General features: G+C 43.1%; 3 protein-coding genes across 3 annotated transcripts; 1 reads left to right on the forward strand and 2 right to left on the reverse strand.

Moving 5' to 3' along the window:
* Positions 1-296: 296 nt before the first annotated feature.
* VPS4B (vacuolar protein sorting 4 homolog B) lies at positions 297-26,671 on the reverse strand. Its single transcript, XM_068161019.1, has 11 exons — positions 26,447-26,671; positions 23,807-23,918; positions 21,173-21,323; positions 19,841-19,908; positions 16,124-16,243; positions 15,729-15,885; positions 13,576-13,724; positions 13,326-13,407; positions 7,600-7,819; positions 6,156-6,293; positions 297-2,499 (listed from the first exon to the last, which is right to left on the reverse strand). The coding sequence occupies exons 1-11, from the start codon at positions 26,471-26,473 to the stop codon at positions 2,398-2,400; spliced, it is 1,326 nt and encodes a 441-aa protein (XP_068017120.1). The 5' UTR covers positions 26,474-26,671; the 3' UTR covers positions 297-2,397.
* A 12,164-nt stretch (positions 26,672-38,835) lies between these two features.
* SERPINB5 (serpin family B member 5) lies at positions 38,836-61,309 on the forward strand. Its single transcript, XM_068161020.1, has 7 exons — positions 38,836-39,014; positions 47,886-48,060; positions 52,822-52,959; positions 54,260-54,377; positions 56,212-56,354; positions 58,385-58,552; positions 59,825-61,309. The coding sequence occupies exons 2-7, from the start codon at positions 47,887-47,889 to the stop codon at positions 60,215-60,217; spliced, it is 1,134 nt and encodes a 377-aa protein (XP_068017121.1). The 5' UTR covers positions 38,836-39,014; position 47,886; the 3' UTR covers positions 60,218-61,309.
* An 8,255-nt stretch (positions 61,310-69,564) lies between these two features.
* Positions 69,565-89,496, reverse strand: EEF1E1 (eukaryotic translation elongation factor 1 epsilon 1). Its single transcript, XM_068161021.1, has 4 exons — positions 89,354-89,496; positions 87,304-87,504; positions 77,888-77,983; positions 69,565-70,225 (listed from the first exon to the last, which is right to left on the reverse strand). The coding sequence occupies exons 1-4, from the start codon at positions 89,453-89,455 to the stop codon at positions 70,085-70,087; spliced, it is 540 nt and encodes a 179-aa protein (XP_068017122.1). The 5' UTR covers positions 89,456-89,496; the 3' UTR covers positions 69,565-70,084.
* Positions 89,497-144,179: the final 54,683 nt, after the last annotated feature.

Raw genomic sequence — 144,179 nt, forward strand, 5'->3', positions numbered from 1 at the left:
GATCACCTCCCTCGACCTGCTGGCCACACTTCAGAACTTATCACACATCATAACTTATGAAAAACTGGACAACTAATTCATCCACTATTTATTGAGGTTTTGATTATGTAAAGCAAATACAACCTTCCACAAAGTCTTTATTTTCAATTAACACTGAAAAGAAAAGAGTGATTTTGCACCCCATCCTCTCCCCCCCACCCTCCATTTGGCTATCATATATTCTGGGATAACCTAGCTAAGAAGCTCTGGAATATGTATTAATTTATTCTCCTTTACAAAGACAGCAAGCCAAAAGGTTGTCCTTGTAGCAGCCATGTTTATTTGGAATGTATTTCTAAAAGCAACTTGAAACATCAGACATTAATGCTTCTGTTCCAAATGCCATCCCACAACTGAGCAATCAGCACAATGTTAATTTAAAACAGAGCACACTTTTGTCCACCGTTAATGATAAGAGATTCTAGACTTAAGCTTATGGAAACCCATAGGGGAAAATAAACCCAAAGCATTCCTGAGAATTTTAAGATTGCAGTAAAAAAGGGTCAAGAGGCAAGGACTTCACAAAGCAGCTTCAAACCTCTGAGTGAGAGCCCTGCCAATATGTGGCTCACTTCTAAAGCATTCACAGGAGGCAGGTATGAAAATCCTGTTGCAGCAAGGATTAAGTTTACTAGCCACAGCTGTCTGCACCTACACTGGAATTCTTATCATCTCCCTGCCACACCCCAAAGGTCCACAAAAAGATTTACAGTTCACTGATTGACATTTACATCTTCCAAAGTGAGACAAAGGTAAAGCTCTAACTCAACCATTTTGGAAAGAGTCACAACAGGAAACCAAAAGCTCAGCACCTTGCAGATTAAAGAAATTTTAACTAAAGTAGTTGGCTTAGCTGCTCAAAACATAGAAACCAAAGTCTAAAGACAAAACCCAAGATCAAGCAGCAAATATGTGAATATAACATGGAAGAAATAAAGAACATACCTGATGTTGTACTGTAACATTTTACTTCACTTAAACACAGCAAATTTCACCCATCCTATGATTCATAAAGCACACAAAATATGTACACAAAGGAAACCAAAGCCCACCAGAAGATGATCAGCTATTTGCAGATGTACATGTAACACAAACATACACCCAAATGTGCACATTTTCTTTTAATGCAAGATAAACAAAGCATATGCAGGCCAGAGTTGAACAATGACAATGGAACGTGGCAGTACTGTAGGTATCCTGATGATTTTTCATATGTACAGCCAGTGCAAGCTTACAAGGCACAAACCTCCGTGCTTAGTGTTGTAAGTTAACATTCAGGCACGTGTCAATTCTTAGCTCTCCCGAAAAAGATCACTGAAAGTGCTACTTCTATGCTAAAGTGCCAGCCTTCTCTCAAAGCTTAAGCACTAAATCAATGTAATCTATATGCAATAGTTATCAGTGGGGTTCTGAGTTCATTGACCACTGGAAAGCCTGGATCTGAGACATCTGTGAAAGTCTCCTACATTATTTCCCAAAATACCTCCCCATACATTCTCTAAGGATTATCTGTACTTTGCCAGCCTTGACATGTGGAATCTTAAGGGTTATTACTAATGCTTTTCTGCCAAACTCCTGCAGGAGGACAATCCAGATTAAAAAAAATCAACCAGGAAAAAAAAAAGCAACCTCAACAAACCTCCCCCCCCCCCCGCCAAGAAAAAACCCAATCTCAACAGGCACCAAAACATTCTGGGATACCTGCATTTAGCAAACTTCTGCTAAACTGCATAGTTGCAGAGTGTACTATCCAGGAAAGAGTTAAAAAGCTTGCTGTTTAAAGCAAAATTTCAACACAGCATAGCAGAGGAAGCCAAATAACAGTACCACCAGTATTTAAAGTACCACAAAGTACTGGCCCAAGTAGTCTTATGCTCACAGTGTTTTCTTTCTTACTTTAAGAGCAAACCCACACTTGCAGTGTGCTCATTAGCAAATTTTGTTGTCTTTTTCTACATGAAATGAGAGCAATTAATATGTAGGCTGATTGGCTGATACTGAAAACACCCAACAAAAAAGGGGGTTTTGAGCCTCCTTGGCTTTGAAAACTCACTTATACCCAGGTCTAGGAAAATAGCTAATAGTGGACTATAATAAACATTATGACATCACTTTGCCTCACCTTAAAATTGTGTTTTCATCTTATTTTTTCAATAAAAGACATTTAACAGACATCTGAGCAAAACAGTACAGTACAAAAGGCTTGAAAGTCTTTGCAAAGGGATCTTCTATTCCTTCGGCAAAGGAAGAGAGGAGTGATTTTATTGGTACTTATTTGAAGTGCCATCCATACAGACACAAGAATACTTCAGAACAGAAAAAAAAAAAGAGTTCTTATGCTCCACATGTACCTTTGGTTTAACCTTCCTGCCCAAAGTCTTCTGTAAACTTCTTTAACTTCTCCAGGTCCTGTTCGTTAACTGTTGGTTTTGTGCTAGCTAGCGACCTGAGCATATCGCCCTGGCAGGACAAAAAAAAGAGTGAGTGTTTTCAGAATCAAGTATAGTCTCACCACTAACAACACTGCTGCCACACTTATAAAGCCCATTAAAATAAGGTGACCATAGGGGAGCCCTTACGTGCACAAAACTAAGCCTTAAAGACCTCTGCCCAGAGGACAAGCTGGAGAAGTGGTCCCAGGTAAAACTCATGAGGTTCAACAAGGCCAAGTGCAAGCTCCTGTACCTGGGTCAGAACAATCCTCACTATCAATACAGGCTGGGGGATGGTGTGGAAGGCAGGAGCCCTGTGGAAAAAGGACTTTTGGATTTACCTTGAGTACTGTGTCCAGTTCTGGGCCCCTCAGTTTAAGAAGGACATCGAAACACTTGAATGTGTCCAGAGAAGGGCAACAAGGCTGGGGAGAGGCCTTGAACACAAGCCCTATGAGGAGAGGCTGAGGGAGCTGGGATTGTTTAGCCTGGAGAAGTGGAGGCTCAGGGGTGACCTCATTGCCCTCTACTACTACCTGAGGGGTGGTTGTGGCCGGGAAGGGGTTGGTCTCTTCTCCCAGGCAACCAGCACCAGAACAAGAGGACACAGTCTCAAGCTGCACCAGGGGAGGTTTAGACTCGAGGTGAGGAGGAAGTTCTTCACCAAGCGAGTCGTTTGTCATTGGAACGGGTTGCCCAGGGAGGTGGTGGAGTCACCATCCCTGGAGGTGTTCAAGCGGGGATTGGACGTGGCACTTGGTGCCATGGTCTAGTCATGGAGTCTGTGTTGATAGGTTGGACTCGATGATCCCCGAGGTCCTTTCCAACCTAAGTTATACTGTGATACTGTGACTTGGGGCTACTGGTGGATGAGAAGCTGGACATGAGCCAACAACATGCACTTGCAGCCCAGAAGGCAAATTGCATCCTGGGCTGCATCAAAGTAAGTGTGGCCAGCATACGGAGAGAGGCGATTCTGCTTCTCTGCACTGGTGAAACTTCACTTGGAGTACTGAGTCCACCTCTGGGGCCCCCAACAGAAGACAGACATGGACCTGATGGATTGGGTCCAGAGGAGGGCCACAAAAATGATCAGAGGGCTGGAGAACCTCTCCTACAAAGACAGGCTGAGAGAATTGGGGTTGTTCAGCCTGGAGAAATGGCTCTGGGGGGACCTCATAGGAAGCCTCCAGTACCTGAAGGGGGCCTACAAGAAAGCTGGGGAGGGACTATTTACAAAAGCATGTAGCACTGGGACAAGGGGCAATGGTAGTTTATGATGAATCTCTAGCAAGTTTTACTGCTCATGAGCAGTATTTTCTCTCCCTCCAGTCCATTTCTTAGATAGCCATTTAGATAGCAGAAAATACAGTTCAGAAAAATCACTGATCTGTGAAGTTGGAAGCAGCAGTTACAACAACCTATGAACAAAATAGGGCAAGAAAACCAATCAAATCCTTGCCAAAGGGACTGGAAAAAGTAGATGCCTACCTCCTCATGTTAGTAAAAATGGGTAATACCAAAAGTTAGTATTATGATTTTGTAGACTTTTAGATTTGTCTCATGAGACTAGAGAGACCCTGCTTAGAAAGAATTAAAGCCTGATCTATTTAAGAAGAACAACTGGTTTTGGACACTGAAACACCTGGCTATGCAACTTTAGTGCATGAGACCCCAAGCATCATTAGGAGCACACAAGGAGTTGTTATGTTCAATTCCAGGGAACACGCTGGACTATTCAGGCAGACGTTTTTGGGCAGGCCCTGCAGCTGCATACATCCTCTTGTGCTTCTTCAGCATGCAAACATGCACAGAAAATTCTCATCTGCAGTATAGTGGTGGTTATACTCACAAGGCAGTGCCTACTCTTTTAAAGGTTTGTGATCCCCATGAAATGCATTGATTTCTTTCATTCATGACAGGACTGTTTTCACACACGAAATGACAGCAGCAGAGACCTGTTACCAAGTCCTTCCCTCAAACATTGTACTTAAAATTCAGAATCTTCTTTTGTCACTCTTGAGGAAAAGCACAAAATGAGTATCTAGATTTTTTATTTATTTTTGAGCAGTGAACTACAATTTCAATTAGTCTTCAAATGGCCTCTTTTATTCCCTAGACCAGAGGAAATATTGTAACATGCACAAACAACACAGCTGAAAGAGCTGTACTGCCTGTGATGAAATTCATCCAAAATTACCATTACACCCTTGATCTTTTTATATTTTGCATGTAAGTCAATCACAGAATGGCTTAGGTTGGAAGGGACCTTAGAGATCATGGGCATTTCATGGGCAATATTTATCTTCAGCACATCACTAGTGGTGTGCCCCAGGGATCGGTGCTGGGCCCCGTGCTCTTTAACATCTTTATTGATGATGTGGATGAGGGCATTGAGTCCATCATCAGTAAATTTGCTGATGACACCAAGTTGGGGGCAGGAGTTGATCTGCTGGAGGGTAGAGAGGCTCTGCAGAGGGACCTCGAGAGGCTGGACAGATGGGCAGAATCCAACGGCATGAGATTGAACACATCCAAGTGCCGGGTTCTGCACATTGGCCACAACAACCCCATGCAGTGCTACAGGCTGGGGTCAGAGTGGCTGGAGAGCAGCCAGGCAGAGAGGGACCTGGGGGTGCTGGTTGATGGTAGGATGAACATGAGCCTGCAGTGTGCCCAGGCAGCCAAGAGGGCCAATGGCATCCTGGCCTGCATCAGGAACAGTGTGGCCAGCAGGAGCAGGGAGGTCATTCTGCCCCTGTACACTGCACTGGTTAGGCCACACCTCGAGTACTGTGTCCAGTTCTGGGCCCCTCAGTTTAGGAAGGAGGTTGACTTGCTGGAACGAGTCCAGGGAAGAGCAAAGTTAGTGAGGGGTTTGGAACACAAGCCCTATGAGGAAAGACTGAGGGAGCTGGGATTGCTTAGCCTGGAGGAGACTCAGGGGTGACCTTATCACTCTCTACAACTACCTGAAGGGAGGTTGTAGACAGGTGGATGTTCGTCTCTTCTCCCAGGCAGCCAGCACCAGAACAAGAGGACACAGTCTCAGGCTGTGCCAGCAAAGATTCAGACTGGATGTTAGGAAGAAGTTCTATACAGAGAGAGTGATTGCCCACTGGAATGGGCTGCCTGGGGAGGTGGTGGAGTCACCATCACTGGAGGTGTTCAGGAGGAGACTTGATGGGGTGCTTGGTGCCATGGGTTAGTTGTTTAGGTGGGTTGGATACGATGATCTTGAAGGTCTCTTCCAAGCTGGTTTGGTTTATTATTATTCTAAATAAATCACTACCAAATTTATACTGAATATAATTTTCCATTTCCCAGTATCAGTATTACAGAGAGATAGGAAATACATCATGGGATAGAGATCTTGAAGGTTTTAAAAGGCTGAAAAACAAATATAAGAGCCAGATGCTGTCCATGAACGAAAGGACAGCAGCTACCTGCTGCCTGAAAAGAACAATAAGCAAGCAATGCTTATCAGGAATGGAGAATTGGCTTTTTCACAGGCAAGCCATATTGTAGTGCCCTATAGTGGGAATTCCAATGTTATCTGGTAAGACTTGTATTTCTGAAAACAAACAACTTATCCAACTGCCTTGTAAAACCATCTGAAAAAAAACACTAAGACTTTTCAGAGTTCTGCAAAGCAAGAGGGAAATGCTACAAAAGAACACATACCATGGAAACTTGAGGCTCCAGTAGCTGATCACCTGGGACCTCCATCCATGTCATTTCTATGGCTTCAGGATCACCTGGAGAGCAAGGGGTGAACAAATCGACTGTTCTGTTTGGATCAGATACTGATGAGCCTTTTACCTAAAAATAAGAGAACACTCAGCTTATAGGAGTCCCTTTAAAGGCAAAAACAGAAGCTGAAGAGCATCTTTAGAACAAAAAGATTCCTTTATGTGGCTATCCCAGCCACTGGGAAGACATGTCCTGTGAAAGAGAAGTCACATACATGTGCTGGCATCACTCGTGCTGGCATCACTCGTTTTGAAAACATGCAGCTGCAGCCAGATACTTAAATTCCTATCAAGTCAAATCCAAGGAGCTGCTTCATCCTAAGGTTGAGGATTTCTGTGGAAAACTAACATGCCAGGAAATCTAGTCTCTGGTCACTTTGGGAGTTCGGTCATTGCTGGTTATCAGCTTCCTAAAAACTCCTCAGTAACTATTCTCGAGTTAGGAAGCCAGAGATGCTTCTTTCAACTTTGCCATATTGCGCTAGAGCCCTGAGCACCTTTTCTGACGTCACCTCAGCAGCACTCGATTGAAAACAGGGCCATCTAGTGGGAGAACAGCAACCATCAGTTTAGATGATCTTGAAGGTCTCTTCCATCCCGATGTGTTCTGTGGTCTAGGGGATTTGCACCGGTTCTAAAGAACTCCAGTTGGTTCTTTGCCAGTTTCTGAGTCACAAACACTCAGAAGAAACATTTTTTTAGGTCAGTACATAGTATGTAGAAGTAACTGCACGATGAGCCAAAACCCCCTATATTGTTAGTCTCTTCAAAAGTGCAACTAAGAAAATGCAGGCTGTAGGATGCTAATGCTGCCCAACCAATGAAACACACTTTGTTCAGTTGTATTCCATCTTTTCTACTGTCCCAAGTACCACTGGTTCAGTTTTTACCAGAATTTTACAATCACCTTTATTTTTCTGTTGAAAAATAGTGCCAAAATAAACAGAATGGGCATGATTATAATCCAGCTGTTCCCATGTGGGTATGGGGTAAGTGTATTTAAACAGGCTAGAAAATCATGAAGAACCACATAGCCTGATTGAGAAAAAGAGCACCTCTGTAACATTCCCATTTAAGTCTAACTTCAAACTGACTGCTTTTTACACTAAGAAGCATGAAGAGTCACCAGAATTTGGTTTAAACACCTTGAATACCCAGAAACTAGTTCCATCAGACTTCTGGCAGGACTAGGGGGAAGGAAAAAAGGGTATTTCTTTCATTTTTTTTCCCTCCAAGTTCTCCCCAGCTGATAAAATGGACTTTCATAAGCAGTTATTACTCAAAACCAAATTCACTTTACTTGCAAGGACTTTTCAAACTAAGACAGTTCCCAGAGATGAAAAAACCTCACAAAAGATTTTCTGATTCCTACTTACTTTTTTAAAGTGAGTAGCTGATTGCACTTTTCTAACAGGCTGCATCAGTGCATCCCGTACAATGATGCTTATATCTGCACCAGAATAGCCATCCGTTCTCTTTCCGAGCTCTCGATAATCTGCTTCCTGTAGGAGATTTGGAGTTGACCCAAGGTGAAGTTTGAACATTGCAGCCCTGGCATGTTCATCAGGTAAAGGAATGTAAATACGCTTCTCAAACCTGATTTAAAAAGAAAAACAAACACCTGAGTGCTCCACAGGTGCTAGCTCATGCAAGGTGCACAGCAGAAAGAAGCTTAGGCAAGCAAGTATGATGTTTGTTCCTAACAACACTAGAAAGAAGCAGTTTCAGGATTATAAACCTATTAGAAAAAACCCAAACAAACAAAAACCCCAAACAATCCAAACCAAACCCAAGCAAAACCAGCAACAAAAAATCCACACCCAAACAACAAAAAAACCACAAACAAACAAAATCACTACCAGAACCCAACCAACCCGCCCAAACCAAACCAACAACAAAACCCCACCAACAAATAAAACAAGAAACCCTGAGGTAAATACTCAACAACCTATTCTCCTAAGTAATACAGTAACCCAACACCCAGAATAGAACAGCTTTCAGGGTAGTTTTCAGCAGTCTATTGTAGCAATGTTCCCAGAGGTTGGTGCATGATAAGGGGATGTTATACAGCCACTCTATGCAATGCTCTTTGGCCCAGGTGTCTACAAGGCTGTTTCAAGAGTGAGTCTACGAGGCTGTTCCAAGAGCGAATCCCTTTGTCCTTCTGGGGTGCCATGGGACCATAAGGTCTGCTTTTCAAGGCCCAGGATAGTGTGAGACCCTGAATGTTTTCATTGGCTCAAAGAGGGGTGCATATGGTACTTTGCTTAGACCTGAGGATGGTGCCCTCGGCCTGCCCCTGCTGAAGGGGGTGTGAAGAAAACAACTGGGGGGCCTCTGGGGAAGCAGGGGTGGCAGGGGGCCAGAGGAAGCCTGGCAGTCCCATCCACTCTGCTTGGCCCCGTGCCTCAGCAAGTGGTCTGGAGACGAGCCATGCAGCATGTCCCTGCCTTCCTGCTGCTGCCCCTGTGCCCCTCTAGGGCTCTGTGGTCCTCCCCCCGCAGCCAGTGTCCTAGAGAAAAGCCGAGTGGCATGGCTCTGGCAGGCCACTCTGCTCACTGCCTGCATCCTGGAGAAAAGCCGAGTGGCATGGCTCTGGCAGGCCACTCTGCTCACTGCCTGCATCCTGGAGAAAAGCCGAGTGGCACGGCTCTGGCAGGCCACTCTGCTCACTGCCCGCATCCCGGAGAAAAGCCGAGTGGCATGGCTCTGGCAGGCCACTCTGCTCACTGCCCGCATCCCAGAGAAAAGCCGAGTGGCACGGCTCTGGCAGGCCACTCTGCTCACTGCCCGCATCCCGGAGAAAAGCCGAGTGGCATGGCTCTGGCAGGCCACTCTGCTCACTGCCCGCATCCCAGAGAAAAGCCGAGTGGCATGGCTCTGGCAGGCCACTCTGCTCACTGCCTGTGGCCTGGAGACAAGCCATGTGGCATGGCACTGCTCTCCCAACATATCTAAGAAACTTGGAACTACACCTCCCACAATGCCACAGTTTTCAAGCCAGAGAACTGGTGATACCCATTCTCTTTGATGTGTATTTTTCCTACTGCTTTTCCCCCTACTCTGCTTCAACCTAATAAACCCAGCTCATTAGCTGTTTAGTGTCATTCTGCTTTCATTAACTCCAAGGGAATTATTTGAACCTTGGCACGGCTACTCCCCACCCCCTGCTGACCAAGATTGGTAAGGGGAGGACCAGACCTGAACTCAGAGTATTCCAGGTGGTTACATGGGGCGCAGGGTAAGTTTCCAGCCACCCAGTGGATGGTTCCACCATTCTAAGCACATGGCACTTGCCTTAGTGGTTTTGTGGGAGTGTGATGTAGTCAATAGGTCAGGCCTCTCTATATTTTAATCATTGCCATCAAGATTACACAGACTTTAACTTCTTGGCTTGCTTGCTTGAAGCACTTTACACATTCATGGATGGCCTGTGACATAGGGTCCATAGGTTTGAGATGGAGGGGTGGACCTGACTATCTAGATGTTGCATCCCTTCTTTGATGACCTGAGGTGTCATGGGTCCACTAACTCACCTTTTCATTCCCAGTCCAAATCCACCTGAGCTACTTCAATCTTGGGAGCTTGATCATCCACTGGCTATTTTGATGTTTTTCTGTGACTCAACTCTTGAGTACATGGGCAGCCACATGACACACTTTCACCACCAGGTTCTTTACCTGAGCAGCAATATTTTGCCACAATTCAGCAGCCCAGATGGGTTTACCTCTACACTGAGAGTTCCTTTGTTTCCCTTACTGTAACCACCCCCACAAGTGATTTGCCACCATCTGTTGAATCAGTATAAAGATCTTGTTCAACAATATCTAAAGCCAACTGAATGGCTTGACTTGATTCACCTTTCCTACAGCAGCTTGTGTAGGACTCCACATAGCAGCCTTCCACCTTTGATGTTTTCCTACAATGTGACAGGACCCATCAGTGAGCAGGGCACATCACTTCCCGTTATCTGGCAGTTTGTTACATGGTAGGGCTTCTTCAGCACGTGTTACCTCTTCCTCCTCTGCCAACATCCCAAAATATTTGCCTTCTGGCTAGTTTGTGATCATTTCCAAGGTTCCTGGGTGTCCAGCACTCTCTGTAATCACTGAAACCCATGTAACTCCACAGGCCACTAGCTGCATGGTGTGTAGAAGAAATCCTCTCTTTGAACATCCAGCCCAGCACAAGCAATAAGGGTGCCATGGGAAGCTCTGCTTCAGTACCAACTGCTTCCAAGATAGCTTGAGCTCCTTCATACACTGCCAGTATTTCTTCTTCAGTTGAAGTGTAGTTGGCCTCAGATCCTTTGTATCTCCAACTCCAAAACCCTAGGGATTGGCCTTGGGTCTCCCCAGCTGCTTTCTGCCAGGTATGACCATTCTTCCTGGCTGCAGTGTAGAGTACATTTTTAACATCCTGTCCTGCCTGGAGGCTACTCTGCATGCACAATCTCCTTTAACATCATATGATCATCATAATTTCTTCAACAGCTTGTCACTGCTCAAGGCCTCATTGTCCTTAGTCATCCTTCCAGGACTCTATTGCCAATGAGTTGGCATATGACAGTGATGCACTTCACAAAACTTCTGCCACATGGGTGGTGCACACTGAACTTCCTCTGGATCTGTAGGTGACTGCATCTGCATTCTGATCATTATAAATCACCTCCAGTACAGCTAATTCCCCCAGGTACTGGACACCTCTCTGCATGGTGGTCCCACCTGTTTAGGTGACATGCAACACATTCCTTGAAGGGGTGACTTTCCTTCATGCCTGACAAAAGCTACCTTCAAGGGCTTAAGGCTTGTCTGTTTTCCAGTCACCTTGTTAGTGTCCCCTTCCCTAGACAGAGAACCCAGTTGCTTGGCTTCCCTGCCCTCTGATTCCAAGCTGTTATCCCAGCACTGAAGCAGCCAGATGATAATGTGCTCACCCGGATGGCAGCTGACCTTTTCACATATCTCACAGCTCACTCAGGGATAGGGATCAAGTGATTACCTCTGGATCTTCCTCCTGTTCTTGTGATGGCCCTGGTTCACTGTCATTCCTCATGAAACAAAGTGATTTTCTTGTGTATTTCTTCTCCTGTATAGGGATGACTAATGCTGGCACAGGCTGCTTCTAAGGTGCAGCTGCAGCACCCGCTGCTCTGTTTTTAAGTCCAGTGACCACATCTTCCCCTTGAGGGCACAGAGTAGTGTTGAGAAGGGCTCAGTAGGTATGGGCAAGGCCCCAGCACTCAGTAATTTGTGTCTCTTGGGAATTGCCAAGCTGACAACATACTTTTTCCAAGTATTTTACTATTTGATCAGGATTCTTCACTTGTTCAGCAGTGAAATTCCAAAACATTAGAGGCAACCACTGTCCCGCATTCCACACCCCCCCGGCCACTCAGAACTATCCAGCCTTGGGGCAGACCTCTGGGTATCATTCTTGTGAAAAATTTATGGAACCCTAATGATGACTTGGGACACAATCAGAAGATGTAGCAACAAGAACAAGTCTGGCTTGGATATCCTGAGGCTGCTCAAAATTTTTTCAAAGCAGAGAAAGTGTCCTCCCCTGTTTCACTCACAGATGGAGTAACATTACTAATGGACAACAATGCCACATATAAATGCCCCCTTACCCTCATGACCATGCTACAATCATATAACTTGACAATACTCAATGCAGCAATATGATAGACTTGATCCACTTCCCTGAGATGATGAACACACCACAAGGAACACACAGAATACAGAGATTTACGTAACACAGCCATGAAAATAAATGGACAAACACTGCAAACAAGAGTTACTTAACTAACATAAAATGTGCCTATTCAAATTTTGGTTCAATGCATTTTCATCACATTTTTCATTAGCTCAATCATCTTCCCCCCACAACGGGCACCAAAAGAACTGTCCTGGTTTAGATCTAGCTAGCAACTGAGTGCCACACAGTGGCTCTCACACTGTCCCACTCACCCCCCGTGGTGAGATAGGAAGGAAAGTTGGGAGCAAAATGCAGAACTCTGTGCCCTCTGCATTCAGATTAGAAGAGTTTAACAGATAACACAAAGAGTGAAGAAAGAGTAACAACAATAATACCAGTGAAGTAAAATATAAAGGGAGTGATACAAAACATCCCTTACATAGCAGGTATGAGTCAGTATGGTATTAAATATCTCACAGGCTGGTTCAGCTGGCTATCCTGGCTGTTGCCCCTCCCAACTTCTTGTGAGAAAATTAACCCTACCCTAGCTAAACCCAGTACAGCAACCTACCTGGCCTGCATTAGGAGTAGTGTGGCCAGCAGGAGCAGGGAAGTCATTGTGCCCCTGTACTCTGCATTGGTTAGGCTGCACCTTGAGTACTGTGTCCAGTTCTGGGCCCCTCAGTTTACGAAGGACATCGAAACACTTGAACGTGTCCAGAGAAGGGCAACAAGGCTGGGGAGAGGCCTTGAGCACAAGCCCTATGAGGAGAGGCTGAGGGAGCTGGGATTGTTTAGCCTGGAGAAGAGAAGGCTCAGGGGAGACCTCATTGCCCTCTACAACTACCTGAAAGGTGGTTGTAGCCGGGAAGGGGTTGGTCTCTTCTCCCAGGCAACCAGCACCAGAACAAGGGGACACAGTCTCAAGCTGCACCAGGGGAGGTTTAGACTCGAGGTGAGGAGAAAATTCTTCACCGAGCGAGTTGTTCGTCGTTAGAATGTGCTGCCCAGGGAGGTGGTGCAGTCACCATCCCTGGAGGTGTTCAAGAGGAGATTGGACGTGGCACTTGGTGCCATGGTCTAGTCATGAAGTCTGTGTTGATAGGTTGGACTCGATGATCCTCGAGGTCCTTTCCAACCTTAGTTATACTGTGATACTATGATACCTCTTAAAGAGGAAAGGAGCTATTAATTTCAGTATTCAGTATTCCTAATGTTGGAAGGGACCTCAAAGATCATCGAGTCCAACCTGGCTCAGTCCACCTCATGGAACTGAGTTGTGCATTAGCCATGTCTGCAAACATGAACTGGATTGCTACTTCAAGCAGGACCATCAGACCCAACCCTCACAATTGCAAATACCATACCATGAAAAAAAAAACAAGAAAAAAAGCCATCATACCTTCTCCTGATAGCAGAATCCAAAACCCAGGGGATATTTGTTGCTCCTAAGACCAAGATTCCTTCATTGTTAGTACCAACTCCTATATCAAGGCAGAAATAATTTCACTGTTCAGACAATAAACAGAAACGGTTTTAAAATGCCACCAAACTTTAACAGGGTGGAACTGCAGATCTTTTTAATATTCTCATGCAAGCCAGGCTTGAAGTTTGTGTCTTAATTCCTCTCACTAAAGCCCAAGTAAACTTACCCTGCATCTGGACTAGAAATTCTGTTTTGATTCGTCTAGCAGCCTCACTTTCATTTTCACCTCTTGATGCACAGAGGGAATCAATCTCATCAATGAAGATAATGGAAGGTTTGTTTTCTCTAGCAAGCTGGAACAAGTTTTTCACTAATCTTAAAAAAAGGAAACAGTTTCAGTTCTTTTATGATGACACCAGGAAAACACACATAACTTATGATACAGTTACTTCCTTTAGAGAAAGCTTTAAGAAAAAAAAAAAGGAAAAGCAAAGTATAAACATAAAACTACTCAAAGATACAACATTTTTCCAAGCTCTGAGACTCAGATTTATACTGAGACAGCATAGCACAGGAGGTGAAATACTTTCCAGTAGTCTAGGGATGGCTTTGCAAGAAAATGCCCTTTTTCACTTTGCATCTCTACAGGACAGCCTGGACTATACAAGCCACCACACTAGAGAGATTCAAAGGAACACAGGTCAAGGGAGGTGATTCTCCATCGCCACTCTGCTCTGGTGAGACCCCACCTGGAGTACTGTGCCCAGTTCTGGAGCCCCTATTACAAGAAGGATCTGAATGTGCTGGAACGTGTCCAGAGAAGGGCCACAAGGGTGATCAGAGGGTTGGAACTCCTCTCTTATGAGGGCAGGCTGAGAGAGTTGGGACTGTTCAGTCTGGAGAAGAGAAGGCACCAAAGAGACCTTCCTGGGGCCTTCCAGTATCTTAAGAGGGCCTACAAGAAGGCTGCGGAGGGACTTTTTAGGATGTCAGGTAATGACAGGCCTAAGGGGAATGGAATTAAAATAGAAATGGGTAGATTCAGACTGGATGTTAGGAAGAAGTTCTTCCCCATGAGGGTGGTGAGACGCTGGAACAGGTTGCCCAGGGAAGGTTAAGGCCACACTGGATGTGGCCCTGAGCAACCTGATCTAGTGTGAGGTGTCCCTGCCCATGGCAGGGGGTTGGAACTAGATGATCCTTGGGGTCCTTTCCAACCCTAACAATTCTATGATTCTATAACACAGCTTTCCCTTATTTAGCCTTTGAAACGTGATCAGATTAGAGTTTTTTTTGAAGAAGTAACACATATATTTATTTTATACAATTTCACTGAGTATTTTTGATATGACAAGAAAAACTGTCATGCCAAAAAGCACACCCCAAAAAACCTAGACATGTCTCATTAACACATTTTACTAAATTACAATAAATAGGAACATACTGGGAAATTCTTCACATTGCCAGCACTACATCTCAAGCAATAATCTCAAATGAAGTCAAATGGAAAATGCTAAGCTGGATGTCAGTTCTGTTTTCCTTTTGTAACAGAAGAAAAGCAGCTTAAGATTTCCAGTGTTGAGGGGGGAAAAAACCCATTTCAAACACTTTATCCAATGGCCTTTCCTCCTCATCCTATCAACTTTAAATAGTATTTCTGAGTTGTTCCATCCTTCAAGCTACTAAAGTGTGGTTTTGGCAAGTATTCTCATCACCATATGAAAACCCAGAGGTTTTTAGTACAGGTAGTCTCCATTGGAAGCCCAGACAGAGATATCCCTGCACTTCTAAATTGAAGCTTGCATGTCACTGCAGGCTTCCTGGTCTTCTTCACATACTGCACAGTAATAAATGAAGAGTCAGCATGGGGAACCATGAAACTTTCTTTCATGGATGCTCCTCTCCTTTAACCTATTTTTGAAAGTCTCTTAACATCTCACAGACTTTGTTTGAAACAGGATAGAGAAAAAGCACCTCCAAAGGAACAAAGAAACGCCACATGTTAACAGCACAATTGCTGGCACAGTTCACTGGGGAGATGCTAAGAGGCAGAGTACCCCAACACTTCAAACTGATGTTGGTGTGCAATCACAGCTGTGTTCAGAAGGGGAATGAGATTCATGGTGCTCCCAAAACCTTTCTGAAGTGTTTTAAAAAGTAACTTCAGCACTGAAGAGAAGTCCAGCTCTTCAGTGGCAGAACAAAACACAGTGCATGGTGATATCTTTACATCAGCATGAAGCATAGAAACACCTGAGACCTGATTTTTAAGATACCAGACCCTTCCCTCAAATGCAATTTCTTTACAGAAACGTATCTAGCTTCATATTAATTTCTCCTTGCCAATGTTTTCCTGGACCTCTGGTAATTCCAACTTACTTTTCACTTTCACCTAGCCACTTTGAGACAAGGTCAGAGGAAGATATGGCGAAGAAGGTAGAGTTGTTTGCTTCTGTCGCCACAGCTTTTGCTAAATAAGACTTCCCTGTTCCTGGTGGTCCAAACAGAAGAATTCCTCTCCAGGGTGTCCTCTTTCCTGAAAGAGAGAAATCAGCAGACTTCAAAACACTGTAGAAAGACTGAACCTGGTTTACTCATGAAGCCCCTCTAATTTGCTCAGAGGTTTTCCATGTCTACCTATGAAACCTCTGCCAGATGGATCACAATCTCTGCTAAGAGCTAGCTTGAGTCTCCAATGCATTAGCCTAACTCTCTTCTCAGACCCCAGTGCTGGTCCTGGCTGGCCAACAGCAAATAAATGCTTTCATTCTGACCTGTAAACAGGTGTGGAAATTTAATGGGCAAGATCACTGCTTCTTTAAGTGCTTCTTTGGCACCTTCAAGGCCAGCAACATCACTCCATTTGACATTTGGTCGCTCCATAACAATTGCTCCTGTAAGAAAAGTTTGTATAAATCAGTGATGCACATAACTCAAATTCCATTTCACAACTCAAATTCCATTTCAGAAAAAAAAAATTAAGAAATCTATGCCTACATCCATACTGAATAAAATCAAGACACTTCTAAACAGATATAAAACCACTGAATACTATTACTCAGATGGATGTTATTTCTACAGAAATCTGTCTCATTGTTTTACCACAATAAGTCTTAAGAATTAATACTTAAGAATTAGGAGAGGTCCTGCAATGGTCCAAGTTAGTCCATAATCAACCAGCAAATGTGTGTTTAGCAGGCACACAGGAGTACCTTTTCTAAGAGGTACCCAGGTACCATCTCCTCACTAAACCACCACTGTAGTTCCCCAAAATATGAAAGTTCATTTTGAACAGGAGTAGTAATGTAGCTGCACTAGTACAGGACTTAGAAGACTCTCTAGAAGATTAAGCAACTTGTTGGGTATCTCCAGACATGCAGCAGTCACATCAAGATGGGGAGGTTTAGACTGGATGTTAGGAAGAAATTCTTCACAGAGGGAGTGATTGCCCATTGGAATGGGCTGCCCGGGGAGGTGGTGGAGTCACCATCATTGGAGGTGTTTAGGAAGAGACTTGATGGGGTGCTTGGTGCCATGGGTTAGTTGATTAGGTGGTGTTGGATGATGGGTTGGATGCGATGATCTTGAAGGTCTCTGCCAACCTGGTTTATTCTATTCTATTCTATCTAATGAATCTCTAAAGAGCTTTGAGAGCTAAGGCTGAAAGCATCAGAAAGGTTCTATGGAGCCTGTTTAGCTGCAGAAGTACATTCTTAAGGTAGCCATCTTCTCTCAAAGTTTATTATCAGTTCTCATCTTGCTCAGTCAAGAAGTTCAGCTGGATCTTAGTGAGCTGAGTTGGAATAATTTAACCTTCTCTTCATACTTCAGATTGGTTAATCTGACATGTTAAAAATGATTTTTCTCTTGATTGCTTTCATACAGGACAACTTGGATCTGAGGTAGTAACTGAGTATTAGATCTTTTAATCCTAGTCATGGCAAACCCAAAAGGTAAGAGAAATTTCCACAGGTGAACAAATGCCAACCAACCCAATGCATAGTATCTAAGTACTCAAACACATTGGAAGTTTCAGTTGCTCTGTTTTTTCACAAAAGCTTTATATAATGTCACAGTTGACTTTCACCAGCTATCTTCTTGACACGTTCACGTTCTGCCTTCAGAACTCTGAAGTAATTTGTCTTCTACAGGATTGAAACTTTACTCTTACTGATTAATGAATAAAGCAAATAACACTTGCTTACTATCATATCAAAATGAACAGTTTCTGTTAACAATTGCAATTGTTAACCATTTTGAATTGAGAGCCTAAAAGCAACACCATATTGTTAAAGACACTGAAAATGTTACAGAGAAAGCTGATTGCAAACTGTCTTATTTTGCAATGCATATACTGGAATTAATTCAACCACCCACTTTCAATGCATTAAATTCTTTTGCTGGGTTGATTACATCTCAGTTTTTCTTATAGTAAACAGAACTCTGAGCTCTGTCACTAAAATGATTAGTAGAATGGGTAACAGTTCAGATAGGAACAGGACATTATTTCAAAAATGGAAATATCATAGAATGGTCTGGGTTGGAAGGGACCTCCAAAGGTCATCCAGTCCAACCCCCTCTGCAGTAAGCAGGGGCATCCTCAAACAGATCAGGCTGCCCAGAGCCCAGTCAAGCCCCACTTTGAATATCTCCAGGGACAGGGCCCCAACCACCTCCCTGGGCAACCTGTGCCAGTGTTCCACCACCCTCACAGTAAAGAGCCTGTTCCTAACATCCAATCTAAATCTGCTCTTTTCTAGTTTGAAGCCATTGCCCCTCATCCCATCACTACAGGCCTCTGCAAACAGTCTCTCTCAATTCCCACATCAGTTTCTGCACCAGATATGCCATGGTAACTGAAATCATTGCACTGCAAGAGGTTACATGTACCAGAACACAAATGGAACTGGAATCACAGGCCTCCCAATTTTGTAGGTCTAAATACATAGCTGGAAGATTAAGCAATAGAGTGCAAAAGTTCTTCAAAATAGACCCACAACTACAATCCAGTTTGAATGTTACTGGTCACTTCCCTCACAACAAGCCAAGTTGCTATTGGAATTAAACTCTTGAAAATATTTGGAAGGATCCGTAAGACAAATTCAGCCAGGAGTAACAAGGCAGCAAAATTACATACAGGAAGTGTCTTTATAGTGAGATTCAGGATAAGAGTCCAACACTCTTATTTCCCCTTAATTTTAAAATACAGCAAAGTATCCCATATTTCAGACCAATATCTTAATTGGGGATAAGTTTTTCCAGAGAATTTGAGAGAATCCAGGGGGATGGATAGCCCCCAGGGGGCTGAACAGACTGTAAGAGGTACGTTTATCCCATTTCATTGGTCTGCAAAATTCCTGTATAATCTGAAACACAGCTTGTTTTGCTCTCTTTCTTGCTTCTTTTTCACTCTGCCTCTACTTCTGACCTTGCCTGCCTGTTTCTTTTTGGGTTATGGTAGGAAACAATGACAGGGTTGGGAGACAGACAATAACTTCCTAGCTGGTAACAGCCCTCTGGGCTATGGAGTACAGGGGGGGGTCTGTACAGTGGGGTAGCTGGGCTATTGTCTAGTTGTATATGTTTATATGCATTTGTATATGTTTATTACCTTTTGTAAATAATCATTTTGTTTAACTTCCCAATTCTGTGCAGTGTGGTAATTTACTCCTTGGGGTAAATGCCAGATTGTTGTGTGGTGCAAAACCAAACCACAACAATGACACAACTACTCCTGGAATTATACAGGCAGAGGGATCTGGTAACTGCACTTGATCTTTGTTACACTAAAAAGCATGGAAAGAACAGCAAAGTTTCTTCAGATCCATAAACACCACCTGGCAGGGAAGCTCTGAACAGTTCCATCACCATTAAAGGGCAATAAGTATAAAACAAAGCCCCCTTCTTACTATGTACAAAACTACTGGCAGCTGCCACACATTACATTACTGACTGTATTCAGCCTGAGTTCAAAACCTCAAACTATTATGTTACTCAACTGGGTAAGCATCATCAGTGCATATGAGAAAATGCTGCCTGTTACTGTAGAGGGACAAGAATCCATGTTCTCAGCTCCTGAAGCTCTTTTGTGAGAATGGTTGTGCTTACTCTAAGCATCTGTATGGTGCCTGTTAGCTTAGGCTCTAGGCAATACCCTAATGCACTTAAAAATGAAAAAATACTGATCCAGTCTAGCCAATTGCTACCCAGCATCTTGCAGCTTCCTCCCTTTGGAAAATGCTATCCTGATAAATGATACCATTTTAACATGAAGCACAGGGTACAGAAGATACATTTCAACACAGACATTGTATAATTTCATAGTAGACAAACCTATACTTCCATTAAGGGTATGCTTTTATATGTGAAGACTACAACCTAGTTGAGCCACTTACAGATAGTAAATTGACCATAACATTAGGTAGCAAAAATACAGGCATTTGCTTGACTGAGGTTACCCCTATTTAAAGAAAAGGATGCTTCAAAAGTACCTTGAAGTTGATTCTGTAGCTTCTTTTTTTCGGGATTCTCTGATTCCCCTTCCCCATCACTCTCATTCCTGATTTGTAAACAAGAAAAAAAAACACTGAAATATGAGAGGACATTGCTCTCTTAGGGTAAAAATCAGAATACAAAAAGCAGAACCACCACTAGTCTGAAGAGAACCTTGAGATATCTTCAGATCTCTGCAAGTTTATGTCATTGTACTCCTGTTTTTCTACACCATGTTCTAATTCACCCTCCTCACCATTTCAACTTCCTCATGTGTGTCTGAGGCCCCTTAACACACTTCTACAGGTTCTGAGCCAGTCTTTAAACAAAAGCAAGGGCTTGCAAAAGCAACTTGGAAGCACTAAAATGGTTTATTTGCAGACACTGGCCCTTGCTCCCTGTCTGGAATTGCAACAAGACTTGGTCAAGTCCATTTAGCACTACAAAACACTATGTCCTCATTTTGTCAGAGCAAAGAAAACTGGAAGTTAAAGAAGGAATAAGAGACTACACAGCGAACAATAGAGTGGAGGCCATGAAAATACATGTAACCTCTGTGATATTACCAATTCCTTCTATTATAAACCAACAGAACACAGGACAGCTCAAAAACCAAAACTGATGAAACAAGTAGACAATGAAAGAGAGTGAAAATCAGGTAAAGTTTCAAGAGACAACTGAGCAACTCTAGCAGTTCAGGACTGCTAAAAGGGCCAATCCCACCAGAAGGCATCATCCTGAACAATTCCTCTTTCCTGTCTCCACTGAGGCAGTAGCAAATAGAAAAGAGGCTCTGCTTGCTCAGGTAGCTCTGCTTGTTCAACTCTGACATGCAAAATGAACACAAAATCTCATCAGAGCAAAGCAGCAGACATATTAGACATCAGTATGGCATTAGAGAGACTCAGTCCATCTTACAGAGTTTCACCCTACACAGAGCTTTGCACCTCTTACCAAGTGTGAGGCAGATCATTCTTGGGCCCCAGTAATCAGTAGTCTGAATTTATTTTCTAGCTAGTATTTAAATGCAGAAAAATGTTAAGGGTCACTGGGCTCATTGTCATTGAATCCAATAACCACAAGTTAGCCTGAGACAGCTTTCATTCTTCAGTAAGTTTCTTATGCAAACATTGGCATGTTTTAGTAAACAAGCACAGAAATGCCTGTGGTACTAATTCATGTTGGTTTTCTTTTATCAGCCCACTACATTTCAGCATCAGTAGTCACCTGAAGTATTTCACAAGCACTAGTTGAAATGATCCTTGAAAAGCTGACTTTTAGAATAAGCTGAGTTTAGGAAGTATTTTGCTTTACCTTCTCCAAGCACATACCCTTTTTCATCAGTGGGACCAGACTCTTTAACTGGTTTTGGTGCAGTTTTTCCTTTGGTTTTCAGATACTCTTTCAGCTTCTCTGCTCTGTCCAAGTATTCTGCACATTTCGTTCTAATGCTTTGTTTCATTTTATCACCCTGTGCTTCATCTAAGAGTTTGGAGAGAAACAATGCTTTTTTTAGGAGCAAAACACATGTGCATCCATCAGAAGGCAAAATGAAATCTTTATCTTGTTTATATCTTATCAATAAATCTCTCTCAGGACCCATCACTTAACCAAACTATGTAAGTTTCCACTATTCCATAGAAAGAAGTGACAGGAAGGATGTCATCACATACCAGAAATTAAATATACATCTGAACATTGCTTTGGCTTGAAATTTGGCTGTAAAGGATTAAAGACAATGGCACTGGAAGTTTTTCTATCAGCTCTTCAGGCTGCTAACAGATTGTATTAACTCATTTTCTAAATTAGCTCATCAAGAAGCTGCTTGTGCCAAGCAAACTTCTTTTTCCACAGCCTGTTAATTTTAAGAGGTATTCATGTCATAGAAAACAAAAATATGTAAAACATATGAGGGCATTGAGTCCATCATCAGTAAATTTGATGATGACACCAAGCTGGGGGCAAGAGTTGATCTGCTGGAGGGTAGAGAGGCTCTGCAGAGGGACCTCGACAGGCTGGACAGATGGGCAGAGTCCAATGGCATGAGATTGAACACATCCAAGTGCCGGGTTCTGCACATTGGCCACAACAACCCCATGCAGAGCTACAGGCTGGGGTCAGAGTGGCTGGAGAGCGGCCAGGTAGAGAGGGACCTGGGGGTGCTGGTTGATGGTAGGCTGAACATGAGCCTGCAGTGTGCCCAGGCGGCCAGGAGGGCCAATGGCATCCTGGCCTGCATCAAGAACAGTGTGGCCAGCAGGAGCAGGGAGGTCATTCTGCCCCTGTACACTGCACTGGTTAGGCCACACCTCGAGTCCTGTGTCCAGTTCTGGGCCCCCCAGTTTAGGAAGGATGTTGACTTGCTGGAACCAGTCCAGAGAAGGGCAACAAAGTTAGTGAGGGGCTTGGAACACAAGCCCTATGAGGAAAGACTGAGGGAGCTGGGGGTGCTTAGCCTGGAAAAGAGGAGACTCAGGGGTGACCTTATTGCTCTCTACAACTACCTGAAGGGGGGTTGTAGACAGGCGGATGATGGTCTCTTCTCCCAGGCACCCAGTACCAGAACAAGAGGACACAGTCTCAGGCTGCACCAGGGGAGGTTCAGGCTGGAGGTCAGGAGGAAGTTTTACACAGAGAGAGTGATTGCCCATTGGAATGGGCTGCCCGGGGTGGTGGTGGAGTCACCATCGCTGGAGGTTTTCAGGAGGAGACTTGACAGGGTGCTTGGTTGCATGGGTTAGTTGATTAGGTAGTGTTGGATGATAGGTTGGACGCAATAACCTTGAAGGTCTCTTCCAACCTGGTTTATTCTATTCTATCTATTCTATATGTAAGTGTGAGGTGTGGTGTAACAGCCACACTGTTTTAGCACATCAGTGTTGCTCAAAGCACAGAAAGTGGTATTCTGAGAAAAGTCCATGTGGATGTTTAGATATAAATGGATAGAAAGTGATAAACACAAATTATCCTAAGTGACTATAAAGAAAATACTTCCCCCCTCCCCCAATCATGGAGATCTGTTAAGTGCATTTACATCAGGTGAGCAACCCTAGTCCACTTAGGTTAGGGCTGACCCACATTAAGAAAGCCCACTCCTTGCCTATAAACACTGGACATGACACAAAAGGTACACAAAAATGTGAAAATGCATGAAATAGTGAAAAGATGGAAACCAAAGAAAAATTGTGGTATACGAATTCATTTCATGCATTTGGTTGGCCAAGAGAAACAGCAAAACTATGACATTAAGAAGCAAAAAATGCCAGCAGAGAGGTTGTAGTAAGGCAAGCAGGATGAGTTAAGGAACAAAAATACCGCTCCATAGATGCAGCAAAAGCTTCTTGTGTAACACATGGGCTTCAGCACAAGAGAAACAGAGGGATCCCTGCACTTACTATCACATTTATTTGTGGAGTATCCAGCCTAAAATGTTGCTATCAAACATCCAGAGGAAAGACAGCAAACCCCTGCCTTCCCATCTTAAAGGCTGGATGTTAGGAAGTTCTTCATAGAAAGAGTGATTGGCCATTGGAATGTGCTGCCCAAGGAGGTGATGGAGTCACCATCCCTGGAGGTGTTTAGGAGGAAACTGGATGGGGCGCTTGGTGCCGTGGTTTAGTTGATTAGATAGCATTGGATGATACGTTGGACTCGATGATCTCAAAAGTCTTTTCCAACCTGGTTAATTCTGTTCTATTCTATTAAAAAACTCTAAACCAAACCACAAATTAAAATAAATAAATAAAAGTAATTTTTAAAAAATCTGATTTCTTATGAAACCAGAGGAAGCACACAACAGAGTAAAGGCGTAAGGCTACACAATACACAACCTTAACTGAACTGCAGTTAGCAAGCATTAACTGATGATGAAAGTAAAAGTTATAATACTGATGTCAAAATAGGAGACTGCTCTGTGTTTTGACTACTAAACTTCTATACTTAATCATACAACACATTACACTTACATTTAACAACGTGGAGAAAATACTGCACAGCTTGTTGGTACAAACGGAAGGCTTCCTCGTAGTTTCCTGCTTTGTCTTCTTGCGCTGCCTTACTAGCAAGGCCTATTGCTTTCTGGAACACAAGCAAATAATTAAGTGCTGCATGAGAGTATTTTACACAGTCAAAGGGAAATTTTAAGATGCTGCTGTCTGGTTTTAGCTGGTCAGTTTTTCTGTTCTTCAACATTTACCCCCAAAAAGCTGAAGGCAACTGACTGCGAGTCTTAGGTGGTGCTTTGTAAATGACGTATTTCTATCCTTTTATGAGTGGTGATTAACACACTGCTGGAGTTTACAAGCATACAGACAAGTCTGAGTGAGGAGAACAAGATTCTTTGTACTAAGCTGGAACTACTACTGGTTGGTTTGTGCAGTTTTCCTTACCAATCCTTAGCATTTATTAGAAATCCATTGGAAATCCATTCTAAATCTTGGGGGGGGTGGGGTGGGTTTAATCACAGACCCAGCACTTTGAACTATGACTGATGACGTAACCCTGTCAACAGCACAGACAATACAGGAAGTATGCACTGAAACTAACACTATCAGTCTGCCAGCCCTATGCTGGGAGATGTCTTCAAAGGGCATTTATTTGCCTTCTCTAGAAGGTTTTTTGATATCCAAGTGAGAAATTCTGATTACCACTCCTGTGAGAGGGGAGAATAAAACTCACCAGACAGAATGTAACTAAATCACAAGAAAAGTTCTAGAAGTTCTTGGAGGATGATCAGAGGGCTGGAACACCTCTCCTACAAGGACAGACTGAGAGTTGGGGCTATTCAGTCTGGAGAAGAGAAGGCTCCAAGGAGACCTTATTGTGGCCTTCCAGTATTTGAAGGGGGCCTACAAGAAAGCTGGTGAAGGACTTTTTAGGGTGTCAGGTAGTGATAGGACATGGGGGAATGGATCCAAGCTAGAGGAGGGGACATTTAGATTAAATCTTAGAAAGAACTTCTTCACCGTAAGTGTGGTGAGACACTGGCACAGGTTGGCCAGAGAAGTGGTGGAGGCCCCATCCCTGGAGGTTTTTAAGGCCAGGCTGGATGTGGCTCTGGGCAACCTGATCTAGTGGAAGGTGTCCCTACCCATGGCAGGGTGGGTTGGAGCTGGCTGAGCCTTTAGCTCCCTTTCAACCCTGACAATTCTATGATTGTGTGAGTTAGGGATTAATTTTTAATTTATTTGCTGAGCCACTTTCCAATGAAACTGACTGCAATCTAAACCACTGTACTGCATACACTGGCCTGTGGATTTGTTGGTATTGCAGTTACTCCTTTGCTCTTAAATGCTTATTACATTACATTTTGCTCCTTGGAATGCCTATACCACTTCAGGACAATTAAAACTGTCAGTTTGAATGACTAGTTCGTTTAAGTTTAAAAAAAAAGGCAGTACGTTAGGCAGTTAACTAACTAAAACTTTTGTGACCCCCACCTGTATTTTCCCACATTCAGTGAATTTATTTTCCTAAACACTGTCAGTATTTTCAAGATGGTTGTGGTAATGTTAGGGAGCAAGGTGGAGTGCTTCAACTGCATCAAGAAGCTCTCCTTGAGACATTCCTATATAGATATTCTTGCCGCTATCCAGACACTCCAAAGTGTTTCAGACAAAACTAAGCTAGTAAACAGTAGCCACGAAAGAGAAACAGCAAAATCTCTCTTTCTATTTGGGTATTAGATTCTCTAGTACTTCACTTCATCAGCCTGTTACTGCGATGAAGAATACTGCTATCAAACAGGAAACAGCAGGAAGTAGTGCACAGACAACAAGCTCTGACTATCCATGAGGCACAAACTGTATTTATCAGGCTTTGGTTTGATAGCTTGATGAAAATCATCCTCAGAAAGTATGTCAGCATGCAGAGTTTTCATTCTCCTTCTGCTTATTTTAGGCCCTGTGCTATCTCCCCCAGCTTTGCCTGTATAAGCATTATATGGCTCTAATGAGCTTACAGAAACGATCACGGTTCAAAAAAAGCTGTAGAAAAAAAAAAGACTATTTTTAACACGGACCATTTCTGTGTTTGTTTTGCCAACCAGCTGCAGAACAGATTACACACCCCCGACGGAGGCTTAACGCAAATTAAAGAACATACAAATGCCGAGCAGGCAAAGACTTCCTACTGTCAGTAGCCTAAGAGGAAAAAAAAGCCACTAAGAGAAACTACGCAACTAGACCACAAGAGGCAACAGTGGTCACCAGGCCCCGCTGCTCAAACGCCTCCCAAGGCTGCGGCGACCGCCTGCTCGGCGGGTCCCGGTCCCGGTCCCTTCCCCAGGGCCTCAGCTCCCACCGCCAGCAGAGGCCAGCGCCCATGAGGGGATTGACCTGTGGACAGCTTCTTCTGAGCCCCAAGCTGTGTCCTCTCCACAGCCCTTACGGAAGCGCCTGCCTACAGAGGCAGCCTGTGTCCCTGCCGCTGGTCCCGAGAGCAGAAGGTGTTTGCGCTCCCTGCCGCCCTACCCCGCCCGCAGGCCCGGCCCGGGACGCCCTGCGGACGGCAGAAGCACCCCCGCTCCATTCTGCCCTGCCCCTGCCACCCGGCCGACGCCGCCTGCCGAGCCCGCCCCGCCCCGGGAAGGACCAGCTCCGCTCTACCTGCAGGTTGTCCGTGTTGCCCGCCATTGCAGAGCCGTGGAGAACGGGAAACAGGAGGAAGGAGAGGGCCTAAGCCCACAGCTGCCGGCGATACAGTTCCCCTTTTCCCCCTCAGCCTACCGCCCACAGAACCGAAGCCCGGGCCTCCAGCAGTCACTTCCGCACCCCTGACACCAACCAACCCGCTTCCGGGCACCACCCCACGCGTCCCGCCTCAGGTCAGCACCATGCGCCCTGCCCGGTGCCCGGCCCGCCCCCTGGCATCCCGCCCCCTGCCTGGTGCCCAACCCGCCCCCTGACATCCCGCCCCCTGCCTGGTGCCTAACCCGTCCCTTGGCATCCCGCCCCCTGCCCAATGCCCCTCCCGCCCTCTGCGTCCCGCCCCCTGCCCAATGCCCATCCCGCCCCCTGCATCCCACCCCCTGCATCCCGCCCCCTGCCCGGTGTCCAACCCGCCCCCTGGCATCCCGCCCCCTGCCCAATGCCCATCCCGCCCTCTGCATCCCGCCCCCTGCCCGGTGCACAACCCGCCCCCTGGCATCCCACCTTCTGCCCGGTGCCCGTCCCGCCCTCTACATCCCGCCCCCTGACCGGCGTCCATCCCGCCCTCTACATCCCGCCCCTTGACTGGTGTCCATCCCGCCCTCTGCATCCCGCCCCCTGACCGGTGTCCATCCCGCCCCTTGCCCCGCGCCCCTCCTCACCCTCTGCCGCCCATCGCGGCTCTACGCTGTTTTGCGCCCCGCCGCGGCGGGAGGTGTGTGCGTGAGTGTCCGTTCCAGAGCTCCATGGAGCGGCGGAACGCTGAACTGTTGCTTGCGTCGCTTAAGTGTTGAGATCGTTGCTAAAATTTGGGGTGAAATTATTTTTTGCACTTTTCACGCTAAGTTTAAGGATCTTTTTACATGTCTGCTCTGCCATCTGCCAAGCTTTAGTTGCCCTCAGTGGCACTGTCTTCTACATAACCTGATACAAGTGTTGAAAACTTTTATTCACAGAACCAGTTCACAATAAATTCAGAAACAGCCATGAGTTGTGAAGTGTTACCCACTTGTGAGTAATAAAACTTAGGTAATAAGAATCTGATGAAGTGACTCGGAACATGGTGCAGATTGCAAAGTAGTTTTGTAAAGTTACCTTGCTGTACAGATTTATCAACATTCATAGATTAGTGCCATAGAATCATAGAATTGTTAGGGTTGGAAGGGACCTCAAGGGTCATCTAGTTCCAACACCCCTGCCATGGGGAGGGACACCTCACTCTAGATCAGGTTGCTCAGAGCTACATCCAGCCTGGCCTTAAAAATCTCCCTGGACAACCTGTTCCAGTGTCTCACCACCCTCATGGTGTAGAATTTCTTCCTAACATCCAATCTGAATCTACCCATTTCTATTTTTGTTCCATTCCCCCTAGCTTATCATTATCTGACACCCCAGCTTTCTCGTAGGCCTCTTTTAGATACTGGAAGACCACAAAAAGGTATCCTCGGTGCCTTCACTTCTCCAGGTGGAATGGTCCCAACACTCTCAGTCTGTCTTCATAGGAGAGGTGTTCCAGCCCTCTGATCATCCTTGTGGCATTTCTCTGGACATGTTCCAGCATGTCCAGATCGTTCTTGTAATAGGGGCTCCAGAACTGGATGCAGTACTCCAGGTGGGGTCTCACCAGAGCAGAGCAGAGGGGGAGAATCACCTCCCTCAACCTGCTGGCTATGCTTCTCTTGATGCAGCTCAGGATGTGATTGGTTTTCTGGGCTGTAAGTGTGCACTAGTGGCTCATGTTGAGCTTCTCATCCACCAGCACACCCAAGTCCTTTTCTTCAGGGCTGCTCTCAAGCCAGTCACTGCCCAGCCTATATTGGTGCTTGGGATTGCCCCGACCCAGATGCAGGACCTTGCATTTGGCCATATCCTTCCCCCTGGTCCTGTAATTCCTTTAGGGCAGAAAAAGGAATATCTGGGAAACTTCACTAGATTAATAAACCCTATTCTTCCTACTACCTCCATGTAAGTCTGATTTAATGATTTCATTGTCACCTTTTCATTTAATTTGTAATAAAATAGTTCACTGGACCTATTTGATACTGTCAGTAGGCTGCCTCTTCTGGACAGGGAGGTAAAAGGGGCATTCACAGTCACTCCTACACCTGACAAGGTTATGGTAATCACTTGGTCAAGTCTCTTTGCCTCAGTCTGTAGTTTTTTTTTGGGTACCTGCTCTCCTGAGCTGGAAGATAGGGACAGGTAGTAGAATGAGGGCCCCCTAATCCAAGAGGAGATGGTCAGCAGCCTGCTGCACCACTTAGACACACACAAGTCTATGGGGTGGATAGCATACACTTCAGGATACCAAGGGGGCTGGTGGAAGTGCTCACCAAGCTGCTTTCCATCATCTACCAGCAGTCCTGGTTAAGCAGGGAGGTCCCAGCTGAGCAAAGACTGGCAAATGTGATGAATATCTACAAGAAAGGCCAGAAGGAGGATCCAGGGAATGACAGACCTATCAGTCTGACTTCAGGGCCAGGGAAAGTCATGGAGTAGATCATCTCAAATGCCATTATGCCATTATACAGCATGTGCAAGGCAACCAGGCAATCAAGCACAGTCAGCATAGGTTTGTGAAAGGCAGGTTCTGCTTGACAAACCTGATCTACAACAAGGTGACCTGCTTAGTGGATGAAGAAAAAGCTGTGTATGTTGTTTACCTGGAATTCAGTAAGGCCTTTGATATTGTTCCCCACAGTATCCTCATGAAAAAAAATGTCTGCCCTAGGCCTGGACAGGTGTACATTCTGGTGAATTGAACACTGGCTGGGTGGCTGGGCACAGAGTGGTAGTCAATGGAGTTAAATCCAGTGGTGTTTCCCAGAGCTCAGTGCTGGGGCCACTCCTGTTTGATATCTTTATGAATGATCTTGACGAGGAGATTGAGAGCACCCTCAGTAAATTTGCAAATGACACCAAGTGAGGTGGGAGTGGAAGGTAGGAAGGCTCTTCAGAGGGACCTGGACAGTCTTGATCAGTGGGCTGAGGCCAATCATATGGGCTTCAACAGGGCCAAGAGCCAGGTTCTGAACATAGGCCACAACAACCCCATGCAATGCTACAGGTTTGGGGCTGTGTGGCTGAAAAGCTGCCTGCCTGGGGGTGCTGATTGACATCTGTGCCCAGGTGGCTAAGAAGGCCAACAGCATTCTAGCCTGCATCAGGAATAGTGTGGCCAACAGGACTAGAGAGGTGATTTGTCCCGCTGTACTCATCACTGGTGAGGCTGCACCTTGAGCGCTGTGTTCGGTTTTGGTCACCATAGTATAAGAGAGACATCGAGCTGCTGGGGTGGGTCCAGAGAAGGGCCATGAAGCTGGTGAAGGGTCTTGAGAGTAAGACTTTATGAAGAGTGGCTAAGGGAGCTGTGGTTGTTTAGTCTGAAAAAAAGGAGACTGACAGGAGACCTTACCGCTCCTTACATCAACCTGAGAGGAGGTTGTAGAGAGGTGGGTGTTGGTCTCTTCTCACAACTGATAGGACAAGAGAAAATGGCATCAAGTTTCACCAGGGGAGGTTTAGGCTAGACATTAGGGAAAACTTCTATACCAGAAGAGTTATTAAAGTCTGGAACAGGCTGCCCAGGGAATCAGTTGAATCCTTATCCCTGGGTGTATTTAAAGCCCTCTGATGATCTTAGAGGTCTTTTCCAACCATGGTGATTCTAGGGTTCTGTGATGATAGAGCCTTTGGTCTAGTTTTAACCACACTCCTCTGTTGGGAATATAATTTCCTGTCAGTTTTAGAGTGGACAGAAACTCTTCTACCCCTCCCCAAAGGAGGAAGAGAAAAAGGCTCCACACAAAATTGGAAAGAATTGGAAATTTAAATGGAAGTACTGTTCACAACTATATACAACAGTACTAAAACATACAACATATACAAATCCATACTCAGCCTCAGCCTAGTTCTCCATCCTGGGCTTACCAAAACCTCCCTAGACTAGACTAGACTAGATTAGACTAGACTAGAATAGAATAGAATAGACCAGGTTGGAGGAGACCTTTGAGATCATCGAGTCCAACCTATCATCCAACACTATCTAATCAACTAAACCATGGCACCAAGCACCCCATCCAGTCTCTTCCTAAACACCTCCAGTGATGGTGACTCCACCACCTGCCTGAAAATAAAACATTAAAGATGTTAATACAGGAAGCTATTGTCCTCAGCTGAGCCCATCTCCTAATGTCCTGGGACAGTTACTCACATGGCTATGAGTGGTGCAGGCGTGCATGGTCTCCTGTGTTTCTTAAGGCTGAGTAAGCTGTCATGGAGAACTCTTCCTGCTACCATCTCTTGGTATGGAAGAAAGAGGTCCACAATGAATGTTGCATGAACACCTTGAGCTAAGAATAGATGGAAGCATCAATAAAGAAGTCAAGATTACAGCACAGCCAGGCCTTATATTTGCAATTCTCCTCCACTGTGGCAGCTAGAGATTACTCAGGAACAAGTTTTTTTTTCTTAGGTTTCTTAGCTGAAGCAGTATTTTCTTAGCTTTACCTTTGGTGTCTTCAAGGGTAATTGACCTATTCAGCATACGTCTGGGGGTTTCTTCATCATGAACTTACCAGACAGGGACACAGGGACACTCCTCGGCATTCTGTGTTCAAGCCAAAGATGAACATTTCAACTGTTACACTTCAAATGTTTGGTCTTGCTAACTCATGCAGATTGAAAGGAATAAAATCCCTCTGATGATGATGTCATGCATGATTGAGCAGATGTAGATTCAGGGATGTATTTGTACAGTGTGACCACTATATCTTTTTCAGGCTGGCTATACCTTTGTATACTTTATGTTGGCATTGATCAGTTTTTCTGTTTCCTTAAATCTGTTTTAATTACAACTCACCGGTCTTCTCTTCCTGATTTCCCTTCTCTGCTGGAGAGGGTTAACTGAGTGATAGAGCAACTGCTATAGTTCAGCCACAGATAGAAGCTTAAAGCAGACAAGAAGTAAGTTTTTAAAATGATGTGCTACCTTTGATATTCCCAGCAGAGTTTATTCTCATGCTAAATTCAAAGTGGTATTTTGCTTCTGTGACTGCAGAGAGCAGTGTTTACAACACTATGAATGACTTGCAGTCTGGATGTGTAAGGAGGTAAAGGGGAAGAGAATTGGTCTGAGATTAGACATAACTGCAGCTCCTTCAAATAATTTTCCTTCTGAATGGTGGTTTGTCTCATCATTTTCTGCAGCATGGTATTTTAAGAAGTATCTAACCAAACCCTCTGCTTCAGAGCTGCAGAAGATCTTAAGGACAGAAGAACTCATAGTTTGTTAGTTCATGGGTGTCATTCAAGGTGTCTTCCAACTGCTACAGTATTGCTTTCCACAGTATGGAAGATGCAGTGGTGGTGTACAGAAGGATGAGCACTGGTGGGATGCTGCTGCACTTCTCATTTATGCAGACTCAAGGGAGCACAAGGAAGTCCCACAACTACTAAAGGCAATCAAACATACTAGGAGTAGCAGGCTGTGCAGCTACTGCAGTCTAGTCTGGACGAGGTTTCTGGGCTAGCATTTCCCTCTCAGATCCCTCTTTATTAATTCTTATGCCTTTTAATTAGGTCTTGTATGGAAGGGAGCAGAAACTGGATAGATAAGTCATTTAACTTTCTCTTCAGCTAAGCTACTCTTAGCAGAATAATTTTCATCTTAAGCAGGAAGATCTTTGAACCAGGCTATTATTCTGCCATAAACCATCTATATTCCTTCCACATGTACAACACTTTCTCCACACCTTTCAATACAATTCTCACTAACAAGTCTGTTGCTTTGTTTTACCTAAACCACACTGAAGTTAGTAGCCACCTTCACAGTGGGCTTTGAATCTTGACCTCAGCCAGCCAGATGGCTGGGTATTTGTATTACCACAAGTTCCTATAGACCTAATTACATCTTTCTGTCCTATTCCTTTTATATAAATGTTAATGCTATTGTGATAATAAGTTTTAATTTCCTGGAATATGCATGTACTATCCTTTGGAATTGCCCCATAGGGTTTAATGAGACCATTAGATCTCAGAAGGACTGAAGAAAACAATTTCTCAGTAGGATACCCATCACCTGGGTAAATGTAACTGAAAAAGTAAAATGCAAGCATTCTGTTATCAAGTCCTAGCACTTCATATAAAACAATTCTTTACAATTTGAAACTCTTTTATACTTTTACTATTGTGACCTAACATCATATTCTTTGTAATGTGTTTTGTCATGCAAGTCTAGTGTTCCTGGGTTAGTGATGATATGAGCTGCATCAGCTGCGGTGTATGGGAACAGTTCCTTTGCTTTCATGGGCGCCAATCAGTTTACATTAGCTGAGGTTTTGGACTATTAGTTTTACATCTGGAAGTCAAGATAAGTTTACAGGTATAACTTCTCTAATTTACTGACCATATAGACAATGTGCAGGCTTCGTTCCTTCAAGTAGTGGCTAAGAATGCACACTGATTTGATTGCCTTTTACAGATCTGCCAAAGACCAACTAGGGAGGCAAGATTTAACATGTTCACACCTCATTTTAGCTATGTTCAGGGATAAATAAAGGATTTATTTCTGTCCCCCACTGAAAACACAGAATGGGAGGAAATTCAGCCTATGAGCACCCATTTCCAGTGAAATCTTCAGTATATATTGGTTGTAAGCTTTTGTTTTCCTTTAATATGCATATATCCAGGTTATGAAACTGCAATAAGCAACTCTGGGAAAGTGTGGGCCTTCATCTGCATTCATCACACAGACAAATAACTACTTGGGTTACAGAATAAAGTGACTCACTGATGACAATGGATAAAAAGAAGAGGGGAAAAAAAAAGCAACCCCAATTCTCATACTCCTTTCCTTTGTATGTTGTGAGACACTTTAAGGACTATTAGATACAATGAGCTGGAAGGGAAGCTGTGTGTCAGAGTCTAGGTCTGCTGTGGTGGGCAGTGAAAGTCCAGAAACTGGTGAAGTTCTGAGTTAAAACTAGTTTTGTGTTTGAGGGAGAGAACTGCTTGCTCCCTTGACTCCTCTTGGGAAAGGTACTTCTGCTAAATTACCTCATGGCAATGTGTTCTCCTCCCTTCAGAGTTTCCACATTTACCTAGGAGCAATCCTATCCCCACATGGATAGCATTTTGCTAGACAAAGGAAAGATAATTCTAACATTGTTCCTATGCTCAGTTAGAAGCTTACTGATGGATTGTTAGGATGCCAATAATTCACTAGTTGAGGTCCTCCACAGTCCTGTAATTCAAGCACAATATATTGTGGATGTGTAGAGAAAGCACTGCCAGTGCTATCTTGGTAAGATGGTTTCAATAAGGTGGATCCATTCACCTAAGCAATACCAAGGAGTGGCCATTCAAAGACTTGAAAGTATCACTAAATGGAAAAAGAATTACTGAGGAAACATGACCAATATGAATGTGCCTGCATTTTTTTCTGGGACAAATGTAAGACAGGTGATTTTGAGTCATAGTTCCAGCCTGGCAAAGGAAGGTGGTGCAGTAACTGCAGGCATATGTGGTGAAGGGAAGAGAATATTACATGTGTCCCCATGAAATGGCACACTGAACCAGCACTGCACACAGGGATGGGTTAAAAACTTTTTCTTCCTGGAAGGAGGGGATCACAGATGCTTTAGTGAGAAGTAAGTAATTCAAAGTAATCCAAAGCATTGTCTCTATGCTTTTGTTTCACTGAATCTCAGTCTATGTACAGTGGGGAAAAGAGAAAGTTTCAAAATAACACGTAAGAAGATTTTGTCTCTTTTGCATCTATGGATTTCCCCTCGTGTTTTGACTTCCTAGTCATACTATGATGTGCTTTTTTCACAGGCTCTTCCAACTAGTCAGTCAAATCTATCTCTTAAGGTGATTTATTTGTATTACACCAAGCATTATGCCTGGTGCTAAATGTTGGGAGCAATGCCTTTAAGGAAAATCCTAAAGAACCTGATTCCAACACATGGGATTATTCATTTTGCATTTGCAAAATTAAAGGCTTTGTTCTCACTGAAAGCTGCCAGTTGTTTGGTTGCCTACTTAATTTCTTTTCCCCAATGAAATGTATACCCCAGTCAAGAGTGGTGTCATTAAAAAAACCCCAAAAGTGAGCACATGTTAAGCATGAGAATTAATTTCCTGTCTGTTATTAGAAGTAATCACTGGTGAGTAATACTTCTATGTCAGCAGACATGTCTGAAGAAAACCGTATTGCTACTACACACATTGACTCAGTGTGTTGCTATGTGACACCATCCTTTATGCCTATCAGTGCAAACACTTTGGGAAGAAAGAGAAAAGGGAGAGAGGCAGCTTCTTACTGTTCATGTCTCTCTCAGTGGACCCATAGAACAGCACTTTATTTTTGTGCTGTTTTTCTTTCAAATTAAGTTGTGGCTTATGTCTGTCTCATTTTTGCTAGCATTTCTTATGAAACTGAAAAATATTTTGCCTGTGACTTAATCTAACTGCTAATTCTTATGCTAAATAGTAATCTAGACCCATGTGAGGACTATGAAAAGTTCTTGTTTGTACCTGTTAAGAAGCACCATGATCTTACCCTTTGAATACTTATAATTGTGTTAAAATTGGAGGTCAATGAATCAAAACAAAAGTGTATGAATGACCTCCTGTCATTGGCTTCCTTGCAAGATCCAAAGCTTATCATGAAGACTGTAACTCAATTAGAAGACCTTTCATGACTTGAAGTGTAGAAAGAATGCGCCAGTTTGTTCCATTCATTATTCAGGCCCACTTGTAGATCATTTCCCATGTGGTCTCCAAAGTGTGACAGCATTAATTGCAATCAGGCATACACTGAACATTAGTGAGTTTGGGAGAAGGGGAAAAAAAATACTACAGTGGGTTCCCTGAGTCTCTGAAATAGTTGAATCTCATCAATGTGTATAAATAGCTGAGGGGTGGGTGTCAAGTGGAGGGGGTCAAGCTCTTTTCCGTGGTGCACAGTAATAAGACAAGAAACAACAGGTTCAAACTTGAACATAGATTTCACCTCAACATGAGGAGAAACTTCTTTACAGTGAGGGTGACAGAGCATTGGAACAGGCTGCCCAGGGAGGTTGTGGAGTCTCCTTCTCTGGAGACTTTCAAAACCCACCTGGATGCATTCCTGTGTGGACTACCCTAGGTGATCCTCCTTTGGCAAGGGGGTTGGACCTGATGACCTCTGTAGGTCCTTTCCAACCTCTAATATACTGTGATACTGTGAATTAGTTCTCCATGCTGTTTGGAGCAGCATGATTATTCCCTTCCCCCAGATGAGCTTTTTCAAAGAGCAGAGGCTGTTTTCCTTTCAATTCAGCAGCATGTAGGGACAAGCACTCAGAGGTGTTCAGAGGGAGTGGCAGGGAGAGCCGATGTGAGCAAAGGCCAAAAGCAGGCTGAGTAACAGGAGAGTCACCTGGCTGCTTGCATGCCTGTCGCAATGAAGCATGTCTGGCTTGCTGGTTCATAGGTGAAGACACTGCTGGATCCTAGTGTGCAGCAGCATCTGTGTTTGTGTTTTAGTTTGGGCTGTTGAAGACCTGGAAGAGTGAGGACAAGATCTCACTTGTGGCTTTATCAGTAGACTGTAACTTCTCAGTGTTACAAGCCTTCAGACTTTAATATTCAAAGAGTTCCATTGTTTTGGCTATATTTTCTGAGATAATACCACAGTAGGAAGTGTCCAACTCACAGAGGACTTAAAAACAGTTTTGATTTTTTTTTGTTCCAGGAAAACTCCTGTTACTAATTCTATTATACCTGACAGAAATAATAGCTGTGTGTTGCAAATACCTTGAGCTCAAATTGAACAATAGTAATTTAGTGAAAGATAAATGCAAGACCTTGGGAAGCTGATGCAAGTAGTTGTCATTTAGTCAGACTGAGAAAGTCAGAATTACTTCATTTCAGTCTTGCAGACCTCAACCTCCTGAGGTTAAGCATCGAGGGGCAATGGATGTAAATTACAGCACAGGAAGTTTCACCTTGACATGAGGAAGAACTTCTTTACTGTAAGGGTCACAGAGCACTGGAACAGGCTTCCCAGAGAGGTTGTGGAGTCTCCTTCTCTGGAGACTCTCAAGGCCTGTCTGGATGTGTTCCTGTGTGACCTGCACTAGATTTTATGGTCCTGCTCTGGCAACGGGGTTGGACTCAAAGAGCTTCTGAGGTCCCTTCCAACCCCTAACATCCTGTGATCTTCTGTTTATCCACATCTTCCTGGTTGATAAGTAAGACTCAGTCATATGTCAGGAATTCTCATAAATAAGAATAAAGAAGCTATTGGGAACTCAGCATTATTTTAACATTACCTCCAATAGCAAATAAGCCCAAAGTACCCATTCTTGGGAGAAAGAGGGCTGCCCTGCTGGCCACTCAGTTACCAGTGCCAGTGTGGACCCCTTCATTTCACTCATCACAATTACAGCAATCATTATTAGTTTCATGGCACCATGACCAGAAATAATTAATTTCTCAGCAGTAACTAGGCCAGGTTGAAGGATTCTGTACAGCTGTGTAGTGCTAGACCTCAACTATCACAGAGCAGTAATCTAGTGGAGGGTGAGCGATGTTTAAACATCACTAACTTGGCAATGTAGAGTCCTTTCTTCTTTTCTATTATCTAGCCTTTAAAAGAAACTGATGTACCTACTTATATCTCTATTTTTCATGTATCACTAGCAAGGAAATGGAGCTGGTGCTGTCTCTGTTAGGTCAGTCTCTCTGCTGACCATGTCCCTGCAACTTGTCCAAAGCTCCTGAGTCACTTTCCAGTGAACCTACTTGGCAGACCTGGGTCTGAAGGAACTCCTGCAAAGATGACAACATTTGGTTTGAGATTACCTGCAGATATGTGAGGAGAGTCTGGTAGCCAATATTACTGTGGATTTTCATTCAAATTTCTCTTACAGAAGGCATAATTGGGTACACAGAATGATGGTCCAGATGTTGCAGTTTAGCCAGCTGACTTGTATCTTATTCTGATACTTAAACATATCCATGCCTTGTCTTTGTTATGAACTGACTTATGGCAAAGCACAGAAAATTTACATTTGTTGTCTGGTAATGCTGGAAGGTGAACCCCATCTGCATCACAGCAGTAAGTAAAATGTAATTTCCTTTGGATAATAGAAGTTTAGGAGGCTTTTGGAAGGAAACATTGGTATGACCTAATCAGGCCACCGTGGCATGATTTATGCTCAAAGCAACACAGGAACGTGTCATTCCAGACAGAGATAACAGCTTCCCAGTTCCCACTGTCACCATGGAGGCACTGTGTCAGTAGTGAAAACAAATCCTTTGGCTTCCTAGCCCTTTCATTTGGGCAGCTGAGCATGCCAGCACTGCAAATCTGAATGCAAACTCAATTACCTAGCATTTATCTTTTACAGCCTTAAAGTATGCAGGGCTACCTGGGGTTGTTGATGTGTGAAGCTGAGCTGTGCCTGTGGTGTAGCCCACTTTTTCTTCACAGGGACTGAAGTGTAGCCATGGCCTTCCAGGAAGTACTTGCTGGTGTTCCCCGCTGTGGGTAGCTTGGCTGCCCAACCAGGGAATGCTGGGAGCAGGGATAGGCCATCTCTTCCTTGCTAAGAACAAAATGCACATCTTTCAAATATAAATAGACCTGGTGAGCTGCACCATCAAATCTCTCTCTCTCTCTCTCTCTCACAATTTCTTCTCTCATCCTGTCACATTCATTGCTAGTAATGTGGACAGTATGACATAAACCCAGCAATCTGCATCCTGGAGGTGAAAGGATGGGACTTTCTGTTCCAGTCCCTCCTCTGGAGACAACTAGTAGCAGGGAGCGTTGCTTCCCTGCAGAGGACCTGGCTGCCTATGGGTGTAAGCTCTTGCTTTAAGGTATTAAGAAGGACAGATATTTTTCCTTGAGTGTTAACTCCATTCTGGCCATGGGCTTTAAGGCCACCAAATATACACATATGCCCCTTACAAAGACAGAGTTAAGACAGTCTTACTGCACATACAGATGCAAAGCCTGCAGCCATGCACTCCGTACACGTTTTGGTTGCGTTCCTGGATGTCGTCTTCACAACTACACTTTTTCTGCAAATAGCAGCAACTTGAATGTAACTTGGGACTATTGGTTTTGCTCAGAAGGTCTTTTAATTGCTCATCTGCTGCCACGGTCTCACCTCCATAGTCTTCGTTCATTCTTGCCTAGTGCCTTTTGTACTGCACTTGCCGAAGGCAATGCACAAAGGCTGCTCTTTCCTGCCAGAGCTTGTTGTCATCAGTACCTGGGCAGGCAAAGACAACTCTGGTGTGAATCATTTTCTCCTCCAGTGTAGGAGTTGCCACTAAGAATGATTAAGGGAGGGGAAAAAAAAAAAAGAAAGCGAGAGTGAGAGGGAGTGTGTGTGTGTGTGCACAAATTAAGGCAAGCAGGCAAGCTAGCAGAGACTTCTGCTCAGCAAGGTTTCACCACGGCTAGCTACTTCTTCGTGTTGTAGCCATTCCATTGAATCCTTTACCAGGATTATAGCCTTGCAAAGTAAGTACAGCTTTTTTTCCCCCCTTCCTCTGATCCATTAATTGATGCCTAACTAACAGTTAACAAAACTCCATCGTGAAACGCGGTCAGGTAGAGGGAGTGGGATCAGGAAATTTGTACAAAAAGATAGCACCTGGAATTGAAGGAGCATGAAAGCTTTCCTAAACTACACTTTGGTTCAGTCACAGAATTGCTGCATTTACTGTGCTAGATTTCTTTCCCCTGAAAAGATTCATTGGAAGCAATGAATAGGATGTGGCAGGTGAGAGAACGAGGGCACTAGGGGTTAGTAAAATCCGGTGGTTTGTTGCAAATGGCTTTCCCCATCTCAGGAAGAGCATGTCGTGTATGATGCTGGGAAAATGCTTCATGTGTCAAAGTAGGATTTAGACTGTTTTGTAAGTCTCTGTTCAGAGGAATATTCCTCTCCTTTTCTGTAAAGGTGTGTACACTCTGCTCTGTTTACTTTGAGTTATTAATCAAGTGACTAATCTGCACTTCTTTAAAGTCAAGAGCAGGAACTTAGGTCCAGTAATTACCAATTTATTTTCAGTGTGACCATTCAGTTTGAAGAATTCACTGCTATTGAAGTACAACAAAGCATACTGTGGTTGCTTGTTTTTCTCTCCTTCTCAGAGTGCCTTTCCCTGGCACTGCTTTTTCTCCAAACATACAAGACACTTTGGTCACACATGTCTGTTCAGAGGAAATTGTGTCCTCACTGCACAGCCAGGTAGTCTACCAGGTAGAGAGTTGTCATTTGTGTAGAAGTAAGGAGAAAGGGCTCTCAGAAGTCTTTTGGTTCCTTTCCATGTTGTGTTTGCTGAAGAGAGCTGAAGTGGGGCCATGATAAATGCTTGAGCTAGTTTCAAATATTAATGCCTCACTTATGAAACGTGTGGAGGTTGTTTCATATAATTTTTCCTGTCAGTTGAAGTTTGTTTGAACTGCTTACAGGGCTGGCACTGACAGCTCCCAACCTATAAAACCCACACAACCTGCCAGCATCAAGTGGCCAGTACTGTGGCCCATGCTTTGTCTGCCACAGGTGTCTCCTCCTGGAAGAGCTGCTTCACTGAGACAAGAATAAAATAAACACTTGTTCTGCTTTATCAAATGATCCTTACTTTATAGATAATGTCTGACAAGTCACTTTACCACACAGACATGGCTGTTCTCCTGATTGTACTTTTTAAAGATAAGCTCTATTTAGCTTTTCTCTTTGTAAGCAGATAGTAAACAAAGGCTCTTTGTTTTCTGGTGGTGGGTTTTGTTGTTTGTTTTTATTGTTGTTGCATTCAGGAGTGACTAAGCAAAAATTCTGTCTTATACCCATAAACAAGTTAAAATCAGGTTTTTCTAAACTGGTTCAGTAGCCTTTCAGCTCCCTCCAGTGTCTGAAAGTGTTTCTATAATGTTGTGGCAGAGTCACAGTTTAAAGCAAAGCTGGGTGGATCACAAGCTGTGTATGCTTAGAAGATGCCCCAGTGCTGCAGGCCTCTCTGGAAATGCTGACATAAGGCTTTCCCAGGCAAGGAAAGGCTCAGCAAGAATCCATTCAGCAGACCTTTTTTAAGTTTAATTTTCAGTTTCCTGACTCCTCCCTTTCTGAGGGTTCCCTGTGATTACTGACACAGGAGCTGATTTCTCAGACTGCTAGTGTGCAACTAAGGGCTTGAAGTCCTAGACAGGAGCTTGGCTGGAACTGGCTTCAGTTCACAAGGCTTGGGACACTCAAGGCCTTAACAAAACTGAGACATTGTAATACTTAATACAGTAAATAATTTTCAAGAATATGGACGTCATGATCTGTTGGGGGTTGAAATGACCCCCCAAAATAAAATTGCCATACCAGCTCAGATGGAAAGCAAATGAAGCTATACTTACAAGCAAAACTACAATCTAGAAATATGAAATGCAGTGAGTACGTACAAAATAGACAACATTTACATACACTTACAAATAACACAAGAGCCCTCCCGGATGAATCTAGGGGACGCCAATAGCTTCCTTCTCTCCCCCTCTCCTTCCCCCCTGTACAAGGGACAAGAGAAAAGAGGAGAAAAGCAGAGAGTAGCTTGTTAATACTTAGCCACAACAAGAATGCAGCCAATGTCAGCAACAGCCAAGCAAAAGCTACCAGTTAGTATCAGCTACAGTGCAGCAGCCGAAAAGAAAGTTACCTTATACAACTGTGTGTTACTTATCAGACATTATTTAGACCTTATCATTATTTTCCCTTTACATCCAATGGTAATTTATTTACATTCTACTGCTCTCTACTCAATCTGCAGAAAACTTTCCTAGGCATCAGCCTAAAACTGCCATATCTCCTAAATAGCATTCATCACTAATACATGGAGAATATAAAAAACCTGACTGATCAGGTGCAGCTGAAAAAGATGGTGGAACAGAGATTATTTGTTGCTATCCAGTTTGTCATTCAAGATTAAGGGTGTGTCATGGTTTTGCTGGGACAGAATCCTAGGTCAGCAATGGTATGCCGGCTGTTAGCAGAGGCAGCTGAATGCTACGAGATGGTGTTAGCCAGCCAAGAGCTGGCTAAGAGGTGTATCCCATACCATAAGTTTCATGCTCATTATAAAGGAGGAAATTTGCTGATGATGGGGGGGGGTGTGTGTGTATGTGTCTCCTGCTCCTGAGGACTGCCTTCCTGTTTATTGCAACCACTGTACCTTTACTGTGTATAACTTTGCATACTTTATAATGGCATTGACATTAGTATTGCTGTTTCATTATATTAATTTCAATACATGGGTCTCCCCTCCTTTTCCCAGTTCTCTTTTGCTGCTCAGGAGGAGTTACTGGGTGATACAGCAACTGCTACAGTTTAGCCCTGACTGTGGGTTAATCCTAGAAGGGGTGAGACCGAGCTTTTTTCCCCAATAAAATTATCTGAATGGGCTCTTATTAGAATAGGACTAAAAGAAAGTAATTATAATAATGGAGAGCTTTACCACAACCAGAAATAGTCTCACTCAGCACAATAAAAGCTTTTAGAGTAATAGTAGTTGCTGGGTGAACAAAAGGTTCACTATTAAGTACTTCCCATTTTTCCTCACTAAAAAGGAACCTCAAAACTTTATAGACATTGACTTGTTGTGAACAGTATCAGAGTTCCAATGAGGTCAGTAAAGAAGAGGTTTTGAGCTGTGGTAGAGCTTTTCACTGGCAAAAGGAAGAACAGTTTCACTAAGTTTTGCAAAATTTGTTATTTACTCTTCTTACTCTGAATCTCTTGCAACCCAAGGAAGCTAAACACATATAGCCCCTACACAAAATCACCCCAGGTTTGCCAATATAACTGAAAATACTAATGTTAGAATGAGAGCATAGCGTTTGCAATTTTAAGCCAGAAAGAAACTTTTAAGCATGTTTACTTTTCAGCCTGTAAGGAAGACCTCAAGGCCCAAATAGGATAATACCAGGCTAGCCAGCACTAAAGAATGATATTCTACTCCACTAGCAGATAAAGGGTGGTTGGTTGGTTGGTTGTTTTTAGGTGTACTGCATGCCTCATTTTGCACTGGGAGAGCCTTTCTATTGTTTGTCTTCATGAGAGTGATAGATGTTGAATGACACATTCTTGGTTCCTTGGGTAATTTTCCACCAGCTCCTTAGTAAGAAATACCTGGGAAGTTGGTACTTGCCCAAATCTTCACATTTTAGTTGGGGTGAGGGGCGGGGAGAGAGTAGACAAAGCATATGCATGCATTTTGTGTTCACAGGTGAATGGTTGAGTTAACTGGAAAGATGAGAGGTAGCCTGTACAAGGGAGTTTAAGACATGCACAGGCACAAAGGTGCACGTCTGGGATGAGCAACTGCAGAGAGGCACGTTGAATGACAATTTTCCATTTGCCCCTTTGCCCCTGTTGCTCCAAGTTATTCCCTCATGAGTACTCTCAATCCTTCCAATTTGTTTCAACTGTCTTTTGCCACTGTTTTGCCCAAAGCTGTCCTCCTTCAAGGTGTTTGTGTCGCCCATGGTTTCTGGCAAGCTTGACTTTTCTGGTAAGTAGTCGCTTTCATGCGTGCAAAACTGCGACTACGTGAACCAGATAGATGGTTGCAGTGCTGGGCTGGCCCTGAGCTCTCCCTCTACGCCCATAAGATCTCTGACATCAGCTCATGACCTGCTGACACTGTCAAATAGGATTTCACATGAGTACTTTCTCTTGTCCAAGCAACTGCTGGGCTTGTTAGAGTGCATTGCTGGTTAGATGTGCTTTTCAAACATGGATTAAAAAAGCTTTGGGTTTATGCCAGTATCTTCTTTTTCTTTTTTCTTTTTTTCTTTTCCTTTTTCCTTTCCTTTTTCTTTTTCCTTTTCTTTTTTTCTTTTCATTTTTCCTTTCCTTTTTAGTTTTCCTTTTCTTTTTTCTTTTCCTTTTTCCTTTCCTTTTTCCTTTCCTTTTTCTTTTCCTTTTTCCTTTCCTTTTTCTTTTCCTTTTCCTTTTGCTTTTCCTTGCTCAATAAGGTTATGCAATGCATTTCAGTAACTTTTTAGAACAGCATCTTTAACCCCAAAACAAGCCAGTTGCCAAATCAATCAATTGCTTTACCAAACACATCCATGTGTAAGTTAATTAAAATAATTTATTCTGTAAAAATCCTTCTCTAACCAAACAGGCCTTTAGAAGGAAATCAAAGTGTTTTCTCTTTCAGAGGTAAATGATGCACCCATTTTTTTGCTCCTATAATAATGTATAAATACCACAGATGATTTGGAAGTCATTCACTAGTGTCAGGTATCATAACTGCTCCACAGTGTATCTTTACAGTGGTGTGAAGTGTTCAGCTAAGTTTGGCCAGCATCACAGTACATGAGGAGTTGGAAGGGACCTCCAGAGATCATTGAGTCCAACTCCCCTGCCAAAGCAGGATCACCCAGGGTAGTCCGCACAGGAATGCATCCAGGTGGGGTTTGAATGTATCCAGAGGAGGAGACTCCAGAGCCTCCCTGGGCAGCCTGTTCCAGTGCTCTGTCACCCTTGCTGTAAAGAAGTTTCTCCTCATGTTGAGGTGAAGCCTTCTATGTTCAAGTTTGTACCTCTTGTTCCTTGTCTTATTATTGCACGCCGCTGAAAAGAGCTTAGCCCCCTCCACTTGACACCCACCCCTCAGCTATTTATACACATTGATGAGATCCCCTCTCAGTCTTCTCAAGACTAAACAGCCCCAGGTTTCTCAGTCTCTCTTCATAAGGGAGCAAATGTAGAGTCCTGCACTTGGGGAGGAATAACCCCATACATCAGTACAGGTGAGGGCATGACCAATTTTAGACTCCCCAGTTCAAGAGAGCCACGAGGATAATTAGGGGACTTGAGCACCTCCCCAAGTGCAGGACTCTACATTTGCCCCTGTTGAACTTCCTGAGTTTCACCTCTGCCCAACTCTTCAGCCTGTCCAGGTCTTGCTGAATTGCAGCACAGCCTTCTGGCATGTCAGCCACTTTTCCCAGTTTTGTATCATCAGCAAACTTGCTGAGAGTATGCTCTGTTTCTTCATGAACATGACTGGACTCAGTACTGACCCCTGGGGAACACCACTAACCACAGGCCTGCAACTACACCTGCATGTTAATCAGAACCCTCTGAGTTCTGTCATTCAACCAGTTTTCAATCCACTTCACTGTCCACTCCTGTAACCCACACTTCCTAAGATTTTCCTGTGAGGATGTTATGGGAGACAGTGGCAAAAGCCTTGCCAAAGTCAGGGTAGACAACATCCACCGCTCTCCCCTCATCTACCCAGCTGTTCATACCATCAAAGAAGGCTATCAGATTGGTCAAGTATGATTTCCCCTTTGTGAATCCATGCTGGCTACTCCTGACAATCTTTTCCTCTGTGTGCTTAGAGACAATCTCTAGAATGAGCTCTTGATCACTTTTCCAACAATGGTGGTGAGAGTTACTGGCTTGTCGTTTCCTGAATCACCCTTCTTGCCCTTTTGGAGATTGGAGTGATGCTGACTTTCCTCCAGCCCTCAGGCACCTCCCCTGTTCTCCATGACCTTTCAAAAATGACAGAGAATGGTTTAGCAATAACCTCAGCCAGCTCCTTCAGTACTCATGGGTGCACACCTTTGGGACCCCTGGATCTGTGGGTGTCTGGCTTGTCTAGATGATCTCTAATCCAGTCCTCCCCCACTAGGGGAGAGGCTGCCTTCCGCCAGACTTTCTCGCTTGCCTTTAGGGACTGGGATTCCTGAGGGCTGGCCTTATCAGTAAAGACTGAAGTAAAGGCAGCATTCAGTAACTGCCTTCTCTGCCTCTTCTGTCACCCATCTGCTTCAGCAGCAGGCCCACATTTTGCTTGGTGTTGGTTTTCCTATTAATGTACTTGAAGAAGCCCTTCTTGTATTTTTTACATCCTTTGCCAGATTTAGTCCCAAGAGGGCCCTAGCTTTCCTTGCTGCATCCCTACATATTCTGGCAATGTTCCTATATTCCTTCCATGAAGCCAGTCCCTTTTCTCTCATACTGTGAACCTTTTTTTTCCATTTGAGTTTTTCCAGAAGTTCCTTGCTCATCCATGCAGGTCTCTTGTCTCCTTTCCTTGATTTCTTTCTTACTCATGGGGATGCACTGATCTTGGGCTTGAAGGAGGTGGTGCTTGAGTATTAACCATCTCTCTTTGGCTCCCTACCCTTCTAGAGCCATAACCCATGGGATTCCTCCAAGCAGGTCTCTGAAGAAGTCAAAGTTGATTCTCTTGAAGTCCAGGGCTGCAATCCTACTTGCTACACTGCTCAGATGATCCTGAACTCCACCATCTCACAGTCACTGCAGCCAAGGCTGCATCCAGTCTTCACATCCCCAACCAGACCTCGGTTTGTTAGCACAAGGTTCAGCAGTGCACCTCTCCTCATAGAGTCCTCCATGATCTGTGTCAAGAAGTCATCATCAACTCACTGCAAGAACCTCCTGAACTTTTTGTGCCTTACTATGTTGTCCTTCCAGTAAATACAAGGGTGGTTGAAGTCCCCCATGATAATCAGGGTATGAGATCACAAGGCTGCTTTAAGCTGTCTGTAGAAGCCCTCATTAATTTCCCAATCAGGTGGCCTATAGTAAATATCCACTAAAATGTCACCCATTATTAGACTGCCCCTTAGTTCTTACCTATGGGCTTTCAACTCTTTCTTCTTCCCCGCCTAGGCAAAGCTTGATAGCTTCCAGCTGCTGCAACTCCACCACCTTGCATTGCTGGCCTGTCTTTCTTTAAAAGTAGCTAGCCATCCACAACAGCATTCCAGTGTGTGCCATGTGTGCCATCCCACCATGGCTCCATGATTGCTGGCCCTGAGACACCTCTAGTTCTTCTTCTTTATTACCCATAGTGTATGGTTTGGGGTCTGTGTTTATAGGTTGGACTCGATGATCCTCGAGGTCTCTCCCAACCTTAGTTATACTGTGATACTGTGATACTGTTTGGTATACAGACATTTCAGAGAGGTGGTCAAGTAAGTAGATTTCCCCAGAGGGGTACAAGAGGATTCACCAATCCATAAGATGTTTCTCAAAAGATTAGCAGACCTCCTACCAATATAAGAAATACCTTTCCTTCTCATAATGGGATAAAATAGGAGCCCTGAATCTTCAGTGTCAGAGCCTGAAATGCAAAAGCAGATAAGTATGTGTCTGACCAAGAACACATCTTTTAAAATCACCCTTCCACATACTATTTATGCTGCTATTTTTCCTTCTTTTCCTGAAACAGGCAAATACTGGAGAGGCCTTTTAGGTTCTAAGTGAAATCTTAATGCCATTAGATGTCTTTTCCAATATTCATATTTTTCATTTTCTTTCTGTCTCCCTCAACAGCTTCAATGGAGCTGCTTAACACAAATTTTAAAGATTGTCCTTTTTTTTATTCAGGCATATGTAATATTTGGACAGTGTAGTGCCAAATTCACTGTGCCAAAGGGGTTGTCTTCTGTGTGCCTGCCGGTCTAAAGTTCAACTTCTGTGGTTAAGTCTTGCTGCCTGCAGTCTACACAAACATGCCTACACCAATGGGCAGTTTCAGGCATAAGAAAGCAGTCTGGAAGGTGGGAAGATTCTCTGACTTTCCCAGAACAAGGACTGCAGCTATCATCCCTTGGGTACCACCCTTCTCATTCCTGACTGCATAGATCATCTAACAGCCCTCTGGCAGTGCAGTTACTAAGAATGGCTAGGAAGATATTTGCAGTTAAAACAGTGTAAGTGATGAGTAGACATCAGCAGTATTTATTTTGGAGGCCTCCTTTAAGTTTCTAGGGCAATCTCAACCTACGAGGCCAGAGACCTTTCTGGAGACTTCTAACAAGCTTCGGGAGAACAGGGGATTGTTCCTTAAAAGGAAGGGTGTGTACAAAAGCTAACCATTAGCCATGAAAGATTATGAAGCTATTAAAGGCCTATCTGAGAGCCAGGAGAGCCCAGAGCATAGGCGAAGTACCTTATAAATGGGCTCATTTTAAGACTATAAATTAAAAACAGATTAATGTGATCCAATTCGGCTCCATGTGCATGGGTCACCCTGACCTACCCAGATTTCCCCAAGTGCTTCTGGTGACATTGGCTCCATGTAACATCTGGCATTGTCAGTTGAAGATGTGGGCTATTACTGAACCCCTTGCATTTCCATGGTTGGACATGGATGAGACCTTTCCTGTTCCTCAGGGGTGCCCAGTGGGCTCTGAAACTCAGTAGGCTCAGGAGTTGTCCTCTCCCTGAAAGTTCAAGCCCAGTCCCCATACTAATATTCAACCCTCTTCAGTGCTTTGACTGAGCCCTACCACAGCAGGAGCTAGAATTACATGCAACTCTGATCCATCTCTCATTTCCTTTTTCTCTTTCAGGATGACAATGGATGCTCTACAACTAGCAAACACTGCCTTTGCAGTTGATATGTTCAAAAAACTCTGTGAGAAGGACAAAACAGCTAATGTTATCTTTGCCCCACTCTGCACCTCGACATCTCTGGCTCTGGCATATAAAGCTACAAAAGGGGATACTGCAGTCCAAATGAAACAGGTAAGCTGTCAGCATCCTGCTCTGTGGCTGCAAAATGAGGTGGTTGTTGGAGGTGGCATTCTTATTCATTCTTGTTACTAGTCTCCTGGATGTCTAGTTCTCTTGCAAGCCAAGCTGCAAATCATCCACCCACAATTCCTGAATGGTTCCACACTCCATGACCCCACAGAGCAATAGAGGTGGAAAATCTGGCATAAAGAAAAACTTTCTCAGTTATGTACAAGGTGGAAGAGGACACGTTAGAGTCCTGAACTAGTGGCATTAAAGCCTTCTCTTTTTTTACCATAGTGTTGATTGTGGCTGCAAATCACAGTCAAGATCACTGCATTTTGTGGATAAGTGTTGTTTCATTATTCAAGAATGCCTAAGCTTTATGGAATTGGAAAGAATTTTGCCATTTTCTATGATCAACAATTATGCTTAACAGCCCTGTCACTGACATTTCCCTTTTCTCCCACAATACTGCTAAGATGAGGCAGATGCAGTACAAGAGGACACAATTTCAATCTTGTTTCTCCTTTCAAGAAGCTCCTGGTGTTCAAGGGATTTCCAACACTGTGATGCAGCATGGCAGTCATGATACAATCAGTTTATCAAGCTCATTCTGTGGTGCAGGGAGGCAGCCCTGCAGCCTCTTCTGCTGCTTCTAAGTAGAAATGTGCGTAGTTCTTTTATCTCAGCAAGGGTGCCCACAGTTTCTGCAGCTATCTAAAGATGGATGAGAAGCAAATTCAGTGTGCACTCATATGCTGATTATCACCTGGCTCTGAGGAATGTTCTACATATTTGAATATATTCTCCCTCATTTGGGAATTCCTCCTTGTAATTCACTCACTCTCAAGCACAGCATCCTGTACCCCTACCCGTGACACGGATTACAACTGAGTCTTGTGCCATTCACAAAGCTGCAAGGAAGTGTCCATGGAGATGTTCTCAGCATTGCAGATTTTCCAAACAGCACTGGATTTTAAAAAAATAATAAAATTAACTCCAGATGGAAAATAGAATGATTAAAGGGCACCCTGCAGCTTCCCTACCATTTCAAGACTCAAGCGTTTTCTTTCTAATGGGAGAGTTCAAAATATGAACCTGTCCTTAATTATGTTTTCACTTGTCTGCAATTTGCTTTGAACCATTCCATAAGTCAAGGTACACATCCACAAGTGGAGCTCTGTTGCACAAGCACATTTATGTTATATACAAAGTGTTGACTGCAGGTACTAAGGAGAACTTGATAGGTTTTACATGTAGCATCTCCTGTTTTCCTGCCTGCCCATCAGTTTGTGCTTGGGCTTTAATTACTAGGTAAGAAAGGAGCCAGACTGGCAGTCTTAGTCAGCAGTAGCAGTTACATTTGTGCCAAAAGCTCTCCCAGGTAGAGAAGTTGCAGTAGCATATTCTTCTCCCCAGTTTCCAGGCACAGAAGCTTTCTGCACTTAACATGCTAAGAGATATAACTGTCAGAGGAAAAAGAAATAAATTGATTAAGTTGAAATGACCATGGAGTTTGGCTGTGAAAGCTGTGCTGGTGCTGTGTCCTTCAGAGATTGATCTTGTTCTGCTTTCACTGGGCAAAGAAAGGGGAGGATGATCACATCCTGGGCTGTATCAAGAGAAGCATAGCCAGCAGGTCAAGGAAGGTGATTCTCCCCCTCTACTCTGCTCTTGTGAGACCCCACCTAGAGTACTGCGTCCAGTTATGGAGCCCCTATTACAAGAAGGATCTGGACATGCTGGAATGTGTTCAGAGAAGGGCCATGAGGATGATCAGAGGGCTGGAGCACCTCTCCTGTGAAGATAGCTTCACAGCTATCTTGGGGCTATTCAGTCTGGAGAAGGCTCTGAGGAGACCTTATTGTGGCCTTCCATTATCTTAAGATACTGGGGGCCTACAAGAAAGCTGGGGAGGGACTTTTTAGGGTGTCAGATAATGATAGGACCAGGGGGAATGGAACAAAAATAGAAATGGGTAGATTCAGATTGGATGTTAGGAAGATGTTCTTCCCCATGAGGGTGGTGAGACACTGGAACAGGTTGCCCAGGGAAGTGGTGGAAACCTCATCCCCGGAGGTTTTTAAGGCCGGGCTGAATGTGGCTCTGAGCAACCTGATCTAGTGTGAGGTGTTCCTGCCCATGGCAGGGGGGTGGGAACTAGATGATCCTTGAGGTCCCTTCCAACCCTAACAATTCTATGAATCTATGACATGGAGAGATGGCTAAGGCAGAGCAGCAGTTTGGTGTGTCTGTGAAGATAGAATGTGTTCCAGGAGAAAGAGTGGGAGTGAGGGACAAAGGCAAAAGAAGGTTGCTAGTACCTGCTGTACTTCTGACAGGTGAGGAGAGTTGGGCAAGCTGCCTGTAATAAAAGAGCCACCATCAGACTCTGTAATAAGCAGGCATTAGAAGCTTGATTCATGTTTACAGAGTTGGTTTCATACAAACCCAGCAGTAACCTCTCACCTCTGGTGCCTAACAGCAGTGAGTTTTAGGTCACCACAGCACTTCCTAGAATTGGACTTGTCATTCCCAGGAGCCGGGAGGTGGCCACGTGTGGGTGAGCAGCCCTACCTCCAGCTCATACTTTGTCTACCAAAACAGGTCTGATTATCTGATCCGTTTTTGCTGAAATATCCTGTGATGTCATACATCACTCACAGCAATCAGGAAACATCATCTGTTAAGCATTTTTAATGGTGTAGCCCACTTCTACAATGAAGACTAATCGGGACCTTCATTTACTTGACTCAAAAGCTCCAGGTTTCTAGACAGAAATCCAAATTCGGTGCAAACATTGTGATGGCATGGGAGAGACACTGACAAAGCTTTTGACCATTTTATTTCAAGCAAGCAAGCAGCAGCCAAACCACGGATGTACCCTGCAGAGGTGGGGTAGTGAGCTGCTCCTGGAAGGTTTCCGATGGTTGTAAACAAGGCTCCCAGGGCACTTAAGGGGTAGCCTGGCACCAGCAACTCCTCTCCAAGGACTTTCAAGTGGACCCTGAGGCAGGAATCAGATAATGGCTCCCAAATAGCTGAGAAGTGCTTTATTCAGCGTTTGGCTGAACACACAGGTGTGGTTAACTCAGGAGTAGCAGACACTCCAACAGAAGCTTAGCAGCAGACAACCACGTAAATAAAAACCCCACACATTTAACAAGTAAGTAAGAGGAAGAGAGGAAATGGAAAAGAGAAAGAAAGGAGAACGAGAGACGGAAGATAATTATCTCCTCCCTTGGATCCAGCGAGGAGTCTTGGTAGAAGTCCTCTGGATCCCTTTGGCAGCAAGTGCACAGCCTGGAGCGGCTCTTGCCTTCTGCATCCTCATCCTACGCATGCGCTGCAGGGTAGGGTTTGCGTTTAAGTCCCTGGAAGGTAGGGGGTGAAGGGGAGTTGCTGGTACTCTGCTACCCGCATCGCTGTCTGGGCATGTCCTGCGAGCATTGTTTACGATCATAGAAAACCTCCCAGAGACAGTTCACTATCCCACCTTTGCAAAGCAATTCGTGTTTTGATTGCTGCTTGCTTGGTTAAGACCAGATGGTCAAAAGTTTTATCAGCCTCTTAGACTCAGCCCCACTGACGCTGGTATCAAACAACTTCTTAGACAACATTGTGCGTTGTGATTGCCCATTGGAATGGGCTGCCCAGGGAGGTGGTGGAGTCACCATCACTGGAGGTGTTTAGGAAGAGACTGGATGGGGGTGCTTGGTGCCATGGTTTAGTTGATTAGACAGTGTTGGATGATAGGTTGAACTCAATGATCTCAAAGGTCTTATCCAACATGGTCTGGCCTATCTATTCTATTCTATTCTATTCTATTCTATTCTATTCTATTCTATTCTATTCTATTCTATTCTATTCTATTCTATTCTATTCTATTCTATTCTATTCTATTCTATTCTATTCTATTCTAGTGGAATTTCTTTATTCAGTGCTGGGCACATGGAGGATTGCTCCAAAATCCATGAGCCCCCATGAAGAGTGTTTGTGGCTATTTATCCAATAAGCTTTTGCAAAGTCACACCTATTTAATACAATTATTTCCTCCTACATGTTAGGTATCCAGCAAAATATTTGTGTGTCTGCACTTGTGTGAGTGGTCTGGGGTCTCCCAAACTCCCTCCTCAAACTACCTTTCATGGCATCAAGGACACCCTTGATGTTTTCTCACCTGCCTTTAGTTCCTGACAGACAAATTGTACCATAAGCATTCTTTCTTATCTATGCTGAGTTTACATACTTGAGCTCTCTGTATAGATTAAGAAGCAAAGGAAAAAGTTTGAAAAAGACTGGTGACAGTATATTGCAAGATGAGTGGTGAAAAAACCATCTGGTGACTAGCTGATATAATGAGAAGCTCAAGGACTCCACGGAAATAAAGGAAAGAAGAAGAAAAAAAAAGCTGAAGTCTTGCTCAGTATCGCTCTTTGAAATGCAGACAGGCCTAAGGCCTGGCCTTTGGAATGCGAGCCTAAGGTGACACTGTCACCAGCATGTATAGCTCTACTGATTTATTTCTACTGCTCACAGGGAAGAGATTTGCTTAGTTAAAGTTCTGGTAGGATCAGGTATTTAGATTTATATGAAGATGTCAAATAAATAAGTGATATTTGAATAATGACAGCAAAAGCCTGTGTGGTTAGCTTAAATACAGAAAGCCACAGCTCTGGTCACAGACTAGCATCTTTTGCTAAGCAGTTGGGAATGTTTATATAACAAGAACAAAATTATGCTTAATATTGTCTTCTGCTCATTTACCAGGTACTCCATTTAGAAGATGTCAAAGATGTTTCTTTTGGGTTTCAAACGGTAACTTCAGATGTTTCCAAGCTCAGCACTTTCTTCTCACTGAAAATGGTCAAACGGCTCTTTGTAGACAAGTCTCTTAATCCTACCACAGTAAGTACAGCAGAAAAGCCCTGGGGCTGTGAATTGCCTGTCCAGCATGTTGACAGGTTATGGTGTCAGACTGCAGTGTTACTTAAAATATGTTCCCTCACTTTTGCCTGTTGCTTGACTGCTCTGCTCTTGTGAAACCCTACCTGGAGTACTCTGGAGCCCCCAGCGCAAGAAAGACATGGATCTGTTGGAGAGGGCCCAGAGAAGGGCCATAAAGATGATCAGAGGGCTGGAGAACCTTTCCTATGGGGACAGGCTGAGGGAGTTTGGTCTGTTCAGCCAAAAGAAGGCTCTGGGGAGACCATACAGTGGTCTTCTAGTATTTGAAGGGGGTCTAGAGGAAAGCTGGAGTGGGACTATTTATAGGGGATGTGGTGCAAAGAGCAGTGGTTTTAAACTAGAGCAGGGTAGATGTAGACTGGACATTAGGAAGTTCTTCATTATGAGGGTGGTGAGACACTGGAATAGGTTGCTCAGAGAAGTTGTGGATGCCTTATCCTTGGACATGTTTAAGACCAGGCTGGATAAGGCTTTGAGCAACTTGGCCTAGTGTGACATGCCCTGCACATGGCAGTGGGGTTGGAATTAGATGATCAATAAGATGCCTTCCAACACAAGCCTTTCTATGATTCTGTGACTAGACTCAGATGATGACAACATAATATTGTCTCCTGCCATAAACATTTGTAGACATTTGGCCTTGTAACTTACGGACCTCACAAATAACCGAGAATAAGAAATGTTATGGGTTTGGGTTTTTTATCCCCCAAAGTTGCCTTGCAAAAGGGCTCCAAGCAAAGGCAATATCAGCCTAAAAGTAGTATTTCAGAAAACCAAACATGCTTAAATGTTGCTAAAGTAAATGTGCTTAAATGATGCTGTAATCACATTGTCTGCTGGTCAGCCTCTGCTACAGCGAATGCCCATGGACATTCATAGCAATAAATGCCTCACCTGGTGAGGACAGGCATGATGTGATCAGCCTGTGGTCTTTATCTCAGTATTCTCACCCAAGCCTGGACTGAGGGTTGTTTTGTCCTTTCAAAATCTCGCAATGTGGTCACCCCTGCAATACCAAAGTTACTTTAGCTGCTGATGTTACATCACTGGACTGAAGACAATCTTGGGAACAATGTGCCAAATGCAGCTGTTCCTCTTCGGTATAAAATAGTTGTCCATCATAATAAACTCTCCAGCTATTCCCTGGTACAGCTTAGGATGCTCATCTTGCAGGCTCTGTGCAAACCCTTAGAGGGACAGTATTTACCCAAGGATGACTCTGATACCTTGTATCCTACAGGACTTTGTCAACTCCACGAAGAGGCCTTTTCCATCTGAACTGGAATTAGTGGAGTTCAAAGAAAAAACTGAGGAAACTCGACAGAAGATCAACAAATCTTTGTCAGAGCTAACTGATGGTAAGTATAGCTTAACCTTGGGGATACCATTTGCCTCTTTAAAGATCTTTGTCCTCATGATACCTCTTTTTGAAGGAAATGCATAGTCAAAGCAATGGGACAAGACCTACTACTTGGATTTGTGAGGACTAGCAATGTCTGCTTGTTTTGAAATCTCTAATTTACTACTGCAGCAATTCTGAGGGTGGAAATACGAGGTGAGACCTGGACAGGCTAGAGAGTTGGGGAGAGTTTAACAAGGGCAAATATAGAGTCCTACAACTGGGGAGGAATAACCCCATGCATCAGTACAGGCTAGGGGTTGACCTGTTGTAAAGCAGCTCTACAGAGAAGAGCCTTAGTAGTGCCTTATCAATGCTTGTAAATAGCTAAAGGGTGAGCGTGGGGTCAAGAGGATGGGGTCAGATTCTTTTCAGTGGTGCCCAGAAACAAGACAAGGGGCAATGGACACAGTGGGACACAGGAAGTTCCATCAGAATACCTGGAAAACCATCTTTACTATGAAGGTGACAGAGCAGGCCGCCCAGAGAGGTTGTAGAGTGGCCTTCTCTGGAGAGATTCCAAAACTGCCTGGACACTGCCATCCTGGACAACCTGCTCTGGGTGACCCTGCTTTAGCAGGGGGCTTGGACCAGATAATCTCCAGAGGTTCCTTTCAGCCCCTATCATGCTGTGATTCCCCAATGCTTTACCCCTGGGGAAAGCTGAACTACAACAGGACAGTTTGGGAGAATGGCAGCTGCTGGCTCTGAAGCTTCACAAACATTTGACATCAACACATAAAAGCCAAGCACTGGTTTTCTAAAAAAGTTTTGTTATAATGGGAAGTACTTGCTTGACTCTGAATTTCAGGCCATTAATTTGTAGCTCAGCTTAGCTTAGCTCAGCTTCCTTTACCAGCAAGTATGCCACAAGCAGATGTGTGTCTCTTACTTGCCTTCCTGTGGAAATGGGGTTGCAGGCACTTTTCCCACAGCACTGCTGAACCACCAACCGCTGGGCTGAGTCACAGAAGCAGCACATCAGTGACCATGAGGGTCCCTGTGCAGAGCCTGCCCAATTTATGGGAAGCAGAGGTCTGGCCCTTGCCCATGCATAGCAGAGCCTGTTTACAGCCTGTGCAATGTAGCTCTGGGATCTGTTGCTTCCTGTTGCCCTCCAGTGGTACAAATACGAAAGCCAGAGTGAATGAGCCTGCTCCTTCCCACACTGCCACAGATGTCCCTGTAGAAGCCCTGTGCAATTTATGCATGAACGTAGGACTTGCGTCCCTGGCGCTCTGAATTCAATGTCTGTTACGGCAGTGCTTGAACAGGTCTAAAACAGGGTGAGGAGAGGAACACATTTCCATATCCTTTTTGCAGTTATTTGGTTATGAACTATAATCAGAGCAGCATTTATTGTTACTGTGATTATTTCATTCTTATGTCTCAGTCTAGAGATGTGTAGCTGCTAATCTGGACCTTCCCTTCAAGTCTTGCTGTCTAAGTGAGAAATGCTTCTTTCCTTACACCTGTTGACTTTCACTGAAACTTCAGTACCTTCTTTAACACACTGAATAAAAGCAGTAGATGTGGTTTAGATTCAACACTATCTAGGCCAAGCAAACTTGTAATTTGGAGAATCTGCCTTGATCCCAAATCCCATTTAAAACCTTAAGCTGTAATTTTAAGCAAGTTCTTCTCTTTGGAATTTGTCATTGGAATGAAAATCTTTTATCTGTGAAGGGCAGGATGTAATTTAAAAAATTCAGTGAAATGTTTCCATATTCAGCTGAAGCAATTGATATATTGGTAATGTGTTGTATTAACACCCATCTTAAACCTGTTCACAGGCAAAATGGAGAATATTTTGACTGAGGATAGTGTAAATGACCAGACTCAGATCCTCCTGGTTAATGCAGCTTATTTTGTCACAAACTGGATGAAGAAGTTTCCAGAGGCAGAGATCAAAGAATGTCCTTTTAAGGTCAACAAGGTATGTTCATGGGAAAAAAAAAAAAAGTAGTAAAAAGAGGCAAAGTACTGTTTTCAATCCAGAAAATGCAAACTTTGACCTAAGGAAATCCCAAAAGTGGAAATTAAGAAATGTTTATTATTGCCATGGCATTCTTAAACTCTGCCTAAACCTATATGCTGTTGCAAGGCTCCCTAAACTAGTTTGCTTGAAATGTTGTTTTAAGGCTTTCTGGTACTTTCATAGGATATTTCAAAAGCCCAGTGTGAATACAAACTGTTCTGATAGTATATTTAAGAGAACAGGAGCTGAGTACAAGCTCAGAAGTAGCCACTGCCTACAAAGAGATGCAAGATTCTCATGGCTAGCTTCTTCCAAGAAATTGTAGCCTGTACCAGAGGCTGCATCCCAAAACCAGCAGGGCTGAAGCACAAAACATTTCATTTCTCCAGGTCACAGAGCTAATGAAACATAGAATGGAATGGAATGGAATGGAATGGAATGGAATGGAATGGAATGGAATGGAATGGAATAGAATAGAATAGAATAGAATAGACCAGACCAGGTTGGAAGAGACCTTCAAGATCATCGTGTCCAACCTATCATCCAACACCACCTAATCAACTAAACCATGCAACCAAGCACCCTATCAAGTCTCCTCCTGAACACCTCCAGTGATGGTGACTCCACCATCTCCTTGGGCAGCCCATTCCATACATACCCCTAGGATCTCTTTGAGTATACCCCTTAGGTGCCTGGCTCTGTGCTTTCCTCCTCAGGATAGCATCCCATCATTTCCTTCTTCCCAGACAGTCTCAGTAATGCAGCCCTCTGCCTATCAGCCCTGCTGAGCCACAAGGTCCAAGTGAGTGCAGCACCTATGTCTGCTGCCTTCAGGAATCTGTGACCACTGATGAATATTGTGATTAGTTGGTCAGCTATAAAGCTGGGTAATACTTGTGTGATAAAGTAATTATACTCCAAACAGATACACACACATACATATGTATGTGCAGGAGAAAAGAGTTTGAGGTTCACTTAAAATATTCATAAATGACCACACCAGCCATCAGTTTCAGCTAAAAGTGTTTTGAAAATGATACAACCAACACCAGATTTTGAACATCTTGGGGTTTTTTCCTAAAGTAACATTTTTCCACTGAATTTGAGTTTTAAATGTTTCCAGGTGAACAAAACAGTTTGCAAATCTTCCCTATGCAACAGTCTTGTTGCATTCCTGAAAGGCAAAGACATAGGGCCTCGATAAGCCTGAAATGTCTTAGTCTGAAAGATAAGGCTGAAATTTCTTATTCTGTTTCAGCTCCTGAATCAAAACATCAATTATTCATATGAACAGCTTGACCTTCACTATTGAGATGTGCTCAGTGCTTGACACTTACTGGCATTATGGTGTCAGGTAGACAGTATAGTTGGCAGCACTCAGTGAAACAGGCATGGAGGGCTACCAATATTTGTTAGATTTCTCTTTTAAGGCACATGTCCAGTGCATTGCTATTGTATTAAGTAGAATTCTGTTCCACTTTTCTTTGGAAGGTTGCCTACTGTAAAAATTCCCCCAGTCCATTACCTAGGGAAGCCAGCAGATTCTCTGATCATAGTATCATAGTATCAGTCAGGGTTGGAAGGGACCACAAGGATCATCTAGTTCCAACCCCCCTGCCATGGGCAGGGACACCCCACACTAGATCAGGCTGGCCAGAGCCTCAGCCAGCCTGCTCTTAAACACCTCCAGGGACAGGGCCCCAACCACCTCCCTGGACAACCCATTCCAGAGCTTCACCACTCTCATGGTGAAGAGCCTCCTCCTCACAACCAGCCTGAATGTCCCCACCTCCAGCTTCATTCCATTCCCCCTAGTCCTATCACTACCTGAGATCCTGAGAAGTCCTTCCCCAGCCCTCCTGTAGGCCCCCTTCAGATACTGGAAGGTAACTCAATATACCATTTCCATGGAAGCTTATACAAACTTTCACACCATGGTAGCTGTGAATTAAAAGGAATGCTAAGATGGTTTCCCCTCTGTTTCGCAGACTGAAACTAAACCAGTGCAAATGATGAACCTGGAAGCCACTTTTTGCCTGGGCTATGTGAAAGAATTAAATGTTGCCATCCTTGAGCTTCCATGCCTTAACAAGCATATAAGCATGCTCATTCTGCTACCCAAAGAGATTGAAGATGAGACCACTGGCTTGGAGCAGGTGAGAAAAAACAGAACTGGTATGATGCTTCTCTTGGAAACAGACCACTTGTAATACCATGTGCTTGTAAAAGGTTTTGTTATGCTATACAGACAGAAAGAAAAGGGAAAAAAACCCAAGTTTCCTGTGAATTTATCTTCTCACTCTGCATCTCTGTTGCTGATTTTATATTTGTGGCATCATTGTTTCCCTGGTGGCCAAGTGTGAGGTTGTAAATAAGACTTTGTTTTAAGCCAGATTGTGCACAGAAGGCAGCGTGAAGTGCAGAAGATGCCCGTGATGCACTTTAGGAATCTGCATCCATTTGAAAATCCACAGACCCCAAATAATTTTCATGATAAAGATTGTTGGTTTTGCTTTAGTAAAGTGCTTAGAGTCACATGTGCTGGGTGCTCAGTAGTGCTGACATCATTTACTCTGGTGCCCTCATTTCTTCCAGTTGACATGTGGCCATAATTTATTTTACTAAGGTCTTACACATCTCTAAGTTTAAATTTTAAGCAAACGTGCCTGAAAAATGTGGTTTTTTTTTTTTTTTAAATTACAATTGCATATAAATTTGAAAATGACTCAGGAATTTCCTAAAGAACAAACATTTCTTATGTCATTTCTCTATGAAAATTGTAGAATCCCTTTCTGTCTCTCTTCAGAGTTTGAGGATTAAGAGAGAGATGATCACACCACTCTCCTTTGTAATTTGCTGCAACTGGCCGTAAATTTTAAAGGCAGGAGGAATCTGCCTTTGCAGCTGTAAGGTGCTTTTAAATGTAAGAGTATCTTAACAAGCAAGTGAAGCCTTTCCTGGTAACAATTTGTTGTGGCCCCATATTCTGCTTCCTCACTTTGCAGCTTTTAAAACTGCTCTTAGTTTGAGACCAAACTCTGGACTTGGAATCTTTTTCTGTTCTAAATACCAGCACTGACCTGTAGGGTCAGGAATCAAGACTTTTGCATCTGCCACTTGGCTGGGTGTAAGCTGGGTAAGGACTGTCTTTCTCAGGTTTCTTCATATAGTTGTTGAAGTGATTGCCTATGAAAAGCTTGTAAGGGGCTAATAGTCAGAGCATGCACATCCAGTGGAGTTGCTCCAGAGGCCTGTCCTATGGATGGAGTCATACTTGCCTCAGTCTAACTCGGAGTATGTTAACTCTGAATGCTACAGGCGTGAATTCAAAAGCAAAGGTTGCCTTTTGGATTTCACTTTTGGGGGCTTGATAGGAGTGGGAAGCATTTTTCCTATCAGTAATTTCCTCTGTTCCTTTATATCTTCAGCTGGAAAAGGCACTCACACCCCAGACATTATTGCAGTGGACCAATCCCAGCATGATGGCCAACACCAAAGTGAATGTATTTCTTCCAAAATTTAGCATGGAAGGTGATTATGACCTGAAGCCGCTTTTGGAAAGCCTGGGAATGACAAATGTCTTCGATGAGAGTGCATCAGATTTCTCTGAGATGTGTGAGACAAAAGGTGTGGTTTTGTCAAAGATCATCCATAAAGTCTCTTTGGAAGTCAATGAACAAGGTGGCGAGTCCCGAGAGGTACCAGGGTATCGGATTCTGCAGCACAAAGATGAATTCAAAGCTGACCATCCATTTATCTTCTTGTTTAGGCACAACAAAACTCGCAATGTGATTCTTTCAGGCCGATTCTGCTCCCCATAAGCAGGGCATATTCACTATGAAAAAGTGCAATTACATTTATGGTGGTGAATGTTCCCGTAAAGCTTGGCATCCTGTCACCTTTGAAAGGAAATTTAAGAGGTTCCTGTATCAGCTGGTACTCTACATATGCAGCAGAACTAGTTTTATCTCCTTTTGTGTCATCCCCTTAAGATGAAGGATTTCCACTGTGAAGAACACATTGTGTCTTACTGAGAAGTATCCCAACCTCAGCAATAAGTATAATTTGTTCCTCTGTAACATCTTCTTCCCAAAACTAAGTGAACTGAGAGTCTGCTTTAGGCTTTACATAGATAGATCAGGAGTTGGAAAGGGCTCTGGGAGAAAGCTCTTTTTCTGCTCCCTAGCCAAACTACTCACCCTTGTGACCCATGCTCTGTGGATTCCTACTGCATAGAAGGGGAAAATGTGGACATGAGGTGTAAATAACCTTCCACTTGTACCTGACTACACTCTGGTGGTCCAGGGCGCCCTACCAGACCCTGCCAGTGCCCAGTGAAACACTGCCCAAGTTCTGCAGCATAGTTAAGACAATTCAGGCTAGCATCAAAATTTGCATCTGTGGAACAGCAGGATGCAAGAATAATCATGATGACAAAATTTATACCCAGAAGACTCCAGTATGAGCTATGTCAGTTTGTAAGCTGGGGAGGTTGAACTTTGCTGCATAGACCTTTTCGCTCATAGCCCCTCAGACATGGAAGACAGAACCAGTTCACTGCAGCTGCAAAGAGCCCTGTTGCATATATCCTGAGAAAAGAACAACATTATGCAATTCCAGGATAGAAAGCAGTTGGATTAAAACTAGAAGTGCCATATTTTTTCTTCACACACAGCTTAGCTGCCACTTCTAGTTCTGAATTCAGCATTAAGAAGACTCCATATAATTACTTGATGTCTAAGGCATGAAAAAGAAACAAGGACTTCAACCTGAGTGACACTGTAATTACCAGTCTACAAATTCTACATGAAATCAGGGTAATCAGATTTCATTTCTGTCTAAAGACTGCCTGCTGCATATGTTCAGTACTGATTTACCTAATTACTGTTCAGAATAAAGCAGTATAAAACCTGTGTCCAATGTCTGCAATACCTCCAGTGTCAGTCTGGGCGTTCACTTGTTTGTTCACTGACCACATCGGTGTTCACTCTTGACCTCAAATAAATGATAAGAATGGAAATGAAGGGATTCACTTAGGCCACAAAGGCTCAATCAATGTCTTGGTATTTCAGATCTGAGAGAAAAACTGGATGGAGATTTCTAAATGGAAACATGCAACCCCTAGTATGCCTACTTCTAAAACCATGGTGATTACGATGAATTTGGAAACAGGAGTTCTGTCTGTTTTGACCTTGCCAACCCATGAGAAGCTTTTAGTCACAATGACTCGGTGTCTTTGCCAGTTTCCCTCCCTTTGTAGACCTTCAATGAACTCTAACATGTTTAAATAACAGAGGGTTAACTGGAGTCATTGGCCTGTATCTTTGAAGGTATTGAGGGGACTAACTTCCACCAAAATCAATGGGAAGTAATGCAGACCTCTGGGGGTCTTTGCTCATATCCATCAGGTGTCCTGATACTTGAATAGTAGTCAGAAGGTGGGGGCAAAATATAACCCTTACTTTTGCAGCCCATCTGTTACTTCAAGTACTGTGTGCAGTTCTGGACCCCTCACTTCAGGAAGGATATTGAGGTGCTGGAGTGGGTCCAGAGGAGAGCAATCAGACTGGTGAGGGGGCTGGAGGCAAAGTCCTATGAAGGCTGAGGGAGCTGCGGGTGTTCAGTGTGTAGGAGACTTAGAGGGGACCTCATCACTCTCTACAACTACTTAAAAGGAAGTTGTAGTCAGGTGGGGGTTGGGCTCTTCTCCCAGGCAACTTGTGACAAGATGACACGGTATGAAGCTGTACCAGGGGAGGTTCAGGTTAGGTATTAGGAAGCACTTCCTCACAGAAAAGTTAATTAGGCACTGGAATGGACTGCCCAGGGAGGTGGTGGAGATGCCATCACTGGAGGTCTTCAAGAAAAGATTGCACGTGGCACTTGGTGGCATGGTTTAGCTGATGCTGTGGTGTTAGGTCATAGGCTGACCTTGATGATCTCAGAGGTCTTTTCCAGCCTCAATAATTCTGAGTTTTCAGGGCTCAAACCCACGGGACAGAATGTAGGTTACTCTCCTCTTCCCACTCCCCCTGTATGGAAAAGGTAGGCAGGGGAAGTAAAAGGGGTGAACAAAAGTCTTGAACAGAAGTTAGGAGTTAACAAAGTAATTTTTATAAAAAATAAAGGGTATTTAGGGAAAAGGATGTACAGAGATAAAGGGGAAGGGGATAAATACAGATATTTACTGAACCAGATCATGGATGGCAATGGATTCTGTGGATGTAGGCCCTGACACATGGAGGTAGACCAGGACCACGTAGCAGGTCAGCACGCATGGTCAGCAAGTCTCAAGCAGGCAGGGAAGCAAAGGGCAAGGGAGGGAGAACTGGAACTTTCTCCCCCTTATATAGAGGGTAGGCAGGAAATGGTAGGGAATAATATGCCCCAGGGACTCCTCCACTGGGGGGTCAAGTTCCTGCCCAGCTAGGAGGTTTGGGTTTCCACCTGCTCACCTGGTTGCTCTTAAACCACAAGCTAAGCAGAGATAAGACTAGTTATGAAAAATACCATTCCCTTTCACCTATCATTTTTTCCCCCAAAGCAACCATCTTTTGCAACCCATAGATTAGCAGTTATATTTTCCCACTTGTATCCCAAGCACTTTACAATCACTAGTAAATGACACTGTAGAATATTCCAGCAGGCTTGAGGATCACTAATAATTAGGGGTAGAACTGTCCAAGTGTTAATTTTATCCTTTTCCAGTCTAGCTGCCATTGTTCTTTAGTCTCTCTCTCCACTTGATAGGGTCCTTGGTTGCATGGTTTAGTTGATTAGGTGGGTTGGATGATAGGTTGGACGCAATGGTCTCAAAGGTCTCTTCCAACCTGGTCTATTCTATTCTATTCCTATTCTAGTCTAGTCTAGTCTAGTCTAGTCTCGTCTCTAAGCCCCATGCTCCAGCAATCTTTTTAATTACTAAGGAGAAAATCCTGTAGTTACAGGGGGATTAGAACTATGGCATTTCTAGGAAAGAGTATGTACATCATGAGTAATGTCAGGTTCAGAATTGTGAGGCTGCAACAAGGGCAAATCCTGTGACAGATAAGTGCATTGGTTTCTAGGACTACTGTTTGAATAGCGCTTTTCTTTTTTCCTTTTTTTAAAGAATATGCTTTACTTGCTGAATTTATGCCTGGTTTTGTTTCTTTTTTCCCTGCTTACTTTCACTGCCCTGTCAAGCTTATTCTCAAAACATATTTTTAAAAATTAAGGAGGACTTAAAGAGGTGATGGCTATAAAAAGACAATACTTGTGGAGCCCCTAACCTGTCAGCTTGTAGGAAGTAGCCATCAAGTCACAAAAATATGGAAATAGCTCTGGCTGGGAGCATGAAAATCAACATATGTAGTCATCGTGGATGTTTTTGGAAGCTAGGCTAAACAACCTCTGTCACTTTTGCTGCGCAATGGAACCCGCTTTCTCTTTTAGGGATCACCCTGCTGCTTCCCGTTAGCGTCAGCGGCACTCCAGATTGCAACATCTTCAGATGAACGTGCCAAGTCCTGTCATTTCCCCCACAGGCTGTCTGGCGATGATCATCCGCTAAAGGATTGTTCCATCTGAGCGGCCGTGGCCGAGTCAAATGCTGGCAACAGGCAGGGAAACCCAAACCTGTTGAGGCAGACGTCTGCCAGGACGGGAGGAATCGGAGCGACAGCCCTTAAGAGGGCGAGGAGGGGAGGACGTACTTTGCGCCAGCAGAATAAATCCATGGGCTGCCCCTGTGATGGGAGACTGAGACCATCATGGTGATGGCTGGAAGTTTGTGGGCCGCCATGCCGATGCTGGCCAAAGCAGGCCCGGGGCTGCGCTCTTTGGAGGAGTGCCTTGTCAGATTAGCTGTGCGGCTACTGTATTTGATGCTCGACCTGGATGGACAGGCCTGCCAGGCAGAAACTGCTCAGGCAGATGATGCTAGGGAGGACAAAAATTATCCACTGCAAGACTAAGAAGACAGATGACACCCAGCAGGAACAGCAAGCCAAATCTGCAGAATCCACAATGCAGCTGGCTAGCCCCAGGCTACCTGCCTCTTTGAAGTCGAATAGACATCACCGATGATCTGTCAAATTAGATCACCAGCCTGGAAATGCTGAAAGAGATTTAGCTCTTCCAACAGAGAAGGGAAAGTTTAATAGATGAAAACCTTCCTGAAGGGCCCAAGGTAGTGTGGGAGGGAAAAGGGGAATCCTTTAGATGCGGCAACAATGAAAAATTACTCACCTTCTGCCTGCCTGCAGAGTGAGAGATGATGGGATGTGTGGTGTTCGGCAGCAACTGCTGTGGCTGCAGTCACCACCAGCATGGAAAATGAAGGCCACACCTGCAGGAGCCTGCACAGAGCAGCAACAAGTAACCCTTGCTACAAAATCAACCCCCTGCCCCCCTCAAATCTGTGATGTCTTTATGCATTGCCCTGGAGCTGGGCTCTGAAGTACTATAAATCTGATATTCAAGACAAGCAGCAGTGGGATGCAAACACTCAGCTTGAATCTGAAAGCTTGGCACAGCAGAGGTGCTTGATGACATCTCCTCTTGCATGTCTTTTGCAGCAAAACTCAAGCAAAAAAAAAAAAGTTTAGCATACAATTAAGTTTTTATAAATCTGGAACAAATATTAAGATTACTAAGTGAGTAAGCACGTGCCCAGGTGTAGGGCGAACATGAAACCTGATGATCCATTAGGGACAGCTGCAGCACGACCCAATTATAGACTCAAAGAAGAAATTCTGCTCTTGGGGGGAAGATATTGAATGTATTAATCCATTAAGCAGCTGCATCATTGCAATTACACTTTGAAGCTAAAGACCGTGAAACATGCCAAAGATTAAAAGGAGTGATAAAACTGAAAGCCAAATGGAACAGATTCCTCTTTCCAGCAAAAAAGTTATAAAGGCACAGAAAATTATATAGTAGGGTCTGTATACACAATTAGAAAATTGATTTATGGCCATACCAAAGCAAATTTACTTGCAGAAGAATTGCAATAATCATTCCCAGCTTCAGTGCTCATGTGGTAGACAAACCAAAAGTCACCTGCAGAGACGCAAACAGGAGATGTCAGCAGATTGGAAAGAGCATGAAGCAGACCTCTGAATTGGAAGAGCTGACAACAGATTTCCTGGTAATAATTTTGTATCTATTCCTTAGTTTTCATCTCTCTCAGCTAATCTCTCTAAGTACTCTGTTCTCACCCATTCTAATCCACATCACTGAGGAACAGCATTTTGATTATCTATGGATTTTGAACCAAGAAGAAAATAAAGATGCCAAAGTCCTACAGCACTCTGCAGCTGTAGTGCTACTTGAGTGCATTTTCCTTCATAGACAAAACCATGCTGAGATTTCTAAGAGCCTGGATTTTAATTCCATGAGCTATAATTACAATTAAAGACATACATGTGAGAGATCAAGAAAGCAACTATGAATTCTTACAGGAAAACAAACTGAAGTGCTAACTAGGAGATCTCAAGAGAATCTCTGGTTATTCAATAGGTGCAAACCTCTTGAAAGAAAGAACTTACTGTAGGTAGGCAGCAAAGAAAGGTACCAAAGCTTGCTTGCTTGGACTGTTTAATTTGTAAGATGTAAGTAATTTTCCATGTGGAAAACTGGGATGCCTACCTGGATGACACAAAGGAACCTGACAAAAAGCAGCTGTATATGTAAGGTATCATAAAACCCCTCAACAACCCAGTTTTGTTGCTGAGAAGCCTACACTTCAGTCCCATCCGAATGGCCAGATTTTCTCAGTACACAGGTCTAAACTAAAACTAGTTTTGTTCTTTCAATGTAACAGAGCTTCTCAAACTTATTCACTCTTGAATCCTGTATTAAACCTGGATTTTTGTAGTGATCACTGTCATCCAGTTATGTCTCAATGCAAGAACTGCCCCTAGAGAGATCTGAAGTCAAACTGAACTTATTTATACATGAAAGTGTACATACAGAGGTGACTAAAAATCATCAGCATATTTCTAACATGCAGTCCTTTAATACCTCTTTCAGCCTGGCTTGTCTGCAAGCAGTGGTCATCTCGGCATCAAGGGGAAAAGAGGCAAGTGGGAAGCGTTATGATTTCACTGAATGCTTACAATTATCATATTTGTTTCACTGCTGAATTCTTCAGTTGCTGAAAGGTTGTCACGCAGCCCCATCTCACCATATGGCAACAACCCCGAGTCCTAGAGGCACATACTTAAAAGACCATAACATGTCAGGCCCCTTGAATAAATTAGATAGAACAATTATGCAAAATCCTAACGCCGCAATGATGAGAGCCACACTAACAGATGAGGGTGTCACTGCTCATGAAATGCTGTGAAAATCAATCCCACACATCGCTGTGGTCGTCATCATCATCAAACTGCGAAGCAACAGAAGTAAAACAACATCACGGAATCTACTCTGCCTTTCAGCAACTGAGATTTTTAAGAAAGGGGGAAATGGAGGAAGGTTCAAAGTGCAATAAAATATTCCTGAAAGGCAAGTGGGAGTAGCTTTGAAGAGAGCAGACCATTTACCCTCACACACTCTTCATGTTGACCATCAGTACTTGTTTGAGAGCTCAGGTACACTACAACCCAGCTGCAAATAATGTGAAGCATTAGTGTGAAAACCATCCCTCAATCTCAGACCAAGCTAAGTTTTTATGTTTGGGAGCTTTTGTACAGATTGTGTTGTCCTTAGTGATGAAAAGGTGTCAGATGGAAAGAGAGAGGGTAGGGAACTAATGCCATCTTTTTTTTCTTCTCATCTCTCTAAAGGCAAAGTCTTAATTCCTCCTTCTTTGCTTTTAACCTTCTACCCCCCTTCAGTTTCTCCATGCAGGGGAAGAAAACTGAAACACTCAAGTCAGCATGGAATGGCCAAGTCCTTTTGAGATACCATACAGTTAAATTTTACCAATCCACTTCTGAACGTTTCATCTGGTATCTGAGCATTTTTTCTTCCTTTTATTAAAGTGTTTCAGCAGCAAGTAATGCCTCTGTTCTACACCAGAGAAAATTAAACTGGCACAAGAGGCTTGGGGATAGTGCAGCAGTAGTGTGTCACCACCGTGAGAAATCCCAACACTTGGAAACAGAGTCTGCTTGGGATTAGAACAAAAAGCACTTTGTAGTACCATCTCTACAAACTTGTGTGAAAAGATCACAGTTTTGCTTCCATTAGCTCTGGTTCCATCTCAGTGCTCTCAGCTGTGACAGAAGCCGCTGTTTTCCATGGATGGAGGCTTGCATGTACACTTCCACGACTTAAATCATTCTCCTTTGCAACAGCAAGTGTAAAAACAAATGCTCTACAAGAGGAACAAGAAACTTCCCCAAACCCTAACCAACAGGATGATGATTCCCACTCACACTCCCCTTCAAAAGCAGAGAACAGTTCACTAGAGCAGAATTCAGAAGCTCAGGTATTTTTCATAGTAGAATTTAGAGGTGCAAGTTATTTTTCATAGAAAATTACCTACACTTCTACTAAGTCAAATCATCACTTACTCCCAACCACAAGTAGGGCCAAAAAACCACCCCAAAAACCCCAACCAAACCAAACCAACACACGCCCACCAACAACACAAAACCAAACAAAAAACCCACAACAAAACCACAAAACCCAACCCACCAAAAAACCCCCACCCACAAAAACCCCCAACAACCCCAAACCAAACCACACAAAAAACACCACCACCACAAAACACCCTCAAACTTACTTAGACACACACTATTAGGTAATAAATATTAATTTGGAATTCAGAGTACAAATACTGATGGTAAAAACCTGAAGCCCCCACTCAGTCAGAAGAAGTTGGGAGTATGAAGTTTCTAATACATTTTTGCACTAAATCCCACTCCACAATTCTTATAAACCTCAAGACTTCAGTCAGATCTTCAGAATTAAGCACACAGGCCTGCTTTGAAATAGCAAGGAAGAAGAGTAACTAGGAGGGGAAATGAGAAATGCTGAGAATTGGCCTCCCCTGGGAAACAATAAGCATTTTTTTTCCTCAAACCAAACATGAGTGTTTTGAACACTGCAAGAGATTCCTAAAAATAACACCATGCTCTCAAAAAAATATAAAATTATATATATAGGTACACACACAGACAAACCCCACTCTTTAATTGTCCTGGAATTGCCAAAGATAAGCTTACTCATGAATTTTCTTCTCTCCTTTTACATTTTAATTACCTCATATCATTATTTACCTCCCCCCCCCCCCCCCCCTTTCTTAAGGCCAGTAATTATTAAAAACACTCAGAAGAGCTACCCATGATATCTTTGTATCTACCTTACTAGGTGGGAGGGTCCTAGCATAGAACCTCAGTTAAGACACAAGAACATACATCTAAGAAATGTTTTAGAAGACTCTTTTTTGGAGGTGCCCACTGAGAGAACAAGCTGTTCAGGGGAAGCTCCATCTGAGTATCTTTTATGTCCCTTCCAACCCTGACTAATACTATGAACATGAGGAAGAACCTCTTAACTTTATGGCTGCCCAGGGAGGTTGTCGGTTCTCCTCCTCTGGAGACATTCCAAAACTGCCCAGACAGTGTGATCCTGGGCAACCTCCTCTGGGTGACCCTGCTTTAGCAGCAGGGGGCTGGACTAGATGATTTCTAGAGTTCACTTTCAACCCTCACCCTGCTGGCATTCTGTGACTTGTGCAGAAGGCCATTACCCAGTTCAAGTACATCCTCGGGGCTTTTATGGTAGCACATTTAAACTTGCTAAAACCAAAAAGAGCGACTGTGTTCTAGAGTGCAATGCTCTGATGTGCAAATGTCCAATTCCATGAGAGGGTCTGTGATTTTAAAATGGACTTTAAAGACATTGAGAGTGGAGCTGACAGCCTAGCTCACTCTTACCTTACAGTGTTGTGGTGTATGCTTTTTTCCTGCTGCTTGTGGTCTTGGTTTTTCTCTTTTATTAGGATCCCGAAAGCTGCATTTACAGTTGTGTTGAAAGATACAGAGTGAGACACATGCAAAATCTTGAACAACACTACAGCTTGGGTACCCAGCTCAAAGGAAAACACATTCCAGAAGCGAAACAAATGCCCACATACCACAAAATGAAGTAGGAAACGAACTAGGCTTTTTTGTAAAAAAAGCAAATCTCCCTTTTCTTTCCTCAAGAAAAAGGAAAACGTTTCACAGCCAAATTAAGACTCCAGGTTTAAAATAATTTATTCAGTCACATAAATACTTTGTAACATTTGCATGTTCCCTTTGTCACATCCTTGGCACACAATATAGCTCTGAACTTTTACAAAACTAGTGTAAACATCCATGGAAAAATAAAACCGCGAGGAAGCAGGATGTATGGAAAAATGCAATAAATAGCAAAAGGAGTGAATAATTGAAGGAGAAGTTCTTCTTTCCTATGAAGCCCATGTAATTACACTTGTATGTTGAGAGCTTTTTCATTGTTAAAAGAGCAAATTAAAACTCAATTTCCAGCTTTCTACCAATGTTGCATTTTAATCAGATACATGATGCAGCCCTTTAACCAGGGCAGATTCTGGAACGCACAACAGCAACTCAATGTGACTGTATTATTTGAGGCATCACCAGTTCTGGTTCACACAGAGGGTTATAAACCAGTACTTGCAGACCAGTGGTTTTGGATGGGACAACTTTTAATCTCCCAAACACCCTTTTGACATAGCATGACATTTTTCCTTAATGAGCATTAGTGTATAATCTGTTCTTCATGAAGACAACATTAGACAGATGCTGTCGGACACCTGGATAATGTTGAATGTGGTTGAACCAACGAGAGACATTAAGGTATTTCTCTTTTTCTTGCACTGTCAGCTCCACCTGCATGGGGAAGAAATAAAGGCACCAGTAATTCAAAGCACTGCATCATTAGTGTTGTAACATGTGGTAAGGTAAAACAAAAGTGGGTAGTCTTGCAGCTGATTTCAACTCACATCAAAAGTTGTTACAATCCAGCAGCTTTCTATCTTAATGTCACATATTAAAATTCACAGCCTGAAGTATTTGCTTTTAATTCACTCCAGTGAACAGACCTGGAGGGTGGAATATACATTTGAATGGGGGAAAGGAAGGGGAAAGGCATTAGCTTGCTTGAATTTTTAATTCTTCTATCTATGGAGGAGTTAGCAGTACTGGGGGATGCAGGGAAGAGTTCCACAGGTCTGTCATGTTCATCTAGCAGGTGGTGACTACTTTGCATGTCAACGTGTATTAGAAGTGCAGTTACAAGTTATTTTCAGGCAATTTCAGACTGGATAGAAAGAGTTTCCATGTTGAGCTATAGTAATTCTTGTATGGCTATGAAAGAGCACAGTTTAACACTTAGCACTTGTGTGCTGGCTCACATTAAGACAGCAACGGTGCAGTTCAAGTTAGTACAGTAAAACTAACTAGAAACCTGTCCATACCTCAAACACATTTTAAGTACTATCACTGACTCCTACAGTTTGAGTTATCAATTCAGCAGTAGGCACTTGGTTATTTTCACCCAGACCTGAATTAGTCAAGAAGCAGCATTGCAACAGCTCCTAGCCATAAGAACTGTGGCTAAGGTGAAGAGCTTCAAGCCTACCTATGCCTTTGACCAGAAATCTGGCTCAGACAAACTCATCTAGAATTACAGACCTTAACTACACCTTTCAAAGCCTAAACTCAAGACAGCAACATCTTCAAAGCTTCACTACAAAGCCTTTTATTACTTCAAAGTCTTTCAAGTCAGCTGTAGGAGGACTGTTCCCATCCTGGATTACAGTTTTAGGTTTCCTCATTTCTCTGTAAGGAGGTTTAGATTACTAGTTGAGACAGTATGTTTCCTCACTTTAACCTACTACAATTAATTGTTCTCAAAGACTAAAAGAACTGCACTTGGAACAGAATGGGATCTTCACATCAACTCTAATCTTATCTCACCAATACTCAAACTGATGAGCACAGGATTCCCCTTACTTCATTTTCAGTTAGCTAAGGCAGCCAGCAAGCTGAACTTAGTCATCTTGACAACACCTGCAAGTCAGCAACAAAGGACTAGATGATCTCCAGGGGTCATTTGCAACCCTCACTGAAAAGGAAAGTTTTAGCAGACATCATGAGACATGCCTAATTTTTTTGTTTAGGCTTCCAAAGCTCCTAAAAGTTAATCCCCTCTTTGAAAGCTAAGCAGATGGCATATTCCTTATGCCATGTTCTGCAAACACCAAATTTGATGGATCATGCAGGTTCACTGTAAGTTTGATGTTGGGTACCAGACAGCTGGAAACAATGATGCTCCAACAAACTTTCAATCACAGGAAGAGCTATATGTACGCATTTACTCAGCTGTATGAGTGAAAAGCTGGCTTTCAAAACTCAGTCTTGTGTTAATTTTCACCTCAGGTAAGGCAGTGCTTTAAGTTTCCAGAGCTGCCTATAACACTTGCTGCTTCTCCTCATTGTTCCCTCACAGAGCCTAGTATTTGGCTTAGAAGTGGAAAGCTGTAAATGTGCAGAGGTCAAAAGAAAATATACTGGAAAAATACTGAGGAAGATTTTCAAGGCGCTGCAGGAAGGAATTCTGAACCAACCCCACACAGCATTACAGCTATTAAAGAAAATGCAACTTGTGGCTGCTCCTAAACCCAAGCAGCTCTTGTTCCTCTGGGACTCACCTGCCTGAATTTCACAAGCACAGTACTGCACATGTATTTCCACACCACCACCTACAGTTTTGAACTGTGAGCAATCCAGTTCAGACAGTATGAGAAAAACAGCTTTTCCTTTTTTTTTTTTGCTGCTGGCATGGAAGTGTAAACACTATTCCTAAGCCATATAGTCTGATAGAAGTGCAAATATAATCACCTATTTTTCATGACCTAGAAACATAAGAGAGTTCATCTGCACTCACCAAGTGGAAGAGAGTAACAGTGGCAAGGGTAAAAGCTTCACAATTTTAAGATTTATTACGAGCAAAAAGCGGAATACTAAGTGCTTCATACAGTGCCTGAACTTCTACAAGGACAGTATATTCAGGATACAGAAAACCCCCTAGCAGTACAATTTCAGGGAAGATCCTTTTAATCACCTGCATTTTGTTCTAATGAATTGCAGTTAGAAGGTGGTGCCTGGTATGAAGCTTTAGACCCATTTACAGTGACACAGAGCATGAAAAGAGGAACATGGGTACTCTAAGGCCATTTAAAATTACTGAAAGTGTTTAAAATATGAACAGGTACTGAAAATGGCATCACCAAGTTCTGAGAGTGTTGTACTATTAAAGTTGCAATTACAATACTCTTGAGGTTTTTAATGGGTAGGATAGAATAAACCAGGTTGGAAGAGACCTTCAAGATCATTGCATCCAACTCATCATCAACCCCAGTCAACTAAACCATGCAACCAAGCACCCTATCAAGTCTCTTCCTAAACACCTCCCATGATGGCAACTCCATCACCACCCTGGGCAGCCCATTCCAATGGGCAATCACTCTCTCTGTGAAGAATTTCTTCCTAACATCCAGTCTGAACCTCTGCTGGCACAGCTTGAGACTGTGTCCTCTTGTTCTGGTGCTGGTTGCCTGGGAGAAGCACATTTACAAAAATCACAGAATAGTTTGGGGTGGAGGGTCCTTAAAAATCATCCAGTTCCAACCCCAGAGCAGGGATACCTCCTCTTAGACCAAGTTTCTCAAGGCCCCATCCAACTTGGCTTTGAACACTTCCAAGCCTGGTGCCTCCACGACTTCTTTGGGCCACCTGTTCCAGTTCTGCCTCTCTCCCATGGGGAACAATTTTTTATTAATGTCTAAACTAAATCCAGCTTCTTCCAATGCTAAACTAAAATGCCAATCTAGATTTCAGAGCTGATCTGGTATTTCCTCCCCATGATTTTATATTGACAGCTCTCAATCTTCACAGTTCTCTGATGTAAATCAAAAATAGGTTCTGGGGGAAAAAAAATGAAAATCAGTCCTCCTCCATCCTGTTAGTGAAGAAAACATCTGAAGGGCAAACCAGACAGCTACTCTAATAACAACCCCCCCCTTTTTCTGTACTCTAGGCACAACAAGCAAGATATTTTTCCTTATTTACATAATGTACTCTATCAGTGAAATATATTAAAAAGCACTTTGTGGCATGCTCTACTTTCTACTTGGAACATAACTCTTAGGTTAATTGTTTAGAGATCACTTCCATGGCATTTTTTACAACACTCTGTTAGATGGGTATTTTCTGTTCTTCCTCATTAAATTAGATAATTCCCCCAAGTTAAGAAAGGCTGCTGTTCTGCTGTTCAAATAATTATTTGCTATTAAAGCAATTATTTTAATAGCAAAGAAGCAGAAACTCAATTTGGCAGGCTTTTTTATGTCATGGAAAAAAAAAAGAGGAAGAAAAAAGAAGAAAAAAAAGAAGTCTTACTCTTCCATCACCAAGCTCACAAAGAGTAAGCAAGGTGGTCATCATAGAATGCAACCAGAAGAGTTTCTAGGAGGACTATAAATACATAAGCCTTAACAATATTTTCTATTATAGTGCATGAGGGATGAGGGAATAAAATATTGTTCCCACAGCCAGCATGTGCATTTGAAATCAAAAAACACCTGCCTACATCTGAAGTTCTGCAGCATCAAGAAGATACCTCACTTTTAAAATGCATGTAGTGGTTTGGGCCTTAACTGGGAGTTAAGAGCTCAGATGGGGGCAAGGCTGACAATCTCTCCCCTGCTCCCCCCTCCTCCCTCCCAATAGAGAGGGGGGGTGGAAAAGGAAAGGGAAGGAAAGGGAAGGAGCAAATCCACCAAGCAATAATTTGGAGTTGGCCTGGAAGTAGAGAGGTAAAGAGTTTTTCTTTAAACAATATATATATATAACAATAACATGTAAGGTTCACAAGGGCAAGGAACTAGCATGGATGGAGGGGAAAAAAAACAAACAACCAAGAATACAGAACCAGTCTCTCTCTCTCTGAAGAGGCATGGAGGCAGCAGGGAGAAGGATCAGGCCCAACCACATGGCAGAAGAGCAGGAAAGCAGCTGCAGTAGCTCTTGCCCAGGAGAGGCAGGAGCCAAAAAGGAGAGCTAATGACTCCAATGCCCTCCCTTTAATACCCTAGCTGGACAGGGAGCGGGGAGTGAAACAGACTCAGGTTCCCAGGGGGAAAATGCCCTGCAGGGAGGGCAAAGCACTCGCAAGCCCTCCACCCTGTTTTCAGAGTGGGCATTAACCCACCACAACGTAGATGTGAGGGAAAGAAAACCCAAACCCAGCCAAATGGTCTATTTCATGAAATACATCTACTTTCACAGAGTTGTAAGTGATTTATTTTTCCTCTCATAAAGGAACACGCTGAAAGTTTAATCTTTTCTTTAGAGTAAACCTGGTTTTGGTAATTCAATGTAAGTGGAATTTCTAGCACCATCCTTCAGATGGAAAGCCTGCAATTCCATTACTAAAACAAACAGCCATTTTTTTTCTTCATATTCATTGATAATCTCTTTATTACAACAATTCATTAACGAAAAAAAATTACTGGAATAGAAACTACTGCTATGATCTCCTAGTGCTGTATCGTTCTGACCTGGGGACAACTTTCTTTTCCACTTTATCTGATCCCAAAATTTCAACTAGGCTTCTCTTCCATTTACAGATATAAATGTCAAGTTATTTTCTAGACCTTAAACAAATTTTCAGTCAGACATATCTGAGACAGCTTCTTTGGTTCTGACAAAGTACCTGATGTACAAAACCAGATCAATCTTATTATTGATTCTCTTAAACAGAACTGGACTTCTGCCACTCGAAAATACTTAAGAATAAAAACAGAGGGAAACTTACTCTAAAAAAAAATGATAGGAAAACAAGTTTACTTCCTCAGGGAGAATCTAATGTGCACTGATTGGCTCTGCTCTGCTCAAGCAATGCCTCCAAATTTGTGTTTTCTTTGCAATCTATACTTTAACCTCCCAGAATTTTGTTGCTGCTTATATTTATGCACACGTGTTTAAGAAACAAAAGTGTCTAAACCCAACAATATTTATTAGACACAACAGGGCAACATGGAATTACATAAGACAATGTCCATCACATGGTTTGAAAAAGCTCAATTTGTATCAAGAATTGCACTTTTTTGGTAGTTGTAACCAGAATGATGCAGAACAAAGTATGTAATTTGCCTCCTGACTTATTCCAGCTGTCTATTTCTAATTAATAGACTCAGTCTGCAGGAAGCTTGAAATACTACCCATGAATCTGACTCCCACTCATTAAATGTCAATTCCTTTCCCACAAGATAAGATTTTTTTAAACAGATAGTACTACTGTGCTTATTAAAATAACTAGATGGGAGTGGAAGAGTAACAGCAGGCAAATAACAGCAAAATTAAAAGTTATTGCTATTCAGCAGACAAACTGATTGATAAGTTCAAATGGACAAGCCTGAAAAGTGAGGAAATCGACATGCAGAGTCCCCCTGGAAAATAGGAATAGCAAAATGAAGGTGGAGAGGAGGGGAGGAATATGAAGATGTATGATCTACATTCAGAAACACTAAGAAAGGAAGATGAAACCACACGTGAAAAAGTGAGCAATAGGACTAGGCGGGCCTAAAAACCCCTTCCAGTGACATGTGTAGCAGAAGGTGCTGAAGTTTTAATAATGCTTCACAGTATCACCAAGGTTGGAAGAGACCTCAAAGATCCAGTCCAACCTGGACTTCTCTCATTCAGAACAATCCTAGCTTGTCACTAATATTTACAGGATTATATTACTAATGGCTGTGTCTGTCAAAAGCAAAGAGATTAATCCTAATGGTCAATATCAGCAACACTTTCAGATCAATTTTTGAGACCCCCTGATGGACAGCAAGAATTGTGGGGTCCTCCCCCATCTCTCAATTTTTACCTCCTCTCTTGAAAGATTACAGAAAACATTTACAGTATTTTACACATGGAAAATAGTGGTGGCCAGGACAAAGTGCTTCCCTGGACCACATCACACTGAGATATAGCAGCTTTGCTTTCCCTCCCTCAAAGCTCAGAGCACAGAAGCAGCTCTGGATGTACTCTCTTCCTATTACAGGAAAAATGAAAATAATTACATACTAAATAAAACAAATAACCCCCCCAAAGATTCCACAAATCAAGATCTTACCTCTATAGTTAATTACTAATATTGATTTACCAATAATTAACCAATTTATCAATAAATTAACTAATCAAAATACAAATAATTCCAATTGGGAAGCTCCTAGAGTTCCCTCTTGATTATTACAGCCAGCCCATTATATGCCCTTTGTACCCTTCCAATTGAGAACACTAAATCATGAAATCAAACATTTCAGGAGCAGATGCTGTACTATAAACTTTTCCCAAGTAGTATCTGGATGGTTGCAGGCACCCAGGAGCACCAAGTCATTTGTTTTTACCATCTGTTCTATTTCCCAAAGCAATAACTTGTGTCTTTTCTTCTTGATTAGGTGGTCTACTCTAGAGCAAACTCTAAATTTAAAATAGGCTTGATTTTCCCCTGCCTAGCCTTAAAAAAAACACAGTCTCATTTGTCTCTGTGTTCCTACAGCACATACACTCGTATTTTTAGACAGTACTTAAATTTTTGCTGTGTCTATATATCATATGTGAAAGGCAGCCCATCCTGACATGCCAGTCAACACATCTGTCTACTACTTAAGATAATTTACAAGGCAAATATGATTTAACCAAATTAATTCTAAGTGACTGACTTCAACATGTTTTCACCAACCTTCTGAAATGAAGTTTCCTGCATAGTCAAGATACATATACAAGAGTTCTCTCATGCTTTTGGTAGTATTTCAGTACTTCATCTTTCCCTGTGTCCCCCTTTTGAACTGCTGCTTTCTTGCACTCTTCTCCCAGAGCCCTGCTTTTACTTATATACAGTGACTGTTCACCCAGCTGATTGAAGCCACTGATTCCCTCACACGTGCATTTCTCAGAGGGATCTTTGCTACCTCCTCTCCCTCCCAACATTCTAATGTAAACCTGACTTTATACTCTCCTAAGAATTCAGCACACCTTTTTGTCTAAGTCCTTTGGTCTATTTAGCAGTTCTCACTCTAGAAGAGGACGGCTCATTTACAGTCACTTTCCACAGTCCAAAATGTAACTAACTTATCTTGCTTCATCTTTCACATGCCACTGGAGTTAAGAATTAAAGTGCAATGATTTGTAAGCTCTTCATAGTAAACCTGAGCTGAGTACAAAGAATCTCAACATCATCTCCACTCAGTACAAACTTTTGTTGATTTTTTTTTTCTTCCTAAGCATCAGGTCCCTGTTTTATTTCCACATTCTGTCTGTTACATTTTGCTCCAGCTCACACTTCTCCAGGCATTCATCTTTCAGGAACTTATTTATCCTCATCTTTCATAGCACCAGCAGCCTTTCTCCAATACTAACAAACTTAGTACTTCCAGTTCTGACACATTCTTTCATTTACCTATATATAAAAATAGTGCATGGAACACTTACCATGATGTGATGCAATCCATAGTACATCAAAATGTCTGCTAAGGTAAAAACGTTTCCTGCAAGGTAGACTCTATCTTCAAGGTGGACGTTAAGATCCTAAAGGAGGAAAATATTGAACTGGTAAGACAAAAATATTAAGGCAGCTTTTAAAAATAACAGAAAACATCTTCTGGAGACCATGTGTATGAAATAAGCATCTTTAATTTATCCCAGAAGATATAACATTAAAAGGAGGGGGGAAATATATAGAAGGCATCAAGATAATTGATTAAAACATCCTCATTCTGCTGCAGTGAGAATTCCATAACATTTAAAATGCTTGTCTCTAAACAAAGTGCTATCCAGTTTGCAGCTGCCACATCAATTTTCATCAGTCCCCCACTTGCATGCACTCAAATTTTCATATAAAGTGTGATTTATTTTACAGATTAAGCTGACTCCATAGAAATACTTCAAAATCTGTCCTTTCTTGGCTTTGGGTTGTTGGAACTCAGAGGCAAGAGTTGCAAATGTTTTATTTTAATTGCATAAAAAGAATGGCAGAATAATTTCAGTTGGAAAAGATCTTTAAGATACATTAACTCATTATTACTAAGTCTTCTCCTTGAACATGTCCCTTGGCACCAAATCTAAATGGCTTTTTAATCCCCCTAGGGATGGAGACTCCCCCACTTTCCTGGGCAGCCTGTTCCAGGACTTGACAATGCTTTTGGGGAAGAAAATTTCCCCAGTGTTCAACCTAAAGCTTCCCTGGCACAACTTAAGGCCATTTCCTTTTGTCCTATCACTTGCTGCTTGTGAGAACAGACCAACACCCACCTGGCTTCAACCTAGAGAGAGCATAGGCTTCAACCTGAGGGAGCTGGGGTTGCTTAGCCTGGAGAAGAGGAGGCTCAGGGGAAACCTTATTGCTATCTGCAACTGCCTGAAGGGAGGTTGTAGCCAGGTGAGGGTTGGTCTCTTCTCCCAGGCAACCAGCACCAGAACAAGAGGACACGGTCTCAGGCTGCACCAGGGGAGATATAGGCTGGATGTTAGGAAGTTATTCATAGAAAGAGTAATTTGCCATTGGAATGGGCTGCCCAGGGAGGTGGTGGAGTCACCATCGCTGGAGATGTTTAGAAAGAAACTGGATGGGGTGCTTGGTGCCATGGTTAGTTGATTAGATGGTGTTGGATGATAGGTTGGACGCGATGATCTTGAAGGTCTCTTCCAACCTGGTCTATTCTATTCTGTTCTCCCCTCAGCTTCCCCTTCTCAGGGGGGAACATTTGACACAAGCTCTTATTAAAGTTGAAACCACTGCCAGCAATTCTTAATGACCAATGCTGTTGAACAAGTAACCATATCTAAGCCTGTATGAAGAGAGCACTGCTTGAGGATTTTTAAATCACCTCCCTCTCAACATTTCATTATCAGAGGCTACAAGGCTGAGACATAGGTGGCTTCCACTTTGGAAATATTTAATCACTGAACCTATCTATATTACTGCAAGACCCTTTTTCATGGCATTTTGTATACAGTCATTTTCACCTCTGAGAACACAGGCATCATACATCAGCTTTACCTCTCTAACAGTCCTTCCTTTTCTCCACATCCTACCCACTTCTCATCCTGTTTATACACCCTTCTGCCCTCTACAGAAAGAAATACAACAGCAAACAAAAATATTTACTCTAACTCCAATTCCAGCATAAGCAAGTTTTAGTTTTATAACTTTTTTTTTCAGAAATGTTGGAAAAGTTTCACAGCTTTTCCCTAGATTTAGAAACTCTCCCTGCTAGTATTCCTGCACTGGCTGAAAAGCCCTGTAGTAAATACAGTCCCTTTTCCTCACAGATCTTAAGCCACTCTGCCCTAGAAACAGAGATAAGCAGCTTAAACATACCTAACACTTTCCAAGATGTCCCTGAAATAATGTGTCAGTCTCAATTACAGCATGTTCCATTTTAAGAAAACCTTGTATTTGAAAGAAGAAGTCTAGGGCAAGAAGGGAGTTAATAACTAAAGAACAACCCAACGTCTACATTCAGCCTTACGCATATTGCAGTTGTTGTGGTGCAATGTTACCAATCATAGAATGGTTTGGGCTGGAAGGGACCTCCAAAGTTCATCCTACAGTATGTACATAAAACACCCCAAATCAAACCACAAAAATAAAATGCCAAGATGTGGAGATACCTGACCTTGCATTTGAATTTGACAAGTTTGTCTTTGTTTATTTAGCACTATTTTGATAACCTCTTCATGACAAGACTCTCTTACTTCTGTAATATGTAAGCACCCTCAAGGACACTTTGATTTCTTTTATTAGAGCAAATCAGGGAAAAATATTAACCTCTGCATAGCTAAAATTATGTGAGGTCATCTGCCCCTGGATGTGTGGCTTCTTTTCTTTAGATTGTATTACCACTTTGGTCATGTTAGTTAGCTCTCAAATTACTTCTGACACAGAACTACAGCTCTGTGGCATTTCATACACATGCCACAAAGGCAAATGTAAAGAAGAAAAAATCCTGTAGGAAGACCAAACTTCAGAGATCTGTTTACTAGAAATAAAATTATTAACTCACATATTCTGACACAGAATAGAATAGAATTAACCAGGATGGAAAAGACCTTTGAGATCATCGAGTCCAACCTATTATCCAATACTATCTAATCAACTAAACCATGGCACCAAGCACCCCATCAAGTCTCCTCCTAAACACCTCCAGGGATGGTCACTCCACCACCTCCCTGGGCAGCCCATTCCAATGGCAAATCACTCTGTGAAGAACTTCTTCCTAACCTCCAGCCTAAACCTCCCCTGGCACAGCTTGAGACTGTGTCCTCTTGTTCTGGTGCTGCTTGCCTGGGAGAAGAGACCAACCCCCACCTGGCCACAACCTCCCTTCAGGCAGTTGTAGACAGCAATGTCTCCTTTGAGCCTCCTCTTCTCCAGGCTGAGCAACCCCAGCTCCCTCAGCCTCTCCTCATAGGGTTTGTGCTCCAAACTCCTCACCAGCTTTGTTGCCCTGACTAGCATGTTGCATTTTGACTATAATTAATGTTGAAATTGTGTTTAATGAGAAGTACCACCACTGAAATTATAACCCACTCCCATCCCCTTTCTTAGTCTGGACTGTAGAATCAGGATTTTATAAAGTAAAAAAACCTCATTATCTCTGAGGGCACAATCAACACAAGTTATTTTCCTAATTAAAATTAGGGATCCCTACATGAAAGGATTTATGGGATGGCAATTCTTAAGTTTTATACACCTTCAAGAGGTGGGCTTGTTTCTATGGATTTATATTGTTTGTCCAGGGTGGGTTAACATCACTCAAAGATTGTGTTTTTTGAATATACTGCATATGTATACTCAAAATATTCATCAATAAAGAAATCCCCCAAACTTTATGGGCAAGGCAAGCCCTTGCAGTCGGAAATATTCTTTACTCTTGTTCATGGAATTTTAGGAAGTAGTTAACCGAGCAAATGGAATTTGACAAAACTGATTTAGTACTGGATAAATTAGCATTATTTCACAGTTGTGGTTTGCAGCATGTACTTTCCTCCCATAAAATAGACAGACATTCTTATTTCATTCTTCTGTAAGTCAAGCCAGCTAGGCTTAAACACCACAGTACAGTTTGGTTTTTTTTCATGTGCACTAGCTGCATTTAGTTAATCTTGCCTCATCGGTTACACTTCCCTTAGATGATTGTTATTGGCTAATAGCCAACTGGGTTAAAATCCCCCCAATGTCTGATGCTGCTATGCCAAAGTCTGAAGCAGCCACAGTATTAAACTGAACCAGCACTCCTACCCTGGAGAGATTAATGCAAATACAAACATAAAAGTGCATTTGAATTTCTAGTACATCCAAGAAATTGAAGTCTGGTAACTGGCTGTTTGTATCATTGTCTGTCATGTACTGAATGTCACCACTTAAATTGATTGTCTATCCAATCCCAGCATTAAATGACTGAAATAGCCTTGGAAGTTGCTTGCCACTCTATCAACTTATTGTTGCAATCCTTCAGGAAACCCCTTCTCAACTTTCAGACAGGTATTTAATGCATAGCTGCAGTCTGATGCAGTAATATGAACTGAACAACTGCAGCAATTCCAATTCCAGATTTGAGAACAAGTGGAGAAAAAGCAACAGAAGGAAGAGAAGTTGCATTATTTATGGACTAATCAATGGATTTCCATTTGCTTCTACGGAACACATTTCATTCCGCTATGGAATGGGTTGCCCGGGGAGGTGGTGGAGTCGCCGTCATTGAAGGTGTTCAGAAGGAGACTTGATGGGGTGCTTGGTGCCATGGGTTAGCTGTTTGGGTGGGTTGGATTGGTTGATGGGTTGGACACGATGATCTTGAAGGTCTCTTCCAACCTGGTTTGGTTTATTCTAATAAAGGTTTATTCAATTTAGAGCCCATATCTCAAGTGACATTTCATCCCCACAGCACACTCAGGCTACCCCATGTTTTCCTTACCATCTTTTAAATCCACAATCTAGTTATTTGTAATCCATTCTATCCATTAAGGTGACTGAATCACTGCCAATCACAACACACTGAGACAGCTGCTCAGATAAGTAACAGTTGCTCCTTACAAATGGATCTAAACACGCTCTGATTTTGATTTGGATATTCTACTCATCACATCACTGGTGTTTGTGCTTCCCTTACACATAAGCATGCCCTTTTGGTCAGCAATATTAGAGGTCATTTATACCCTAAATGCCTTTATATCACATCACGCAAAGACAATGAGCTGAGCACTCACAAATGCCTCACTAAAGGCTTTGACAATGCAGAACCCAAGACAAGCATTCTGCAGCCAAATCCAAGAGAAGCAGAACTGCACTGCTGGAGCACAGCCATATCTTTAGTTCTAATGAAAGAGTTTTGTCTGCCTGGTAAATGATGAGCTAACTCTGGTTTGGACAATTATCATAGAGAACAAACTAAGTTTCCTGTAACAAGAAGGAAAAAAAAGTAAGTCCACAGACATTGCTCAGATAATCAAAATCCAATTTTTTAGGTCTCCACATGCTTAAAAATATCCTGGTGCTAAAAGAAAAGGGAGAGAAATGAACACAGGAAGTCAAGACAATTTCTGGACAAAATGTCAAAGATGCATCCCAGTCAGAAGTCTGTCAAAATCCAGTCCACAAGAACTATGGATTACCAGCCCAGACAGAACATGGATTAACTTGCTTACATAACTGTGGAAACAGTAATTTTCCAACCAAGGATGTCAGATAAGAATTGAAGCTCTCTGATGCAGATTTCTAATTGGGTTTCATGATTCCAGCTTGATAGCACAAGAAATTGGGACATAACTGCTTGACATCAAGTAGTATTTTTTCCATATGACATGCTGAAAGCATTACACAAATTCCTGGTTATAACAATCCTTGAGAGACTAAAGAGTCCTAATTTTCTGTGGAAACTTCTCTGTGAATTCAAGTATAAGCTCCCAGGTATTTCAAATGTGCCTCTGAAAATGAGGTTGGGAGGGGAAGAACTACAACTATCTGGAAGGAGGTTGGAGTGAGGTGTTAGGGTCTTCTCCCTACTAACTAGTGCTAGAATGAGAGGAAACACCCTCAAGTTACACCATTGGAGGTTTAGATTGGGTATTAGAAGAAACTTCTTGTCTATACAGGCTCTCAAACACTGGAACAGACTCCTCAGTGAAGTGCCTTAATCACCATCTCTGGAGGTTTTTAAAAGACAGGGATGTGGTGCTGAAAGATGTGGTTTAGTGGTGCCCTGCTCGTGCTAGGTTGACACAACAATTCAGTGATCTTTGAGGTCTCATCCAACCAGAACAGTTCTTTGAACCTATTTTCCCAAGGCCAACAGAAACCCTTCCTGTTCAGCAAACATTAAGGCAGTTATTTGCTGAAGTTTTTCAGAACCACATCATCCCAGTTTAGGGTTAAACAGAGGCAGCCTAAAGTTCGTATCAGAAGCTACCAAACTGTTTTTGGTGCAGCTTATTATACATCTTGGCTCTAGGCTGTAACTGTCCTAAGACTGCCATTGTGTATTCCAGACATGCTGTAAAACAACAGCCTCAGACTTGCCTCCCTATTTTTTTTTCAGCTGTACTCCCTTTTGGCACAGTTTATTTTAATGGTAGGCTGCCTCTCTTCTCTGATTAATTGTAGTAACAAGAGACCACACTAGAAAAAATTAAAATCTTAATAGCTGTCCTATGAAACTATTAGTGCTGGAACAATGCCACAGCAGCCCTGCCTCAAAATACATTCTGGGTATTCAATATCTGCTAAGAAAACAAAAATCCATAGGAATATTTTACACTGTCAATAACCATTAGAACATACTCAGCACTGGTGAGTATTGGGTTCTGGTTTTGGCCTTTCATCTAAACTGTGTAAAAGCAACAAAGCTGGTGAAAGGTCTGAAGATCAGACTTTATGAGGAATGACTAAGGGAAGTGGGGTTGTTTAGCCTGGAGAATGAGAAGCTCAGAGGAGACCTCCTCATTCTCTACAATTACCTGAAAGTAGGTAGTAGAGAAGTGGGTGTCGATCTCTTCTCCCTAGTAACAACTGACAGGGTAAGAGGAAATGGCCTCAAGTTGCAGCAGGGGTGGTTTGGGTTGGGTATTACAAGAAACTTCTTCACTGAAAGGGTTATCAAATACTGGAACATACTGAAATCCTTTCCCTGGAGATATTTAAAAGACGCAGAGACGTGGCGCTGAGTGACACAACTTAGCACCAGACTTAGCAGTTTCACCATGGTTAGACTCAAAAGGTCTTTTCCAACCAAAACAATTTGATGATTTGAACTTAAAGGCAGAGACTCTCTCCAGTGATGTTGTTTCTCAAAGAAAATTTTGCTTTGTTAAGAAACAATTTATCAACATATCTGTATTTCAGAATATTGTCTTCTCTACACTGTCAGCATTTCTAAGGCTGAAACTGAACAAAGATACCACCACCTTCATCATGTGTCTGGCTGAAATATTCAAATACAGTTCAGCAAATACACGAGCACTGACACAGCAACCAGAGCAGATGTAATCCATTGCAACAAGACAAAAAATGCTTTTGTTTTTATTTGGAAGAAGGGCAAGAGTAGAAGGGTAAGTAAAAACTCAGTTACTTATTCTCAGATGATCTCCTCATAGCAGAGAACAAAAAGCTTCATGTTTGTTTGAAAAAATGACTAAAATTAACATTTGTCAGAAAGGCTTAAGTAGACAACAAAGATCTGAGGGTCACCTCCTCATACCACCTGTTCAAAGTACAGATAAATCTGAACTTAAGCCCTTTTTAGTCAATGCCTCCTTCAATCAAGTTCTGAAAATCCCAAAAGGCTGGCAGCTTTCACATGGTATCCGTGGACTAACCATGACTGTAAAGGTTTAGACATAGAAAACAGCAGAGATGTTACAAAAACCAAAGCAATGTAACAAACTAAACCTTAACCAAGGGATGATATACCATAGATACAAGACAGAGAATGCAGATTATCTGTGCTTTAAGTTAGAGAAACGATTCCTTTCAGGCCTCCACCAAGTTGATCCTTGTCAAGAAGGCATGGTATTCCAAGTCCTCAAGATCAAGAAGGCTGTCAGTTTGAAAACTGATCAGACACTAGAGTAGATTCTTCCCCATAAGATGGGTAAGGCACTGGAACAGGTTGTCAAGGGAAGTTGTGGAGGTTCCAAGCCTGGAAGTATTCAAATCCAGGTTGGATGGGGCATTGAGCAACCTGGTCTAGGAGGAGGTGTCCCTGCCCATGAGAAGCGGGTTGGAGCTAGATGACCTTCAAGGTCCCTTCCAACCCAAACCATTCTATGATTACTAAAAATGTTTTGCTTTGCACCATTTTCAGATGCAAGATTTTCCTTGATTTTAATTAATACAATGTGTTAACTCTTGAATGATGCTTCAGTTTCTCTTTGGTTTCTCATTGACTCATTCAGCACAACAAACAAGTCATAACAACCCCATGCAAGACTACAGGCTTGGAGCAGAGTGTCTGGAAAGGTGCTCAGAAGAAAAGGACCTAGGAGTGCTGGTGGACAGCTGGCTGAACATGTGCCAGCAGTGTGCTCAGGGTGGCCAAGAAAGCCAACAGCATCCTGGCCTGTATCAGGAATAGTGTGGCCAGAAGTAGGGAATTTATTATGCCCCTGTGCTCAGCACAGGTGAGGCTGCACCTTGAATACTGTGTTTGGTATAAGACAGACATTGAGCTGCTGGAGCATGTTCAGGGAAGGGCAACAAAGCTGGTGAGGAGTCTAGAGAACAAGACTTATGCGGAGCTCCTGAGGGAACTGGGAGTGTTTAGTCTGAAGAAGAGAAGGCTGTGGGGAGACCTCATTGCTTTCTACAACTACTTGAAAAGAGGCTGTAGAGAGGTGGGGGGTTCAGTCTCTTCTCCCTAGTATCAGGTGACAGAACAAGAGGAAATGGCCTGAAATTGTGCCTTGGGAGGTTTAGATAGGATATTAGGAAAAAATTCTTTACTTAAAGAATAGTCAGGCATTGGAATAGGTTGTCCTGGGAGGTGGTAGTCATTGTCCCTGGAAGTGTTTATGAAGCATGCAGACATGGTTTAATGGCTATAGAGGTGTTAGGTTGACAGCTGGACAAGGTCATCTCAAAGGTCTGTTCAACCAAAACAATTCTATGACTGTAAACCCACTAATTAACAGTCACAGCAAGTAAGAAGGAAAATGAGTAAGTTCTGCTGTCTACTCCCTGCCACCTGGCTGCTCAAGCAGCAAAGTGACCCTTGAAATTCTCTTTTCTGCTCTCACCTGTTTAAGAGGAAGTAAGCTCCAGATCACAAGGAAAGTTTAATAGATCAGAGACTTAACACCAAGGAGCTTGATGTGAAGGGTAGTCTGCAGAGGTTTGTTTGTGATGCTTTCACTTTTCACACACAATTCTGGCCAGTAACCCCTTCTGGTATCAACACAAATTAATACCATATCATATATGGCCTGTATTCCCTTATTTCCAAATCAATGAGAAGAAAATAATCAAAGAAAAGTTATCTTGAAATACATCAACCTGTTGGTAACAGGGGCTTTATGAGGATGGCAAGAAAATGGCCTCTTACATGGCTAGTAAGAGACTGGCAGTTGAACAATCTCTAAAGTACATAGTTTACAGTGTTACAGCAGTAAAACACTGCAAGAGTTTTGCATCATATATTTTACAGCTTAAGCTGTTTCTCCTCCTGCTTTAGGTTGTTGAGGTGCTTTTGTCCATAAAAGTGAAAAGCAGCAAACTGATTAAAAGCCAGAGGTTAAAGATACTGGTTAAGTCTACAGAGTCTGCTCTGTTTTATTAATTGGTTCTTCATGCAGCATGGTAATCTTCAAGATCACTCCCAAATTCAGTGGCAGGGTAATGAAGAGCTCCTTACCTTCAGAATGATTCTTGTATCTTCTTTACTAGAGCCTCCATCTACTCGAGTTACTCTGTATTCCAGCCACTGCTGAACAACAGCTTTCTCCTCCGCAGTGCTTCCAAGCAGTTGGTCTTTCTTAGCCTGTTTCACTAGGTGGGCAGCTATGGTCATTAACCCTGTCAGACCAGGCCCATTGTTTGTCTGAAGAACAGGAACCTAGGAGAAGAAACAAAAGCACAATATTGAGAGCTCAATCAAAAAGGAGTCTCCAGAGAAACACCTATTGGGTTTTTATAGCCCCTCAGAAGGGCCTCTAGAGCAATACATCATAATTTACAAGTATCCATAATAACATAAAAGTATTTTCTTTCAAGTCTTTGGAGTGGCTCATTTTGTGGTTTTGCAGAAGAAATGCATTTAACATACACATGTGGAAAAAATACAACATCTTTAGCTCTAATTAATATAATTCTGCTTATTCTAACACTACCAGAAATCTTATTAACTCAAATTCAGGAGTCTGACTTAAGATTGAAAAGTCAGAAGCATCCAGTTGCCCTCTGGGCTGTCCATAGCAGCCAGACCAAGTGATGTGCTTATTCATACTTCCTGTTCTATTTCCATATAGTCTGACAGGAGTTAGTAACACAGTGGTATCAGGGGAGGACAGCACAACACACCTCCACCTTTGATCAGTTCTTCATCCTCGGAGATCCTCAAGGTGAGGCCTGACAGGGCTTTGGGCAACCTGATTTAGTTAAGGATGCCCTTGCTTACTGCAGAAGGGGTTGGACTAGATGACCTTTGGAGGTCCCTCCCAACCTAGACCATTCTATGATTCATAAGTGACATTAGCACATGTTGAAATGCTGGAAAGGAAAATCAACCACTAAGAGTCAGGAATTAATTCAAATTGGCTGCAGCAGACTAAACTAATTCAGTCATCTATAACATCAAATGACAGAAGAGAAATTGACTAAAACAATTTTAAAGTATGTGACCACACAGAGGCCTCCATCTATGTTCTGATTTAATTAAACATAAGGTGCAAACCAAAAGCATAACATTTATTTATTTTGCAGTTGTATCAAGAGTCTTTGGCTACAATTCAATTTTTTTGCTGAGCACACAGCCAAAAACCTTACAGACAGATCTAGTTACTTGATGTTTCAGATTTATGCTCTATAGTAATAACACTAAAACACCAGCTGGGTTGTGAAATAATTCAAGAAGCATTTGCAACCAAAGAATGTATATACTGATATTCAGGGCTCTAAAGATAAATAGTAAATAATAATAAAAACCCCAACCAAAACCCCACATATAAGGCTTTTTTTCCCCTGTTGTCTTTCTCCAACAGAATCACGTAAAGGCCCTCAGGTATTTGTGACACGCTCAACTCTACATTTCTCATGAGCTTCTTAAACCAAGGAGCTTAACGTCCAAAAAGCCAAGGCATATACTTAAAACCAGCAAAATATTTGAGAGCAATAGCTCCTCATTAGAGATGCATTTCTGATACTAAACCCGCATTTTTCCCCCACACAATTTAATCATGCACCTACAGAGGTAATTTACACTGGGTACCTGGAAAACGCAGTCAGGTGGAGTGCAGTGCAAGAACATTTTAACCCGACATCCCTCCAACGACACAATAACCCTCCCACAGAGATTTCCAGAAGCTACGCATAGGTAACAAGGCCACAGAGCCACAACTTATGACGTAGCGAGGGAAGGCCCTGAAGGAGAAAAGGTGAGAACTTACGACGTAGTGAAGCAAGGCATTTAAGAAGAAAAGGTGAGACCCCCCTGCTCAAGGGGAAAAGGTGTTCGTGCCGGCATACCCAACTGAGACCACTAAAAGTCTCACCCGCCCGCCCCTGACAAAGGAAGGCCCCGGCCAGCACAGCATCAGTGGAAGTGATACAGCAATCGCCGCACAGGGAGATCGCAGGGTCTAGCAGACGGGAGAGGAACCGGCGAGGTACAAAGCCACTGGGGAAGGAGGTTTGTGAAGGTCCGCGCGCGCCACGGCCCGCTCCCAGCCCCTCCTCGCTCCCTTCACCTTCCGTTCCCCCTGGACGCCGTACTTGTTCCCTTTCGGCAGGCCCAGTAGCCTCTCCAGCAGCGCTAACTCCTCCGGTCTCGGCCGCGCCGCAGCTGCCATCTTTGGCGAACCACCTGGGAAAGGAAGAGCGCCAACGACCGCCACCTAACAACAACCGTCAACCCCATTGGAAGACAGAAACACCACGCCGCCAAAGGATCTGTCACTACTATTGGCCAGAGGGAACTGGCCAGCCAATCAGACACTGGGCGCATGAACAACCGCAGTCACACGTTACCCGCTGGCACTTTGAGCATGCGCGCAACTGAACGGAGCCCCGCCCTCTGGGGTGTGGCCTCGGCTGCAGGGTTGGGCGGACTTTAAGAGGCCGCGCATGGCAGGTTCGGGTGGCGTCCGAGGCTAAGGCTAGCGTCCGTTTTACCGATTCCGGGTCCGTAGGGAAGGGGTAAAATATCTAAGTGGCTGCCTTCTTGCGGCTCTGCGGTCAGGCCACCGGCGGATGGGCAGCCCTGCAGCTTCCGCTAATGAGGTGGTCCCTGGCAGAGTCGGTTCCTTATTTTGGATGGAGGTCGCCGTCCTTTGTGTCTGTGACTGAGGCAGAAAGGCTTTCCTGATCCCAGTGCGTGCCCCTCGCCGGCCTTGTGTTGCAGCGATACCCCTCAGCCCTGGTTTCTGGGGTGGTCGTGGTGTGCAGAGCCACCCGATACCCGGCCCCATCCAGGGCTTCTTATTGGCCGTGTCTTGGCCTGCCAGGTCTCTCGACACCGCTTCTTAACTCGATGGATGGCTTAATGCAGTTGCGGCATGCTGGGGCGTAACATCGAATTGACTGGACAGACGTGTCTCTACCTTCACTCAGGTTTCTCGGGAACCAAAGCTAATGAGATTACACAGCTGAGCCACACATCTACCAGATTTTTGAAGGTGATACTGCCTGCCTCCAACCTGTAAATTTTGAATTTAGAATCGTTTTGCTTGGAAGGGACTTTTAAGACCATCAAGTCCAACCGTTAACCCAGCACTGTCAGGTCAATACTCCCCTAAGCAGCTTGTTCAGGGCTTGGCATCTGTTTTGGGGAAGAAGTTTTTCCTAGTGTCCAATCTAAACCTCCCCTAGTGGAATTTAAAGCTGTTGCCTCTCCTGTTACTTGGAAGAACAAACTAAGCTCTAACCAACTTGCTGTCCAAATACAGCCAAATTTGTCAGAAAAGCTGAAGTTGCAGAGTTACATTACTAGATGTCTTGTGAAAAAAGGAGGAACCTGCTCAAATGAGCTGTCCTGTGAAGGTGGGTTGTGACACAGACAATTAAATCACAGTATCACAGTATAACTTAGGTTGGAAAGGACCTCGAGGACCCAAGGGCATTGAAGAGGAGGGTTAAGGAAAACATATTGAGCAACCATGGTTAATGAAAGTAGTGAAATTAAGAGACCAAACCTACAGAATTAGAGCTGGTCATGAAACAGCTGGATCTAACTGCACCTTAGTTTATTTCAAGACTTTTAAAGGCATTACAAATAACTTTTCTAATTGAAAATACTCTGCTGTTGATGTCATAGAGAATCTCTAAGTCCAGCTGCAACTGTTTGAAATTAACAGCAGTTTTGGATTGGCAGGTCTGTTTGTGCAGAATATCAAAGTGCAGATCTTGACAGACAACTATTACATAGCTAATGAGCATTTTTACCAAAACCAAGAAGCTCATTTTGAACTACTCCTGACAATTTTGAAATACAGACTCAGGGCTATCACTGTGTTTGTCATCTTAAATAAGATGATCCTGACAAATGTCCTGGTTCTTCAGTGAAACACTTCATCTTGATAGAAGGTGACATTTAGATTTGTACCTTCTGTTGCAGAAAAAGTCTGAAAAGTGGCTACAGAGCCTTCCTCTGAGCGGGGAGAAGTTCTGAAATCCCGAGTGGATTTTTAAGCAGGAATTTGCCCTATCTTTTAAATTAATATTTGTGGGAGACTTCATTTAAAAACAAAATTGCTCTGTCTTGAAAATCTCATTGCTCCTTGCAAAGGTTTCTTAATTCTCAGCTCCTTTCCTGCAGCAATATTTTGAAATGCTTGTGCTCCAGTGTGATAGATTTTGACTGGATACAAGGGAGAGTTCTTTTTATGATGAGGGTGATGCAACATTGGCAGAGGTTGCCTAGAGAGGTGGTGGATGCCTCATCCCTGGCAACATTCCAGGTCAAGTTGTTTGGGGCTCTGAGCAACCTGATCTAGTTGAAGATCATAGAATGGTTTGGGTTGGAAGGGACCTCTAAGGGTCATCTAGTCCAACCCTTGCTGCAGTAAGCAGGGACATCCTCAACTAGATCAGGATGCCTAGAGCCTTGTTGAGCCTCACCTTGATTATATCCAGGGATGGGCCCTCAACCACCTCCTTGGGCAACCTGTTCCAGTGTTCCACCACCCTTCCTGCTCACTGCAGGGGAGTTGGACTGGGTGACTTTTAAAGGTCCCATCCCATCCAAACCAGTCTATGAGTCTATGAATGACTGAAAATTGGTCAGGAAACACTCATTGTTGGTGGGGAAATGGATAGGAATATTTTCCCAGTGACAGCTGGTTGATTGTTTCATCATTGAAAGATTTCACTCTGATTATGAACCATCTATCGGTAAATACATAATCTACACTTGCAGGTAATTTTATATAGACATACTTTATAAATATTTTGGTACCTGGAAGGTGAGACTTAATCAGTGCAAAATATTAGTATCAATAGCTTGAAATGTCTGTAAGTTACAATTTCAGTCAGATGAAACCTAAGCTTGCTTTTTTATTTTCTTTTTTGGTTTCCTCCCACCTCAAAGTTTTAAAGTCTTTGGAAGGGTAGACTTTATAAATTAAGTGGAGGAGATGAGCTGTGTAGCAGTTGTGTAGCAGTTTCCTCTTGATAACTGTCTAGCTGTGTCTCTCTCTCCCTTTCTTTTTCTGTGCTCAGTTCTCCCCTCATTCCATTAGATGGAGCTTTGTGATTAAGACTGCAGAAGAAACTTGCTTCAAAGTGCAAAATAATTCACCAGGGAAGGGCTGGGGGAGGAGGAGAATGAAGCCTACTTTGCTTAGAGGTATCAGTGTCCTGTATGCCAGCTTGATACACAGCAATCTGAATCAAGACCCTCACACACAAGGAGAATAACTTGAAAAATCAATTCTGTCAAATGGAGCGCTGCTCTAATCTGCTGTTGTCATAGTCAAGTTCCAAATCCAGAGTACCTTAGGTTATAAATTAAATGTCAAATATAATTAATTTGGCACTTGAAACACGAAGCGGATGACTGTCCTTTAGAGGAAGCCTGACAGCTTTATGTATGTCATGTTGGTATCTGTTGAAATGAGCTTTACATGCCAGGCGATCCTTGTGTGAATCAGATTGCTGGTAGCAGTACCAGGATTTTGTCAACGTAATAAGTCACAGAACAGTTTCCCCCTTAATTGTCTGAAGCTTTTGCAAGACAACATAAATCAAGTGGTGTCTGTGCAGAAGAATGGTTTTATCATACATCAAATAAGACATTTATTTCTTATTCATTACTAGCGCAGTTATTGTGGAATATTTACATACAGATCTATGTTTTATACAAATGGAGAGTGTTTGCTGCCCGGTGCCTTGGACCCATTGTGGCTACAATTTGAATCCAGTCTTCATCCACATTCTTAAATCTAGCACCAGTGGCTTCCACAGGGAGGTTCAGGTTATAGCTGCGTGCACTGTTCCTCCCTCAACCTATTGATTCAACACAGGGAGACTCCCTCTTGCACACCCTCCTCCCAGACCAGAAGCAAAGACCTTTTCCTTCACCCTCTGCATTTTGTGTCCCTGCTTTGCACAATGAGCAACACCAGCCTTTACACTTACTCATACCAACCCCTGGGGAAGTGGAAAAGAGGGTTTGTTCACTGCATAGTTGTTGAAATAAAGTATTGATAAACTGCTATTTCCCACTAACACAATTAATAGGACCTTCCTAATCCAAACCTCATGACAATTCCCCAGGCAAAGATCTGAGTACTGCAGCAAGGTTTCACTACTGTAGTTTTCAGTGCATGTAACAAAGTGGTGAAATGTTTGTGACTGATCCCCTTTACACTTCCCGATCTACAGCCTGCATGAGTGGAGCTATTCCTTTAGCTTATGACCTACAAAAAACAGGCTGAGACTTTGCTGACATTAATTCTCTCCTTGAAATAAGGGGAATGTGTACAGTCAGAATAAAAGATCCAGACTTGTTTCTGATTCCTGCAGCAGCTGAATGAAGCAAAGATGAAATTGGCTTTTTTTTAGGCCAGGTTCTCTTGGAAAACTGAACACAGTAAAAGAATGATTCTTGTAACACCCATCTCCCCACTTTTTCAGCCTCCCTTTTTGTCTGCTCAAACCTGTGCTGTACAACAGAAACACGAGTCCCAGATCCATGTTAAAGTTTAGCCATTCTTGTATGTGGCAGGCAGAAAAAACTAAAAAGCAGTGTTTAAAACCTAAGAGGCACAATAGTTTTTTCTTTGTCTCATGTCCACTAGGTTACACTGACAAAAGGACCTTCACTCAGAAGCCATTCTGCAAGCAGTGTCTGAGAGATGTTACTGTCCCAGCAGCTAGCAGCTGATTTTAGCCCAAGTGCACATTGAAGAAACAGGGAAGGGAAAAAGTTGCTATGACTTCACTGCTGTGATAGTGCAGCACCAAAAGGAGCGCAAGAGAGACTTGTTATAATTCTGAGAAGGCTGATTTAATGCACATGTATGTCTTAATTTAGCCAAATATGCATCCACAGGACCCACCACTGATGGTTAGAAAATGGACTTCTTTCTTTCTGTCTGCTGCTCCACGGAAGATGACTTCAAGTCACAGCTCTGCCCAGTGATTTAAGGTTGTCATCTTAGCTGCAAGGCAGTGTCAGGTTCAAAGGCAGGACAGCTGCATTACTGCACAGCTGCTGAAAAGCTAATTAGCTCAGGTAGGAGGCAATTAGCTCAGCATGGCTCTGCCTATTTTTACTGTGTTCCTAGAACTGACTCACCTCATAGTCCAGCATTCATAGCTCAGAGTTCCCTGAACTGTTACAGGCCTGTCTGCATTTGGATCTCAAAAGCATCATAACTTGATTTGGTGTTGAACTGTTGAACAGGGGGGTGAGTTTGTGTTGGATAATTCCAAAATAATTTTGACAGTGTGTAATATTCATATATATATATGTATATTTATACACACACACACACATATATAAAAAATTAAAAAGCTCTCATTGCTGTTCCTTTGAAGTGGTGTTTTAGTTGGTTTGGGTTTGGTTTGGTTTTTTTCCCTCATGAAGCCCAGGTAACATTATCCAGTAAGAAAAAGTATCAAATCCTAGGCACAGATTGTCACAAATTTATTTTCCCTGAGAAAAGAAAATATGTTCCTGTATGGAAAATAGTTTACTGAGAGATCTGGAAAGACATATTCTACTCTAAGCTCCATCCTTGTTTCTGATGTCAGTTTTACTATCTTTTATTACTCACTCACCTTCCAAATTAGAAGATGTCAGTAAAGAAAAACAATTGGAATCTATGGGTGTATAGAAATGAGGAATTGTGGAAAACAACTGATTGTTTGGCACTGAAGGGAACAAATTTATGTCTGCTGTATTAGTCTGAACACTCAGGCTCACTGTGGCAGAGGAGCACTGATTTGTGCAGTCGTTGTGCACCCTTAACACAAAGACTTCTTGTCCTGAGAGATAGCTAAAGAAATGAAGCAAAGAACTAGAATGCTTCACCTAGTTTATTGTGTGTAAATGTGGTATGTTTGGTTGAAAATGTAACCTGCACAGCTGTGCTGAGTTATACTCATCCTGGGGGGGGTGGGTGAGGCTTGCGAGAGCCCTGCTTCCCCCCGGGGACAAAAGAAACCTGACCCAGGTGGACGTGGCTTCCCCCTCCCAGAAGGAGGGGGTCCCCTGGGTCTGAGTTGGTCTGTTCTTCTCCCCCTTTCTGTCCAGGAAGACTATAAAGGGGTGGGGATGTTGCAGCCACCTTTTTCTTTGCTCCTGCCTCACCTATTCAAAAGGACCCACAGCTTGCTGCTGGTCTCCTGCTTCTGCCACATGGTCGAGTCTGATCTTCTCCCAGCCACATCCACGCTTCTCTAAAGGACTGAAATCCACATACATGGAGAGAGATACAAGGCCGTCCAAATTTGGTTTTGTGTATTTTCCTACTCATCCTTATTCCTTACCCTTGGAACCCCTCCCTGCTATTGCTATATATACATATTGTTTAAAAAATATACTTCTACCTCCAAACCACCTCCAGATTATTTTTTGGTAGATGAAACTCCAGTTAAAGCTTAAACCACCACAACAGCTGAGTAAGTGCTGGGTTTTGTCCGTTATGATTAGAAAACAAACATGATAGTTGTAACTGCATCACTGCTGGCAAGCTGGGTATTTTTGGGGGGTATACTCTTTGCATAACAAAAAGTGCTGGGATGAAAAGGCCAAAGTATTTCAGAGTACACTCTCAGTAACATGCCACGTTAGTCCAGACTAAATCTGTTCTTTGTTCTCCAGTTATGGCTGCACTGAGCTGGAAGTATGTCCTGAATGTACACTAGATGGCAGGCGGGTCAGGTGGCTGGAAACCAGCGTTGCCCTTCGTCACACAGCCTTCATTCCTGCCTCCCAAAGATCAATTGGTCTTCCTCAGGCCTATACATAAACACATTTGGCTTGCTGTACTGGATAGGAGTATGCAGTCAGCAGGCTAAAAGCTGTTCTAGACCCCTGCCCACAGGATGTTAGGCCGTGTTGATTCTGACAGATTTGCTTTTTTGCCTTTTAGCTGACAAGGAGAAGATGCCTGATCAGTAACAGCTCGATCAGTAACATCTGTTGTTGAGAATCAGACTTGTGTTAGAGAAGTGGATGTGTTAAAGAAATGCTGTCAGCACCTGAGGCAGGCTCTGATGGCTTGTCTTCAACAGCAGACTCCTGTATTTGCCCTGCAGGACATGATGGCAGCTTGTCGCAAAATTTTTGTAGCAGAACATCTTTCCAGTGCTCCATATTTGCCCCAGGATGAAAGATGCCCTCAACATTGCCCTTGAAGTGGAGATCTCATCGCAATGCCAGTGTGTACACCCTTGAATATATCAGTACTTACTGTAGGATCCTTTGGGAGCAATTGTGAGACAAAGTCAAAGTCAGCCCTCACGTAAACTGGTGTGGTGCTTGCTTGACCCATAGCTCTGTCAGCCTAGCAGAAATGCTGTCAGCCTTCACCTCTCCTGATGCCCTTGAGGAAAGGATGGATTTGAAAGGAGAAGTCACATCTCTATTTGATTATGCTAATGTCATAGGTGAGTCTCACAAGGCTCTGAGAGGAAACCTCACTTCAAAAATAGTCTTTCCAGTATTTTTTCCCCATTAGTAATATTCACAGGAATGCTCTGAGTGGTCATTGATTCATTTTTTTTTTCCCTTCAAAGGTTCCTCAGTGATGACTTGTGATCAGATGCACTTAAGAGTCCTGCTACAGTTTGTGAATTGCTGCTCTGATGCACCTCTTTGGATTTGAGTTATTAATGAATCTCTAGATTTCAAGGACACAACTACTCTACAGTCAGACTCTGCTAATGTAGTTATTAGCACAAGTAAAACAAGTCTATTCTGAGGCTTTGGGGGAGTTTGCTTTATCTCTTGTAAGTATAGAGCACTTCCTTAGAAAGAAGTTTTTGTTGATAACTCATCTAAATCCCCTCAGCACATGTCTAGATAACAAATTGTAGGAAACCTGCTGTTCAGATTTTTCTATTCAGTAAACTACTGGTTTACTCTTGAGTAAACTACAGAGCTGGTAGCTTTGTATCAGTTGAGAGTTATGGAGAAGTCAATGATGGTGAAGCTTCAGTTGCCTTGTCCACTGAATCAGCAAGTAAAAGAGTTGAAACTCTTGAGAAGAGCAGTGGGGAAAATCTCAGTTTGAATAAACAGAGTTAATTAGAAAATAGGAAGTCTCTCTAAATACAGTGGTTGGTTGAGTTCCAGACAGATTTGTATTGAGATGGGTTAGAACCACACCTGGATGCTGCACTGTGTGCATTTTGGAACATCTAACTGCCAATTTCAGCAGCTCCTTTGCCCCTCCTTTTATTCCTTCCACATTGACTACACATTTATGTGAAGGTGTTCAGAGAAAACATCTTGTTTTGGAGACATGATTCATGAAATAGCAACTCTAACAGCTCTCCAGGATGAATGCTGCCTATATTGCTGTGTATCAGATGCACTGTGAGAAGATTCTGCCTCTGTCTTTATGCTTCTCTCCTTGAAGAAAAGCCTTTATGGCTTTCACTGTTGCATCTGGTAGTATTTAGAGAATGCAGTTATTAAATCAGTAACAAACAAAGAAGAATCAGGCTTTGATTGTTGCCAATCTAACCATCTGACACTCCTAAGATATCTGTACATTTCTTCTAATAGGGCAGGAATGATCAACTGCTACACACAAGCACATTTTTCTTTTGATCCCTTTGAGTCGATGAGGAATCACTCAATAAAACCAGGAAATGTTGCAGAACAGCACAATGAGAAAGAAGTAATACAGGCTTGACACAGCGAATAGGCAGGTGTATTTATACCAACAGGAACAGTGAAAGTGTCCTTCACTGAGTGGCAGCCAGCCTCAAAGGAAAGCTCCCAACCCTTTTGTTCTACAGAAGTGGCTTGAGACAAGTTTTGTGAAGACAACAGGACCAAACATCAGGACACAGCCAGACAAATGAAAACATGGAGCAAACAGCTGTAGCTTGAGTTCTCTTTTGTGCACATACAAGCACGAGGTTTAGCTGCAGCACAGCCCCTTGAAGCCAGTGTTGCTCATGAAAATACACATATTCCACATATTCTTTGCTTCTCTTTACTCAGACTCTTCAGGCTTTTAATTGCCAGAGAATAAATCTACAAAGTAAGCAAAGATATCTGAAATACAAAACTGTACTTGAAGCAGTACATTGTCTAACTGTTAAATGCATTTTTGACTCTTAAAGCAACTGTCTTAAAGACAAAATATGTTTCAAAGACATGTCACAGACCCTGGCAAACACAAACTGTCTTTGGGAGGCTGCCTTTCTGAGAAGAGTTATGTTTAGCTTTAGGTGTTTGACACACCTTACATGACCCGAACGAAAATCTGTATTAGTGTGGAGATACCAAATGAGGCTCTGCTACTAACACACATGATGCTTGACCAAGGATTACAGGTAGACATACACAGAACTTGTGAGTTTAAGAACTTCAGGTTATGTGTCCCACCTCCTGCCAGATGGACTCCTACGCAGTCACTGGCCTCAAAAAGACAGTGGCCATGTAGTTTGCACAGGGCCCTGCCCAGAGATGATGAGACATTGTGGAAAACTCACAACAACAGCACTGACCTGCCTCTGCAGGGGGATGCTAAGCACATGCACTGTATCACAGCTTCAGTACCTGTCTTTCAGCATTTTGTCCACTGTGATTTCCGTTGGCCATTACCTTCTGCTTCCTTCTTTCTCCCCTTACCTGGTGCCATGGAATGGCTCCTCCAGCTGATGTTAAAGCTCAGTGACTGTTCACTGTCACCTTTCTGTCTCTCTCCTGTAGTTCATTAGCCTCCTGGGATATTTGATGAGGTTGTTTGAAGTTAAATTCCTGGTGAGAAGCAGAGAAGGTGGTGGCAGTGGTGCTGGAACTGTGTGGATTCAGACTTGAGTGGGGTCAGCCCTGGAACTCCATGCATGGTGCCAACAACCTCAGTGCAGAGGCAGGGTGGTGGTGTGGCTGAGGCATGTTACCAAAGGAAGTTGCTTTGGGACCTGCTTTGTGAGCCAAGCCTGTGTCCTCTGGATTTCACTGGAATTGGTCAGACACTGAAACAGGTTGCTCAGGGAGGTGTGAAGTCACCATTCCTGGAGGTGTTCAGGAAACATGTGGACGTGGCAGTTTGGAACATGGTTTAGTGGCCATGGTGGTATTAGGTAGAAGGTTGGACTCTATGATCTCAGGCTGCGCCAGGGGAGGTTTAGGCTGGAGGTTAGGAGGAAGATTTACACAGAGAGAGTGATTGCCCATTGGAATGGGCTGCCCGAGGAGGTGGTGGAGTCACCATCACTGGCGGGGTTCAGGAGAAGACTTGACAGGGTGCTTGGTTGCATGGCTTAGTTGGTTGGGTGGTGTTGGATGATAGGTCGGACACGATGATCTTGAAGGTCTCTTCCAACCTGGTCTATTCTATTCTATTCTATTCTATTCTATTCTATTCTATTCTATTCTATTCTATTCTATTCTATTCTATTCTATTCTATTCTATTCCATTCCATTCCATTCCATTCCATTCCATTCCATTCCATTCCATTCCATCTTAAAAAGTCTTTTCCACCATATGGCCTTTTGCACCATAACCCATGAGTCTGATAAGGGATCTGCCAGATGAAAACAGTTGCAGATAGATTATCTTGTCCTTCAATACCTCTGTGAAATCACACAGTCTGTCCTTTTCCATTGGTGTTTTGTTTTAATTTAGATGTTTGTAATGAACTCTCCTCTTTTTGTTTTTCCCTGCAGTGGTCAGGTTGGACTTGATGATCTTTGAGGTCTTTTCCAACTGTATTGATTCTATGATTCTATGATCTTCAGTCTTGCTTCCCATCTCCAGCCAAAACTTGGCAAAACCATACCTGGTGATGGTGATGCAACCTTTTAGTCAGCTCTTTATTTGCTGCTGTGTTTTGGAAAGCATTTTGTGTAGGTGAGCAGCCAGGTTTATGTGATGATGTGTATTGGAGTCGATTCCAGCGAGGAAATACCACACAAAACAAGAAGGTTATGATTATAAGCTGCTGTGTGTTGTTCAACATATCAGTGACATGGGGAAAAATCTGGTTTAGAATGATTTGAGCCCATGATTTGGGGGACTGTAATTGGGTTTTGCTTCACAGGAGCTCACAGAGGTTCAGACAATAGTTTATAAAATATACACAGAGATCAGAGTGGTTTGAAATTCAGACTGATTTTCTATCTTTTTTTTTTCTTTGGTCCAGGAAAAATGAATAAACCTTCAAAACACTTTCATTTAAGGCTAGTTCCTGCCAGCAAGGGAAATTTAATCCACTCAACCCACCAAATCATTGAGTACATTTATTCATTAAAGTAATCAATCAGGGGAAATAGGTTTTTCTTTTTATATATTAAATGGCAAAAATGATGAGTTCATAAAAATGTCAAGAAATTTTCATCTCTGCTATTTCTTTTCTGAGGTCAGCTGTCTCCAAATGTATTATCCCATTTGTGGGAATCTTACTTATTCTGTCTTTCTGGTAGAAAGCTGAGTATTGAGTATTACAGAGAGATTAAAATTGAGTAGGGACTATAGAAAATGTCAAACATAGCAGAAATTGTGACACTTGCTCTTTTGACTAGTCACAAAAGCATCAACAGTTGTTAAGATTTTTGAGGCTGGTGCTCTGGCAGCGTTACGTTCATACATCAGTCACAGCAACTTTTTGTTTACATTTTTGCTAGCATCTACAAGTTTGTCAAGATCTATCGTCTCTCTCCTGTATGCAGTCAGCTTCCTTTATTTTGACAAATGGATCCCTGCCAAGAAGTTATGTATGTGCCCTGCACAGCATCATTTGGAAGTGGTACAGAACGTTGTGATTATCATTTTTCTCTACTATTTATAATGTGGGCTGCTTCTTGGAGATGTTTTAGTAGAGAGGGCCTGGTGAGGAAGAAAGTCAGCCATCCATTTGCTACGGTAAATAAGATTACATGCACTGTTTGGCTTACATACTCTAAACCTAGAACTTAAGCTGGGAAAGATTAAGTGCCTTACAGCTTCCTCTTTGAGCTCCTGTTCATTTAGGAAAGTAGGAATGGAAAGGCACCAGCTATGTGTCATGAAATTCAGTGTCCTGTAAGATAGACTAACCAAAATTTATAAACCACTCCGTAAGACCTTTGGATGAAAGACCTTAGCATTGTCTAAAGATTCCAGGCTCTAACCCTGCAAGTATTCAAAGTCAGGATGGATGGGCCTTCAGCAACCTGGTCCAATAGGAGGTGTCCCTGTCTGTGGCATGGGGTTGGAACTAGATTCATAGAATGGTTTGGGTTGGAAGGGATCATCTAGTTTTAACCCCTCTGCTATAGACAGGGACACCTTCAACTAGACCAGGTTGCTCAAGGCCTCATCCAGCCTGGCCTTGAACACTTCCAGGGAGAGAACATCCACAACCTCCCTGGGCAACCTGTTCCAGTGTCTCACTACCCTTACCATAAAGAATTTCTAATATGTAGTCTAAATCTTCCTCCAGCTTTAATCCATTCTCTCTCATCCTATCACTACAAGCGCTTGTAAAAAGTCCCTTCTGGCTTTCTTGTAGGCCCCTTTCAAATATTGGAAGGCTGCTATAAGGTCTCCCCAGAGCCTTCTTTTCTGCAGGCTGAACAGCCCCAACTGTCACAGCCTGTCCCAATATGGGAGGTGCTCCAGCCTTCTGATCATCTTCACGACTCTCCTCTGGATCCACTCCAGCAATGTGATGTCTCTTCCAATGCAAATCATTCTAAGCTTCTGTGATTAAATATCAAAATGCTGTCAGAGGTTAAGGGAGAGGTGAAATAAAGGGCATTGCCAATATTTTGAATGATGCAGGAATTTCTTAGCTGATGTTTCCAGACCTTCCCAGGAAATCAGGGGACCATGGGCCATGTTCCAAGCTCCAAAGGAGCTCCTGAGTTAAAATTCCATCCCAAAATGTATTGTTACCAAACTACCAGTTTGATACTACTGAGTCTGGTGACAGGTTTAACCATGAGAAGGTGAAAAAGACAAGCTAAAGAAATATTTGTTCCTCCTCAATAGTGCTAGGAATGTCCACCACCGCCCCCAGCACTGCAGCTCCACCTGTGGCCAATCTTCAGAGGAAATTGATTGACAGCAGCCCTGAAGTATGGACTAATTAAATAGAAGTAGGTTGCAGTGAACACAAATCAACTTGACCCAAAAAAATTTGGCTCCCAGATGTCAGCAAGATTTTCTGTTTAGCTTTTTAATATGGTCAGGGTCTAGAAGCAGTCTCTCTAAATATCAGAGATATCTCTTCATGCCAGCTCTTACTCCTCACAATTTTAAAGCTGACTAACAAATATCTGTGGAGCAAGCAGACTCTGAAGGGGAGCCAAAGGCCTCTTTATACAGGGAAATCAGCATGTGGTAAGGATGAAGACTGATGGTACAGCAGCTGTCTGCACTCATTCTTCATAGAGAGAGTGGTGAGCCTTCAGGGCATGCTCAGATGTCCTCTGCCAGCACTCAGGTAGTTTAAGAGGTTACTGTTCCCAGTATCTGCCTCGTCCTTTTGCTGGAGTTTATGGCCCCTATTCCAGCAGTGATGAAAAGGAGCATGTGGCCATACTTCCAACATCCAGCCTACTGCAGCCGTTGAAGTGAAGGCTGATTTCTGTTAATGAGCTGAGCTGCTGTTGATAGTGTCTGAAGAACTGAACCACACTTGGCTGTGCTGTCCTAGCTAAGGGAAAAAACCTGCTGTCAGAAGACTGGAGCAGGTGCTATCGATATAAAACTCTTAAGATTGTCTCTTTGTCAATGGAGTGGAAAAAAAATATCATATATTTAGTGATTAAAAGCACCTACCCAGGGAGCCAGGGTGGAGTGGTTTGTGTATCTGCGGTTTACTTAGCTGCGTATGTATGGTCTCACACTAATTTCTTGGGCAGATCAGCAGAAAAGACTGTAAGTTTCAGTTACTGAAAACCATTGTAAAACTGTTGGGTTTTTTGGGAAAGAGCAACACCACATTGTTTAATTGTTTGTTTAGTCCTTATATTATTGATAAACAGCAGAACTTTGCCTGAATGAGGGTGTGTTTCTACAATGCCAGGTGTCACTGACTTACCTCCCTAAAAGTGGTAACAGAGCCCTTTCAGATCCTGCTGAGCACTTCCTTATGTGCCTACTGCATGCAATACAAAGCTCTTTTTATGGAGATTTTGATGTTTTAGCAGTTATCTTTTTGAGTCCTTAGGATTGTGCTGCATCATCTTTCAACACCCAGTGTTTAGGTGAAGAGGGCAGAGGCAGAGATTGCATTGTCAGTGTGTAATAATGTCGCCAATACCCCACAGAGAGCCAACAGAATATTTTGAATTGCATTTTGGAAGGAGTTCAAGTATCTTGAAAGTATTCACAAAACACAGTTAAATTTCAAGCTACTGTAGGTTGGACCTTAGCATCTTAGCTCACAGAATCACAAAATGGTTTGGGCTGGGAGGGACTTCTGGAGATCATCTAGTCCAACGCCCCTGCTAAGGCAGGTTCACCTAGAGCAGGTTGCCCATGACCGCATCCAGGCAGGTTTTGAAGGAGATTCTACAACCTTTCTGGGCAGCCTGATCCAGTGCTCTGTCTGCCTCATAGGAAATAAGTTTTTCTTTATGTTTCTGTGGAATTTCCCATGTTCTAGTTTGTGCCCATTGCCCCTTGTCCTGTTGCTGGGCACCACTGAAAAGAGTCTTGCTCCATCCTCTTGACCCCTGTCTTTTAGATATTGATAAGCATTGGTAAGATCCCCACTCAGTCTTCTCCAGGCTAAACAGTCCCAGGTGTCTCAGCCTCTCCTTGTAAAAGAGATGCTCCAGTCCCCTCTTTACAACCTTCTGCTGGATTCTCTCCAGTAGTTCTCTCTCTGTGTTGAACTGGGGAGCCCAGAACTGGCCTCAGAATGACTAGTCTTTAACTACTCGTACCTCCAAATTAAGCTGGATGTTGGCAAGCCCAATTTTGGAATGAATGGGCTATACACAAACAAGAGTGTTTTATATTTGGCTGTTATAAACTGATCTCTATCTCCAAATCTTCAGCTAGGTGTAAGTGAATAGGTTGCCCAGGGGACTGTGGAGTCTCCCTTTCTGCAGATATTCAAGACCTGTCTGGATGCGGTCATAGGGGTGTGGTGTGTGCTCTGGCAGGGGGGTTGGACTAGATGATCTTCAAGGTCCCTTCCAGCCCCTGACATTCTGTGATTCTGTGATACCCACCAACAGGAGCTATTCATGAAGTTGAATCTAGTAATATACCATGCAATGAATACTAAAGTTGTCTGCTGTGACAGCCTACCAGCATTGAAATTTCCCTGACAAAGTTTCATCTGCACTTGACTAGGTCTAGTCAAGGCACAAGCTTTCAAGAACTCCAGGCAGATCTTTTGCAACCAGTTTCCTTATGCTAAAAATACCCCTTTGCCCTAATACAAATTGTTTGTGGACACCCTGAATTCCTACCTTGACAGGCAGCAAGGTCAATATTAATTACAAAGAGGGGAAACCTAAAATCCTGCAGCTTCCCTCAGTTCTTCCATGCATCATTGCTGATACTGAAGAGCAGCATTTAGCACATACATGGACTTTGAAGTAACAGAGGCACCCAATTCTCCTGGCCTCAGCAGAGTTATTTTACATTCTCTGCTGACACTGATGCCAAAAGCTCAGTTTCAACACATCAGGTCAGTGTTCATGTGATGTGCAAATACATGAAAAAGTCCTTGGGGAAGAAAGTAACTCTGGATTTTCAGAATGGCTTTTCTCTATCTTGTCTCGCTCCTGCTGCATTTTATACCATCTGGACGCTGTACAGGCAATGTTGGTTCTGTCAGATGCGCTCTGACCTGAAGCAACAACCAGTGCTGCTGCTCAGAAGACTTGTTTTGTAGGTCTGCCAAGAAGGAAATAGAAGTGGAAAACAGGTGGGAAAAAAAGAACCATCAGGGCTCCTCATAATCACGCCTTTCCTATTCCAATACTTGGACTCCAGTTTTCTTCTTCAAATTACTATATCACCTGGAAATACTTACACAGAATCCCAAGGAAGAGGAAATCCTGTGGAAATATATCATTCCAGTCCCAAAACTGCTTCCACTCTTGACAAGGAACATTTTTCAAATGAGTTCAAATGAGAGCTCTTGAAGTATGATCCAAAGCCTTCTGAAACCACCAGCTCTTCTTCTCTCCTGGTGTTTGTTCACATGATGACAAAACCACACTAAAATAGAAGTACTTAGAACTGTTTGAGGAAACACCAAGTGTGTCCTTGGTTAATGAAATGAGCACAGTTCCACTGTAGGCAATGTTATATGCTGTGTATTTCCCAAAATTATGTCAGTTCTTCCTAGACCTGAGAAATAATGGCTTTCATCCACTGACTTAACCTCAGAGATGAAAGTCTCAGGGCCTGTAAGAAGAATGGGGGCAGTCTTTTTAGCAGGGCCTGTTGTGACAGGACAAGGGGTGATAGTTTTAAACTGAAGGAGGGAGATAGAAGAAATTGTTGAGACACTGGCTCAGGTTGCCCAGAGAGGTGGTGTATGTCCCATCCCTGGAAACGTTCCAAGTCAGTTGTCTGGGGCTCTGAGCAACCTGATCTAGTTGAAGATGTCCCTGCTGACTGCAGGGAAATTGGACTAGATGGCCTTTAATTGTCACTTCCAACCCAATCTACTCTGTAATTCTGTGATTCTGTGAAAAACAAAACCTTTTCATCTGGTCTGGTGTCTCACAAACATACAAGTACACATTCATGTATAGGCTGGCAATAAGTTACATATTTAAAGCCAAACAAAATGAAGGCAAACATAAAATTGGGATGTACAATGTGAAGCATATAAACATGTGGGAGGTAAAGCCCAGTTTGTTGAGGCTGCTGACAATTCCCTCATGCTGTAGGGAGAGGTGCTACTTGCCCTAATGCATGGAGCCAATCATACCAGTGCCTTGACATAGGGCAGAGGGGCAGAAATCTTTTTGATGACCCTGACAACAAATTTGCACCCTCAAGCCTGATTACTTGCTTAGGTTTTCTGCATTTTGTGGCTGTTAAATAGTAAAACAATTTCTTCCTGAGACCAATAGCATTCCTGTTAATTTCCAGCACAGAATCATAGAATCATTTAGGTTGGCAAAGACCCTTAAAACCACTGAGTGTAACCATTAATGCAGCACTGACAGATGGCCACTAAACCATGTCCCTCAGCACTACTTTTACATGGCTTCTAAATCCCTTCAGGAATGGGGACTCTACCACTTCCCTTGGCAGCCTGTTCCAGGGTTTGACAAGCCTTCCTTCAACTTAAAGATCTGTACCTCCCCTCATGAAGATGTGGAATTGTGAACTGATGAGCCAAATTATTTGGATCAGAGTCAGTAATATCTCCAGGGATTGAGGACAGAATATTTATAGGCAATTTAATGTTTCAGGATACTTTTCATTAAAACAGGGAGAAAATCTAGCAATTAGGTATTAATATAAAAAGCACCAAGTATTAAATTACTAAAAGGTCATGTTTACATGTTTTGCCCACTAGCCACACAGAGAAAAAGTTAAGCATCTGATTTCACTCTGAACTTTATGCCTCTGATAAATTTAAGATTATTGTTGTATTAAAGCCATTTTATATCCTCACTGGGAGTTAAGGCACTCGACACTTGCAGGATTGCATGTGAAGTAAAGATGGGAGCAGTAATGTGACCACTCTTGAATCATATTGCCTAACATCTGAGTAGGATCAGGAAGACAATCCTTAGCCCTGAGCATTATATACAAATGAAATAGAGGTTATCTGGGGGCAGCATAATTCATTAAATGTTCCTTCTAAATGTAAAACACCAAATTCCCTTGATACAGCCAGCCTTTTGATCTGCAGTCTAGTTGTGACATAAAAAAATGGTATTACAGTACGAGTAAACTTAAATTCTGAGAAGCTCAGAAGTTCACTGTTAAAGCTCAGTCTGTTTTCTCATTACATCTTGTAACAAACAACCAAGAAAAACATTACATTTCTCACTCCTTTGAAGAAGTTGCTGCTTTTAGAAGATGGGACTCCTGGTGTCAATCAGGAGATTTGCATTAACTGTAATCCAATTACCCTGTACCTCTCTCAGCTGAGAATCTGATCCAGGAGCTGTAAGTCAGTTAGTATTGCATCCATGTATCGCTTCACCTTGCCCTCACCTATCTTTCAGGGAAAAATTTCAATCAAATATTGTGGTCGGATTTTTATGAAGGCTGGACAAAAGGACATTGTGACTGAAAAAGAGTTCTTTCCAGCAATGGTGTAAGATGATCAGACCATGCAGCATTCAGAAAACCCTCACAACTCTAGTTGTACAGTGAGAGATGTACACCAGCCCTGTCACACAAACTGTGTGCTCTTATCTTTATTTATCTGTACATCAAACCTCATCTGGAAAAAAGGAAGGATTGGTTGACAAGTTTGGGCAAACAGGACACAACAGGGTAAGCAGTTTGCTTAATGCTACACAGCAAACGTGTCAGAGGAGCATGAGTCTTTCTTGTGCTGGGCTAATGCCCCAGTCTCTGAACCACCCTGCCTTGTTGACCTTCTGTTATTTAATTCATATAGGCTCTATTTATAAGCTTTGAAAAGTCACTTGTTTCTACTCCAGCTTAACCAACACAAAGAAGTTGAAATGTCTGCCTTATGAGCTGAGAAATGGAGGGTGCTATAGAAAAGGCAATGGTTACTGATTTTAAATATGTTGTTACTGTGCCATTAAAAGGAGACCAATCCGACGACTGGGATGACTCAAAGATGCTTCTAGCGATTCCACCAGCAATGCCCAACACTATAGACGACAGAGATTGGAATCAATACGGCTGACCAATATGATCGAGTATTGTTCCTTTATTGTTCCAGTGTTGCAGGCCTATGGAACAGGCCTGTGGTGCGAGTATAGCACAGTAAAGTGTAGAAGAGGAGACAGGAAAGGCAGAAGTGCATAGCAAGGGAACTTCTACAACTTATATAAACTCGGAGTGCCTTGTTGGCATGGCTTCATTGGTTCCCTCTGAGTGACCACACATCACACTATTATAGATTATTGGTCCAACTACTAACGACATGCAAGGTTTGTTGATGCAGGTGCATGTCCTGTTGTTCCAAGATAACTTTCCATGTTTATAGCTACCAGTGCCTTGTTTTAGGTACATGCTGCAGGCACAGCACTGTTTTGCTACACTGCTAGCTGGCTCTGCACTTATGCTGAGCATGGCCTACCACCATGTCAGGCTCTAGGCCTGCACTGCCAGATTGCTCACACTGCTCGTCGCTGGCATTGCCATACAAGACCCTGCTCATATTCTGTCTACAGAGTCAGATGCAGTCAAGTAGCAACACTGCTCCCCCACCATCTGTCCTTGCAAAGCTGGGACCAAGTCTCAGGGTCTGAACAAAGGTTACAGCTGATTGCAGTGGATATTCAGTTATGCCAAATCACACAATTTCATTACAAATTGCCAACGAAACGTGAAGGAAAATTAAAGAAGTTCATGCTAAGGGGTTTGGATAAAAGCTTTGTTGGATGTGTCTCAACTGAGACTATAAAAATACTTGTAGTGAAAATGGAAAGGAAAAACTTAGAGAGAAGCATTTACATTTTCCCCTTCCATAATTCTGGTTTAAAATTCCCTCACAGAACTGCTGCTGATTTGAAAAAGCCACTCTGCCTGTTCAGTCTCTCCCAGAGTGGGTCAGATGCATTGTCCACAGTTTTATTTCTTTGTGTTCGTGTTAAACTTCATCTAGAGATGTTGAAATCATAAAAGAAACACACATCTAGGGTGCCTCCAAAACTCAAGATTACATTTGCATACTTTAAAGTCCTTTAAGACAGAGCATATACTAACAGTGATGTTAGAAGTGGTTACTAGAAAGATTTGGCTCCTTTTCAATCTGAGACCATGAAAGGGACCAGTGGATTAAGTAAGTGAATTTACCCACTTATGGGCATTTTATAATGTCAATACAGTGAGGCAAGGAACACAATAGTTATGTCTTTGTTTTTAATGATTTCTTTTTTACCCAAAATCTATGAGGGCTTAACTTAAATATACATTATACTATCAAGTTCAGCAAGCTACATGATTTATTAAATCAGGGCCACCATTTCTCCCTGTCAGTTATAGCTGATTGGTTATTGCAAGTGCCTATCACCTGTTCTGTATTTATTTATTGGAGGTCAGAGACAGTCTTTTAAAAGACTTTCATATGCAGCATACTAGAATAAACTTCTTCATTGAAAGGGTTACCAAACACTGGAGCAGGCTTCCCAGGAAGGTGGTGGAATCCCTGAAGAGGTATACAGGATGTGTGGGTCTGAGGGACATGGGCTAGCAGCAGACTTGACAGAGTTAGACAAATTGTTACACTTGATCTTAAAGGTCTTATCCAACAAAAATGATCCTATGGTTCCATGATCAGGGGACAATACCCCAAAACTGACCTCCAGCTAGCTAGTGAAATACAAGTTCCAGGCCACACTATCAGTTGATAGAAACCCTTGTAGCTTTATGTTTCTGGTTTACACTTCAGCCCTGGGGATCCAGCATATTATCAGTGACCTTGTACCTGACCATTTTTGGTGCAGTTTTGCTCTGGCATAGTGTAGTGATGCCAAGAAATTCTCCTGGAAGAGTACAAAAAGTTATATACTATCTCTTGTAAGGTATTCTGTACCTCAAATTGGTGGAACAAAGCATGTTATTTCCACTTAGTGGGAAGAAACCAACATTGTTATTTCTCCTGCTTTAGTGTCAGGGCTTTTTATTTCCACTGCAGTGATTGTACAGGCTCTCATAACTGATAAACCAACATCCACCCTGCTGAAAAGAAAGACAAAAACCCCCAAACTTGGCTGAAGCACATTAGAGCACACAAAATAAAACTGACTCCAGGTTACTGCTAGAATGGAAATGTCTATTTTCCTAATAGCAGTGGTGGGATATGACTGAAAAATGACATTTTTTTCTGACATATCAGCAAGCTCTGTTTTTTTTCCATGTCTGTAGATGATGCAAGCAGAAAAAAAAACAAATAACAAATCAAGGATGCATATTGATTCCATGCTAGCTTAAAGACAAGTATTATTTGCTTATCACAGAATGGTGAGGGTTGGAAGGGACTTTTGAAGATCATCCAGTCCAACCCTCATGCTAAAGCAGGGTCACCCAGGGCAGCCTGCCCAGGATTCCAATGTCCAGTTTGGAATCCCTCCAGAGAAGAAGACTCCTCAACCTCCCTGGGAAGCTTGGCCCAGGGCTCCAGCACCCTCATTAGAAAAACGGTTTATCCTTATGGTTGTATAATGTAAATGCAGTTCAGGTTTGAAGCTTCTGGACCTAAGTGGCTTGGTATAAAGGATCCAGATACAGTGTATGAGACAAAAAAAACGTGCTACCTTTCTCTACAAGAGTGTAATTTAAAAGAGTATTTCCTCTCAATGAGGGATATGGCATCACTTTGCAAAATTTCCTGAGAAGCAGCTCAAGGTTGAAGTTGAGGCTCTCTGAAAACCTCCCTGTCACAGAGCTAATGTGAACCAGTGCGCTGTGAACACTGGCTGTGCCTCATTCCCAGCCTGCTCTTGCCAGTTGTTAACCCGAACTACCCTCAGTCCCCAGCCCTCCGAGCAACCTTCTCTTACAGCACAGCTTGGTGCTGTGACCCTCTCCAGTTCCCAACAACAAGCTTTCTATTTCACAGCATGGGAACCCAGGGCAGGAACAGATAGGTTTGGTTTTATGGGGACTGCAGTCTGTAAAGTTATTGCTCCTGAATACACAAAGTTGGATCGAGGTTCAGTGCAAATCTACATCACTTCACGGGTGCAAATGGAAAACAAGAAACTTGTTTTAGCTGCATGTGCAGCCTGTAGGTCTGGGCTTACTCAGGTTTATTTACTGTGGTGACAAAGAAAAGAACTGGGGTTTCTTGCTTCTGAGTGGAAAAAATAGGTCCCTATTATCCATAAAACTAAGATTAACTTATTTTAAAATGAGGGAAACTTCCAAGAGGGAAACTAAAAGATACTAGTTTATGGTGAAAATGGTAATTCTAGTTTATGGTGAAAATGGTAATTCTGTTATTTGTAAATGTAATGAGCTTCTCAGCTTGATAAATTAGCACAAAATGTGGGCAGATGTATGAAAATGAGGTTTTTACCGCAGATGATCACTTTTCACCTTGGAACATGTATGTAAATGCTCTTTACAGCAGTGGTGTTTTTTAATGACACTGTACTTACTCTGGGCTGTGACTCAAGAATTGACAATGTAAGAACATGTTACAGAACATTTTATAATTGTTATAAAATGAATTTACTTTAGAAAGGATTTTACTGAGAAAGGAATTACTTAGAAAGGAATTTACTGAGAATATTTCAAGTCTTCACACACACACACACACCCACACCCCCCCTTTAAATTTAAGGCTGACATCAGTATAAGATGCTTATATTACTAAATGCTGGGGGCATCAGTTCAAAACACATCCTAAAAGTGCCTTCAAAAAAATATTCTAACATTAATTGCAACTCTTCTCACCAGTGCCAGCTAGAATCATAGAATCATAGAATCAATAAGGATGGAAAAGACCTCAAAGATTATCAAGTCCAACCTGTCACCACAGACTACTAAACCATGGCACCAAGTGCCACATCCAATCCCCTCTTGAACACTTTCAGGGACGGTGACTCCATCTGCCTAGCTGCTGTCATACATTTCTACCCAGTGAAACATGGCCAACCTGAACCTCATTTCTCAGAAGAGATGAGAACAGGGACTTGAAGATCTCAGTCCAGTGTGGGCGGTAGCACCTGGATTTGTAACAGCAAGCGTAAGCAGAACCACAGGGCAGAAAGGTGCTCAGCATGCTCAAGCTGAAAGCAGAGTGAGGTGGAGCTCTGGACGTGGCTGGTGGCACCGCACGGTCTCAGTGGCGCCAGCTGAGGTCACTGTGGCTCCGCACCTCCCACTGCTTTTCGAGCAGCTTTTTGCTGCTGGAAGACAGTAAACGGCAACAGATCTTTCTTTATTTTTTTTTTTTTTTAAATCTCTTTTTTTCCTCTCCCCTTTCTCCATAGCACATATAGTTTCTAAAAACGGGGACTAAGTGATGGTTGTAATTTTGATGGAGATTTACCTGTAGGCAAGACAGCAATCAAACCCACACTATTAACGCAAGGCTGATTGAGTTAATGAATGTAATTGTCAACTCTACAAACCGATTCAGTCTGTCTAACAATCTGCCAGTTTGTCTTTCTTCTTGCAGTTTGTCCCCATTTATATCTCGCTGGATAGTGACTGTAGGTGAAAACCTAAACCTCCCATAAATATAAAATTGTTTGAGGGAGGACTGATGGATGCTTGGGAAAGGGAAGGTAACTGAATTCATCACTGTTCAATTAAACACTAGATTTGGGTTAGGCAGCTGAACTATCAGGTAATGTTACCCTTTATCTCTATTGTACGGCTAGTCTGGACCAAATTCAGGTCTTTTACTCACTGGATTAAGTTTACAAATGACACATCCTTAACTTAGATGGATGAGGGGGTGTGCAGGGGGCATTGCACATAGACGCCAAAGACTGGTGCTCCAAAGCAATGATAACATCTTCTGGGAAGAGACAAGGAGATGTGAAGAAACATCAAAAATACCTCCTGTGGCTCAAAACTTCAGGCTTGGCAAGACTGCAGCCTGCCAGCCTGAAGTGACACTGCAAAATATACCACCTCATCTGCAGATTTCCTTTCCTACAGGGCACCACCAAGGGCCTGCAAGGAAAGACTTTCCATCCTCCCCATCAGTCAGGCTTAGAGTTCAGAAAGAAGGGAGTGAGATGTTAGAAGGTGAAAACTAAACTACTAAAGAGTCGGAAAAACATAATGCACAGCTCAGGCCAGGTTCAAATCCAATTCAGAAGAGCCCACTCCAGATACAGATCTCCTTTCTAGGAACAGTTACTCTAAGAACCTTTTCAGATGGATCAGAAAAAAGTTTGCATTCAGCTTTTGAAAGAGGCATGTACATTCTGCCTTCTTGCAGCTTGACACTGTTCCTCAGAGCGCCCATCACCAAAGAGGTGAGGAACAGCATACAGCAAGAGTCACCTGCACACAGGCAAGCATAGGTAACAGACAGCATGAACAGGACACTAAGAAATAGCCTCAAGTTGCATCAGGAGAGGTTTAGCTTGGATATTAGGAAAAAATGCTTCCATGAGAGAGTTGTCAAGCCCTGGGGCAGGTTGCCTAGGGCAGTGGTAGAGTCCCTATCCCTGGAGGAATTGAAAAGCCATTTAGATGTGGTGCTGAGGAACATGGTTTAGTGGTGAGCTGGCAGCACTGGATTAACAATTGGACTTGAACATCTTAACAGTCCCTTCCAACCTAAACAATTCTATGATTCTACATTCCAACCCTGACTGATACTATGATACTTATATAACGGTAGGAATAGGATGAGGGGTAATGGTTTTAAACTGGAGCAGGGGAGATTGGGTTAGACATGAGGAGGAAGTTCTTTACAATGAGAGTGATAAAATACTGGAACAGGTTGCCCAGGTGTGTGATTGAGACCCTGTCCCTGGAGACATTCAGGATCAGACTCGATGTGGCCCTGGGCAGCTTGATCTAGTTGGAGGTATCCCTGCAGGGCAGCTGAACAAGATGAACCTTGAGGGTTCATTCCAATCAGATACAATCTGTGTGTCTGTGAATTGGTGGACATACTTAAAGAATTAAGTGTGAGGAGACTTATGTAAAGTTTCCTAATAAAAAGTAGTGACTAAATATTATCTCCTATGCAGGTAATGCTGTGTTTTGCCATCTTCCCATCATCCACAGGTCTTTTTCAACACATACATGATACTGCATGGGTGCTCTGTCATGAATCGGTGTTATTAAAGCCTTGTGTACAGGAGATGGAGGAAGGTTTCTACCACATTTGCTCTTATTTCAGCTATTCCTTATTTAGCTCTTGCATATTACTCTTTTTATTTAATTTGCAGGCCCTGTCATGCAATACTGCAAGCCTCTTCACAGCATAAAGAATCTTCTCCCTCCCAAATTTTCTTAGGCTGCGTCACCATGTGTCAAAGCTGATTAATACATGCTGTCTGTACAGCTGCAAGTTTATCCTCGAGTTAGCTGAATTAGACATGGGGTTCCAGAGACTATACTGCCACTGAATGCACTTCCTTCAAATTTAACATGAAGTTTAATCAATAAAGATAACAGCAATAGATTTGTCTCATTCTGCCTTTTTTTTTTTTCCCTCCCTGAAATATGAATGGCTTTCAGCTTGTTCCTCAAGAGATACCTTTGTCATTTATTGAGCACTTTGTGCTTCACTAGAATTCCTATTACAATGCCACAGCTTGTATTTGCCATGCCCCAGCGCTCTTGAAACGCAATGTGATGCAGGAGGAAGCATAATTTGGTGCCTGTATGGTGATGTTATCTAAATCAGCAGTGTCTATAATCTATTTGAATATGAAAACATTAAAAGACACCAAACATAGAAAGAAAATACAATCAAATGCACAGTGAAAAGTCCCCACTCTGAAGAATAGGGTAGCACTGCTTGTTAGGAACCTGAGTGAATGAGGTTGCTCAGAAATGCAACCTTAGCTAAAAGTGGAGTTCACTGAGTAAAGTCAGCTGATTCAAGGCTTAATCATGACTCATATAACCAAAAGGATTGTTTGTCTTCTTTTTTTTTAATTCTACAGATATAAAGACTTTCTGATAGTATCATAGTATCACAGTATCAGTCAGGGTTGGAAGGGACCACAAGGATCGTCTAGTTCCAGCCCCCTTGCCATGGGCAGGGACACCCCACACTAGAGCAGGCTGGCCAGAGCCTTATCCAGCCTGCTCTTAAACACCTCCAGGGACGGGGCCTCAACCACCTCCCTGGACAACCCATTCCAGGGTTTCACCACTCTCATGGGGAAGAACTTCCTCCTCACATCCAGTCTGAATCTCCCCACCTCCAGCTTCATTCCATTCCCCCTAGTCCTATCACTACCTCAGATCCTGAGAAGTCCCTCCCCAGCCTTCCTGTAGGCCCCCTTCAGATACTGGAAGGCCACAATTAGGTCACCTCGGAGCCTTCTCTTCTGCAGATTGAACAGCCCCAACTCCTTCAGTCTGTCCTCATAGGAGAGGTGCTCCAGCCCTCTGATCATCCTCGTGGCCCTTCTCTGGACACGTTCCAGCACATCCATATCCCTCTTGTAATAGGGGCTCCAGAACTGGAGGCAGTACTCCAGGTGGGGCCTCACCAGATCTGAGTAGAGGGGGAAGATCACCACCCTTGACCTACTGGCCACACTTCTGATGCAGCCTAGGATCTGATTGGCTTTGTGGGCTGCAAGTGCACACTGAGAGCTCATGTTGAGCTTTTTGTCCACCAGCACCCCCAAGTCTCTCTCCTCAGGGCTGCTTTCCAGCCAGTCACTGCCCAGCCTGTATTTGTGACTGGGATTGCCTCGACCCAGATGCAGAACCCTGCACTTGCTCTCATTGAACCTCATGAGGTTGGCTTGTGCCCAAGATAGGCATTCTTTAAAAAGGCTGAGAGGAAAACAGGGATTTGGGGTTTACCATTCAAGTCCTGTCTTGCTGGCCTGCCTGTGAAAACTCAAAAAACTCTTTGAATTATAGTTTGGGAAGAGTCAAGAGCAAAAATGTTAAGTGTTAAGGAGAGAAAGGCTTTTTAGCCTTGACTGCTTGGGGTTTTTTTGCAGCTTGTTTAATTTTAGTGACTAAAAAAGCCTTTGGAAAGAGGATGTTTTTACTTAAAATTCAGCATCCATAATGCTTGCATTATGGTGTGAAAGCAGCACTAGATGAGTGATATCTTGGCAGATCTCCCAGGGGCAGGGTTTTAACCATTATTTTTAAAGCAAACAAGTATAGGAGGAAAAAAAACAAACAAGCAGAAGAATCACATTTTTCATTGTAATAAAAGAAATAAAAAGAGCCCCAGCTTAACTTCTAAACAAAACATATGACAGAGCAGACTTTCATGGAAGGGGTTTTGAGAGAACACTGGGTCAGGTTTGGTGTCTGAAAATATCTGCCCTAAGTATAATTCATGAATAAAAGGGGGTTTGGAGTGGCAGTGGTAATTTTTGGACTGAGTAATGTGACAGAGACTCAGCCTTTCATTTTACCTGCAGGATTTACTAAAATTCACCATCTGAAGTAGCAGCTCAAATTCAGGCATACCAAATTGTCTCTTACTGCAAATAGCAACAACCTTTCTTCTCATTTTTAATACTTATTTAGTGACTTATGCTACACCAGTAACACCCTTATCTCAGCACTGACAGAGTGACTATAAACTGTAAATGGTGTTCTTTGTGATATTTAAAGCTTTACTGGATAAGACACTAACAAATGTGACACTAATTAAGAAATAATCCTGCACAACTGGAGAGGAAAGGATGTTAGATCTTGATGAGTAAAAGAAGTTTCTCCATGTCTGTATTTTTAAATCTGTGGGAGGCACAGGATAATGTTCTTCATGTGGTACTTTTTAGCAGGAGAGCAAAGCACATTATAAATTACCCTTGATTCAAACAATGCATTTTCTTAACATTCCCTAGGCCTGGGGTTTTTGGAAATCATCAATAACCTTTGGGTTGGTATGTAAAGCAATATGTGTTGGCCACAGCCAACATGGAATATAAGCAGATTTCCACAGTTATAAGTATACTTCATGTAAGTAAAGTTCCACTCAAGTGTAAGCATTTTATATCTTAAAATCTAGTGTAAAATGACGGACTTAACTTTTCAAAGGTGCTCAGCTACTCTGATGGTGGACAGAGCACAACATTCCAGCTCAGAAGGTTGTGTTAGAAGATCATTCAGCACACAGGTGGCTGATTTAATTTGTTCCCTGATCTCAGCAGCTCTGGGATCAGCTTTTTTCAGCAGAGTGCCTCCTCAACCACAGGAAGGCATGTATGCAGGGAGCTGTGTATTCACAGGCTTAGTTCACATCCCTGGAGCTGAGCTTATTGATTACTCAGGTACTTAAACAAACGCTTACCTTAAACAGCTTTGTTAAATTGCTGACTAATTCACTTACAGTCTGTTTTGTGCAGTAAGAATATATATTAAAATACAAAAGAAACAAAGCAGAAAGTATCTATGACCTTAAACCAGGCTTTAGGCAGATCTGAGACGTTCAAGTCCACTGTTGAACTCAGCTCATAATGTTTCTGCTCTGTTTCTTCTATGGCTTTGAGTAAAAACTGCTTTTCTGCCAGCACATGGGCCAAACCATTAATCACTAAAGGTAGTACTAACAGTGACAATATATGACATACATAGGTAGTGAGAGCAAAACGGGCTGCGTAAATGCAATACTTCATTAAACATTACACGCTACTTCAGCTTAACTGTTGTTTCAGAAGGTTGAAACATGTATTTTTTGGAATGGCTAGCAAGCAGGGTAGAGAATGATTTTGGATCCATGTTATGCCCTGTTCTCTCATTTAAAAAAATAAATTGTCTGAACACACATAAATTCATCATAGAATCATAGAATTGTTAGGGTTGGAAGGGACCTCAAAGATCATCTAGTTCCAATCCCCCTGCCATCATACATCATTATGTCCCTGTCCTGGTTTGAGCTAGAACAGAACCAATTCTGTTCAGTGACCTGACTCTTCAGCTCAGTCTCTTGTCAGTGATGGCACTTTCTGAAGGTAACTCCATGTTTTCATAGGCAGTGGCTGCTTCTGGCAGTGATAATGCTGATGGTTAGTTACCAACAAGGGTTGGGGGGCAGAAAGGCTCTTGCTTTGACTTCTTCCTGTGCAGACCGAGGTCACTGCAAAATCAGGTGACCCTAAAATGACCAACAAGGGATTCCCTTTCATCTACATCATATTCAATTTAAAGCTGAGGGATCAGATGGCCAGGGTCAAGCTTCTTCTTCAGTGGTTGACATCTGAGGATTCTGTCTGTTCTGCGTTTGATCCCAATCCATGTGCTCCTGAATCATAGTATCATAGTATCAGTCAGGGTTGGAAGGGACCACAAGGATCATCTAGTTCCAACCCCCCTGCCATGGGCAGGGACACCCCACACTAGATCAGGCTGGCCAGCGCCTCATCCAGCTTGGTCTTAAACACCTCCAGGGAATCAAGTTCCAGGGAATCAAGTTCCAGAATCCAGTTTCTGAATCTGAGTTCCCATCTGCTGCTGAATCCAATCTGGGACTTTCTCAGTGCCTGCCCTCCAGTATCAGTGGTGATGGTGACAGCACTGTCATCAGGGGATTTAGTTCAGTATTGGTTTGTATCTGTTTGTATCCATTTCATGTTATTATTTTCATTAAAGCTGTTTTAGTTTTCTAGTCCATCAGACTCTCCCTTACTCTCTTTCTTTTCCCTCTGGGAGTGAGAGGGGTTCATACAGACCGTCTCTTACTCATTTAGTGTCCAGCCCAACCTCACCATTGATATTCCTTCCCATCTATTTTTCACTTGTGTGATCATTCACATGTTGGCATAATATGACATCACCAAATACTGTTCAGAGAAGTATTTTAGTCCAGCAATAAAGAGGAGAAAAGTATCCAAGAGTAAACAGAAAAATGAACATATGGACTAAACTTCAAATACTATTTCATCTAATTAATTGCAGAGCAGAAAGTTTCTCTCAGCACCAGCATTTGCCAATGCTGCTCTCTATGCCTCAGAGTAGAGCCCTCAGAAAGGGGTTCTTTGGGCCAACTGTATCTACACAACAGACAGAGAACTGCCTGTTTTTCTGACTAAAAATGAAGCTCCTTACTTTTTAAGACAGCCTCCAAACAACCTTTAAAACTACCCCATTCTTACATCTCTCTCTTCTTTAAAAAAAAAAATATTTACTATTTACTATTTCTTTTTGTTTGCAAACATTCATTCTCTCCTAGCAGGATTTACTTACACCCTGCAGTGGGACAGTAAGACCCCAAGAGGTATGGGTTTATAGGAAGCTATTATGTCCCATTTTCCAGCTGTGTGAAAGTGATTCTCAGCAAAAGGAAAATGACTTGTCTCAAATCACACAGTGAGATTAATGACAGAGCCACATTTTGAATATTTAGGCTGTGGTCAGATGATCAGTAAGATTGGATTTATGCATTACTGGCTCACCTGGCAATACAAATTTGGTGCAGACAGGCAGGCATTCTTGTTGAATTATTCACTGTACATCTAAGAGTGTTTATGTCAGCTGGTACCATGAGATAGCCCAGAGTATGACAAATCCCATATGCCATTCTTTCCCATCTCTCAAGTGTAGTTTGGGATGAGGGCCTGCTGAACTGCAGTAGGAAAGTTATCTCCTATCTATGAGACTCTTACTACCAAGTAACAATCCTAAGAAGTCACCATGCCACCAGCAAGGTGCTGTTTTCATGTCACCATATGTCAGGGCGTCATAGTTTCCAAGATGCAGGAGGTGGCAACATACATCTGATGCTGGCTATGTCCTTGAAAAGTGGCCATTTCCTGCTACAGGCTGGTGATAGAGATGTGCGTATGTGATGCCCAGGTGAAGGTGCATCACACTGCGCAGCACCAGTAGGGAAAGGGGAACAGAACTGATTGTTCTACCTCCTCATTGCTGAGAATCATAGAAAGGCTTGAGTTGGAAGAGATCTTAAAAATCATCTAGTTCAAACCCTCCTGCCTTGGCCAGGGACACCTCCCACTAGACCAAGTTTCTTAAAGTGCTATCCAGCCTTGTCTTAAACACTTCCAGGCATGAGGCATCCACAACTTCTCTGGGGAACCCATTCCAGTGTCTCACCACCTTGACAGTAAAGAACTTCTTCCTAATGTTCAATGTAAACCTGGCCTGCTCTAGCTTAAAACCATTGCCCCCTGTCATATCACCACATGGCCTCATAAAGAGTCCTTTGCCAGCTTTCCTGTAGGTCCCCTTCGAATACTGCAAGGCCACTACAAGGTCTCCCTGGAGCCTTTTCAAGATTAACAGCCTCCCAACTCCTTCAGCCTATCCTCATATGAGAGCTGTTCCAGCACTCTGATCATCTTTGTGGCCCTCCTCCAGACCATCTCCAGCAGTTCCATGCCCTTATGTTGAGGGCCCCAAGCTGGATGCAGTACTCCAGATGGAGCCTCACAAGATCAGCAGGGAGGGGAGGATCACCCACCTTGACCTGCTGGCCATGCATATTTTGATGCAGCCCAGGATACAGTTGGCTTTTTGGGCGCCAAGGCATGTTGCCTTGGGGATTAGCTCCCCTAGTCTTGTGCAGATCATTAGGTTGTAATCACTTTGCATCACACAGCCGGTCAGCACAGAGCCGCTCCTTCAAAGAAGCGCCTTCCCTGCACGCCCTTCAGCGCCAACTGCCACACCAGGCACAAAGAGTTGCCAGCTCCTGCCGGGTCTCTGCTCTCCCTCGGTTTCCGTGGCTCCAGGAACCCCTTGTCTGCCGGAGGCTACCACACAGACACAGAACTTACCGCTGCCGCCGCTTCGCTCTGCGCGGATTGAGCCCCTTTCCCTGGCGCTCCCAGGTGATGTCCACTTGCTGCTTGTGACGCCCACTCGCGGGTTGTTTGCTCTCCACGGGATCGTGGTCTCGGCGAGTGACCCTTGCCGCGTTGACGCCTGCTTAGCTCTCCCGCCACTGCTGCTGGCTCCGCCCACGCCCCGCGAGCTCCCGGCCCGCCGCCTTCGCGGCTTCAAGGAACCCCCAGAGAGCTTCTTGCCGGCGCTTTCCGCCGCGATTGCCTTCCCCGCAGCGGACGTACCGCGGTGAGTGCAACATTCACCGAGTGTTTTGGGTTGTAAGGGCTTTTAAAGATCATCTAGTCCCTACCCCGCTGCCGTGGGCAGGACACCTCCCAGTAGAGCAGGTTGCTGAAGGCCTCGTCCAGCCTGGCCTTGAACACCTCCAGGGAGAGAGCATTGACAGCCTCTCTGAGGAACCTCTTCCAGTGTCTCACCACCCACACGGTAAAGAATTTCTTCCTAATATGCAGTCTAAATCTCCCCTCCTCAGGCTACAATCCATTCCCTTCTATGTCCATATGGAGTGAAGAAAAAAACAAAAAAAAAAAGAAAAAGGAAAACTGAGTGCAGTAAAGCCAAGGAGGTGCAGGTTCCTGGTCCCTGAAGCATCTGGGTCTTTGGGAAGAGCTATGGCTCCCTGCAGAAGGTTATATTCCAGTATGGGGAGATCAGCAATGGGGAGAATTTGTGAAAGGAAACGTTCCCAAATGCCTGCTAGTACCTGTTTCTCAGGAAGGCGCCCACCCAGTCAGACATGCTCCCTGAATACTGAGGTGAAAGGGACCTCAGCTTTCTGGGATGTGGCAGCTCTTGGCTGCTATCATTCTGGTCCAAATCAGTCAGACAGCTAAAGTTCAGAATGCTCTCTGTGAGAGCCCCAGCTTGTGATGTGAGTGTGGCATGCAGGAATTCAGAATGAGCATTGCTTAACTGAGTATGTATTCTCTCCCTCTGTCCTGTGACCTGTCCTGATTGTGTATGAACAGGCAAAGCTTTAGTTATTTATCTTGATCAATGGAAGCATTCTGTTGGATGATAGGTTGGACACAATGATCTTGAAGGTCTCTTCCAACCTGGTTTATTCTATTTTTTATTTAGCATGTGGTGGTTTTAGGCTGTGCCTTTAAAATTTAGTTACATATTTCGAACTGAAAAGTACCCATATTTATCAGTGTGTACATATAGCTCAATTCTAGAATGAGAGTGAACTATTAGAATAGACTGCAGCCAGAGATGTGGAAGGGTATGGTCTCTAAGGACCAGCAATTCATCACAGGGAATGCACTACTGGCCAGGAAATAAGGGTGTACTCAGATTCACGGCTGCAAATGAACCTAGAGAAGTTTAATGGGTTACCTCTCCCAGCTCTCAATGAACAGCACAATCCTGTTTCAGTTCATCCAGCTCAACCTAAACAGACATAGAATCACAGAATGGTTTGGGGAGGAAGGGGCTGTTCACCTACTCCAATCTCCCTGCAGTGAGTAGGGACTTCCTCAACTAGATCAAGTTGCTCAGAGGCCTGTCCAACCTGACCTGGAATGTTTCCAGGGATGGGGTTTCTACCACATCTCTGGGCAACCTGTGCCAGTGTTTCATCACCCTCAGTGCAAACAATTTCTTCCTTCTGCTTAGTCTAAATCTCCCCTCTTTCAAGTTTAAAACCATTACCCCTTGTCTTGTTGCAACATGCAAAAAAGTCTGTTCCCATTTCTTCTAAGCCCCCTTTTATGTACTGAAAGGTTCTCCAAGCTGAACAACTCCAGCCCTCTCAGCTTGTTCTCATAGGACAAGAAGGTGACTTGAGAAGACCTGGCATTGAATCTATTAGGATATACATAATATGTTCTGGTGGCTCAAATATGAGTTGGTATCCACCAGCTGAAATATGGTAAATGACAACTGGGGACAGTAATGAATAGTTAGAGATTGTAATATCTTGAAAGCTCCAATTACTGCCGTTGAGACTCCGTGACTGTGCCTGAAGATAGATTGTGGGAGTGACTTGACTCTGCCAGTGACTAAGCAATTAAGCCCCAAAGGCAACATGGCACATTTCGCTGTGCCTCCGTTTCCCATCTGTGGAAGAACAACAGTGCTGCGCGTTCACTTCCACTTAGCACATCTTGCTTTGACACAAAGTGTGAGATTTCAACATTAAACAGGAGTTTCTCAACTGCATCATGAGGGAACTTGGGCATTTACTGAAAGATAACTAAAATGGTAGTTAGAAATTACTGGAGACAAGCCCATGTCCTTGCAGTAACAACAGTTACACTTCATATTCTCTTTTTCACATAGAGAGATCAGAAGGACCTTATTTCCCTGTATTAAGATCACGTGGCAGGCCTTTCCTTGGAGCAAAATGTCTGCAAAAACATTTTGGTTTATGTAAAGGCACAAAGTGGTATTACCTATGGGGCTTGGGGCTGCAGGGGCCTCCAGGCAAAATACTCTACATGCTGAAGAGGAAATGCAGTTACTGAAGTCAAGTTTATGTTTTTTAACCTATTTTTCTTGAGATAACTTTGTCAGATTGTCAAACAAACTCTCCAAAGGGATTTGAGTCACAACCACATTAAACTGGAATCCAATCTTGTTATGCTGGCCTCAGCGAGTGGATATTCCCTGTGAGCAAGCCTGCACTGTATTAAGCTGCCTTCTGTTTCTCCAACCTAAGCTGTGATTGTATAATCATATTTCCTTTTGAAAATGACTTGTTTTTCTTCATTACAGGCACAGGATTGATTTTCCTACAGAGTGTTACACTTGTCGAAGCAGCTATAATCAAATTTCAGTGTAATGTCCCTGCACAAGCAGTTCCCACAATTAAAACTGTAACCAGTCTGAATACCTGTTTGGTTGGGTTCTAATCTTCATATGTATCTGGAATAGGTCCACTGAGAACATGGGCTAAATCTGCAGCTTGTACAAGTCAGAGTCACTGGAGCCCCATCTCTGGATACCAACTGTGGATATAACTACCTGCTTTCAACAGAGTAAACAGTGTTACTCATTAATACTGGTATGACAAAAGGAAAACAATTAGATCAATACATCAAAATAAATTCCCTCTCACATCAGTGAATGACAGAAGCTACAGAACTGAAAATATTCTCCAGTATTCCAAACATTCCCTCATCTAACCCTGAATACAATTAAGTGGAGGTGGATACAAGGATAGCAATGTTTCAGAAGTTAGCTTAGGAGAGGCCTCAGTGGCCAAGAACTCCCATGCCAAGCCCTGATAAGCACAACTGGCTATGTTTTGGGTGAACAGCCTCGCAGCTTAATGGAGACATTTAAGTCAGTCTTGAATAAAGCATGCAGTAATGCTGCATACCTTTATATGTGTGACTCAAGTGCTGCCTCTGCTGCCTCCTCAACAAGCCCATGATTTCTTTCTGAAATGCTGTGATTAAGGAGCTATGCCTGCTTACAAAACTGCAAAACCAAATGACAAAACTCAAAACACTTACAAATGCCTTTTCCAGGGCTTCAAATTCACCGTTCCTGGATAAAACTTCTGAAAGAAGGCAAACATTTTCCAAGCACACTGTGGCTTTCCTGTGTCACGGCTCCTGATGAGGAAGCCACAACCCTCCATAAATGATGCTGTTCCTCTCTTTTCACTCATATGCACACACAGACTAACACATGCGCGCACACACTGCAGCAAAGCGCTGAGAACTCAAGTTAATAGCAAAGAGTTAAGAGAAAATGCATTTAAATATAACATTTGAACTTCATCTCACACTACAGCAGCAGTTAGATGATACCAAAGCAGCTGTGAACTTGCTCTAAAGGGCTGCTCTGGAGTTCCTCCATTACATGACAATGTTTAAAGCAGTACAAGCAAAAGTACTGCTGGATTTGGAGCTCCACCTATTCTCTGAAGGTCAAGCAGCCTGACCTCCACACAGGCAAGTACCACTGCATGCATGGCGCAGAGAGAGAGAGAGAAATGAGTCAAAAAAACCTGATTATTTGCCAGCCATGCTTTTCACTTTCATCCACTTAGTATTATCTATTGTAGTCATTCCATTGGAGAGCATCATGTTATTAAGGGAGGCCAGCTCTGCCAAGTGTTAGTCCCCCAGAGGGGACTCACCCATGTGTTAAACATTTTAGCTCTTGTAATAGAAGGCTATGCCCTATATTTCAATGACAATTCACTTGTTGTTTACAGATGAGATACTTGGGAGTGCATCTCAGCAAGCAGTGTTTGCTTCTGCTGCCAAGAGAGTGGGCAATGAAATCGTGTAGGGCATGCTGTTTGTGAGGCAGATGCGTCTTGTAGTAGCCAACAAACCAGATACTCAAGTTCATCTCAGGCACTTAATATGCACATCAGCCTTCCCCAGTTACAGAACCATAGAATCACAGAATTGTTTAGGCTGGAAAAGACCTTTAAGATCATCAAGGCCACATGTTAACCCAACACTACCAAGTTCGCTGCTAAACCACGTCCTTCAGCACCACATCCCTGTGTTTTTTAAATCTCTCCAGGGCTGGTGATTACACCACTTCCCTGGGCAGCCTTTTCCAGGACTAGATAGCCCTTTCAGGGAAGAATTTTTTCCTAATGTTCAGCCTAAACCTTCCTTGGGGCAATTTGAGGCTGTTCCTCTTGTTCTGTCACTTGTTCCTTGGGAAGAGAGATCAACGCCCGCCTTGCTTCAATCTCCTTTCCAGTAGTTGTAGAGAATGAGGTCTCCCCTGAGCCTCCTTCAGACTCAGCACCACCACTTGACTTCCAGAGGCAGCAAGTAGTTAGGAGAGTGGAGTGGCTAGAGAGAATCAGAAATGTAGCATCCCTTTACAATTAGGTGAACTTTCTCCTTTCTATACAACACTCACTCTGAAATTGTTCTGCAACAGAAAAGATGAAAATAGCTCAGGCTGGTTCATCTGCTTTAGAAGAGAGAGCAAGCTTCACACAACCTTGTTGCTAAGCAGAGAATGTGTAAACATTAAGGAGGAAAAAAATCAGGGAATTACAGGAAGGAATTATAGATTCCTCCTGGAGTCTTTCACCCAATGCTCTTCAAAAGCAGCCTGGCATCCTGAAGCAGCATGCGCTTCGGAAGACTGTTCCAGTGGTTTCCTTTAAGTAGATTTGACTTTGTCTCATTTAAAGCGAATGTGTTGCTTTGTTGATGTGAAAGTTTTGATGACACACCACCCTAATTGTTCACTGCTCTAGAGAAGCACAAACCTGCAGCCGATGCTCTGTGACATGTTTTTGCGCTTCTCGTTGTTATAGTTTTCCACCAACTGATCATCATAGCAAGTCAACCTGCAAAGCAGTACTCCTGAGTGCTTTAATGAGGCCCTTATCTCTGGCCAACTTAGGAATACTCCTTGGACGCTCCCCTGTTGAACAGCAGCAACTCCAAATAACCCTCCCATTAAAATGAATGCACTGCTGTCAGAGATGTCAGGTTGGAGGGGTGGCAGGCTTCTGAAGCCGCTGTTGCATCATTCCTTTGCTGGGCCAAGGTACAATGCCTACCGGAGTGATTAGAGCAATTACTCAGCACTGTTTGTCACAGTCAATCAGATCTGACCAGCATGAATGCAGCCTTGACCTAGACCTGCCTCTCTAGCAAAGCATTATTATTGGTTGTCATCTTTGTCTTCAGTAGCTCTATGCATGTGTGTAAGTTGGAAATGCACTAAGAAAACTTCCTAGCAATTATTTCTCTTTCATTTCTCTCTTTGATGGGCATCTCCAATCATTGGGTTCATGTTTTCATCCATTTTTGTCTTTCTGCCTGTGCTCCTGCTGATATGTACTGTGACTTTCTGCCAACAAGTTAAGTAGCAAAAGACACGTGGGAGTCTTTACATCACCCCTTCTCTGTTGCTAGCTTAGCACAAAACAGAGAACGGTGCTCTTTGGGAACTCACAGAAGGCAGGAGAGAAACCTTAGTCTTAGTAAGTCCAGATCTCTGTACATTTCCTCTACAGCATTTTCTGTGGCAAGTGCAACCTAGTATGACTCATATTCAGATGCAGCTAAAAATGTGTTGCTCAAATTTATGTACCAAAAGTTCTGTGATTTGTTTATGTATGGCTGGAATTAGAATATCGAGCCACACTTGAACCCCTTGACTCAAGTTTCCTGGCCCCTACACATGGCTACTTGCTCTCAATCTTGCTCTTCATTTCACCTTAAGCTTTGCTTTAGATATGTGGGAAAGCAAGGGCAGGCATGTCTGCTTTTTACTCTTCTGCACTCCTTATGTGGACCAAAGTATCCAGCTGTGCTGCACTGTTGAACTGCCACATTCTCTCCCTTCTGTTTATTTCCTGTGCAAATACAAGAAAGATACTCCATCAATATTATTGAAGACAGAGCCAATAAGCAGAGAGACATACATTTCAAGAGGCTGAGATGCCACAGTAATATAACTTCAGGCAGAATAATTGGAGAGGAAACTTGAGGCTGCCTACTACTACGCAACAGCACACTGATACAGACGTGTGGAGGAGACTATAGGACATAATTTCATGCAGTTCATATCAGCAGAGGTTCTTAGCCCAATTCAACTATTAATGAGGAAAATTAAAAGTACTCATGACGAGAGTGTGTGTGTGTGAATAACAAGACTTCAAATCTCAATAAGGGCAAGATCTTAAATGTACGTTATTGTTGTTATTATTACAGAGGAAAACGCCTGTGTTGTTGCTTACAGCTATTACTTGTCATGAAGGAACAAAGGGGCCTCTGATCACAAACAATCCCACCAGCAACTTTGTCTCATTAGTGCAGTAATTTTAGTATTGCTTTTAAAACAGTTGTTCAAAGCAATCAGTTAGCAATACAGCATTAAGCACAAAATGCTATGTAATTGTTTTCCCAGGAAGTAACGACATAGTACAGAGTTTACGCAGAATCACAGCATCTCAGGATGGTGGTGAAAGGGACCTCCAGGGATCATCTAGCCTAACTCCTTTGGTAAAGCAGGGTCACCCAGACCAGGTTGCCCAGGATTGCAGTGTTCAGGCAGGTTTGGAATCTCTCCAGAGAGGGAGACTCCACAACCTCTTTGGGCAGCCTGGTTCAGTGCTGCAGCACGCTCACAGGAAAGAAGTTTTTCCGTATATTTAGGTGGAACTTCCTGTTTTCCACTTTGTACCCATTTCCCCTTGTGTTCTTGGGCACCACTGAAAATAATCAAGCCCCATCCTCTTGCCCCCTCCATTTAGATATTGATAAGCATTGATAAGATCTCCTCTCAGTCTTCTCCAGGCTAAGCAGCCCCAAGTCTCAGCATTTCCTTGTCGGAGAGATCGTCCAGTCCCCTCATCATCTTTGTAGCCCTAACCTGATATATACTATATTACAACCATTATATACCCCTAATATATACTGTTCTCCATGATCTAAGGATCTTGAATTTCAGACAGTTTCTCAAATACTTTGCTAGAATCAGGCAACATCTACCTTGCACAGGTCACTGGTGATGATGCTTTCACATGCCCCTTAGACCATCTTTTCTCATCTTGGCAGAATCTGAAGTTCAGCTCTCTGATACTCCTTGGATACCAGGGATATAGTTATTGTGATGTAGGGCACAGCAAAGAGTATTTCATCTCTCTGACTTCAAGGATAAAGAACAGGGATACTTTGTCAGATCTTTAAATCCTTTGAAAAGGTTTAAGGATAAAAACCTATAGTTACTTAGCAAATAATACACGTTTGCATTAATAGAAAGAAATTACAAATAGATGAAGTGAGAAAATGTATTACTAAGATTATACTTAAGAAGTATCCTTCTGAGCTGATTTAGCATCACAGCTCCTGTCAGACTGGCTGATTAGCCTGTACAACATGCCCCAGGGCTGGTATACTCTGGACAAATATGAAAGGTGTATCTTTTTTCTCACTGGTGAAGGTGGTTTTCTCAGAGCTCTCCCATGTAACTGCACGCTCTGTTTCTTGGTAGCTCAAAAAAAAAAAGAGTAGTTATCTCTTCTTGCTCACTCTTTATTGATATTAAGGAGGTAATGTAAAGGATCACTTCTTTTACTTTTTTCTTTAAGGTTACCAGTTATCTTAATTGGCAGATTCCTGGCTTCAGCTTTAATCTGTCTATTCCTGCTATCTAGGACACAACAGCAAAGCCTTATAACTCTTAAAGCAATTGTCAGTAGATGCATCTTATTGTGTAAGTGTAATCAGCTTTTTAACACCAATCTATGAGGTCTAATTAAAAATGAAGGATGAAACCCTGGCTTAGATAGCTTTGGTTTGGTAACATCCACATGCTTGCTGTTAGGTAAGGTAGGCTCTTTTCACACTTAGCTTAGAAAGCTGAATATTCTGGGGGAAACCAGAAACACTCCATAACTCTGTCAGCTGCCTTAGTCTCTTGCTGACCTTTTACACCAACCATTGTGACATTTCTTTAAGCTGAAGGAGGAAAAATAGAGAATGTTAGTAAACACTTACCTATTATTACTAGGGAATGCATAGTCATGAAGGTAATACGGCATATAAAATAACTAGAGTAGTCCAAAACTTCAGAGACTTGAATATATGTGTTCTTGATCAAAGCACTGGGTTTCATTACATGGCTGCAAAACCATGTTGCATAGAATCATGGAGTGGTTTGGGTTGGAAGGCATTTTAAAGCTCACCTAGTCTCAGTCTAAGCTACATATAATATTAATTACATATTAATAGTCTGTTTTCATGGTTATGTTCAGTCTCCCATAGCATCCTCATAGGTAAGCTTAGGAAGCGTGGGATGGATGAGTGGACAGTGAGGTAGATTGAGGACTGGCTGAATGACAGGACACAAAAGGTTGTGATCAATGGTGCAGGGTCTAGTTGGAGGCCTGTGGCATATCCCAGCGGTCAGTACTTGGTCTGTTCTTGTTCAACACATTCATCAATGATCTGCAGGAAGGAACAGAGTGTACTCTCTGCAAGGTTCTGATGATACAGAGCTGGAAGATGTAATTGGCACACCAGAAGAATGTGCTGCAATTCAGTGAGACTTGGACAGGAACCTCATGAAGTTCAGTAACTTTATGAGTCCTGCAGCTGAGGAGAAATAACTCCATGCATCCGTGCAGGTTAGGGGTTGACTTGCTGGAAAGTAGTTCTCTGAAGAAGGACCTGCTTCTGAGCATTCTCACCTGGAAGAAAGATTTACCAAGAAAATACCAAATAATGAACTTTTCCCAAGCCTTGTAGAAAGTTTACGCTTTTTATATCACGCTTTTGAAAGAGCTTGGGGAACATTTGTGCTACAGAGAGGTGTGTGGGCTTTCCCAGGTTAGCTTCAAATAGTCAAGGGGTTTACTGTGGCAGCCTGAAGCCCCACTTGAGTTAGTTACTTTGCTGAAAAGCAGAAGATTAAGTTTTTATGGGAATGGATTGCACTTACACAAAGAAATGCTGCAGCATTAGTCAGCAAAGGAAGCTGACTAATGGCACAAAATACTTGTTTTGTTATTACATGTCAAACTTCTCTCCCTCTTTAGACATTAATAGGAATATCAGCAGCACGTGAGGTTCAGCAAACCACTGTGATAAGCAGAGATAACTGAAAGGTTCCTCTCAACAACAAAAAACCCAACCCACCAAGATCACTGTTTGCCTGGGTGCATATACTTCAGTGTATGTAGATGTGTTAGGGTGGTGGCTACCCTCCAACTCCACACCAAGCCAGCAACACGGAGGAGAAAATCTATTAGCTGAATAAATGCATGGCCACAGTTAGTCTAACAATAGGGCACTAGTTCCAGATCAAAAACTTTTCAGCTATAGGATATAAAGCACTGAGCTGGGATAATCTTGCAATAGCAATTTTAATGCAGAAAAAGTATTTGGATGTATTAATTTCATATTGCTGGGGTTTCTGCCAAATTACAGCCTGCCTGCTTCCTGCAAACTTCTGCTTTAAACTAGCAGCTGCTCTCTGTCAGCCTACACCAAAAAGGAAGCTGGCATAAACTTTGTATAATGTCACCACAGGCTAATTCCACAGAAGAGCAATCATGTATGTGTGCATGTCTGGATGGGACCTGTGTCCTGTGCTGCAGTGAGGAGCAGGTCTGCTCTGATCATAGTATCAATAGTATCAGTCAGTGTTGGAAGGGACTACAAGGATCATCGAGTTCCAACTCCCCTGCCATGGGCAGGGGCACCCCACACTAGAGCAGGCTGGCCAGAGCCTCAGCCAGCCTGCTCTTAAACACCTCCAGGGACAGGGCCCCAACCACCTCTCTGGACAACCCATTCCAGGGCTTCGCCACTCTCATGGGGAAGAACCTCCTCCTCACATCCAGCCTGAATCTCCCCACCTTCAGCTTCATTCCATTCCCCCTAGTCCTATCACTACCTGAGATCCTGAGAAGGCCCTCCCCAGCCTTCCTGTAGGCCCCCTTCAGATACTGGAAGGCCACAATTAGGTCACCTCAGAGCCTTCTCATCTCCAGACTGAACAGCCCCAACTCCTTCAGTCTGTCCTCATAGGAGAGGTGCTCCAGCCCTCTGATCATCCTTGTGGCCCTTCTCTGGACATGTTCCAGCACCTCCATATCCCTCTTGTAGTAGGGGCTCCAGAACTGGAGGCAGTACTCCCGGTGGGGTCTCACCAGAGCTGAGTAGAGGGGGAGGATCACCTCCCTTGGCCTGCTGGCCACACTTCTCCTGATGCAGCCCAGGATCTGATTGGCTTTGCGGGCTGTGAGTGCACACTGAGAGCTCATGTTGAGCTTCTTGTCCACCTGATGTTTAGTGTGGGAAGTGAATGTGAGGAAATTTTGCCTCTTGGCCTGAAACCATCTTCGTGAATTCTCACCCCTGTCTGAGAAATGTATAATATTAATTGCATATTAATAGTCTGTTCCCAAGGATAGGGGAAGTGGGTTCCTTTGTCTCTGCTGCTGGGTTCAGATCCCTAATTCACCTGCAATAACATAGTTGTGGCCAGTCCAGGTCTGCGAAGACTGCTCCTGTTACTCCCCTTGCTGTTACGTTCAGCTCTAAAAGCATCAGGTGCAGATTATTTGTGTAGGAAGCCTAAAACAAAACTAGGGGAATTGTAAACCTTTGATCTAATAGTGAAGCCAAGAAAATAATTTAATAATTTGTTTCTTCTGTTTTGTTTTGTTTGGGTTTTTTTTAAGGGAAAATAGTTTCCTTCTTTGCTTCTGAGAGAGCGAGACAGTGAAAAACAAACAGAAGAATATAACCAAACACAGAATGAAGCTAGATAAAGATGACTTGCAATATGCAAGTTAAGGTTTCTACAGCAAGCATTTGCTTAGTCTGACTCTGAATGTTCTTGTTTAAGGATTTATGCTTTTCTTATACATGAAAAATCTGTCAAAGCTGCAGCTACAAAAGTGGATATTGTTCGCTTGGGCTTTGTGAGTTAGGCTGGGTTATTATGTTGTAAACAGTTCCTTTTGCTTTTTGTTTGCTTTGAGCTTGTATCCAAGGCTAAGCTATGGTAGTTACCACCTGATGATCCCTCTCCAACAGAGAAGGGAGTTTGGGAAGAGGAGAGAAGCCCCATGAATTGAAATTAAAACAGATTTAATGGAACAACCAAACTAATACCAATGTCAATATAAAATATACAGAGTTATACTCAGCCAAACAAATGCACTGCAGTCAGAATAAATGGGAAAGAATCCTCAGGATCAGGAGAAGCCCTGGCAGGAGGCCCCATCCTCCACAAACTGCCCCTTTTATATTGAGCTGGATGTTTCTGGTCTGGGATTCACCTGTAGCCAGCTCAAATCAGTTGCCCTGGCTTACTCCATACTAGCAACCTGCAGGCCATGGCTAACCAAGGGTTCTGTCCCCACAAAACCAGGACACCTTTGCATTATATTTCTATCACATAGTTCTGCTATTCCTTATCAGAAAAAAGAAGAGACCTTGGCTCTGACTGCTTCAGGTCTTCCAGACAGGTGCTATCTCTATAGCAGCTTTGTTATACTCTTCCCTGGAATGTGTCCACAGCAGGCACTGTGGGTTCATGGTTTAACACTTCAAAGACATGCAGTAGTAAATGGCATGACACACAGAAACACTTTGCATAGGATCTTTAAACCAAATTTTCTGTTCCTATACAGCATGAAGAATTCAGAGCAATAAACATATACATTTCATGTCTCAATTTTTGCATTACTCCCCAAAGGTCTTTTGATTCAGACCAGTCTCCAATTCCTTTTGAAGCAGAGATTTTTGTTGGGAACACTGGAGCTCTGTCTAATCTCTGCTCTAAGTAAACTTGCTCTGCACCTAGTTGCTGCCATTTGGTTCCAGCCTTGCTATGCAAGTTTCACACCCAGTACTTTTGTTTCCTACAAGGGGTTTTGTGTTCTATGATTCCTCCTCTGACAGGAAAATAGGATGGATTGCTTTTCCTCACTTCAGCTGGTTAGCGTTACACAGGGCTTGCATTTTGATAGTTGACCACAAGCTTTCAGAAGGCCATGTTTTCTCAAGGCTGGTCAATATATGATAGAGCACAGATAGCATATGGCAGATCCTACTTACCCTGCTAGATTTGATGCTAGTGTAATTTCACAGTAAATCAGAATTCATAAGCTGCAGATAAATTCTCTAGTGTCACAATTTTGTTTTACAGAGTAAAGACTTCCTTGAGAGACAGTGCTTATGGGTTCTTCATTTAACATCATCTTGGTAATGAAGCTAAATATCAGTTTGAATTAAGTTTAAAGATGGTTAGGAACGGCATGAGATTTAACACATCCAAGTGCTGGGTTCTGCACATTGGCCACAACAACCCCATGCAGTGCTACAGGCTGGGGTCAGAGTGGCTGGAGAGCAGCCAGGCAGAGAGGGACCTGGGGGTGCTGGTTGATGGTAGGATGAACATGAGCCTGCAGTGTGCCCAGGCAGCCAAGAGGGCCAATGGCATCCTGGCCTGCATCAAGAACAGTGTGGCCAGCAGGAGCAGGGAGGTCATTCTGCCCCTGTACACTGCACTGGTTAGGCCACACCTCAAGTACTGTGTCCAGTTCTGGGCCCCTCAGTTTAGGAAGGAGGTTGACTTGCTGGAACGAGTCCAGAGAAGAGCAACAAAGTTGGTGAGGGGTTTGGAATACAAGCCCTATGAGGAGAGGCTGAGGGAGCTGGGATTGCTCAGCCTGGAGAAGAGGAGACTCAGGGGTGACCTTATCACTCTCTACAACTACCTGAAGGGAGCTTGTAGACAGGCTGATGATAGTCTCTTCTCCCAGGCAGCCAGTACCAGAACAAGAGGACACAATCTCAGGCTGTGCCAGGGGAGGTTCAGGTTGGATGTTAGGAAGAAGTTCTATACAGAAAGAGTGATTGCGCTATGGAATGGGTTGCCTGGGGAGGTGGTGGAGTCGCCGTCATTGAAGGTGTTCAGGAGGAGACTTGATGGGGTGCTTGGTGCCATGGGTTAGCTGTTTGGGTGGGTTGGATTGGTTGATGGGTTGGACACGATGATCTTGAAGGTCTCTTCCAACCTGGTTTGGTTTATTCTAATAAAGGTTTATTCTAATAAAGGAAGAAGAAAAAGGGCTCGTTTAGCTTGCCTGGAGTCCCTAAGACAGAGTACAGAAATACTGGGGTAGAATGAGCTTCTGAGCCTTATTCAGTTGTAGCTCCAGCAGCTTGCTTACCTGCACTCCAGTAGCAGCTTAGCACATTTAGGTCATGCTGTTGCTTCAGCAAAACATAGCTACCCATTAGTGAATCAATACATAGCTCCAGCTTGCATTTTAACAAGCTATCTGTAGGGACCATGCAGCTGGGTGAACACAGTAAAGCTCCTGCAGCAGTGGGTGAAGCTGGATGATTCTTTCTAATAGTCCTTCAGATACTGCTTATTAAGCATATTGAAAGAACCACTCAGGTCTTATGCAAGAGCAGGATCTGTGCAGAAAGTATTTGCTTGTATCACTGTATAAATAAAAAGCTAAAACCCTCTAATGATGAGTAATAAGCTTTTCAAAAAATGACAGGGAGAAAGTTGTGCCAAAGTGAATAAATAAAAAAGATGCTCCTTAAAAATTACTCTGTCATTGCAATTTACCTGTTGACTTGATACACAGGACCTGAAGGACACTTGCTGTAGGAAGTTAAATAGCTTTTAAAGTGTCTTCCTGGTTGTTTCACCAGAGGCTGTTCATAACAGTAAGGTGGTTTTGCTATTTGAGGTCCTTCTAAAATAAGGAGGAGAATGTAAGACCACTGAATGTTCTGATCTCTGATAATGGATTAAAACTTTCCATTTTGATGGTGACTCTTTTCTTTCCAGCCCAGTGGGTTCTGCAGCAAAGTAGAACAGCCAGACAAAACTGATTGTTTATTAATATATTTCTATTTACATCTGAGGTGATCCAACACTCCTTGCTAATGCTTAACCTGCAGTTGTGCTCCATATAACTATTTCTTCTCACTGATATCTTCATTAAATGATTAGAATAGAATAGAATAGAATAGAATAGAATAGAATAGAATAGACCAGAATAGACCAGGTTGGAAGAGACCTTCAAGATCATCGCGTCCAACCTATCATCCAACACCACCTAATCAACTAAACCATGCAACCAAGCACCCTATCAAGTCTCCTCCTAAACATCTCCAATGATGGTGACTCCACCACCTCCCCAGGCAGCCCATTCCAATGGGTAATCACTCTCTCTGTGTAGAATTTGTTCCTAACCTCCAGCCTAAACCTCCCCGGCGCAGCCTGAGACTGTGTCCTCTTGTTCTGGTGCTGGCTGCCTGGGAGGATTCATATAATTTTTACCAGAGTTCAAAATTCCTTTACTTTATGATCTTATAAATCACATCTATAGCATCTTTATAATCCTTGTATGATGATGACTTGCAGCCAGGGAGTGTGTTCAAGTTCTGATAGGGTCTGTCCTCTCCTCCCAGCCTGCATTCCTCAAAGCTGGGGTGGGAACTAGTATGTGTGCAGTGCTGGCAGTCAAGTGACAAGGACTGCTGAAAAACACAGTGCTAACAACTGGACAGTATGGTGTTTTTATAGATACTTTTAGTTTTAACTACATGGTAGCTTGGATGGTTGGAGACAGAGAATTCGCCAGGTCCACAGTTAATTAAAGTACTGGCATTATTTTGACAGATACTTTTGATTATAAGGATTACACATGGATTTCTCCCTGGCAAGCAAATCCATCCTCTTCTGACTCTCTTGCTGCTTTTATCATTGTTATCATCATTAAGATTCTCCTTTTGAAATGGTGCTATGTGAATCATTTGTAAGAAAATGGTGCAAGCCATGTCTGTGTGACAGTGCATCCTGAAACTGAAAAAGGCAATAGAATCCAATTCTCTGAGCTCCACAGTATTTTACATGCCAGTGCAGAGTACTCTAAACTATTCCCAATATTGTTACTATGCTGTTACTGGTGGTGTAACTGCAGCCATTATTAAAAGCCAGAAAGAAGCATAGTCACACATGGCCTCCAAACTGAGAATCAGCACTACCTCTAAAAAGTCTTTACTTGACAGCAAGATGAGTCATACTTTCACAGGAGCTTCACCTCCACAACTTTTAAATGTCAAAAGACTTAAAAAAAATGAAATAAAATCTTAGTACAGGGAATCTCACAGCATCCTCATTGGATAGCTTCTCCAAGATGGGTGGCAGAAAATTCCTGCAATTGCAAATGACAATGCTCCTGTTTTACAGGAAGGACAAATCTTCATTTAAACAGTGACTGAGTGAAATAGGACAGGAAAACTGAAGCAGAGGTACTGAATGAAACACAGAACTCCTACATTTAGCCCTGTACTTTGTATCTCCAAAGGTTTCCTCATTTCTCTACAGCCAGCATTCTGGAAATTCCTGTGATCATGGAAAACATCACAGATGCTTGTGGGAATGGCTGTACAGTAGTCTTGTTTAAGTGTTTTCTATCAAGTAGAGGAGAGCAAACATCCTAGTGGAGCCTGTCTTTATTTTGAGCAAGGAGATTGAAAATTAATTAACTGGATTAACTGGGAAGATTGAAAGTCTTGATTAACTGGGTGCTTGCTGCTTATTTCTCAGTTTTATTACTTATAGATTTGGTGCAGTAGTATGGAATACGCAGACAGTACTACCACTAGGGTCGAGGCAATCCCAGTCACAAATACAGGCTGGGCAGTGACTGGCTGGAAAGCAGCCCTGAGGTGAGAGACTTGGGGGTGCTGGTGGACAAAAAGCTCAACAGGAGCTCTCAGTGTGCACTTGCAACCCGGAAAGCCAATCAGATCCTGGGCTGCATCAGGAGAAGTGTGGCCAGCAGGTCAAGGGAGGTGATCCTCCCCCTCTACTCAGCTCAGGCGAGACCCCACCTGGAGTACTGCCTCCAGTTCTGGAGCCCCTATTACAAGAGGGATATGGAGGTGCTGGAACGTGTCCAGAGAAGGGCCACGAGGATGATCAGAGGGCTGGAGCACGTCTCCTATGAGGACAGACTGAAGGAGTTGGGGCTGTTCAGTCTGCAGAAGAGAAGGCTCCCAGGTGACCTAATTGTGGCCTTCCAGTATCTGAAGGGGGCCTACAGGAAGGCTGGGGAAGGACTTCTCAGGATCTCAGGTAGTGATAGGACTAGGGGGAATGGAATGAAGCTGGAGGTGAGGAGATTCAGACTGGATGTGAGGAGGAAGTTCTTCACCATGAGAGTGGTGAAACCCTGGAATGGGTTGTCCAGGGAGGTGGTTGGGGCCCTGTCCCTGGAGGTGTTTAAGAGCAGGCTGGACGAGGCTCTGGCCAGCCTGCTCTAGTGTGGGGTGTCCCTGCCCATGGCAGGGGGGTTGGAACTCGATGATCCTGGTGGTCCCTTCCAACCCTGATTGATACTATGATACTATGATACTACACTAGCAGTCAAGAGAGTATGTGGTGATAACTTACAGTAGGAGATGACTAAGTACTGGGAGTAACTTAGGCACTGACTTGATGCTGCAGTTGGTCATCAGAATATTCAGAACATACACAACATGCTTGAAGCAAATATGTCATTGGATGACCTTTATCTCATTAATATATGCTTGCACGATGCACATCTGTAAAGTGCTGTGGGATGTTTTAGGGGGCACACCTCAATGGGAAAAGCTATAGATGTGATTTAATTTACAATAAATAACTATCTCCTGTACATTCACGTGGCTTATTTAGCTCAGCTCTTCAACTGGTTGTTTGCCATGTCATGCTGATCTAGGACTGTTCTCTTATCAATTCTAAAGCTTTTGACATCCTGCACTCAAGATCACTTGGGATTCGTGGGGATTCTGGCCCCTAAACTTTTGATTACTTGTGACACCATTGTTCATTTGGTCCACAAGCGTGTACCAATGGGTCATTTTATTTAAATACAAGGATTCAGGTAATCATCTTTAAATTTATTTGTCACCTCCCATCCCCATGCTAGAAATATACACACAAGCATGCATGTAACCAGCAGGACTTAGACACACATTCACAGTAACAGGAGCCGAACAGTAACGCTCAGGTTCCTAAATGGATGTGGCATTGTTTAAGCCTCAGGCATATAAATTAAAGCACCTACTAGCTGGTGTAATTTGCTTGGTCAAATATCAAGACAATTTTTCCACTAGCTCCATCCAAAGGGAATTAAAAAAAAAAAAAAAAGGCTAAACTTTAAAATCAGCCTCTGCTTGTTTTTATTCCATGTGTCCTGGAAGAGACTGAAAGACTGCAGAATACTTGACAGGCTGGAGAGGTGGGAACAAGCCAACCTCATGAGGTTCAACAAGAGCAAGTGCAGGGTCCTACATCTGGGTGGAGGCAATCCCAGTCACAAATCCAAGCTGGGCAGTGACTGGCTGGAAAGCAGCCCTGAGGAGAGAGACTTGGGGGTGCTGGTGGACAAAAAGCTCAACATGAGCTCTCAATGTGCACTTGCAGCCCGCAAAGCCAATCAGATCCTGGGCTGCATCAGGAGAAGTGTGGCCAGCAGGTCGAGGGAGGTGATCCTCCCCCTCTACTCAGCTCTGGTGAGACCCCACCTGGAGTACTGCCTCCAGTTCTGGAGCCCCTATTACAAGAGGGATGTGGACGTGCTGGAAGGTGTCCAGAGAAGGGCCACAAGGATGATCAGAGGGCTGGAGCACCTCTCCTGTGAGGACAGACTGAAGGAGTTGGGGCTGTTCAGTCTGGAGAAGAGAAGGCTCCGAGGTGACCTAATTGTGGCCTTCCAGTATCTGAAGGGGGCCTACAGGAAGGCTGGGGAAGGACTTCTCAGGATCTCAGGTAGTGATAGGACTAGGGGGAATGGAATGAAGCTGGAGGTGGGGAGATTCAGGCTGGATGTGAGGAGGAAGTTCTCCACCATGAGAGTGGTGAAGCCCTGGAATGGGTTGTCCAGGGAGGTGGTTGGGGCCCTGTCCCTGGAGGTGTTTAAGAGCAGGCTGGCTGAGGCTCTGGCCAGCCTGCTCTAGTGTGGGATGTCCCTGCCCATGGCAGGGGAGTTGGAACTAGATGATCCTTGTGGTCCCTCCCAACCCTGACTGATACTATGATACTATGATACTATGATACTTTCTGGTGTTGGAAACAGACTAGTGCTGGAAAAAAAAGGAAAGGCTAGCAAGTTACAGGGGCCACAACAGACTTCAGGCAGGAGAATTTCTTCTTCACTGCCCAGAAAAGACCATCCTTGGGGAAAGAGGCAGGGGGGGATTGCCCAAGTAAACTCGGGCCTAAGTTACTGATGTGGAGAAAATAAATGCTGCAGGGCCTTTGAAACCCAGCTTTCATATTGTGGTACAATTAGACAACCAGCCTGGCAGTTGAAATTAGGTGGGATTTGGGAGTCTGACCCCATCCTTTTACACCTGCCCTTTAGACACCTTTAAGTCAAGCTTTCCCACACAAACCCCAGCTGAATTCACCTTCCTTCCCAAACCCACAGTTTGCTCCTTGACATGAAATGCAGGAGTGAAGTGCTGATAGAGGTTCCTAGCGAAATCTTCCTCATGTGTGATGTAGTGACAAGCTGTACGTTTTCCTGGCACTGAGATTGAAAACGGAAAATGTTAAGTATAAATCTTTGTGGAAGTTTCAGTAATTTTTAATAATTTGTTCTTTTGTGGCATTCATATGTGAATGATATATTTGTCCTAGAGCAATGCGAATTCATTTCCCCACATCTATAATATCTGCAGTAAGCTAAATTAAAAATACATTTGTACTTGTACAGTTAAATGATCATATTTAATGAACTGTCGGAGATGAATCTCAGCAAATAGTCAGGAAATTATTTCAGAAAGAGCAGCATTTCATTACTGGCAGTCAGGGAAAAGCAAAGAGATTAAACAAACGGTTTACTACTCCGAAGTATCAGGGGAGGCAGGGGCAGTTCTGTGCAGGGGGTGGCTGTGAGTAGCAGACCTCAGCAGGGATTTTTTACCTGCAAGCAAGGAAGCATTCACAGTATCACAGTATCACTAAGGTTGGAAGAGACCTCAAAGATCATCAAGTCCAACCTGTCACCACAGACCTCATGACTAGACCATGGCACCAAGTGCCACATCCAATCCCCTCTTGAACACCTCCAGGGATGGTGACTCCACCGCCTCCCTGGGCAGCACATTCCAATGACTAATTACTCTCTTGGTGAAGAACTTTCTCCTCACCTCAAGCCTAAACTTCCCCTGGTGCAGCTTGAGACTGTGTCCCCTTGTTCTGGTGCTGGTTGCTAGAGAGAAGAGACCAACCCCTTCCTGGCTACAACTTCCCTTCAGGGAGTTGTGGAGAGCAATGAGGTCTCCCCTGAGCCTCCTCTTCTCCAGGCTAAGCAACCCCAGCTCCCTCAGCCTCTCCTCACAGGACTGTGCTCAAGGCCTCTCCCCAGCCTTGTTGCCCTTCTCTGGACACGTTCAAGTGTCTCAATGTCCTTCCTAAACTTCATACTGCATGAGGCTGGCACGGCTAATACTTGATGATGAGAAAGGGCTGCTGATATCTGGGCCTGGAGAAGGCTGTGAGTGCCTCAAGGGTGCTGCATTTGGCTTCTGGGAAACATGAAGTCTGTGTACTGCTCAGCTCTCTCCACTGTCTGGTGCCACAGGTACTGGTCCAAGGGAGCCTGTCAGCCATTTACCTGGTCCATGAGCAAATCCTGAGCTGCACTCCTCAGCTGGCTGAGCAGGGCTGAATAAATATGAGCAACAGAGTTAAAGGAGGTCTGACAAAGTCAAGGGAAAGGGGGAGGGGAAGAAGGACTACTCAAGGAAATGATGACCAGAGAATTGGTTTTGCTGTACATATTCAACTATTTCTTGTTGCTCTAAAGGTGAAGTATAGCTGGATGGCTTTAAAAATCAGATCCCACTTTATTTCCATGAAAATTATCTCTCTCTTGAACCCTCTTCTGGGGATCTATCAACATCTTTCTGTTGTGAACTTTAAAGACATCTGTCCTCCAGCCCCTAAGGGAAACCTCTCCACCTGGGAGCACAGTGGCCCTTGGCTCCCTCTTTAATGGATAGGGAGACCCTCAGAGAAGAGACTCAGATCTCAGGTGGACTGATCTGGTCTCTGCAGGGCTTTACTTCTGTCTGTTGGCTGTGTAAGGAGCAGACAGCAGTGAGGCAGCTGGCTTAGATGCTTGTGCTGTGAATTCAGCTCTCCATCTCTCTACCTGTGTTTGTAAACTGGCAACACTTCCCATGCTTCTCTCTCACCCTCCATCTCTTTTAGCTATTTATATTACAAGATCTTCAGGCTACAGACCATGGCAGATTAAATCAGGTCTGCATGGAGGATCTGGCCTAATAAATCTCTGTGATACTGTAAAACAACTGCTATGAAGGCATGATACAAAATATATCAACATCCATCAATAGGATCAATATTTTAACTGATAAATGTTCTTGAGTGCTGAAAGAGGTCCTGTGGGAGGACTGAACGCATCTGAATATTAGGATTTATTTCTAAAGTAAAGATACAAATATAAAGAGAGGTTATAGAAATCAGCACATTTTCTGTAATTTCTGAGTTCTGCAGGCAATAAAGGTGAAAGAATATCATAAAATCTCAGAAAAGTGTGTGTTGGAAAGATTATTTCAAGGGCAGCTAGTCCAACCCCCTTGCAGTGAGCAGGGACATCTTCAACTAGATCAGGTTGCTCGGTGCCCAGTCTAACCAGACCTGGAATATTTCCAGGGACAGAGCAGCTACCACCTTTGGGCAACCTGGAGCAGTGTTTCACTGCCCTCAGTTTAAAAAACATAACACATCTTTGTGTTTTCTTTTGGTTTAAAACCATCACTCCTTGTCCTCTTTCAACAGGCCCTGCTAAAGTCCCATCTTTCTTATAGGCCTCCTTTAAGTACTAAAAGGATGAAATAAGATCTCCCTGGAGCCTTCTCTTCTCCAAGCTGTACAACCCCAACACTCTCAGCCTTTCTTCATGGCGGAGGTACTCCAGCCCTCAGACCATTTCTGTGGCCCTCACAAAAATGTAAGGAAATTCTTCATTTTTTTCAAGAAAAATTAGGGAGCTGGAATAAATGAAGTGTCTGAACTGCAACATTTAATCATTGACGGAGGAATATAAGCACACGTGTGTATGTACATACAGCAGACAGTGCGAGAGTGAAGACACAGCAAGTTTGGAGTCACATCCATTCCAGCAAGCGTACAGACAGGCTGCTCTTTCTTCCTTCCTGATTTCTACCCTGCCTTGGGACCTTGTACCACAAGATCTTTATGAAAGGGCTGAGCTTCTTGCACTTCTTTCTCCTTTTTGTTCTTTTGCTTGCTATAACAACAGCAAATGAAGACAGCAGACAATGTAAGCTAATTTAGTTTGTTCGTCAGCACCCATATTAGGTTTAAAATAAGCATCTGAAGGCAGCAACCCACATAGAGGAATTTACTTGAGATTCTTGTTTGCAAAGTGGAAAGAAAAGCTGGCTGGATTAGTTAAGCAATTAATCAGGTGTGCAAAGCCATCTGAATTCTCTGAACAACACACTGGAGAAGAGCTCAGATCATGCATACCAAATTGAATCATGGCAAAATGTTTGAGGCACATCAGGTTTGAATGAGGAGAGTGTCAATCACTTGTGTTTGTCAAGGTCCTTTGTGATGGGAGTCACCAACCTTAAGGAGAGACAAAGGATCTGTCTAAAGATCAGCATAATTCTCATGTCTGCTTTAATTACCTTCAGGGACACACATATAGACTAACCACATTGTTCTTAAAGGGCTCTTATTTTCCTGGAATAATCTCCTTTCTCATTTGGGTTTATCTCTGGTGTTCTTGCTGTGGCTGTTCTTCAGGGAACTGTTTCAGGCAGGCAAATGCTGTCTTGTGAAGTGCCCACAATGCCACTGAGAAAGCTGAAGAAAGTGGAAGAGAAAGATTGGAAATAAGTTCAAAACACAGCTGCAAAATTTGTTCCACCATAACTTGTCACTGTTCTTCATCCCAGAGCCTAAGGTGTGAGAGGGTTTTGTGACAGCACATGAGAGGGCTTTCTCCATGGGAAAGGTGTTAATATTATTTTGCTCCTTGGGGCTAGAAACTTACAGAGTAGCTTTTTCAACAGGGTTCCCTCCCCCCCCAGTTGCTGAAAAGCAGACACTCATTTACAAATCACTGCAATGCAGAATGATAATCCTAGAACAGACACTATCAAACTATCACCTTTCAGTACCACTGAATTCTGTTTGGCTAAAGATGTGCTTCAAATCATTTACACTTGTAATTTAAACAGGACAGAATACACCACACACAATTTTACACAGCAACACATTTTGGGTGGTTTTGGGGCCACGTTCTAAAAGGACATTACACAAAATAAACCCAAACTGCATGACTCAGTTCACAGGAATTATGAGTCCACTTCTGGAGTTGAAATATCCCAAGTGAAAACAAAAACAGATATTCAAGAAAACCACATTTTTTTGAGTAGCAAATTCACCTGGTTACTCCTGGTTTTAATAATGCTCATTGAAACAGCTGAGGTGTGCAATGAAGCTTTAACCTTCAAGTTCTGAATCAGGAAATCACTTAATCTACCTACATTTAATCAGATAAATGTATTACTGAGGTGACTTCTTAATGCTCTTTCTATTTGTCTCTTTCCTATCCTACTGCCCAGTCCTTATTAATCTTCCACTTTGTGTATTCACTTTTCTTTAGCCTTGGTTTCTTTAGGCTTCTTAATCAGAAAAATAGGGACACCCAAAGTATCAAGAGCAGCACAACATTCTACATCCTAAGCAGCAGTTGCTGTGAAAATCTAGGACAGGAACAAACCTTTTTCAATGTGTGTTATATCAGGAGCACTGCATAACCCAACAAAGAATAGCTGCTTAAGGACAG

The sequence above is a fragment of the Melanerpes formicivorus genome, unplaced genomic scaffold (genome assembly GCF_026170545.1).
Source record: "Melanerpes formicivorus ecotype bairdi unplaced genomic scaffold, bMelFor1.0.p_v2 SCAF_55, whole genome shotgun sequence".
Classification (NCBI taxonomy): Eukaryota; Metazoa; Chordata; class Aves; order Piciformes; family Picidae; genus Melanerpes; species Melanerpes formicivorus.

Coding starts and splice junctions, on each gene's coding strand:
- VPS4B (XM_068161019.1), bottom strand. CDS start 26,473: ATGGCGGGCAACACGGACAACCTGCAG. Junction 23,919..26,446: donor GCAACACGGACAACCTGCAG/GTAGAGCGGAGC, acceptor CTTGTGTTCCAG/AAAGCAATAGGCCTTGCTAG. Junction 13,408..13,575: donor ATTTCTAGTCCAGATGCAGG/GTAAGTTTACTT, acceptor GCCTTGATATAG/GAGTTGGTACTAACAATGAA.
- SERPINB5 (XM_068161020.1), top strand. CDS start 47,887: ATGACAATGGATGCTCTACAACTAGCAAACACTGCCTTTGCAGTTGAT. Junction 48,061..52,821: donor CTGCAGTCCAAATGAAACAG/GTAAGCTGTCAG, acceptor CTCATTTACCAG/GTACTCCATTTAGAAGATGT. Junction 58,553..59,824: donor AGACCACTGGCTTGGAGCAG/GTGAGAAAAAAC, acceptor TTATATCTTCAG/CTGGAAAAGGCACTCACACC.
- EEF1E1 (XM_068161021.1), bottom strand. CDS start 89,455: ATGGCAGCTGCGGCGCGGCCGAGACCGGAGGAGTTAGCGCTGCTGGAG. Junction 77,984..87,303: donor ATACAAGAATCATTCTGAAG/GTAAGGAGCTCT, acceptor TTCCTCCTTTAG/GATCTTAACGTCCACCTTGA. Junction 70,226..77,887: donor ATGGATTGCATCACATCATG/GTAAGTGTTCCA, acceptor TTCCCCATGCAG/GTGGAGCTGACAGTGCAAGA.